Source organism: Gopherus flavomarginatus, chromosome 8, assembly GCF_025201925.1.
Source record: "Gopherus flavomarginatus isolate rGopFla2 chromosome 8, rGopFla2.mat.asm, whole genome shotgun sequence".
NCBI classification, from domain to species: Eukaryota; Metazoa; Chordata; order Testudines; family Testudinidae; genus Gopherus; species Gopherus flavomarginatus.
This window is the reverse complement of record NC_066624.1, coordinates 19,305,729-19,418,244: the sequence shown is the minus strand read 5'-3', so window position 1 is coordinate 19,418,244 and position 112,516 is coordinate 19,305,729. Positions and strand designations below refer to the sequence as shown.

At 42.2% G+C, this 112,516-nt stretch overlaps 2 protein-coding genes and 1 long non-coding RNA gene across 3 annotated transcripts; 1 reads left to right on the top strand and 2 right to left on the bottom strand.

The window, feature by feature from the left end:
• Positions 1–888: 888 nt before the first annotated feature.
• ALG13 (ALG13 UDP-N-acetylglucosaminyltransferase subunit) lies at positions 889–64,933 on the bottom strand. Its single transcript, XM_050965223.1, has 31 exons — positions 64,750–64,933; positions 64,325–64,487; positions 63,084–63,222; positions 59,640–59,745; positions 53,538–53,598; positions 46,544–46,701; positions 45,011–45,094; positions 42,833–42,883; positions 41,598–41,644; positions 40,431–40,503; positions 39,265–39,346; positions 38,215–38,395; positions 37,465–37,540; positions 35,799–35,907; positions 33,879–33,943; positions 33,045–33,145; positions 30,772–30,899; positions 29,638–29,875; positions 29,333–29,446; positions 28,976–29,132; positions 24,029–24,164; positions 22,598–22,633; positions 22,418–22,472; positions 21,475–21,547; positions 19,586–19,757; positions 17,994–18,004; positions 16,688–16,757; positions 14,732–14,860; positions 3,770–3,810; positions 2,467–2,644; positions 889–1,224 (listed from the first exon to the last, which is right to left on the bottom strand). Exons 1-31 carry the CDS (start codon positions 64,828–64,830, stop codon positions 950–952), a joined length of 3,390 nt encoding a protein of 1,129 aa, XP_050821180.1. The 5' UTR covers positions 64,831–64,933; the 3' UTR covers positions 889–949.
• Positions 64,934–64,944: 11 nt separating this feature from the next.
• Positions 64,945–71,030, top strand: LOC127057319 (uncharacterized). Its single transcript, XR_007776064.1, has 3 exons — positions 64,945–66,568; positions 67,264–67,431; positions 70,673–71,030. It is a non-coding gene; the product is annotated as an uncharacterized LOC127057319 (long non-coding RNA).
• A 20,063-nt stretch (positions 71,031–91,093) lies between these two features.
• SERTM2 (serine rich and transmembrane domain containing 2) lies at positions 91,094–102,001 on the bottom strand. Its single transcript, XM_050966218.1, has 2 exons — positions 101,593–102,001; positions 91,094–95,742 (listed from the first exon to the last, which is right to left on the bottom strand). Exon 2 carries the CDS (start codon positions 95,153–95,155, stop codon positions 94,874–94,876), a length of 282 nt encoding a protein of 93 aa, XP_050822175.1. The 5' UTR covers positions 95,156–95,742; positions 101,593–102,001; the 3' UTR covers positions 91,094–94,873.
• Positions 102,002–112,516: the final 10,515 nt, after the last annotated feature.

Sequence of the window (112,516 nt, the reverse complement as noted above, 5' to 3'; positions counted from 1 at the left end):
ACAGAAGTCGTTTTGTATTATACTGGCTTTTTGGCAGTAGAACAAGTTTCTCCTTGATGTTGTTATCCTCATTTCACTACTGATCCAAAGCGGGAATTTTGGGGAATATGTCCCATAAAAAAAACCTATGCGGATTTCTTAACACAAGCCTCAATTTACTTCACAGGGACATTAAGGAGGGATTTTTGGTCAGAAAAGAAGACTCATTTCCAAAGGTTAGATGCTTTTTTGTTTATTTAGTGCAAGTCAAAACACCACTTCTACCACCACCATTTGTGCACGGGTGACTTTCATGAACCAAGGCTCTCTCACAAATACAACCGTATACAGCAGAGCAGGCCAATGCCAAGCACCCTCCCACCTTTTAACACTTCAAGACTATACTGAACAAAACTAAACAGAGAAAGAGCAACTATTACAAATAAGTAGTTACTATTGGAGAACACACCTGGCTGATATGTTTTGTTCAGAACTGAGGAAAGCAGTCTTTCAATAGTAACTACTTTCCTCAAAATGGACTGGGACCCAACCTTTCTCCTGCTTAAGTAATGAAGTAGGTTACCATTACAAGCAAACTGGTAAAATATGTCAGATACATCATTCTCTTGTGCAAGAGTAACTCCTCCATACATTGTACTTATTGATGAAGGTAAGTGATAATTTATATATACTGACATGAAAGACAAATTGCATTGTTGTATATTATGTACGGTTGAATATAAGCTTCGGGTTCTTTGCTATACAATAGTTTTACTTTCCAATATACTCTACTAAAACAATACTCAAGTTTTAAACAGAGTTTTACCATTTATATAAACCAAAAAAGAAACATGTAAATGAAACGCACAAAACAGCTTACCAGCCACTACAAAATCCACTACTGAAACAATACTAACAGAGAAAACAAGAAAACACTTTAGTGCAAGAAATGAGTTTACATCACTCGGCCTTACATACTTTGAGGTACATAATGTGATACAGGATTAGGTGAGGTAACATAGCTGACTTGATGCAACTGTCCAGGATTTACAGTATTATGAAGTCGAGAAGAGTTACCATACGATGGATTTGCAGGATGCCAAGGGCTAACATAATGATAGGCAGGTACTAAAGAGATGCAAGAGTCAAACCCAGGTAATGGTGGCGGTCCATAGGGATCTGTCACTACTGGATAATATACTGTTCCATGGGATGGAGGTGGAGGCTCTACATTTTGGAAAGTACCTGAAAAACACATAGGTGACATATATTTTAACATTCTAGCCATTTTTATGCAGTTCTTCATTACAACTGAAACAATTTTATGACACTGACACAGAACTTATCTAGACAAACAACAAGTTATGCCCATACGATGTGTACACTGAGAAGGAGACCATCTCAGCTCTTGAATAAGGCTGGAAGGCAATCTGCTCATTCGCAGATGTGTCCCATGTCTGTTTACGTATTCATTGCCTATTGATCGTATTTCTTTTTGTTGAGGCTCAGAGGAAGGGCAGCTCCTGTTTTGAACTTCTCGGAGGGGGGGGGCGCAGCAGGACAGTAGGGGATTTAAAAAACAAAATGAAAGAATGCCTCTCTTTGTAACCTCTGACTAGATACCATGGTGATGGATATGGGATAAAGAAAACTTAATAGAATAGGTTATAATTGCAGCAAAACTGCAAGCCTGTGTAATGGTCATCGGTCAATTAATAGTTTTGGCAAGCTCTATGACAAAGATATGCCAGTTTCTACTATTTTTACTCAATTAGCACAATATCAGAGACGTTTCATGAGGCCAGACATCTGACCTTTAACATCTTCTATTCATTTGCTGTGGGTCAGCAAAAAAAGAAAGGAGTAATCATGCACAACTTTTTAAACACTCAACCTCCCGCACAGCTTTGGAAAAAAAAGTCCTTTCTAGAAAAGCAGCTCATAGAGCCAAAATTATTATTTTTGTTTCCTGATAGTGTTACCAAGCCCTGAGTATCAGCAATTCTAAATCATAAACTTAAGTAACATATTAGAAACAGCAGACACTTATCCCTAAGATAATCTATAAAGGAGCAGGGTTCACATAGTCAATTTTGATTTTTCCCCCCCAGCATCTATTCCTGGCTATAGATAATGAACAAGACAATATCTCCTGTCACCCACTTAGACAGATCAGACACTGTCCTCATTTTACATCAGAACTCTATTTTAACCCTCCCTACACACACACACACACAAGATTTCATCAATTCCAGTAGCCATTTATGCAATTCTTCATTTGTTTCATCTAATGATTAATGTAAACAGGCCCATTACACTACTCCAGTGAGCTACAATTTAGTCACACTGGTCTGTAATTTCAGTTGACGAAGCAGGGAAAAAGGATCATATCAATCAATTATGTTGTGTCAATTGGTAAATCAACAATAAGGTGCCCATTTCTACTTAATGGCTCACACTCTCAAAAGGTCAGCCTAAAATACTAACCATTTGCTGTTTCCAGGGGAACTTGCCGGACATCATTCCTCCCGTCAGTGTACAGCTGAGGTACTGACTGATCCACCATGGGGGCAGGCTCAGTATATGCTGAGTAAGCTTCTACAGGTGATGGCGGTGGTACCTGTTGCATGTATACCATGGAATGCCAATAGCTCTGATGGTAATACTTAGGAAATTCAAAGTAAGGAGAGAAGTTTTATGGTCTGTGTGCACTTTCCTCCCCCCAACCTCAGTAGCACTTAATGTACACAGATTATATTTTGCAGACTGCCAGAAAGTCACCAAAACAACCCTCCCCCCAACCAGCACTTTTCTCAACTGTATTATATTCTCCCGAAGAATTAAAAATGTTCCCTTTACACATTTGAACATACAGGAAGAGAAAGCATTTTGAGGAATTTCTATTGCAGAAGAGGCTTGCATGGGTCTTAGTCCGCAACATATCAGTATTATCTATTCCATCAGAATGAGAGGGCAGATGCAATTCTAGTTCTGGAGTTACCGCCTGCTGAGCTCTAGAATCTCATACCACCTTTTTTGGTGTGCCACATACTAATAAATACAGAAAAGGTATTGCCAGTAATTTAGTCTCTATCTATTAGTAATTTCTATAATGTCTTATTGCATTCAGTAAAGTCCTTATCCTGACAGGTGGCAAGAACCCTCTACCATCACAGGGTGGGGGGTAAGGGCATAGAGTCAGTAGGAACCCTGAGCACTGGGGCCCCATACCTGGAGAGTAATGCTCAAGTTTCACCCCCGATTATTAATAACTCTAAAGTCAACTAGATCACATGTCTGTCTGAGCATCAGCTGGGAGTGAGGCATTACCATGCACTTAATTGTTGTAGCAGAGATCAAAATCTGGCACCTGGATTCTGTTCCTGCTGACTTCCTCCATTGTTTTGAGCAAGACACATGGGGCTCAGAAGAATTTTTCCACTGATTTCAACAGGCACTTGATCAGGCTCTTAACCTTAAAACTTCTCTATGTTTTACCTACCCTTTCCATATAAATGGATGGGTAAAGTATTGTTCTTCCCATCTTCACAAAGCCACCAATATGAAACTCACTACATGTAAATTGTGAAGCTCATAAAGAGCATCTACAACTCAAACTTCCTGCACTGTAAGTTTAGTCTCTTCCATGAACACATGCAGGTACTATAGCCAAGAGCGCAGGAAGCAAATTCAGAACACTTAAAAGCCCTTTTCAGATACATCATTGCATGTGTCAAGACAGGTGATATTGTACAAGCAGTTTACCATACCATATCTGACAAGCACTTACCTGCAATCCCAAATTAAAATAATACTGCAATACCTTTGTATCTGAAATTAGAAAATATACTATAATTGAGATTGTGGACAAAACCCACCCAGAAACAGTCATCTGTTTGTGGTCTTGTTTAAACTACGTAAATGAATAAAAAAGTTGTTCAATTGGACAGCATTACTTTTTCTGATGGTATTTTTAGAATACAGAATTCAGAATCTGACTCAGTTACTTTCAAAGGTGATATTCTTGAAGTTAGCACATGTGCTAAACTGCTTAGATTGTTTACACAATAAAAACTGGATTAAATATTCACAATACATTAACAAGTAACATTAATAAGCCAAAACTAAAATTAATGTATTGCTATAAATTGTTTGCTCAATGATGTTCTTCACAGAATGCCTATAATCCATCAACTCTCATTACAAACCTTAAAACAAATGATACAGTGAAGGATAAATTACTATGGCCTAGCCTTCCAGAAGTGACTGGCTATTTTGGGCACTCAATAGGGCCTGATTTTCAGAGGTTCAGTTTTGAAACACTTTCTGAAAATCAAAGCCTTTTGAAGTTTGTTAAATTGGACAATCAAAAATTAAGGCCTGAAACAGTCGTTTTTGAAAATGTGGACCTAAAACTTATGCTGGAAGCAACTTCCTAAAGCTTTGTAATTTAAATTAACAATTCATGCTTTTCCATATTAACCAATTTGTTTCTTTGGGCAAGGGGGGTAATTGTAATAGAATCCCACTTATTTGACCCTCCATTACCTGGCTCTTAGGGTATGTCTACACTTACCGTGGACTGATGGTGTGGTGATTGATCCACGGGGGGGAGTGGGGTGGGATTTAGCGGTTTAGTGAAGACCTGCTAAACTGACTGTGGATCACTCTCCCGTCCACTCCGGTACTCCACCGGAACGAGAAGCATAAGGTAAGTCAATGGGAGAAACTCATCGACCCAGCTCGGTGTAGACACCGCAGTAAGTTGACTTAAGCTTTGTCAACTCCATTCATGTAGCTGGAGTTGCATAACTTAGGTTGATTTAACCCCATATAGCGTAGACCTGCCATCAGTGTTAACAGGACAACCAGCACACACAGGTCCAGAAGGGAGCAATGTCTGCTGTGGCCAATGGATGGCGATACAGCTTTGTACTTTCCCATTCTCTGGCTTATCTGGATTTTTGATTATCCAATCTGGCCCTGGTCCCAATTAGATTGGATAAGCAGGGTTCTGCTGTAGGCTACTTTATTTCTGTAAAACAGTATCTTAGACACAAGAGTCTTATGAAATGTCAGCAGAGGTGAGTGTGTTGACCTGACCTGAAGAGAAGCTCTGCGTAAACTTGAAATCTTCTCTCACCAACAGAAGTTGGTCCAATAAAAATACGTTACCTCACCCACCTTGTCTTTCTAGGAGCAGAAGTGAAAGTTCCTTATTATGCATACAAAATATGAATGCGTAACCATGCATACCGAGATAGAAAAAAAATAGTATTCCACTTACTCATTTATAAGATTATTTTATGATAACTGTGTAAACTTTTACAATATCCAGAGGAAAATCTGTTAAAAACCATGGATAAATCATAATGACCAAAGCTGAAATCCAGAATTTATCATATATCTGATCACAGTAAAAAGGTATGGAAAGATGTAACCACTCTCTGATATTATTAGCAGATACTAAATTACAGATTGGTTAGGTTTGTTGCCAACAGTTATTTACTGATAAGTTTTTACCACCACAGATGGATTTAAAATAGAAAGTGACCTTATACGGGGAAAATTGCTTCACAAAACGTGGCACAATGTAATGCAAACAACTAAAAGGTCCCTAAAATACTACATTCCCAAACTGATTTGACTGATAAGCATCTTCTCCAAGGGCCTGTGCTCCCTCCATTTTCACTATGAAAAGACAACTGCATAATGCTAGTCTGGAAGCATGCAGAGGAGGAAGGAGTTCATTGCAAGCTGCCTTATCAGAAACCAGCAGCAATTCATCTGCAGCCACACTACACATACAAAAATGCATACGTTATGGCATGTATGACTAGGCCCCCAACAACATTATCTCTACCCATTATTAATTCCTGCTCTGCAGTTGTTACTCTGAAACACCAAGATTTGCAGGGCTACCAAGATATATGTGCTGTTAAGGGAAGCGGGGACCTGCAAGGAGCATGGTGGGGCAGCATTCCACACAGTACCAAGATTTGTGGAGTTGGAATTAGGATTCCCCCACGTCTTCTAGCTCTAGGCAATAAAAAAAAAAAAAAAAAAAAAAAAAAAGCATGCCACCTACCTCTCTACACAGACACTGACACTCCTACCCTGGAAGGAAAGAATGCATCCAGTTTTCTGTACCCTTCCAACTTCCATTTTCCAATTTATTTGCTTCATTCCCGGGGAGGCAATAATATAGTCCTGGGCAATTATATGGTACGCTAAGGAGTAATCCCAAAAGTGAGGATGACCTTTAAAACTGTTCAAAAATCCAATTATTCTTTGTGAACTCAGAAACATACCTCTTCTTCCCAAAATGTGAAATGGTCTAGAATATTCAAATTTGCAATTCTGGCAGGAATACACAGTTTTTAATTCTACAGTGCAGTTTTGGAAATGGGTAGGAGCCACAGTAAAACATGAGATTCTTGGCTGGTCTCACTGACTATATTTCACAGAGTTAGAGAAGGAAATGGGTAACTTTAGTTCCAGATTAGCAGCCTGCATTAAAGTTAAGTGAAAATTCCTTCTAGTCTCTCAGCCCTCTACAGCAATATGGCAAAGAAAAAAGCAGTAGCATTTATCTGAAACGGACAGATGCTTTGTGTGAACAGGAGAGTATTACCAGCTCAGATCTGCAGTGTTCCTCCCTGCATGCCAACTTGCATAGCACTTGGTTTATTGTGATTTGCAGCAGTCAGGAGGCTATTTCTCTGTGCTTCATACACAATCCAGGAAAACAGGCAAAGAGGAAAGGGAGGCAAAGCTCCACATGGACTCACTAAAAACATGTGTGAATATCTTGATTACCTTACTGATTATTTTAAGAAAATGTCAACCACTGTTTGTTCCCAATCTCAAAAAGTGAACTGAAAAAAGTTTACACCTCCCACATTTTCAGAAATTAGTGGAAATCTGTTTGGGCAGGACCATGGGGCTAAAAATCTCCACTTAATTTTGTACTTTGGGATTTCATTTTATTGATATTTAGTTTTTTTAAAAGAAAGAATTAAAACAACCATCTTTCTTTCCATTCTATCGTCAATTCCACCAACCCCACTATGGTCACCCCTTATTATTGGACATTTCAAAACAGACCATAATCTATCCAGTTATCTGTTCTATGTATGCATGAATTCTTCCCCATCCTTGCAGGCAATGAGTTTATGCCCTGAGGGCGATCCTAGTGACACTGCTTTGGCTGTGACAATGTTAACCATAACGCTACTGAAGAATTAAAGTATGCTGAAAGAGCAACATATTACTCAACATAATAATAAGCAACATAATGCTCTCTCTATGGTATCTAGCAGACTCATTTACATTTAGGGTAAATTAAAAATCTGCTTTTCAATTATTATGCAAATGTATGCAAGATAAGCATCAATCCTAAGCACTGAATGGAGCAGCCATTACATAGTGAAGATAATAGAACACAAGACACTAGAAGAATGAAATGACAGGCTAACACTGAAGCTAGTGATGTCCCTGGAACACTGGAATAGCAGCAAATGCAGAAGGGAGCCTATTTTTGTTTACTGTGCTTTAAGTTTATAGAAACCAGAATAATCATTGAAATATAGCCACAGTGTGACACCCGCCAAACAGAGCAGCAGTGAGGCTAGTGAGCTTCATATATAAATACAAGACAGTAATAGTCACCAAGAATTTAGTGTCACCTTTCAAGACCTCAAGAAAGAGTTTTCTGGATAAGAATTTTACTAGTACAGTCTGAGAGGCTCTGATCTGTCTGGAATGCTAATGCAGGGAGGGAGAAACGGTCTCAAACACAGGACTCACAAAATAACCAGATCTTGACAACTTCAATAAATATAACGGTGCATGCAGAAAGAGGGTGTGCATGCAAGCATCCTAAATTAACTCTGGGGGTAGGGGAACCCAGAACAGATTCTGAACGTTCAGAAAGAGATGTGCATGTATGAAACGGCCATTAAAGAATACATGCGCATGGCTTGGGCCACTGACTCTTGCAGTGACTACCAAACCACACCAAGAGGAACATTTGTCACATGCACATCTGTTCAGTCAAGCTTTAAACAAAAATAAATAGAGCAAAACCAGATTTTTTCTGTTTTGTCCTTTAATAGTGCTAGATGGAATTCCGTGGATGAGACTGAATAAGCTGTAAAGGGAAGTGAGGAGTTTGTTCATTTCAGCAACTGTGGGGTTGGCAGAGTAAAGGTGTGTGTGTTAGCAGGATGTATTGGGGCACTGCTGAAAGAGGGAAGAGTTAAGGTTACAAGAGCCACCTTAACTGCACCTTTCCTGGTTTTCCGACTTTTGAGTTTTGCTCAATTTAGTGTTCTGCAAATGGATGACATGCCAACCAATATTAACTCTTCATTAACATCGTTTTTTGCCACTGAATTTCCTAGGGTGTGTTTTTTTTTTTTTTTTTTGAGAACAAGATGTTACAGACAAGAGTTAATCGTCATTTAGGTAGTGTCTGTATCAGGCCCTACAACTTGCATACCAAGCCAAAGCAGCCTGTAGTCAGCAAGCCCCACTTCAAGGGGGTACTCTTCACTCTCCTGCATCCTCGTGACCCTGGAACCATCTAGAATTTGTAAGTTGGCAATCTTGGCACTACATGCATTTCTTTTCCCTCAGCAATTAAAGTACTAAGGCCGTCAGTTCCAAACTTCCACATGACATGTCTTTGGAAACACCACATTCATCTGCCTCAAAAATAAATTAGCCACCTCTCCATATACCCCAGGGCTAGTAAAATACAGATGTTCTCAAAACCAAAGAGCTGCCTCTCACCCATGCATATTGCAGCTGTAAGCCCTTTCCCTCGTCCCATTCTCCACCCCGACCACACAAAATCCTGTCTCTAGCTCTATTGTTCCCAACAACAAGAACTTTGGTTAGACTAGAAGCTATTTTGCTGTGTTCACAGTAAACCTCTTCAAAATAAAAACACGCTGTAATATAACAGACAACCTGTAGCAAGCAACATGAGTTATTAAACCTTTATTGCACAGGTGTAGAAAGGTTCTGACTAGAAACATCAGTGACAGGGTGCTCAGCAAGGGCAGTGGTATCTGCATATTCCCTCAAACTTCCCAGGAAACCATAAAGTGGCTGCTTAGAAACCCCTTACCGTTGGTGCATATGCACTATAATCCTTCCAGGCTGCACGTTTATGTAGGTGAAGTGAACATGTTCCTAAATGCTGTTCACAGTTTGGGCCTTCCAAAGACTCAGTGGCTGCCATACACTATCCTGGGTAAAAACTAATGGGCTGAGACCATTCTGACCCACATCACATCAACAGTTTGATCTAAGTCTACACACAAAAAAAACACCCTGAAAAACCACAACCCACCTAGAAACTTTCACAATTCACAGGAAGAATTCACCGTCAAATTTCCACCCCACTCCCCAAAATCCTTTGATTATATTCCCCTTAAACTCAAGTTGCCACCCACAACTCAAACTGTAGCAACCTCCGGTCACTCAGGGTATGGCTACACTTACAGTTGTACAGCGCTGGGAGTTGCAGCTGTCTTCGTACAACTGTGTAGGGAAAGCGCTGCAGTGTGGCCACACTGACAGCTACCAGCGCTGCAGTGTGATCACATTTGCAGCGCTGTTGGGAGTGGTGCATTGTGGGCAGCTATCCCAGCGTTCAAGTGGCTGCAATGTGCTTTTCAAAAGAGGTGGGTTAGGGGGAATGTGGGGGGGGAAGAGAGAGAGAGAGAGAGAGAGAGAGAGAGAGAGAGAGAGAGAGGGGATTTTTGGATCTGTCAGCTCCCTGCCTTGCAAGTTCTAAGGACTGGAACACACACATCACCAACCTGCAATCAATTTAAAAGTTTTGAGCCCTTCCTCCACCCCTCTCTTATTCACTAAATGCAAATTATGCACTCCTAAATAGCCTTCAGACCACATAAGCAGCTGCTCAACACGGACTTCCCCCTCCCCCTCTGCCGTGTAACTTCTCTCTTCAAGCAAACAGCTGTGAACCTTCCAAAGCAATTCCCCTGCCTGCCTCTGCTCGCTCGTTAGAGCGAACAGGAGCTGTGTTTGTTTTTTAGATAAGCAGCTCGGGGGAGCTTGGAGTTCAGCCATTCTTCTGGTTTGTTGTGAGCAGGCATTCTGGGATACCTCCTAATACCCTGGAGGCCAATAACAGCACTTTTGGTGGCCACACTTGATGACCAGCGCTGCATCACCAGTGCTGCAATCGTTACACCCCAAGCAGACCAGGTGTACAGCCAAGGCTGCAGCCAGGGAATTGCAGCGCTGGATGTGCCTTGCAGGTGTGAACAGTTACTAAGTTGCAGCACCGTAAACCCACCACCAGCGCTCCAACTCTCCAGTGTAGCCAAGCCCTCAGTTCAGAACTCTGTCTTTGGTGGGTGCTTGTAATCAACTCACCCTTCAATTAACTAAGGAAAAGTTAAACAGATATCAGGTCTGATTCAGTCAGATCACTCAATGCAAGGCAGCAGAAGAAATACGTTCTTTGGGAACGCCTGGGTTCAATGACCCCAAATTTGAATCAGGAATGCTACTGCCATAGAGGCACACCAAATTTCAAGGCAATCCGATTAGCTCAAATTTTAAGGTACTTACAAGAGTCAAGCTTTAGAGCATATAAAATGATGGTGAGAATGGAAACCCTCTAGCCATTTTTCTCTATGGGTTCATGCATAGTGTAAATTTAAAAAGAAAAAAATAGATGTTTTATTAAATACTGCTCTCAATTTGGGTTATCCAAAGATTTAGTGGGTGCCATGCACAGTACTGAGTAAAATTTGAAAGATTGAAACCATTTTCACTTACGTCGTATCAATAGTTTGATCTCCAGCCCTGTGCAAATAAATAATCAAAACACACCCCACGTATAACCTGTTTTAAAACAACTATTTTGGGAAGACGTCTCTCTGGAACCCCTGGCTCCAATGGCTTCAAATTTGGGTCCCCTACGCTGCCCTGCACCCTCCAGGGGCATACCAAATTCAAGTGACTCCAACTAAGCATGTCCACTTTGGAGGACTTAGAAAGCTTGACCTATAAACAGAAGCTGTGACACAAGCTTAAATATAAAAGGCACTGCTGCACCGATATAATATTTGTGACATCCCCTGCTCACAGGTCTATGGATGCCTAAATGAAAGCTTCATAACCATTATAAACTAAGGCAACATGCCCACTTACCACAATACTTAATATTAATACTACATAGGACTCATTGCTAGTCTTCCCCCTAAAATCCATACTAGACACTATTAAAAAAAAAAAAAAAAGAGAGGTCGGAGCCTTTTCCCAAAAGGAAGTCAAAGAATTCTGTGGAGTGGTTTAACTGGGAGGTAAATACAGAACTGCTGGCCCTCTATGGAAAAGGTCTTCAGCTCATGTCTGCTCCAGATTCTCTTCTGCACACTTAACACTTGATTCTAGAAGGTGCTGAAAACCCTTAACCCTCAATTCCTTTTTTCTTCAATGGGAGTTAAAGGACACAACAAGCATGGGCTGGATTCTGCAATGTACTGCAAAAGGACAAAGCAAACGAAAAGTTGAAATTCAAGACTGTAAGATGTGAAAACAGGACCTCAGAGGGCACCTGTCCAAGAGGCAGCCACTCCAGACTGTAGAACATGAACATTGCAAAATGTGGCAGCATGACTGCTCAACACTTGGCAAACTGCTGCAAAGGACAGCTCAGAAAAAAAAAAGTATATTATATGGTCAAGTGGCCTGAAGGTCCCAGTGCACTAGAATGGGGCCTGAATGCAAGAACCAGGAGAACATTATATTAACACCTCTTTCAAGATGAAAGAGCCACTCCTGACAATTGCCTAAAGCAGACTCCTTCCCCTAGGTCTATTTCACTGTCAAAAGCAGCTGCCAGATTGGGAAAACCACCTAAAAAATTAAGTTGCTTCCCTAGACAGCAATATGTTGAGATAAGTAATACGAAGGCCACGTTTCCTGCCAGTTCACCTTCAGCTCTCAGTTTTCACAGAGGGAGGTCTCTCTAGTAGAGACCAAAGTGGCAGAATTTCTGATGTAAAGTACTCAAAATTCAAGGACAGCTGGAAGAAGCTGCAGACACAAGAAGCTGTGTGACCTGAACAACATTAGATTGTTCAATACAATGCAAAGATAGATCTGGGTGCAGCACCATGGCTTTCCCTACCAAAACCTCAATGGAAGCAGAGATAGAATTGGACACTGTTGAACTTGTTCAGTGGTATAAGCCTATACTATTGTCCTTGCCTGTATCAGAGGAATGTTACCAAGGTAGCCATAGATGTAACATATCCCAGGCTCCCAGTGTATTTATTAAAAATCTAGCAGAAAAAATGGAGGACACCAACCCATGAGCAGAAATTTTCTATTAGAATAAAAAAAACCAAAACACACACACCCCCAAAGCTGCTAGCTAACTCACACTATTGCTCTTTAGAGAACACCCTGGCTCACCACTAGCCTAGCTTCATTACTGCCAAAAATAGCCTCCCCTCCGTGCTCACTGCCAGTCAGAGAAGGCAGAAATAGCTGTAGCTATTGAACATGCTGCAGTACCAGCATACTTAGAGCTGTAGCCATAATTCAAGTCACACTCTTCTCCCATGTGCCTGCATTTTACACAGAGCTCTAGCTTGCTCCAGCCTATGTTCTTTATACCAGCTGGTCTGTATCAAAAAGATAGGCAGTTTGATTGACAGATTTTTCTTCTCTAGTCCCTTCCTCTGAAGGCTTAACCTCTGTGCAGCCCAAATCAAGACAAGGCAGGACGTTATGGAAGGATCATGTAAAAGAGTAAGAGAAGAGGGAGGAGTTTAAATAAACTGCCCAGCCTATATACTCCGATGGTCAAAGAATTCTTTGACAAAACACATTGTGTCTCAGCTCATCATCATCAGCTTCATTAGCCTCCAAATGTAGCTCCACATGGTATACTGTATATAGCACAGATGGACATCCAGAGGATTTCCATGTATGCTGAACAACTTGCCATTGCTCTCACACCTTGGGTAATAGGACTGTGAGGCATTTTGCCAATGCCAGAGATTGAGGGCAGGCCATTCATTGGATTAGCAAGCAAAGCTCTCTTGAATTATGTATCTCTGACTTTGTTTTGAGAGGCATAGAGATATTTATTAGGTACTAACTCCAAACATAAAGAGTATTTTGTATGTCATTTACCAAACTGCTCAGTATAATGTGATCTCACATAGTTAATGGAAATTCAAGACAGATTTACATCAGTCTGCTGTGCCATTACCACTTAAGAGATGAAGCCAGAAAATGCAGACCACTGCCTAAAACTTGAAGGCTGATGCCAAACTTTATGTTCTCTTCATGTTTACTACCGGTAGAGAGTTTCAAATATTAAAAAAAGACATCAGTATAATCAGGGACAGGGACAGGAACATGAACATACTGCATACTGGGAAGCATATACTCCAGTTGATAAAGCCATAGGTTGAAATCTGGGCTCCACTAAAGACAATGGCAAAAGTCACACTGATGAGGCCAGAATTTCCCCTATATTGTTCTTTAATTGTTCCTGCCATAATTTTGACAGCAATTTATTCTTCACTGGCTTCTTATGTGGAACAAGAACAAAAATCACAACAGAAAGAGACTCTCTCAGCTGAAACAACTCTGGGCTTCCCATTATTTCTCCACAAGTTAATTACTTTGCTGAATCTTCCATAACACACTCCTGAGACCTCTTCACAAGCTTCTTTCCAAATTGTGAAATTAAGCATATCCCAACCCCATAAACAACCTTAATATTCCCATCTCCTCTGCATCATTTGTACTGAGCTGTGTTCTCCTCACTACAGGTATTCTCTGTTAAGCTTGTTGTAGGACAGCGGTCACCAACTGGTCGATCCTGGAAACTCTCCCAGTTGATCGTGATCTCTGGTAGCACTGCCACTAAGGCAGGCTCCCTGCCTACCCCAGCTGCATGCCCCTGCAGCCCTGGGTGGGGGTGGGGGGGAGTGAGAGGACAGGAGTGTCCACACACTGCTCTTCCCTGCAAGGACTGCCCCCACAGCTCCCATTGACCAGGAATGAGGAACTGTGGCCAATGGGAGCTGTGGTGGTGGTGCCTACATAGAGAAGCAGTGCGCGGAGCCACGTGCCCCCCACCCCTCAGGGTTCACTGGGGCACACTGGCCCCTTCCAAGAGCAGCGTGGGTCTGGGGCAGGCAGGAAGCATGCCTTACTTAGCTCACTGCGCTGGTGACCAGGCACTGCCTGAGGAAAGTACTGCCTGGCGGGAGCCCATATCCCAACCCCCAGCCCCGTACTGGAACCAGCACCCTGACCGCCATCCCGGCCCTGAGCCCCCGCCCAGAGCCAGCACCCCAAACCCCCTCCTGCACCCCAACCCCATGCCCCAGGCCCACTCTAGAGCTCCCTCCCACACTCCAACCCCCTCAGCCCCAGCCCAAAACCCGCACCTCCTCCCAAACCCCAATCTCCTGCCCCAGCCCAGTGAAAGTGAGTTAGGATGGGAGAGAGAGCGAGCAACTGGAGAGTGGTGGGGGAGAAGGAGAATGGAGTGAGCGGGTCAGGGCTCAGGACGGGGTGGGGTAGATCCTGGATTGCACTTAAATTTAAAAAAAAAAAAAAAGTGATCTTGTGCATAAAAAGAGACTGTATATCCTACAGCAGTGGTTTCCAAATCAGGAGAGCGCCAGCTGATGCAAGGAAAAGAGCACAGTGTTAGAGAATGCATCCCTCTTACCTCGAGGTAGATCACTGCCGCTGGGATCGCAGGAGTAAGGCGGAGGAATGCTGCCACTATCTCCCACCTCGCTGACAGGGGGAGGTGGAGGGGGAGCTGCATGATATGGGTATGGCACTGATGGAATCACTATTATGTAAAAAAATAAAATAAAATAAATTCACAGTCTCAAGTCAGATTTTCAACAGTTTTAAAACAAGTGAGCTACTAGCCAGTGCATTTTGTACGAACTGCCATCATGCCCTAAATGTATAGTTATCAGCTTTTGTTCTAAGGATTTAGCATTCCTTCTGGACAAATTAAAAACGTCTTTGGGATTTTTTAAAATCTCCCTTTTGTCTTATGGTTTGCGTAGTTAAATTCACTTTGGTTTGAAATGCAGGGCCACCTGGGGGTGAGGGGGGGCAGGGAGCAAGTGGGGCAATTTGCCCCAGGCCCTGCAGGGGCCCTCATGAGAGTTTCTCAGGGACCCTGGAGCAGTTTCTTCCGCTCTGGGTCTTCGGTAGCGGGCGGTCCTTCCGCTCCGGGGTGGAAGGACCCCCCACCGCCAAATTACCACTGAAGCGGGACCCACCGAAGTGCCGGGTCTTTGGCAGCAATTCGGTGGCTGGGGGCCCCACCGCGGGTCTTCAGGGCACTTCGGCAGCGGGTCCCGGAGTGGAAGGACCCCCCGCCACCAAATTACCGTGGAAGCAGAGCCCCCACCCCCAAAGACCCTAGGTCCCCTGAATCCTCTGGGCAGCCCTGTTGAAATGTATTACCTACTCTTATTACAGTCAAGACAAGAGACATGACTAACTCAAACAACTTAATAAAAAAAAAATTTCTGCAGTTTATTTTGTGCATTTGAAGGCTTCCTAATGGAAGTTAGGTGCCTAAATACCTTTAAGGATGTGAGCCTTTGTGTATAGTCAGCGTCACTTCTTCCCCTGCACAGTCAGTTACTGTAGTTAGTTAGTTTCCCCACAGCCACAAAGGATGGAATAAGCAATCGTTTTTTAAAGAGTTAGGGAAGCGTGACTATGAAACTCACAAAAAATGACTACAAGGTTCAGGGTAGGGGTAGTAGTTGAAACTACTGTATATGCTTTTTTAAACTGACTAGATTCCAAGTGGCCCATGCCCCTTGAAACAAAAAGTATATTTGTTTGCATACGTTTATTTGTAACACCACCAAGTGGCTAACCCACACAATGCAATGTTAATCATAACTGCAAGCATGCAGTGATCACATAAAGTAAACCATAATGTAAAAAACACCACACACAAAACAAAAAAGAGTATGAATTGCGACGGTTAGTATGGGAGAGGGGAAAAGGAATGAGAATAGAGCAAAAGTTAGAATCCATGGAAGGTGAATGAAATTAGAGAATACAGAAATTTGAGAGCATGGAAAAACTCTCATATGAAGAGACTGAAAAGAGATTCTCCTTGTTTATCACAGAAAGTAGGTGACAGAGTGGATACAATTAATGCACTCTATATAAAATAATGATCTAAAGAATGTAGCTAAGGAACTTCTGTTGTCCTTGTCTCATAAATTAAGGGGGAGGGGAGGGACAAAAGGTAAAGGTGACACATTTAAAACGGACAAAAACGAAATAGGTCGTCACACAATGTATAGTCAGGCTGTGGAACTCACTGCCAGAGAAAGTCACTGAGGCAAAGAAGTAGCCAGGTTCAAAAAGGGATTAGACATTTAAATGGATATCAAAATATCCAGAATGATGATAATAAAAGCTTTGGATGGGATATTGTTACATTGGAAGTTGCTGATGGCTGCTATCAAGCATTTGCTTGATCTACAAGGCAATCAGAGACCACGTTAATGCTGATGGGTATGCCAGCCAGCCTTCATTCAGGCTAAATGGAAAAAGCAATTAAGCTCCTTTATGGAGTTAGGTAGCTGGAGACAATGGAAGCCACCTCGAGGTACTAGCCCAATGAGTAGCTAACTCATGTAGGCTGAGGGATTTCCCCAGGGATTGATTCCAAATATAGTGACCGAGAAATTAACTGGTTGCAGCTATGTGTACGAGGCAGAAAAATGAGAAGTGAGCAGGAATCCAGAGATGCAGTTGTGGGGAGCAGAGACAGAGCTGCTTGGCTGGCAAGGTAGGTTTGGAAATTGTGAGCATGCAAAGTGTCAGCTTTGTTCCTACTGTATTCAGGGAAACAGGACATTGTGTACATGCTTTGTAAATAGAGATTGCAACGAAGAAATAACTGACTCATGTCACCAATTTCAACTCCTTACAGCAGTAACCCAGCAAGGCCTTGCATATTGGCTAAACACTTGTGCTAAGAGGCAACAATATTAAACTTCGTGCTTCAGGGCTGAAGCCAATCTCTAATAGAGACAAGGATGGGACCTGATGCTGGGGGCAAATTAACCTACATCTGGAACCAGCTACTGTCCAGGACAGGATACCAGACTAGATGGGTGCAGTTCCTATGCAAGTTAGGGAACCATCTATATTTTTTTCTGCTGAAGGGGGACTCCAAGAAGATGTAAAACCTTGCTTATCAGTGTTCCCTCCAAAACGTGATCCATATGAGGAAAGTCAGCAGTGAGGGTAATAAAGATTCATAGCGAAGTGAACCACATTCTATGGAAATACCTCAAAGAACTCAATGTGTACTCTGGGTGGCGAGAGGGGAGAAGTCAGGCCTGGTCTACACTACACATTTAAACCGATTTTAGCAGCGTTAAACCAATTTAACCCTGCACCCGTCCACACTACGAGGCCTTTACATCTATATAAAGGGCTCTTTAAACCGATTTCTGTACTCCTTCCCGACGAGAGGAGTAGCGCTAAAATCGGTATTACCATATCGGATTAGGGTTAGTGTGGCCGCAAATCAACGGTATTGGCCTCCGGGCGGTATCCCACAGTGCACCACTGTGACCGCTCTGGACAGTAATCTGAACTTGGATGCAGTGGCCAGGTAAACAGGAAAAGCCCGGCGAAATTTTGATTTTCATTTCCTGTTTGCCCAGCGTGGCGCTCTGATCAGCACGGGTGGCAATGCAGTCCCAAATCCAAAAAGAGCTCCAGCATGGACCGTACGGGAGATACTGGATCTGATAGCTGTATGGGGAAACAAATCTGTTCTATCAGAGCTCCGTTACAGAAGACGAAATGCCAAAGCGTTTGGGGAAAAAAAAAAAAAATCTACAGGCTACATAGTGCTGCATGACAAGCTAACGGGAAGCCAGAGACTCAAATGGATGCTCATGGAGGGAGGGACGGAGGGAGGGGGTACTGAGGACTCCAGCTATCCCAAAGTCCCCAGCAGTCTCCGAAAAGTATTTGCATTCTTGGCTGAACTCCCAATGCCTGTAGGTTCAAACATTGTCTGGCATGGTTCAGGGAATAGCTCGTCAATTTACTCCCCCGCCCCACGTGAAAGAAAAGGGAAAGAAATCGTTTCTTGACTTCTTTCAATGTCACCCTATGTCTACTGAATGCTGCTGGTAGACGCGATGCTGCAGCAGTGACCGTCTGCCGCTCCTCTCCCCTCCCTGGCGGCAGACGGTACAATATGACTGCTATCCGTCATCACCATCAGCCCGTGAGTGCTCCTGGCTTGCCTCAGGTGAGGTCGGCCAGGGGTGCCTGGGTAAAAATAGGAATGATTCCTGGTCATTCCCAGTAGATGGGACAGAACGGCTGGTAACCGTCCTCATCATAGCAACTGGGGGCTGAGCTCCATCAGACCCCTCCCTTTCCTGTGTAAAGAAAAGATTCTGTACTGCCTGGACTATCATAGCAGCGGGATGCTGGGCTCCTCTCCTCCGCACGGCTTAATGTCCTGCCTGGACTGTCATAGCACCGGAAGGCTGCCTCCCCCTCATTTTATCTCACTAACAAGTCACTGTTTCTTCTCCCTGCATTCTTTATAACTTCATGACACAAATGAGGGGGACACTGCCACGGTAGCCAAGGAAGGTTGGGGGAAGAGGGAAGCAACGGGTGGAGTTGTTGCAGGGGCACCCCTCGTGAATGGCATGTAGTTCATCATTTCTGTGGGATCTGACATGGAGCAGCTGTGCTCTCTGATACACTGCTTCTCTAGTACATTTGCCCCATATTCTAGGCAGGACTGACTATTTTTAGAAACCGTAAAGGAGGGATTGACTCGGGGAGTCATTCCCAGTTTTGCCTTTGCGCCCCCGGCCGATCTCAGCCGGGGCACCCATGATAGCAGCAGACAGTACAGAAGGACAGATAACCGTCATCTCATTGCCAATTTACACAGGCAGCAGACGGTACAGAACGACTGGTAACTGTCTCTCCTATCATGCAAAAGCAAATTAATGCTGCTGTGTAGCGCTGGAGTATTGCCTCAGTCCACGGCATCAAGTACACATACGGTGACTGTTAAAAAAAAAAAAAAAAAGCTGAACGGGGCTCCATGGTTGCCATGCTATGGTGTCTGCCAGGGCAATCCAGGGAAAAAGGGCGCGAAATGATTGTCTGCCGTTGCTTTCCCGGAGAAAGGAATGACTGACGACATTTACCCAGAACCACCCGCGACAATGAGTTTTGCCCCATCAGCCACTGGGCTCTCAACCCAGAATTCTAAGGGGCGGGGGAGACTGGGGTAACTATGGGATAGCTACGGAATAGCTACCCACAGTGCAACGCTCCAGAAATCAACGCTAGCCTCGGACCATGGACACACACCGCCGAATTAATGTGCTTAGTGTGGCTGCGTGCACTCGACTTCATACAATCTGTTTTATAGAACTGGTTTATGTAAAATCGGAATAATCCCATAGTGTAGACATACCCTGAGAAAGAACAGAAGTAGAACTTGAAATTTATGGTTTTGTATCCAACACTCTACCTGGCCTTCCAGCATAAGAAGGGGATACCAAGATGGGCTGCACTGCAGTCTGTGGGGGAATGGATGTGGTAACATTGGCTTGAGTGGCTGCTGCCGTGCTGGAGGAAAAGACTGTTGCTGGAGCATTACTAACACAAGAGGAGGTTGAGATCACTGCAGAATTCACCATCACCTGCAAAAGAGCCAGGAGAGTTTTCAATACACTGTCAACTTTGATTTAAAAAGACCCCAGGCATGTCTTTGAAATACTACAGTAACACCTCACTTAACGTTGTAGTTACATTCCTGAAAAATGTAACTCAAAGCAAAACGATGTTAAGCAAATCCAATTTCCCCATAAGAATTAATGTAAATGAGGTTAGGTTAGGTTCCAGGGAAATTTTTCTCACCAGATATATATAGATATGTCTGGTGAGAAAAATTTCCCTGGAACCTAACCTCCTCATTTTTGTTAATTCTTTACACACACACAGAGTATATGTTTTAAACAAAATTTAATACTGGTACACCATGATGATGATTTTGAAGCTTGGTTGAGATGGAGGAGTCAGAGGATGGGATACTTCCCTTACTGCTAAATGATGAACTAGCAATTGGCTGAGCCCTCAAGGGTTAACTCACTCACTCTGCAAGGCAGCAGGAATGGAGGGAGATATGCACATTTCCCTTAAGTACACTGCCTTGTTAATGAGATCATCTTACTGAGAGGCAGCTGCTGCAAGTTCCCTCTATCCTGAGCCCTGCTCTATGGAAGACAGGGTGTGCGGGGGGGGGGGGGGCACTCTGACATTAGGCCCTCCTCTTCCTTCCCTCCCCACCCCACCCCAGCAAGCAGGAGTCTCCAGGAGCAGCTCCAAGGCAGAGGGCAGGAGCAGCACACGACAGAGGGGGACAGCTGAACTGCAGGCAGCTGCTGCACAGGGAACTTAGCAGAGCAGGGAGCTGATAGGGGGCTGCTGGTCACTCTGGTTCCAAGCCCCCACCAGCTAGCTACAAGAGGCTGCTCTTCCTGCAAGCAGTAGACAAAGCAGGCAGCTGCCAAACAATGTTAGAAGGGAGCATTGCACAAATTTAAACAAGCATGTTCCCTAATTGATCAGCAACGTAACAACGAAACTGGGACAACTTTAAGTGAGGAGTTACTTGTATCTGGGTCTGGTAGTTTCATATATGTTTAGGGTGAGATACTCAGGGTAGCATAAAGGAGTCAGGCCAAAAATACTACAGAGAATATGGAAAAATGAACGTCTGCTATCAAGAACCCCTCCTCCCCTCGTTTTTTTATTTAAATTATATAAATATTTATATTGTGCTAGGATTCTACATGGCATTTTACATCATAAAATGCTAAACAAAAAAACTCCATATCCATGAGAGGGCTTACAATATTAAATGAACAAGTGTAATATATCCACTACACAGGGATGCTATACTGAGAGTTCACATATATTTTGAAGGAATTCATGAAACAATTGAGCAATTACCAATATCACTTCACTTCTAGTGTTTAAATCAAGTACAAAGCTACAGTGCTGTGAGATTTTTTTAAAAGTATTCCAGCAACAGACAGAGAGAGAGAGAGAGAGAGAGAGAGAGAGAGAGAGTGTGTGTGTGTGTGTGTGTGTGTGTGTGAGAGAGAGTGAGTGAGAGAGATGTCTAAGTTTCATGCAGTTAAGTCCACATCCTGCTTCCTCGCTGACTTAAGTAGGACTATCAAAGTCAACGGGACTACTTACATCATAAAGCAAGTAAGATTTATCCCCACCCTGTAAACACAGGTAGGCAGACCACCTCTTTATAGCAGAAGAAGAGTTCATTTTTGTTTTCCTTCATTCATTTTTCAACTTTTCATTGTCACATGTGATTTAATGGTCCATGATTGAGATTACCTTCTGGGAATAGTTGTATGAAGCAACTCCATCTTGAGGCGAGACAGAGCCTGTCCCTCCATCCTGAAGAGATTTCAAAGCAAAACCGTGTGTTTAAAATAGAGAGAAGCCACAAAGCTACAAGATTTGTGGGGAAAAGGAGCTGGGGGGGGGTGTGCGCCAGAAACCCAAGTCTTCTAGTTTTATTCTTTAATTTTCTAAACTATACTCAAAGATCCTGCAGTTTGCTTTAGAATAAAAAATAAATAAAAACACAACAACCCTAAATTAACTGGAGTTAGGCCAGTTCACAATTAGTAGTCTTCTATAACTGCACTTGATTACCTGATCTGTGGACCAGCAAGCTGCAGGGACATGAGGTAGAGAAGAGAAAACACCTTGTTTCATTAAACAGTAGCCTCTCCAAGCCCATTAACAAACTGATTGATGTCAAAGGCAAGGTCTGGTCCAGTCCTGTCTCTGAAGGCTAGCATACACTGGAGTGGGACTGAAGAGTAGTATACAAAAACAGAACTAGCAGGGGGAAGAATCAGGGCTTTACAAAAAACAGATTTTCTACCTCCCTTCTCCTCACAAAAAAGTGTGAGGACAGACATGGAGCAGAACTCTACAAATAAAATTCAAACTGTAAAAGCCACCACCAGGATGTGCAAATACTTGATTAAATCAGTGCACAGTGTTTAAGACCAACCTTACAATGATACTGTAATGAGGTCTCATTTCAATACGATCCCTTTCAGAGACAAGCATTCACTATCTAGCTGAAGGGGGAGGGGGAAGGAAGGGGGAGTTGGAGAAATGTGAAATATAAATGGAACTATTATTCCTTCCTCCTAAAAACCACCCCTGAGCATCTACACTAAGCTTGCTTCCAGGGTCAATTTCTTTGAAGGATGTTACGCGTTTCTAGGAAGCCTAATCCAAACAGTGACTAAAGCTTACCAAGTTTGCTGTAGTCTCTGCTGAACTAAATACTGTTGGAGTTTCACAGTCTGGATCTGGAGGGCATGGGCAAAATTAATTGAAACAGGAGCATTAAATCTAATCCTTCAAAAACTTGAGATCATAAACTGTTGTTTTACATTCACTGTGCGTAATATGGGAGAGTCCGATTCTTACTGACCTGAAGGGGTGTACATATATTCTTCATTGAATTCCCCTAGAAAAGAGGAAATGGATAACTTTTTTTTCTGAAATGAAGCTAACACTGAAAAGAGCAGAATTACATTTCAGACACCAGCAAAGGTGAATTGAGCCATCTTAAGAAAAAGGATATTAGAATGGGATACACTAACACTGCACCGTTTCCTTTTTTTCCTACAAACATCTACCATTGCGTGGTCAGCTTTCACAGCTCAAGTGACATAAACGAAGTAGTCCAAAGTCAAACACCATCATCTATAGTCCCCAAGGACCCGAATTTGAATCTAGATGTGCAGAACGAAGTGTAGCTAGATGTATCTAAGAATTTGGCCCTTGTTTACATTCATTTGAAAAAATACTGCTAAGTTTATAGCTTGACACACCGTTGTGTAACAGGAGTTAAGGTTAAGATAGTTAAGTAAAGAACACATGGAGAAAAAAGCCACAAGTGTTACAAGTCTGTACAGGACTGTTCCCCCCACTGCCCTCCAGAAGGAGTTACATTCCCATAATGATTTTAAATGCAAAATCCTTTAAACAATAGTTATCTGTAACACTATATTCCTATCATCCTCTAGTCACTACTTATAAAATGTTTTATGTATAAATAGGAGATCTACAATTAAGTATCTGAAAAATCCACCGTTTACTCCTTATACACTGTAATTAATAGGCAATGCATTTAAGAGAGGATTAAGGGACAGGAAAATGAGAAACCAACTATACTGGTACACTCTCTAATACTAATCATTTTTAATCAAGAGATATTAAACTGGGTGCCCTTCCTGGCTTCCATGATAGATGAAAAAAGGAGCTATTGACACTTTTAGAAAGATTAAGGTGTCTTGGACATGCTCCTTTTTGTCAGTAAGGTAAATGCTAATACCCAAGGCTACTGTTAAAAGTATACTAATGACATACAAATTAAATCAAAGTATAACTAGATGTACTACTTTGTGAGGAATGTCAGAAGAAAATAAAAATACTAGTTTATTCCATTTCACCAAAGGCCACAGTGACTTTCATCAAATGGAATCTATGTTGTATGTTTCAAGCAATGAGTTGTCTTGCTACAAACCTGCAGAGTCACATCAGTACTAGTCTGGCAAACTATTAATCCATTTCATTTAACACTTTTGCCATGCAATAAAAAACAGAAGCATGAACATGTGCAACACCTCAAAGTACTTGAAACAGATGTTTGCCCTAAAGCTGGGCTTCCCAAGAGAAAAATTGAAGGCATCTGCATACTCGGTGAACATCACTGTAAGGCAATATGGATCAGCAGCAGAGCTAAAGGAATCTGCTTTCGCAGGTTGCACAAACAAACAAACATTGAACGGGAATACACAAAAATGGAGACTCTGGATTAATCAGAACACAAGTGTGTGTTTGATTATTTAGAACTTACCATTGTCACTTGGTTCATCGACTTCCTCCTCTGAGGAATTCAGAGTCTGTTTGCTGGGTGGAATGGGGCTTGGGCCTCTTCTAGCTACCCAGAATCCTGCAGGGGCTGGGACTATTGGGGCAGGGCTACCCTGACTCTAGGAAACAAGATAAAATGTGTTATTAGAACAAAGTGAACTCGCCATAGGGCAGGCTCTCTCATCATCCTGAAACCAGATCTGGCAAAACAATTTTGCTGTAAACACTACTTATTACGCATACAATGACCTCATTGGTACCTTGTGCTCCCTCTGTGTTGTATCCACCAGGTGTGTCTCTCATAATATACGTACACCAACTTCTCCCTCTGTGCTTATATAATGCCTAGTATAAATGGCCTTGATCTCTAATTGGGGTCTCCAGGCTGGATCATTATACAAGTTGTTTCACTCTCACCTCAGAGCTATATTAGATTAACATAAACTCTGCTATTCCAGTTTAAATTCACATGAACCTCAATTCAGTATTAAAAACTTAGTTGAAACTAGTGTGTATTTGTGTCACTTGCCATTGACAAGATCTGAGATACCCCACCCTGAAATCCTCCTGGTGGTTACAGGACCTGCTCCCTTTTCTCCCAGCTGAAATGTAGCAGGACCCAAAGCCAGTGCTGCCTTCATAGCAAGTCATTCACTTTGTGACTCGGAGCTCACAATGTAATGACACATCCCTTAAAATACTGCCTGGTTACTGATCAGAGGAATGATGGTCCGTGGTTTGGGCACGAGCCTGAGACTCAGAACAAGAGCCTAGAACTGTGCCACACTGCTCACAGAAAAAGTTTTGGTGAATTCCAGATTTACATATTATATTAACACTGGCTTGGCCAGAAGCTGTTTTTCATTACACTGAATCTGCAAACAAACACTACTACTGCACAGTAAACAAGAGAGTCAGCAGCTTTCCAATGGCAATTGGGCTTTAGCTTCCTGTGGCAGACATGGAGCTGCAATGTAATATTATATGTGACATGGTAAGTGAGATAAAGTTACCACATATAGGGCAATTAGACTTTCACATCTTATGAATGTCCTGTCTAAACTCAATAGTGGACTGTTGGGGGAAAAAAGAGGCAGAAAAGCAACAGCATGGCTCTAGATAAAACACACACTTTGGGGGCAATTATAAGACAACGGCATACTTCCAGGTTCCAGCCCAAGTTACATCACTGTTTTGCCAAGGCTTGGAGCCTAGAGATCCAAGGGTCAGTAAGGCGTGGTCTTCACTACGCGTTTACACCGAATTTAGCAGTGTTAAACTGAATTAACCCTGCACCCGTCCACACAACGAAGCCCTTTATATCGATATAAACGGCTCTTTAAACTGATTTCTGTACTCCTCCCCAAAGAGGGGAGTAGCACTCAAATCGGTATTGCCATTTCGGATTAGGGTTAGCGTGGCCGCATTTGGACGGTATTGGCCTCCAGGAGCTCTCCCACACTGCACCATTGTGACCGCTCTAGACAGCAATCTGCAGTCGGATGCACTGGCCAGGTAGACAGAAAAAGCCCCGCGAACTTTTGAATTTCATTTCCTGTTTGCCCAGCATGGAGCGCTGATCAGCACGGACTGTATGGGAGATACTGGATCTGATCGCTTTATGGGGAGACAAATCTGTTCCATCAGAGCTCCATTCATGAAGTCGAAATGCCAAAGGATTTGAAAAAAATCTCCAGACAGAGGCCACAGCAGGGACTCACCACAGTGCTGCGTGACAAGCGTAACGGAAAGCCAAAGAATCAAATGGATGCTCATGGAGGGAGGGAGGAGGGGACTGAGGACTCCAGCTATCCCACAAGTCCCTGCCAGTCTCCAAAAAGCATTTGCATTCCTGGCTGAGCTCCCAATGCCTGAAGGGTCAAAAGCATTGTCCCAGGTGGTTCAGGGTATATGCAGTTAATTTACCGCCTTTCTTCCCTCCCCCTGTGAAAGAAAAGGGAAACAAATCATTTCTCGCCTTTTTTCAATGTCACCGTATGTCTACTGCATGCTGCTGGTAGACACGGTGCTGAACAGCAGCATCCCCTCCCCTTCCTTTCCTGATGGTAGATGGTATAAAAGGCTTGGAAACCGTCAACATCCCGTGAGTGCTCCTGGATGGCCTTGGTGAGGTTGGCCGGGGGCACCTGGGCAAAAATGGGAATGACTCCTGGTCGTTCCCGGCAGACGGTGCAAAAGGATTGAAAACCGTCATCATAGCAACTGGGGGCTCAGCTCCTCACTCCCCCCCTTCATGTCTAATGAAGATTCTGTACTGCCTGGACTATAATAGCAGTGGGAGACTGCCTCCCCCTCATTTTATCTCACTAAAAAGTCAGGTGTTTCTTATTCCTGCATTCTTTATTACTTCATATCACAAATGGAGGGACACTGCCACAGTAGCCCAGGAGGGGTATGAGAGGAGGGAAGCAATGGGTGGGGTTGTTGCAGGGGCACCCCCTAGAATGGCATGCAGCTCATCATTTCTGCAGGATATCTGGGGCTCTGACCCGGAGCGGCTGTGCTCTCTGGTTCTCTAGACTTGCCCCATATTCTAGGCAGGACACTATTTTTAGACAAAACATAAAGAAGGGAATGACCTGGGGAGTCATTCCCATTTTTGTCCATGCGCCCCTGGCCAACCTCAGCGAGGCCAGCCAGGAGCACCCATGAAAGCAGCAGACGGTACAGAAGGATTGATAACTGTCATCATCAATTTTCAATTGCAGATGGTGATATAGGGCTGGTAACCGTCTCTGCTACCTTGCAAAGGCAAATGAATGCTGCTGTGTAGCACTGCAGTACCGCATCTGTCAGCAGCATCCAGTACACATAGGGTGACACAGTGACATAAGGCTAAACAGGCTCCATGGTTGCCGTGCTATGGCGTCTGTCAGGGCAACCCAGGGAAAAAGGGCACAAAATGGATTGTCTGCTGTTGCTTTCACGGAGGAAGGATTGAGTGACGACATTTACCCAGAATCACCCGCAACACTATTTTGGCCCCATCCTGCATTCGGATCTCAACCCAGAATTCCAGTGGGTGGGGGAGACTGCGGGAACTATGGGATAGCTACCCACAGTGCAACGCTCCAAAAATCGATGCTAGCCTCGGTACATGGACGCACACCGCCGAATTAATGTGCTCAGTGTGGTCGCGTGCACTCGACTTTATGCAATCTGTTTTAAAAAAAAACAGTTTCTGTAAAAATCGGAATAATCCTGTAGTGCAGACGTACCCTAAGTAACTAAAAAGGACTCTTGAGAGAGAGAGAGGAGCGGGAGCGTGTGGCATTTCTGGTGAGAGACACAAACAGGTCTTCTGAGAGTGTCTGAAGTTAGGGCCTTCCGCTTCCTCTCTGTCCAGAGAGGAGCATGTCCCTCTGATCTCTAAGCTCCCCGTTTTAGCAGACAGCTGTTTAAATTTGGGCTGGAGAATGAGGCCTGGTCTACACTAGAAAATTAAGTCGGCTTAACTGTTTCATGTTGGGGTGTGAAAAATCCACACCCTTTGAGCAGCATAGTTAAGGTGACCTCCCCCCTCTGCTCCCCACCGAATTCTTCCATCGACTTAGCTCCGCCTCTCGGGGAGACGGACTACCTACACTGAAGTGCTGCAGCCCTGCCATTAAGTACGTCAAGTGAAGAGAAAAGAAATATGAAAGAAAAAGTAATACAAAATAGATGGCTGAACATGAGAAATAATCCACTAATAGCTACAGGCAAACATATGGGGAGGATGGGAAAATGGGATGCACACACTCCTGCTAAACGCTACTGATTCTGAGCCTGAAAAGGAAGTTGTAGAATAATGTGTCTAAGTTGCTAATAAATGTTTTCTTCCAAGAACACTGAGCAAACGTCATAAGTTGAGCCCAGAACAGAAGGCGGACTAAAGCATGGCTGCTGAAACACAGTCCTGAGTTTTTTCTTTTCTTCTGGAATTTAAACACTGAAGATACCAATTATACCCCAAATCTACGTTCATGAAATTCATTACATCAAAATGTCCGTGACAAAAAAATTCTGGAAGACAGGACAGCTGAATTCACAGTTGTCAGCATTTGAGCAGTTTCATGCCTCAACTCCAGCCCATACAGTTAAATACTGACTGACGTTTTAGCACACTCAGTTTGGTTTAGTTTAAACCTACAACAGGATTTGGAAAAACAAGTAGACTGATAAAAAGGATTATTTTTAAAGAGCAGACACCAAAATGGCTAGGCTTCACAATGTGACTGGGTGCTCAATTATTCCATTTTACTTGCAGAATTAAAAAAAAAAAAAAAAAAAAAAACACCAAACACTTTTCATTTTGGATTGGTCTTAGTATGGGCAATAACTGCGCTTACATGCATCTGACAAAGTGGGCATTCACCCACAAAAGCTCGTGCTCCAATATATCTGTTAGCCTGTAAGGTGCCACAGGACTCTGTCGCTTTGTGCTTACAAAGGGATTCACATACTGTAGTAAGTTTCATTTTATAGAAACTTGTGCAAAGAGGAGTTCAGGAAAAAGTCAGTTTGGAGGTTGTTGCTATTTTCTTTTGCAGAAGAAAGTAGCTTCTGAGTGTTAGTGTGTTGTTCTCCAACATTACAACCATTTGCCACTTAATACCACACATAAATGCAGATGTTGATGCAACAGGTGAGTGGCAAGACTTTCTGTAGAAAGTTGTAGGAAATTCATAAGCGTTGAATCTCTACTATCTCTCTTTACAGTTTTCATCGTTATTTAACTAAGAGATTCTAAGTAGAACATGGCAAACAAGAGGAGAGCTCCCTTCCACATCTTTCAAAGCTGCACATCCAAGTCTGAAAAGCCTACTGCAGGAAATATGAGCTACCCACCCCAACACTGTACATTTGTACAGGACTTCCTTTTCATTTTGGCAAACATTTCTAAATGAACTTCTAGCTCATAACTTACTGGTAAAGCAGGAAAAGCAGCCTCATCTCCTTCTTCAATCTCATAGAAAGTTATAGTTTCTTCCAAACCCTGAGGCTCCTCCCCTGTCTCTGGTACAAATCCGTACTGACATTCCTTATTGACACACTGCATTTGACGACGACTACGGCTATATGAACTTTAGAGAAAAAAGTCAAGACACACACAGGGGTTTAAGCATATTTCCATTATTAAGTTCTAATTATACCTTTTTGAAATGCCCTTACATACGTTGACAGAAGTGCTTTTTACCCACTGTTCAGTATCATGCCATTTTGAAAGCTTATTTTCCCCTTATTTGTAGTACAAGGTTTTGTAAAGAAATTTATACTCACTTACCGGGACCTATAGGAGAAATTGTCATAGCTCTGATAACATCTCTTCCCTGGACCAGGGTAGAATGCTATTTGAGGGCCAACCATGTTGTTCCTGTTTATAAATCGGGCAGATCCCCTAAGATTAAAGGAGTACAGAAAAAGAACACACAAAAAATCCAGTTACCAAGACGTGCCTACAGATCCTCTCAGATGAAACTCACCTGTAGGATCATCTATTAAATACTTGAAGATTAGCTAGGGCCAGAACTGTGGGAGGCCTAAAAGGGAATGAATACTAGTCTTTGTCAGGGTTCCAAGGCTTCATACCTGGGCATTCCATATCCCCTGCCATGCCTCTGAGGAGAATTCTGAGGACGGTAGTGATCATAGGATGCCATATTCCCACAACTTTGAGAGCAATTAATTGGAGAAGAGCGACCTGAAGGAACATTGTGCTGTAGACGGGGTGGAAGAACTGGCTGACCCCTACTATAAGCCACTGTCATGTAAACTTCCTTCCCCCGGACTTTCTTAAACAGTCTCTTCCGTGATTTCATATCCATTTCTGCAATTTCAAAGCAGCACAGAAAAAAAATAAGGGGGGGGGGTGAGAGTGGAAAAGACGAGTTAGGTCTGTTAAACATCCGTACGGATCTACATGACTACCTTAAATAGAGAAATAAGTTAAACTCCAGAGGTACGTTCAGATTATAAAGTAGTGCTAGACAATTCCATACGAAAAATTCTGTAAGTTAATATTTGGACATGGAATATAGGGAAAACAACACTCATCCACCCATAAAAGTGCAACCAAGCGTGTGAGCTTATTAATACACTAATTTAAGCCTTTAGAGGTAGATGAGCAGAATGTTTAATAAGCTTCCTATGCACAGGATGGCCTCCCAGTTTTGGCTAGGCCAAGCCAGTACTCTCATCATTCCAACCCCTCCCTGAAGACCTTACTTTGACTCGTTTCCTATGGGAATCACACTTATGAAACCCTTTATTAAATCATCAAGAAGCACATAAAATCTACACTGCTTTACTATGGAACTGTATCACTGTAGCCCTGCCCCTGCTCACTTCATTCCCACTCTGCTGTTACCATCATTCTTATAACAAAATTAGATAATCTCTTTGGTGAAGGGACCTGGCATTTCTACATTGTCTGTGAAGTGCTTTACAGCCTCTTGGAAGTTTTAAATACTAACTTTAACACACATTCTCAATGGATTTGCTATTTGTAAGTGCCCCAGCAAAATACTCATCAGACGTTCAACTACCTCCATTCATCCCCTCTCCAAAGATGAGTTTTCCTCAATCATTCCCCCTTAAAGTGAGTTTTATATTACCAAATGAATTCAATCATATCCAATATCTGAAGATTGCTACAAACCTCCTTCATTCCCCTAGAAAAAAAAAAAAAAAAAGGCAAGATTCTTATTGAAACTGTGTACAAACCTATTTCTGAAACATAGCCGCCTGCTATTTTCTGATAGTTTCCTCCTTTTCGATTGGGAACCACATTCCACGCAGGGACAGGTGTCACTTGTGTCACTGGTTTTAAGTTTGCCAATGGAACAATATGCCTACACGAAAAATACTAGTGTAAGTAGTGCCACAGGAATTCATGCTAATTCAAGTCAGTGTCTGTCATAAACATACAACTAAGGGTAGCATAAAATCCCTCTTTACCCTGTAAAGGGTTAAGAAGCTTAGATAACCTGGGTGGCACCTGACCAAAAGGACCAATAAGGGGAAAAGATACTTTCAAATCTGCGGGGGAAGATTTGAGTCTGTCTGTCTCCTGGAGTCAACAAGGAAACAGAGAAGGGAAAAACATATCTCCTTAAGCCATATCTGAACTAAACATCTAGTCTTGCAAAAATAGTAAGTAATAGCAAAGAAATTTGTTAGATTACCTTTTGTTTTAGCTTGGGAATTTTCCCTGCGCTAAGAAGGAGGTTTATCCCTCAGTCTTTGTAACTTTAAAGTTTTGCCCAGAGGGGAAATCCTCTGTGTTTCTGAGTCTTTTGTTATTCTGTAAAGTACTTACCATTCTGATTTTACAGAGGTGATTCTTTTACCTTTTCTTTAAATTAAAATTCTTCTTTTAAGAACCTTATTGATTTTTCATTGTTCTTAAGATCCAAGGGTTTGGGTTTGGGTCTGTGTTCACCTGTAGCAATTTGTGAGGATATTATTCTCAAGACCTTCCCCGGGAAACAGGGGGTGCAGGGTTTGGGGGAATGTTTTTTTGGGGGGCGGTAATAGGACTTCAAGTGGTCCTTTCCCTGATTCTTTGTCTAAAATCACTTGGTGGTGGCAGCATACTGTTCAAAGCAAGGTGGAATTTGTGCCTTGGGAAAGTTTTTAACCTAAGCTGGTAAAAATAAGCTAAGGAGGTCTTTCATGCGGGTCCCCACATCTGTACCCCAGAGTTCAGAGTGAAGAAGGAACCCTGACAGTGCCACATTAGAGAAAAATATGATTGCCATCAAGTGTGATCAGATCTTACTGAACACATTCTTCTTTAAATAAGAACATAAAAACAGACAGTTTAGAAGTGTATGTACAGCTGTGTTAGCCAAACCCAGGGGACACTTTAAATAGGTGAAACCGCGTTATATCGAACTTGCTTTGATCCACCAGAGTGTGCAGCGCTCCCCCCGGAGCACTGCTTTACCGCATTATATCCAAATCAGTGTTATATCAGGTTGTGTTATATTGAGGTAGCAGTGTATGGCTTTTTATCATTTCAATCCATGCGTATAGTAATCTTACTCTGAGATTTTTCAAAGATAGATGAGGGTGAAACAAGACTCCCCCTGCTATAGGTATGTAACTTGCATCAATGGCAACTTCATCCTTTAGAGACAGACCCAGTGTCAGAGACAGAATCATCCCTGTAACAGCATTGGTAACATGCATACTATTGTAAAATTTGTACACGAGTCAATGTTTCTCTTCCCTTTTTAAAAAAATTTTTGGATCCCAGCATTATCTTGGTTTTCAGAGACTAGCCAGCTACTCTCAGGATTGTTTTTAATTCATCTTTAATCCAGTCTAACTCTTGTACACTGATTAACTGAAGGGCACGCTGCAATACCTGTTACTTATAACAGGCATACAGCACCAGAGTTGTGTTTTTTTAATCTTAAAGATAACAATACAGATTGATTATCAGAGGTAAACTTGGGATGTGCCAACAAGTGGCATTTTTGGTTGATGTGTGACATCTTACAGCATTTACAAAACTCCCAAAATTAAGGAGGAAGGGCAAGGAGAATTGTCAGAACAAAACTTCAAGGACTAAAAGCAACCCATTATTTAGCTGCGATGCAAGTCCCACCCCTAAAAAGTTCTAGAAGCCAGTTGTGTAGACTCATTGTTCACCATGAACTCAGCCCAACCAGCAGGAAACTCTTCTGTTTTCTATCCACATGGTAGGTAGATTATACCTGGAATGTTTTCAGTGAAAACCCAAGAGGTGCTACTCCTGCCATCTCCTACTGGTGGAATGGTAGCTACTGCCAAGCTGTTAAACTGGTAAGGAACTGGGTCTGGTTTTTATATTTTATATTCTGAAAAGAAACTGAACCCAGAGTTTCAAAACATTCTGACAACCACAATTTAAACATCTGTTGGGGGAGAGGTGTGTATGTGCAGACTCAACAAAAAGGAGGATTTCAGCAAATAAGAGACAGCTCTAAGGCTGTCTCTAGATTGCTTACTTTTCTGCCAGCTCCTCAATGAACACGGTCACCATGTTGCCATCATGTCCAACTTCCTGGATATGAGCATTGTAGTACTTACCCCCAGGCTCCAGACGAACCTGAGGAGGAAATAAAGGGGTAGCAGGTAAACACAAATGGTCACACGTTAATGGTGCTCTGGTTCCCCCCAACGGCTGGTAACATAAGAGCTGTTTTCATGCTGCTCACATATCACTGAGTTAGCTTGAGAGTCTTGGAATACCTCAACCCAGCACTCCCTGCTCTACTCAACACAGAGACAGAAGAGTGGGCAGCAGAGAGAGAGAGAGACACACTGCAGGAACAGATACAAACAATGAGAAAAAGAATAAGAGAAGCCCTCATGGATGGAAGAAAGGCAGGGAGGGGCCAGATCAGAACCAAAACTGCCTTGTACGATTCAACAACTAAACTAAACAGGACCCATTGCACTAGGCACTGCAAAACTCATAACAAAAAAAAAATTTGTCCATCTTTCATCACTGTTCTGCTGAGGTTTGCGTACAGTGCCAGTCACTGTGGCCTCTGTGTATTTCAAGAGTTCAGTCTTAAACTCCTCTACTTTCAGGATTTATAGCACTGGTTCATGGTCAGCTTTCAGGCACCCTTCCCATGGACTATCTAGTGCTCGTTTGGAATTTACAGAAAGTTATAATTTAAAAAAAGTAATTTCAGATGACCTCATCATATTTAATTGCTATAAAAAGAGAAGAAGTCTCTGAAGAACCTGAGTTCAGATGTATATTAAGTCATAAAACTTATTTAAGGCAACTTTAATAATTCATCATTACTGAATCTGCTTCGAGTACTAACCTGACATTTGTCTCCTAAATAGTACTGTCTCCCAGCAAACACCATGTAATCAGTTTTTTGAAGTTCTACAAGAGATCCAAGTGAAAGTTTAAGCTAGGTACTGTTCTTCATTTTTTACTTATTACCCAGAATTGCACTCAAGGGAACCAAGTATTATAGGCTGAAATGAGTGAATTATCTCCTGTATTTTCCTGGACATTATGTGAGCACTCTGAACTACCAAATGAGACCAGTAGTCCCTTCCAAGGCTTGAGCACTAGGGAAATGTTGCACTCTCCCCACAACTTGGGATGCCACAAAACAGTGACAACTCCCATATGACTGAGAGCAGCTGGGCTTTGGAGGAAAAAATTGTGCCTCCCAGATTGGCTTGCATGCCAAAGAATCACAAAGCACTTTACAAAATACATATGCAACAGGATCACTTTGCTCCTCACTGAAATTCAGTCCCTTCTGGGACCAGTGTGCAGCAATACTGAAATTCAGTCCCTTCTGGGACCAGTGTGCAGCAATACTATCTGGCCCAAAATTTCTATAAATAAAGAATGTCCCTTTCTTCTGAGTCAGCACTGAGGCTATGTGTAGTTACACATCACAGGGAAAAGCAGGCTGCATTCACACTGGTGTGTAGCTACATGCATCAGTGAAAGGCTCTGGCAGGGGTGGGAGGCAGTAGGGAACTGCTAGAGTCTCCCTCTTCCTGCCAGAGCCTTTCCTCGCTGTGAGAAAAGGCTCTGGCAGGCTCTTGCAGCAGAGAAAGGCTCCAGCAGTTGGGGGGGGGGGTCAGGGGCACCATTGTAGACAGAAGAGGCACTGCATGTGCAAGTAGAGATCCATGCAGGGTACATACACACAGGGTTCAGGCATGTCTTCACTCTACTTGCCTAAGCAGCACCTCACTGTCTACACTACTATTAATACCCGTGCTAGAGGTATATACACATTCTATACCTCACCAAAAGGAGCATTCAGCGTAGCTATACTGAGAGTCAAAAGCCCAGCCAGGCATTAGGGGCTGCTGTGTTGATGGAAGAGATGAAAACACCAAATGCTGACCAACTGTGATCATTTTGTAAGGCGGGATGTATCTGGATAATTGTAATGTACTTAAATCTCCCTGACAGGAAAACTCTGAAAAAAAGTTATTCTTCCCTTATCACTCCTAAACTTCTGTATAGCGCTGCTGCACACTGGGAACTGGCTGCTCTGTTTAGTCCCAGAAAGGACTGAACTGAATTTCAGTGAAGAGTGAAGTGAACCCATTGTTGTACTCACAATTTGGGGCTCTTTGGCATGCAAGATGAGATGTGGGGAGAGTAACATTTCCCTAGTGCTCAAGCCCATGGACAACTGGGAAGGAAGGGACCAATTGTCTGATTTGGCAGTTCAGAGTGCACACTAACCGCTAAGTGACCCTCATCCTTTACTGTTACTCTGAACCCAAACGCATTTATGGAATACAAGCCTTTGTGCAGACACTGCTACCATAAATTAAAAAAATTAAGCCCCCAATTTTACATTTGAACACTATCTGAAAATAGCATTATAAGATGATACTCTGCTATTGCACTTAGCTTTCCTGAAACCACACATTTTCTAGTCCAGAACCAATATATTTTCCTCAACAGAACAGATTTCAGGAGCATGGACAGACGTCATATAGGATTGAAAGTACTCTGCTGGTTGCTTAGAGATGAGAATAAGAAGTTTCTGGCTGGTAACAGGATGTATGCTGCACAGATATGTTTGCTGGCTTAGACAATGCCCTTTACATTTCCGGTATGTGTCTATTTGCTCAAGCCCCTGTGCAGGTCCAACACATTTTACAGACTGATTTACAAGTAACCTCACTGAGCCTCAATAAAACTTACTGTTGGCCAGGAATTTACAGAATATACAAATGATTTTTTTTAAAGGTACCTTTTCTGCTGTCCAACCAAACATCAAACTCTACATTTCGATAGATCTCAGGGTCCAGGGCTTTTAGTACTTTATAGGGAAAAGGCATCTTTGACGGATTTTCTGGAGGCTAAAAACAGAGTTAAAATGGACTACAATTGAAAGGGTTTAAATATATGGCACACTTTTCTTTCCTTGCAGAGGTTCTAATTATTCTAAACAAGCATATACACTGTCTTCCCTGCCTCTTTCAGTTCCACTATGACATGTAATTAGTTTGTTTCAAGTTCAGAATCTAAGAAGAATATGAACAAGTCTTTAGGTATTATGGATTCTGACGCTTGAAGACAAAGCAGATAAATAAAAATCACATTGAAGAAGTTGACCACAGACTCTATACTGATCTGCTTGATTTTAGGATAGAAAGTTTTTAGTTACTAGGTAAAAATAGGGAAGGAAAAAACTAATGAGGGCTGACTTTCAGAAGCTGCTGACCACACAACTCCAAATCAAAGTCAATGAGTGTGTGTAACACATACACATACACACACACCTTGGCTACACTTGCAAGTTACAGCGCATTAAAGGAGCCCCGGGTGTACTAGCTCACTATGCATCCACACTGGCAAGGCATGTAGAGCGCTCTGACTCCACAGCTAGAGCACTCCTGGTACTCCACCTCGGCGAGTAGAGTAACATTTGATGCGCCCCCACAGGAGTGCTCCAGCATCAGTGTGAATGAGGTGTTGCATTACTGCACTCTGATCTGCTTCTGGAAACATCCCACAATCCCCTTAAGTCAAGTGGCCACTCTTGTCATTGTTTTGCATATGCCCTTTGAAAGCTCCATTTGACAGCCTGCTGCTTATCTGCTCTGAGACAAAGCAAACATTACTGTGGAACGGTGTGTGAGGGGGGGGGGGGGGGCGGGGGCGAAAGAGGTCTGCTGCTGTCTGAATTTACAAGACAGCATGCTGACATGCTCTCAGCCCCCAAAAAACCCACTCTCCCCCCCATATACACCACACACACACACTCCCAGTCACACTCCACCTCCTGCCCCCATTTGAAAAGCATGTTGCAGCCACTTGCATGCTGGGATAGCTACCACAATGCACTGCTCTCTGTGGCTGTTGCAAGAGCTGCTAATGTGGCTATACCAGTGTGCTGGCAGCTGGCAGTGTGGACAGACTGCAGCACTTTCCCTACTGCGCTGTACGAAGGCTGGTTTAACTCAAAGTGCTCTACATCTGCAGGTGTAGCCATGCTCTCACACACACACACACCTCCTTGAATGTTAGTTAGAGCAGTGTTTCAAGCCAGGCCTGGTAAAATTGAACAGCACTGTTCATTTGCCTAAAATAAAATTAGATTAAATAAGAAAATTAGAAGGTTTCTAGGTAAGAGTCCAGATCAGGGCTTGTTTGCCAAATACTGTTTTTAAAACTTGTTTGGTTTTTTTTTTTAAAGCTAGCTGAAGAACAAGAAATTAAAAGAAGAGATAAAGAACACCAGGGCTAAAAACTAAACATGCACATGTAAGATGGAGGAAATTAAAAAAAAAAAAAAAAAAAGTGTAAATCCCCAACAGCAGCATTTCGAATAGGAAGGGCTGATTCAACCTTAATTACAGTATCATGAACACTAATGAGAAAGAATTAAAAGGATTCTCCCTTCATTGCCAAACCTTTGCCTCTTCAGTGCCTTGTTTGAGTTTATCTTCAGGTGGGTTGTCAGTATCATTGCCATCCCAGTCTTCCACTCTAAGCAATTTAAAAATAGGATTACAAAATACAGTGCAAGATTTCTGGCCAGCACTGAAATCAACAAGATCAAACTGGTTGAATGACTTAATAGAAGAACCATGGTGCCATCAAGTGATAAGATACAAGCCAGAACTTAACACTATTACAATGTAGTACAACAAATATGAAGTTTCGCACATGCAGCACTCAAACACGCTAAACCTTTCCTGACTGTAAATGAAATGATCTCTCCCCCAGCCACTTCCGTTCAGGTCTTCCATGCAGTGGCAGCTAACGTTTTATGTTTAAGGAAGGGTCAACTCAGTTCCATTCTGCAAACTTCAAGACTTCTTCAGTTGTTCCACTCATGGGCATTAAAGGAATTAAAGTATAATAGTTTCTTGCTAAACTAAGCCAATGATTCTGATTACTCATGATTTGTTCAGCAAGAAGGTGCCATCTGACTATAGCCAGTGGGAAAGGTTGCTGCTCAACCACCTCACTTCCCAGTCCCATGGAAAGCAAGCTGCTTTTTCCACAATGTGCTTACACTCTGGCTCAGTACAATGACATTGGAAAATGGACGCAGATGTTCCATGTGGCAGCTCAGAACACTACTAGTAGACTAGTCCCTCCAACACCTTTAAGTGATCAGGTACCCTTCACAGGATATTTTGTTTTTAATCTAATACCTCCTTTCTGATGAAGTTTTGGACGCTTTCTCGGGAAGGCAATCAAAGTTTGCATCCTCACTTCCAACAGAGACACTGTTTCTGTTCTTTTTGGCCCCACTTCGAAACATCTCAACTGCAGTTCTCAATTCCTCCTCATCCATGCCAAACACATCTTTGTACAGGATCTCGTACAAGACAGCTGGGCAAACAAAGCACACAGAACCCAATGACTTGGTGCCAGACAGGTGACCTTAGACTAGCGGATGTGCACTTTGTGGACTTTCACAACATACCAATTACACTAAACTCCATTAATAATGGTTAATGAACTTTCCACTTTCATCTCCCTTCAGCACCCCTCTCCTCTCGAGAAAGAACGTTGTTGATAAGTACGTATATACTCCATCATAAGCCGGTTTGTTTATAAGTCAACACCCCCTCCCCAAAGATGGATAAGTAAAAATGGAAAATTTTTATGACCTGTTCACAAGCCGACCCTATAATTCAAGGGCCAGCAAACTTTGGCTCCCAGGCCATCAGGATACGACACTGGCGGGCCTAGATGGTTTGTTTACCTTGAGTGTCTGCAGGCACAGAGGTAAACCTAAGTAAACAAAGTGTCGCGGCGCACCAGGTGCTTACCCTGATGGGCTGGGACAGCAACTGGTGGGGAAATGGACCCCCACACTCTCCCCATCTCATCCCTTCCCATCTTATCTGGGGAGGATGTCTCTGGCCTAGCCACAGGCTGCTCCGGCAGGCCAGGCCGAGTGGGGCAGCTGCAGGCTGCCAGCCCCAGAGCTGCAGCTGCTTTGGAGGCTGGGGGGAGAACAGTGTGGCCAAAAGCAGAGAGACTCTGGCCCTGCCTCTTCCCTTTTGTCTCTGCTGCCTGTCCTTGCTCCCTCTGTTGGGGGGCGGGGCTGTGTCCCACCTCTCCCTCTCTATACCCATTCATAAGCCGACCCCCTTCCCTGGTGCTTCCCTTTTTTACTAAAAAAATTCAGCTTATGAACAAGTATATATGGTACTTCACATACTCTATTAAAAATAGTGTGAGAGTTAATTTACCCTGGCAAACAGCAGCATCTGCCTGAAATTGTTTTGTATACACAGAGTCGTAATGGCCGTTACTGGAACAACACAGCAAGATCTTGGAAAAAAAAATAAAACCAAAAAGCTTTGAGGAAGAAATGAAAGAAAACCAAAAACATTTTCTATTTGATGTTCTAGCGCATGACTACAAATCCTTTACTTATTCTTAAGCTAGTGCTTTAATTCACTGTCCAAATAATGGGTATGCTTAGTATAAATACAGTGTTCGAAACAAAGTTGATCCCTATAAAAAGGGATTGTAACAAGTGTACAAATAAGTTTGCCTATTACCCACATGAATACTGTTTAGTCATCTCATGAACTGTTGAAGGTCAACTATGAGAGACTTTACTGTGAGTCAGCTACCTTATGAACAACTAATGGTCTAGAAGTTAAATGCCAATCAATCAATCACTCTTACATTTAGAATCCCCAAACTGCAAAAACTTATTGGCCCACTAGTATCAAACTAGAGGAAAAGCTATTTCACAAGGAAAAGCTAAATACAGAACTTTCCCTACACCCTTTAATTGTGTCAAAACCTCAAGTGGGTTTAGACTATCTACTGCTGTACTAATAATGCACAACCCACAAAAATCACGCTAATTAATTTATATTCAGGAGGGAAAAAATACACCCCAGAAGACCCCAAAATCTTGTCTGCTCCCTTTTGGAGGTGGGAGAAGAGTGCCCTTTCTTCACCCATATATTTGTCTAATCTTGCCACTTTCCCTTTGTTCATAAGCAACTCAATCCAAGTGTCTCATTCTAGCTAGTGAGATTAAAAAATAGCCACAGAGGACTGTATTCAAGAACCCTCACTCCAGAAAAGCTAAAGTTGATCAAATGGGAAGACTCCTGGGCTCTAATATTATAACTCCTGCAGCCAACAGGAACTTAGTCTAGCAAAAGATTAACTATTGTGCAAATGAGAGTATTCAACTGTGAATGAATGAAATAATTCATTTGTGGAGCATTAGCCTTGTTGAAGTTAGCATTGTTTTTGGTTTTTTAAGTGTGCAAAATGTGCAGACTTCACTGGAGTTACAAGAGCAAAACTGAAGTGACAAGCTCATTAGAAACGAGTGAAATTAGAGTTATCTAGGAGTGGGAGGGTAGAAAATTCGCTCACATCTCCTTACCTTGTCTTCAAAGCCATTGTTTGTAGCATAGGTAGGTGGCTTTCCAGGGTACCGGTACAGAATAAAGTCTCGACTAGGCAACAAGAGAATTGAAAGAGCACGCTTTAATGCAAATACTTGTTATGAAGACGTTTGAAGAGAATAGTCTGGAGAATCCACTGTTGGTTAACAGAAAATGGAAGCAGAATATTTTTCCTAACAAGTGAATGTCAATATAAAAATGTAAGCAATAACTCAATTCACAAAATGGAACCATCTACTTGAAATAAGAAATAAATATTTGGTAAAACCTACAGTGTCTGGTTCCAGATAATAAAGATCCATCTTATGAGGTCAGGTATTTCCGACCTCAAGACAGATTGCTCTGATAGTGAAGCAATTAACTCTAAATGAAGTAGATCCAAAAGGGTTAAAATCTTAGTACAGGGTGCCATTAGAATGTTGTAGAAGTCTAACTGTTCATTTTGGACTGGAACAGGATGCAAAGTGTTTTAGAGAGTCTCTGCCATTAGGCTCCTAAACTGTTTGTTCAGAAGTGGAAGTATATATATATTTTTAAGCAAAACAGTGCTTGCAGTAGATTCAAATGTCAAGTGAAATCATAATTTATTTTAAATGCATTTCTAGGCTTACACTCTGCGCAGCACTTCCCGAATTTTCAAGGACACCTCATATAGTGAGCACAGTTTTACTTGTGTGTTGGCAGTTAACTTACATAGCTAGCATTAGATGTTTCCAGTGCACACAACTCCACATCACTTCCCATCAGTAAGTCTCTCACTAAATTTTTTTTTTTTAAGTAAAGATTTCAGTGCAGACTGAAGGCTCTGTGAATTATCAGAGGGTAGTATTGCCTGGGCAGCAGCAATGAAACCTCCAGTAGTCAGGGTTAGCTCAATCTCCATGGCCACCAGGTCTTTGCCCTCTTGTGAGACTTAATGATGCCAATTCAGTATGTTTCAGGATGTGGGATCCTCCTTACCTGGAACTGGTTTGCAGCCACCCATTCATGTAATAAACATTGAATGGCAGTCACTCCTAAGCCAAGCTGGCATCAAAACTAGATCATAATGGTCCCTTCTAGCCTTAAAAATCTATGAATCAAGAGATTCTAGGCCTCGCAGCCTCAGCCATTCACAGCACAATTAAAAAAAAGGAAGAACTTACTTATAGATTAGTGATAGAGCGCTTATCTCCAATTGGCCAGCACTTTCCTAAGTGTATAAAAATATTTTGATATCATGTTAGCAGGTACAAAAGTAACTGTTCTTCATCAAATCTGTAATGGAGCTGACCACTGAGCCTGCACTGCAGTACTTGGAACTCTATACTGGCTCTCACTATACCATTACTAGAGCTAGTCAACATTTTTCATGATTTAAAAAAAAAAAAAAAAAAAAAAAAAAAAAAAAAAAGCATTTTCTGACCAGCTCTAACTACTGGGTAAAATTCTTAGCCCCTATCTTCAAAGCTCTAAAAGTCTCACACCAAGCTCTATAAAAAGGAGTACATCTAAATATACTGCCCTCTGCAATAACTGTATTATTTACAGTTTACTCCTCAATCTTTAAAAGTTAGTGGTAACTGTAAAACCCCTCAGAAACTGCCTTAAAAATACTTACGGCACTGAAGAAAACCCACTGAGAGAGAGAGAGAGAGAGAGAATATCAATGTGAAGTGATTATATACTCCTCAAATACTTCAGTTCCATCTTTTGCAAAATTTTGATTCCTTCTACATCTGGAAATTTGTAAAAACATGAGGGTTCCTGAAGAGAAGATCACGGACATGGGACAATTAAGTATTCAATTTTTGGCCAATAATCCTGGGCAGAGTTGCAGCTACACTCTACTAGCTAGACCTGTAGCAGTTCAAAATATTTCTTTGATAAAAATACTAAATTTGCTTTAGATACTCTTGTATCCTGCTCATGTTCACTAGTTAAAAATCTTCAAAGAAACAATAAGTTTAAGAAAGAATGCAGGTTTTCCCCCAAAATCTAGAAAACCAAAGCAAAATTTGTCAAACATTTGCTATGAATTATGCACCCAGTTTTGTAACAGCCTTTTAAAGGTCCAAGCTGACAGGACCAAAGTTTGATTCCCTCAGGTTAAATTACATTAAATTACATTGTTGTGGTTTTAAAATGCCCCTTTTTTGCCCACAAGCAAGAATTAAGGCCCTGATCCCGCCATCAGGTGCAGAGTCCTACTGCACTCACACAGCGTCCTATTGAAATCAACAGGGCTCTGTTCAGGTGCAAGGGTCCACCTATGTGGATCTGACAGCAGGACTGAGGTAAAAGTTAACAGGAAGAAGAGAAATAACAGTCAAACCCACATTCCAGCAAACAATCATGAGCTTTTTTGAGCTCAGCCTCAGGAATATGAATCTAGCCTTACCTTTGGATCTCCCAGCCGTTCCAGATATTTTTCAAATGATCCTTCCACATACTTAAAAAGAAGATATAATGGATTTAATCAGCTGCATATCGTTACTAAATCTGCTGGAAACATTAAGAGTCAGAATTTGCTCTTCATATTTAAAGAGTTTAGAGGAAAACTGAAAATTTCTCTTATGTGTATTACCGTAGTGCCTAGGAACCAAGTCATGGATCAGGACTACATTGTGCTAAGTGAGGTACAAACAGATTGTAAGCTCCTTGGAGCAGGGACTATTTAAGTATAAGACAACAGATTGAGACAGACAGTTGAGAACGGGAGCACTACAAAGAAACAATGAGACCATATTGGTCAGCTTTAAAGCAGTGGTCTTAGCACAACAGCCTTCAAGTTCGTAAGACAAGTAGCCTTCCTGATCATGAATGATTTCTCCCTTTTCCCTACATTTAGGAACAATTGCATATGTATGTGCTTCGTAACGGAGGTAACTTCTTGCTGAAAAGCTATTTTATCTATACGCACTAGATCAAATGGAAACCCTCCCCCCCTCAAAGTCAGAATTATAGCAGTGTTTCCTCAAACATATTAAGGAAGCACATGGGAATGTCGTATCATATATAAGGTCTGGAAGGTCGAGATATCATGCACATGAACAACTAGATGTACAATTTGGTTATATCTGGGTCTAATGCTTTGGTCTGAAAATAGTTTAATTTTAACAGTTTGCCCCACCTGCTGCCATTCAGTGCATTGCAGAAGTGACTTTTCAAGCATGTTTGTTTTTAAATTGCAAGGTAACAATTTTAGCTATTATCAAATTTTACATCTACTCCTCTAGTTGAAAAGGGATAGCTTAAGGTTGGAAAAGGTAGATATCCTAAAATACATGTGTGCAAATACTAGCATTGCTCACCCCAGCCCTTCCTCCTGAGGCCAATACATTAAATGCTACCTTGTTTGCCTTACCCAATAAGAGAGAGAGACAGTAAATATCTTGGCTGCTCTGTATGGAAGTTAAAATATCACAGCAATAATTGTGAGTAGTAACTTGTGCAAGTGCTGGTCACCAAAAAAGTCTCTTATCTCACTATTATGCAACATGTTTGAGTCAGTTGGATGTCTCCCTCCACCCCAGTGGTAGCTGCATTTAAGAGGGGGTATGTACATAGTGTACAAAGCCCTTAAATATCACTTGATGTGAAAGGCTGTATTATAATACTAAAAGAAGCTAGTTTATTGTTTTATCCACAAAATAGATAGCATTTAGAATTGTTCCCTTCGGATGCAGGGAAAGCCATTCGTGAATTAGAGTTCAAAACAGCCAGTAGAGTATTCAGAATGCTCTTCCAGAACCAAGTTGTTTCAAAGCAGTCACAGGACCTGTCTATACTGGTAAGTTTACCTGGATCAGTGGTTGTCAGCAACATGGTACATCATCATCAGCAACAAGTACATTTCCTAATATTCAGCAGTATTGTAACAAACTTGAGGCTAGGTATACAAAGACACTGCAGTTGTCGGCAGGGATTGAATTTGTGATCTTCTGAACGAAAACCACAGACCTCTATCACTTCAGTTAAAGTAGAGTCTTCACTGGGTGAAAACAGCAGGCTTCTACAGTTGAAGTCATCCACTGGAAGTGTACAGTGACATTAAAGCACGTATACCACCACAGTTAAAGAAAGAGCCATGCAGCATTCCACTGTCCTTAGAGATGCAGGTTTTACTTCAAAATGTATAGTTTCACAGGCAAGAAGTTTCAGTTTCACAAAGATAGCTTATTAATGTTTATACACTACTGTAAATCACAGTTACTGATGAGAGATCAGATGTTTAGAATAAATGTATATTACCTTTTACAAATAAGAATGTTGTGCCATATAAATATATTTCCAAGGGTTAGAAACAAATCTAAAGTTGACTAGAAGCTAATGGACAGTATACAGAGTAAGGCAAATGAGAAAGCATTTTACCCTCAACTTCTCATCTTGCTAAGTACTAGTTTAAACCTGTGCTTGGTCAAAACTTAGAAACTAAAAACAAAAAACAAAGTACAGTGAAATGTAGGTTTTCAGTGCACAGATCTACATAAATAATATGTTTACATATAAACACACCCATTATTTACTAAGCGTACACATAAAACTTTGCATATCATAAATACACAAGTCTACTTACAGACTCAAAGTTATGTTGGTTTTCCCTCATAAACGAAACACAAGCCTTCCTGACTTCCATATGATGGATCTGACAAGCAAACAGCTAGAAAAACAAACAAAAAAAGTGTTAAAAAGCACTGAAATGAAAAGTTTGCAGCTAATTTTTAAGTTCCACTTTACTCTAAGGCTCCCTTTACATATAGTTTTACATCAGTGGTTCTTAACCAGCAGTCCAGGGCCCCCTAGGGAGCCATGAGCAGGTTTCAGGGGGGTCCTCCAAGCACAGCCAGCATTAGAGTTACTGGGGCCCAGGGCAGAAAGCCGGAGGCTCGCTGCCTGGGGCTGAAGCCAAAGCCTGAGCAACTTAGCTTTGCAGGGACTCTGTGGCATAGAGCTCCAGGCAATTGCCCTGCTTGCTGCCCCCTAACACCAGCCCTGGCTTCTATATGCAGAAAATCAGTTGTTGTGGCACAGGTGGGCCACAACATTTTTATATCGGGGCGGGGGGATGGCTCTGAAAGAAAAAAGGTTGAGAACCCCTGGTTTACATTACAAGGTGACTATATTATAAGCATGTTACAGACCTGAATAACACATACTATAGGTAATTATAAGCACACCATTAGATGACAGATAGTTGTAATCAACCTTTAGACCCATTGGACTAAGTGTATAGAAAGTGATTATAGTCATTTAATAAAACCTTTTATAAACTACTTATAAATAGAACCTCAATATATAGCATGATCCTTTTTGGCTGCACATCTGTGCCTTATGGTATTTGCCCATACATTTTTGGGTGGAAGAATCTGAAGTTGCTAAAGGAAAATAAATGATTGTTAATTAGGTAACCACTGGTAGAATATTAGTCCAAATGAGAACCTTTAACCCAACCTTTGGCAGCTGGGATAAAAGGTAAACTAGACCCCAGCCACAGCTCATTTTGCAAACCTAGAACTAACCCACAGTTGTGTAAGGGACAGAGCAGAACTAGAAACTTTTATCCAACTCCTGCTTCTCCAGCTTTGGGAACGGAGAGAAAGATGAAGATTATTTCAAAGCCAAAAATACAACTTTGGCAAATGATGCCTAAGAATCATAGAATAGCAGGGTTGGAAGGGACCTCAGGAGATCATCTAGTCCAACACCCTGCTCAAAGCAGGACAAATCCCCAGGCAGATTTTTGCCCCAAATGGCCCCCTCAAGGACTGAACTCACAAGTCTGGGTTTAACAGGCCAATTCTCAAACCACTGAGCTATCCCTCCCCCTTTACCTCAACCAACCCCATCCACCCTCCACTCCCAAAAGAACACAGGTGGAACCCCACTTACAAGTTCATCTGGCTCTTTCTAGGAGAGAAGGGACGGGAAAACTGGAGGAAGGGAGAGGTGACGTTATCCCCCCAAAGGCATAAGTTGTATTAAAGCACCACCCAGGGGAGGCCTATGAGGGGAACAAGCCCAGCCCTCAAGGAGCCATGCGGGGCAGCGCCTGGAGCCCCCCACCTTCACCCCCCTGGGGAGGCGGGGGTGGGAATGAAACTCCTTTTACCTGCTCAGAAATGGCCCGAAAAAGACAAGAGGCGTCTTTGGCCGTGAGCTTGCGGTACAGCCCCAGGCTGGCCAGATACTCATCCATGGTGACCTCGCTGAGGGATTTCTGGCCGAAGTATTTCTTCCAGCCCTTCTGCATCTTCCGAGCGGGGGCGCCTTGGGGCGAAGGGGTAACTCCTACTTCTGGGAAGCACGAGCCCCCGGGTCCAGCCTGAGGACTAGGCGCACGCACCAGGCTGCTGGGAGGACAGCTGCATTGTGGCCCTGGGGGCTTTGGGGCCGCGGGGCTCGGGGAAGGAGGAGGGGCTCGCTGGGGAGGCTGGAGGGCAGGCGGCGCTGGGGCGGGGATGCGCTGAGTGGGGAGGGGGAGCGCGGCGGCGCCGCTGAGCGCAGCAGTCCCCGGGGCGCAGGGGGCTGCGCGTGGCGTCGCTAGCTGGGAGCCCAGCTGCAGCTAATGAGCCCGGGCTGCCCATGCTCCTGGGGCCGTTTTGGTGATCGGCCCTGGTCTCGTGCCTCATATAGCGAAGCGAGCCGGCCCTAGGGGCAGCGGGCTCGGGAATCAGGCGGTGCCTGAAGCCCCGTGGCGCTTCTCTTAGGAGCAAAGTGTGAAAAGTTACAGAACAGGCGTCCGGGGCTGGGGGCTGCTCAGTTCTCCTCACCATGCGACTGTGACACACATACCATCCTAAGGGATGGACAACAATCCCAAGTGTTTAAAAACCGTACTAGCCCCCAAGCACAGGCTTAGAATCCAAAGCTGCAGAAAGAATCGCAGTTGATTCTGGAGGGATGGGCCTGTGTTTCCCTACACGTGTTTCCTTGTAGCTGGTTCTGCTCCAGGGAGGGACTGTTATTAGGGTTAACTTGCATGCTGTTTAGCTTACATGCGAAGTATTATTTTATGATATGCCTTTGACAGAAGATAATGTAGGACTGCTTTGCATATGTGGTCTAACTTGTCTGTTGGAATGCATTCAAATGTAATAAAGTTTAAATACATAGAACAACTTTATTTCCTGGGAATTCCACTATTAGTTGCTCTGGTTTGTCTTTCGTAGGTTATATTGCCCTTTCTGTGCCCCCCTTCAGATTTGAGTGGTTTCTTGGCAGGTGCCGAGGCTGCTCTCCTTTTCAAAAACAGGTGCCTAATACCCAGCTAGTGACAATTAACCAATGAGGCATCGGAGAGGAGAACATGAAAATTTGTCTGTTTTACTAGACTCCTTTAGATGTAGTGTAAATTGGTAATAAGTTGTCTTTCTTGTTTATATTTGTAGGCCACAGTCTTGCAAACCCTTGAACTCAGTAGGACTGTTTCCATGTAAAATTACTCATATGCAGGTTCAGAGTCCATGTGTGTATCTGTTTTGTTTTGTTTTTTTTTCTTAAAATGGATTGTTCTTTGACTGAAAGATCAATAAAATGCTGACAACAGATACTGTCTAGTTCTTCATCCTACCCCAGGAAGAGAAGGGATTTCTTGTTAGGCTGAGTTCATATTGATTATTTAGAGCTTTTTTTCTGATGTGCCTGTATATGACTGTAAATGGCATGTGACAAATTAGGGGTTAAATCCTTGGCTGAGTAGGTTAAATCCCTACTCAGCCAAAACTGTTAAGTAGTTTCATAGGGACTCTGTGAACTAGGTATTGCAGGATTTGGGCCTAAAGTGGTAAATATTAACCAAACAGTGTTTTCTTTCCCAATTTAGGAAGTGAAAATCTTGAGGAAAATGTTTGGGGATTAGAAAAATGCACTGTTTTGCCATTGGACACCAGATAAACTGGTTACAGTGCAGTATTGGAATACAAATTGTTTGATTATGAAGACAGCTGTCGTTTGTGTTTCTCAGGTGTTAATAGGGGATGTAATGACATCGAACACCTACACACAGAACTTAAAAAAAAACAGAACTTATTTTAGGCAAAACAGTATTTAAAGGAGTGACATTTAATACCAATTGCACAATTAGTTGGTTATTTAGTAGTAGAAACAAAATATTCTATGTGGCTATTGTCAAGGCTTGCAACTCTTACAATTGAACCTGCCCCATTTTTTAAGTATCTGCTTGACATTTACAGGACAAAATAATGGCAGAGGAGTATTGTGTAATTGATGGGTGATATTGCAAATCCCTCTCCCCTACCTTTTGGGAGGAAACCCTCTAAAAGCCCTCTTGCTGGCATTTTTGTCATTCCTACTCTCTTTTTCCATGCTCCTGTAAATGCCTATGGTGAGAGTGCTGAAGAGTTCTATTTATTTGCGGAACAAATACTGCATGGGCAGTGAAGTGCAAGCCCTACACCACATGAACAATGTACCTTCACCAGGTGGAAGAACATTAGTGTGCATGCCTGTTCTATCCTTGGTCTCCATGTTGATACTACCAATTTGAATGGGGATTTTTAATATGTTCTATGAGGGCCCCTCTTCCTGTTGTGGACTAAAAACTCCTTTGCAATAGGTATATTGCAAAGCCTGTCAGAGAAGACATCTGAGAAGGAGTGAGATTAATTTGAAGAGAAAGGGTAGAGTAGGAACTTTAATAGTTTTGCTGACTGATGGCTGTTATGGGCTAATTTTGCCAGCTGCTCCACGGAGGCATCCTCCAACTTGCAGGATGGAACTTTGATTTGGTTATTTTCTTTGTAATTATTTTTGAATTGTGCTTTTAGTTGTTGTTAAGGTCACCAAGAGCCTGGATGGGCATGCTTTTATTTGCCGGTTTTGTTTTTCTTTAAATTAAAGTAAATAATCTTCTTTGAAACTTTTGTTTACTATTGATTTGGGCTGGATTTGACCTGGCAAACTAAATGCACTTCCAGATCCTACAGGCTATATGGATCCCCCCAAATGTAGAGGCCCCTGATGGGTTAGTAGAAAACAGTACAAAAAGATTACTAGAATACTACAATGAGAAAGCAAACCAGTCCTTTTGCCTAAAAAATGAAAAACATTAATTAGTACTGTAAAAACTTATCAAAGACTGTTCCTTAACTAAAAATGATGAAAATGCCATGACCTGGACATGAAAACACTAGTGCTTAGAAATGACTGGAGTGTCTGATCAATAGAAGAGAAACGACGACTTGTAGAGAGATTCATATAATAGGAAATCAGAAGGTTACAAGTTTTAGATGATCCAGGATGAAATATGAATAGTGTCCGAACAGTTAAAGACCGGAACAATTTTTGGGGAGTAGATACTAAAAACAATGTAAAGCAAATAACTTCATTTTTTATAAAGTGTTAATGAATTATCTCAAATCTTTTCCGTCTCCATCCCAATCTAAAGCTCAGGTCAGAGCAAGGAGGAGAATATATGATACCGTATATTAGAATGATATACAAACAGTATTTTTCTTTTTTGAGACATTTGAACAATTAAGTAGTAAGCAGAGCTGGTCTGAGTTTTCCAGCTAAATATTTTTTTTGCACTGGAAAATGCTAATTTGTCAAAACTGAAACTGTGGGAAAGGGTTGGCTTCGACAAATTTCCCACATTGAATTTTTTTAAAAAATGGTTTGAAATTGTCAAAAGGTTCTGCTTCAACATTTTCTAAACAAAAAGTTTCATTTTTGGTTTGAAACAACTTTTTTGTTTTGAACATTTCTGTTCATTTATAATCTCCAAAAAGAAAGGTTAAAAAAGGTTGAAATTAAAAGTTTTGGAATTATCAAAAGGAAACATTTCATTTTACCTAATCCAAAAAACACCAATTCAGGTTCAGTTCATAAAAATATGAGATTTATGATTTGTCAAAATTTGTGACAGGATAAATTTCAAAATCTTTAAAACTTTCATGAGATAAGAAAACCGTTTCCCACCTAGATCTAGTAATAAGATAGACTATTTTATGTGTCCACCCCTACTGGCTGGCCACAGTGACTGTACAGTCTATTCATTTCTAACCCTTGTTTTCACTGCAGTTAAAGCCTCAAATTAGCCTAACTCAAATGAGAGCAGCCACACTGTGAAATAACATTCAGATTGTAGTGATTGAATTGCCAGCTGAGTTGTGTTCACTTGAGCTCCGTTGACTGGCCAGCCAAATCAGATTAAAAGAACTACCATGCTTGAGTTGATAGTTTTTGTGTGTGGATGGGATGAGAGCAACACTCCAGTTATAATTCAGGTTAACTCTGCAGTGAAGCCAAGTCCCTAGACTAGAGGCAGCCTGCCTTAGTTCAAGTGATAGCTTCTTTTAGTGCTGGGTTTGATTACATCTAACAATGTTGGTGTCTGTGGATATGAGACCAAGAGTTTAACAAAACTTGTTTAGCCCTGGTTAAAATTATTTTAAAATATAGCTTATTTTAAATTAAACCTTTTTTTTAAACAAAGTCCCGTTTTCTCTCCATAAACATTAAATAACCAATTACACTTCTTGAAGTAGCAGTGATCTTTCCCAATGTGCTTGGACTAAAATTTCCATCCTCAGCTGTTGTGCACTGTGCGGTATACTATTTGGTTACCACACTCCCACCTTAGAGGATGCTGCATTTCACTGGTGCTTTGTGTATATGTGTACATATGTATACATTATACTGAGACTCTCAGAACAATGTTTTATTTGTTTGATATGGGTGTACTTTCTGTTCTCAGTTTGGTGGAATTATTGACATTTTTACATTTCAACCTGCATGAACTCTGACATGGACTTGCAGCTGTATAAATACATCAAACCTGGAGTCTAGAAAACATTTAGGCTATGTCTGGAGTAGAAAAACAGGAGTTTAAGGGTATGTCTATGCTATGAAATTTGGACAATTTTATAGAAGTCGATCTTTAGAAAGCGATTTTATACAGTTGATTGTGTATGTCACCACTAAGCGCATTAAGTTGGCAGAGTGCGTCCTCAATACCATGGCTAGCATCGACTCACAGAGCTGGGCGCTGTGGGTAGCTGACAGTCCTTGCAGTTTCTGCTGCCCAGTGGAATTCTGGGTTAAGCTCACAATGCCCGATGGGGCAAAAACATTGTCACGGGTGGTTTTGGGTACATGTCATCTAGTCTCCCCCCCTCCCTCTGTGAAAGCAATGGCAGACAATCATTTTGTGCCTTTTTTCCTGGGTTACCCATGCAGACACCATAGCAGGGCAAACCTGGAGCCCACTCAGCTCACCGCTGCTGTTATGAGCATAGTAAACATCTCATGCATTATCCTGCATTATGGGCAGAACCTGGCTAGGAGCCGCCAGCATGAGGATGATTGTGAGGACATAGACACAGACGTTCCTGAAAGCACAGGATGTGGCAATTGGGATATCATGGCGGCAGTAGGGCAGGTTGATACAGTGGAACACCGATTCTGGGCCTGGCAAACAAGCACAGGCTGGTGGGATCGCATACTGTTGCAGGTATGGGATGATTCCCAGTGGCTGTGAAACTTTCACATGCGTAAGGCCACTTTCCTGGAACTTTGTGAGTTGCTTTCCCCCACCCTGACATGCAGGAATACCAAGATGAGAGCTTCCCTGACACTTGAGAAGCGAGTGGCGATAGCCCTCTGGAAGCTTGCAATGCCTGACTGCTACCAGTCAGTTGGGAATCAATCTGGAGTGGGCACTCTGCTGTGGGGGTTGCTGTAATCCAAGTAGCCAAGGCAATCAGTAATCTTCTGCTAGCAAAGGTAGTGACTCTGGGAAATGTGCAGGTCATAGGGGATGGCTGCTGCAATGGGGTTCCCTAACTGTGATGGGGTGATAGATGGAACTCATACCCCTATCTTGGCACCAGACCTCCTTGCCAACCAGTACATAAACTGCAAGGGGTACTTCTCAATGGTGCTGCAAGCACTAGCGGATCACAAGGGATGTTTCACTGACATCAATGTGGGATGGTCGGGAAAGGTGCATGACGCTCATATCTTTAGGAACTCCAGGCTGTTTGAACAGCTGCAAGAAGGGACTTACTTCTCAGACCAGAAAATTACTGTTGGGGATGTTGAAATGCCAATAGTTATCCTTGGAGACCCAGCCTACCCCTTGTTCCCATGGCGCATGAAGCTATACATTGGCAGCCTGGACAGTAGTAAGGAGCAGTTGAACTATAGACTGAGCAAGTGCAGAATGGTGGTAGAATGTGCCTTTGGACGTTTAAAGGCTCGCTGGCACTGTTTACTGACTGGGTTAGACCTCAGCGTAACCAATATTCCCATTGCTATTGCTGCTTGCTGTGCGCTCCATAATATCTGTGAGAGTAAGGGGGAAGACGTGTATGGTGGGGTGGTAGGTTGAGGCAAATCGCCTGGTGGCCAATTTTGAGCAGCCGGACACCAGGGCGATTAGAAGAGCACAGCTTGGCAAGCTGCACGTCAGAGAGGCTTTGAAAACCAGTTTCATGACTGGCCAGACTACGGAGTGATAGTTGTGTGTGTTCCTCCTTGGTGCAAACCCGCCCCCTTTGTTGATTTTAATCCCCTGTAACCCAGCCACCCTCCCTGCTTCGATCACAGCTGGCATAGGAAATACAGTCACTACTGTTTTGAAACCATGCATCCTTTCTTTATTAAAAGTGAGATAACTGACAAGGTAGCCCGGGTGGGGTAGGGGAGGAAGGAAGGACAAGGCCACATTGCTTACTGTAGCCACACTACAAGTCAAAGCTGTTTGAATGACAGCCTTCTGTTGCTTGAGCCAGCCTCTGGAGTGGAATGACTGGGTGCCCAGAGCCTCCCCCCAACCCCACGTTCTTGGGCTTCTGGGCGAGGAGGCTATGGAACTTGTTGAGGAGGGCAGGTGGTTTTACAGTGGATGCAGTGGCGGTCTGTGCTCTTGTTGCCTTTCCAGCAGCTCCCCCAGACACCTGAGCATGTCCATTTGCTCCCCCATTAGCCTCAGCATCACCTCCTGCCTCTTCTCATCGTGCTCACTGTATGCTTTCCTGGCCTCTGTCACTGTATGCCTCCACGCATTTAGCTGTGCCCTATCAGTGTGGGAGAACTGCATGAGCTCAGAAAACATGTCATCGTGAGTGCATTTTTATCACCTTCCAATCTGCGATAACCTCTGGGATGGAGATGATACGGGGAGCGCAGAGACATTTGCACCTGTGGGGGGATAAAAAGGGAGAGTAAAATTTAAGACGATACATTTCTGAGAACAAAAGGGAGATTCTTTCACAGTGAATCAAGCAATTCACAGCAGACAGCACATGTGCGTTAGGTACAAGATCGCATTTTGCCTTTTGTATTGCGTGCCTGCCAGTATGGTGACACATCACACAAGGCTGGGCAACAGAATTTGGTTTCCAGGTAGCCATGGTAAGCCAAAGGGTACGTGGGGTTGGATTCTTCTGCCTTCATAACATGTAGGAATGATTTGAAACTGCAGCATCCTCCTTTCCCATAGCAAGAAATGCCGGTTGGGTTTGCCATTTAAAAGGAGGGGCTGCGGTTTTCAGGTGGATGTGCAGCACACCCCTCAGCCCCACCCCACCGCATGGCTATTCTCTGGGATGATCCCTTTTAGCCAAGCGCAAACAGCCCAGCATGAATGGGATCCTTTTACTGTTCCCTTACAAAAATTCCCTTATTTCAACCAGGTGACCATGAATGATATCGCTCTCCTGAGGTTGACACAGAATGATATAGACCGAATGTTGCTTGAATGTGACCAAAACCCAGGACCATTCACTGCCATGCTATGTGCTGCAATGATTCCAGACTACTTGCTACTGGCTTGGTGTGGTAAAAGTGTCCTACGTGGAGGACAAAATAAGGCAGCCTTCCCCAGAACCTTCTGCAAAGGCTTTCAGAGTACCTCCAGGAGAGCTTCATGGAGATGTCCCTGAAGGATTCCCGCTCCATCCCCCCAGACATGTTAACAGACTTTTCCAGTAGCTGTACTGGCCGCGAATGCATCCCAAGTCTTCAGGGCAAATCAAACATTAAACACAATTGCTTTTAAACTCTGTAGTGTAGTTACAAATGTGCATTCACCAGAGATGCCTTCTCCAGCTTCAGGGTCTGGGAAAGCCTTTGGGAGGGTATTGGCTCCAGGGTGATGAAAAGGTCCTGGCTGCCAGGGAGAATTGATTCTCCACTTGCCTGCTGCGCATCCTCCTCCCTGTTGCATGAGACTCCCCTCTTACAGGTGTCCATGGACAGGGGTGGGGTAGTGGTAGTACCCCCTCAATAATGTCTTTTGGTAGGCTTGCCTGAGTTCCTTAACTTTCACGTGGCACTGCTGTGTGTCCCTGTTGTAGCCTCTCTCCACCATGCCCTATGCAATTTTGGCATATATATTAGCATTTCTTCTTTTTGATCGGTGTTTAGCCTGCACAGATTATTTTTCCCATACAGCAATCAGATCCAGTATCTCCCATTCGGTCCGTGCTGGAGCTTGCGATTCCATGTCATGTCCCATGTAGTTTGCGATTCCGGGACTGCATGGTCACCTGTGCTGCTGAGCTCGCCATGCTGACCAAAGAGGAAATGAAATTCAAAAATTCCTGGGGTTTTTCCTGTGTACCTGGCTAGTGCATCGGAGTTGAAAGTGCCATCCAGAGGTGGTCACATTGGAGCACTCTGGGATAGCTCCCGGAGGCCAATACCATTGAATTGTGTCTGCACTACCCCAAATTCGACCCAGCATGGTCAATTTTAGTGCTACTCCCCTCGCCGGGAAGGAATACAGCAGTCGATTATAAGAGACCTTTAGGTCGACGGAACAGAGTTGGTTGTGTAGATGCATTGCTTATAAAATCGACCTAAAGCAGCAAAATTTGACCTAACCTTGTAGTGTAGACCAGGGCTAGGATTGACCATGACCACCTAACACATGTAAGCAGACCTTGCCCTGTCTACATGAGGTGAAAAGTCGTGTATTATATTGTGTTATTTTAAAATGTGTTTGCTAACATGGTTTAGAACAGAACCTATTCACCTACCCTGGACCAGTCTACACTATTGTAAGAACCTCCGACTGAACAGTCTGTATTTTCCAAAATTCTGCCAAACAAAAGTGTATTTAACCAAGAGTAAGTTGTTTGTTGTGTGAATGTTTATTAATACCCATACCACAAACATAACACATATAAACTAGGGCTATCAATGAATCAGTTAACTCACATGATTAACTAAAAAAATTAATCACAATTTAAAAAATTAATCGCACTTATAACAACAGAATACCAATTGACATGATCAAATATTTTTGGATGTTTTTCTACATTTTCAATATTGGTTTCACTTACAACACAGAATACAAAGTGCACAGTGTTCACTTTATATTATTTTTTATTACAAATATATGCACTGTAAAAATTATAAAGAAAAGGTATTTTTCAGTTTACCTCCTACTTCTTATTTGGCCAATGGCTAAGACAAACAAGTTTGTTTACATTGATGGGAGATACTGTTGCCTGCTTCTTATTTACCATGTCACCTGAAAGTGAGAACAGGCATTCGCATTGCACTTTTGTAGTCGGGGTTGCAAGGTATTTACATGACAGATATGTTAAACATTCATATGCCCCTTTATGCTTCAGCCACTATTACAGAGGACATGCTTCCATGCTGATGATTCTCATTAAAAAAATGTGTTAATTAAATTTGTAACTGTACTCCTTGGGGGTAGAATTGTATGTCTCCTGCTTTGTTTCACCCACACTTTGCATACATATCATGTCATAGCAGTCTCAGATGATGACCCAGCACATGTACGTTTTAAGAATACTTTCATAGCAGGTTTGACAAAACGCAAAGAAGGTACCGATGTGAGATTTCGAAAAATAGTTACAGCACTTGACCGAAGATTTAAGAATCTGAAGTGCCATCCAAAATCTGAGCGGATGAGGTGTGGAGCATGCTTTTAGAAGTCTTAAAAGAGCAACACTGTGATGTGGAAACTACAGAACCAAACCACTAAAAAAGAAAATCAACCTTCTGCTAGTGGCATCTGACTCAGATGATGAAAATGAATATGTGTCAGTCTGCACTGTTTGGGCTTGTTATCAAGCAGAACCCATCATCAGCAGGGAAGCATGTATTCTGGAATGGTGGTTGAAGCATGAAGGGACATGTGAATCTTTATCACATCTGGCATGTAAATCTTTTGCAACACCTGCTACAACAGTGCCATGCGAATGCCTGTTCTCACTTTCAGGTGACATTGTATACAAGAAGCAGGCAGCATTATCTCCTGCAAATTGTAACCAACCTTATTTGTGTGATTGGCTGACCAAGAAGTAGGACTGAGTAGACTTGTAGGCTCTAAAGTTTTACATTGTTTTATTTTTGAATGCAGTTTTTTGGTATATAATTCTACATTTGTAAGTTCAACTTTCACGATAAAGAGATTGCACTACAGTACTCATATGACATCAACTGAAAAATACAAATATTTGCACTGTAAAAAAATTGTCATAAAAATAAATATAAGTGAGCACTGCACACTTTGTATTCTGTATTGTAATATATTTGAAAATGTAGTAAACATCCAAAAATATTTAAAATAGATGGTATTTTATTGTTAACAATGCAATTAATCGCCATTTTTTAATTGCTTGACAGCCCTAATACAAACCTTACTTTACTATAAATTTTTGTGAATAAATACATCAGATTCCTTGCTTTGCTTTTTTGATGCTATGACATGTAAAAAAAATAGTTGTTGACATAAAGATGTCAGTGGAAGGCACATAATTGAAATGAATTCTGAAATCTGTTGCAGAGAGTGTGTTCATACTTTTTTTTAGGAAATTATTAAGCTTAGCAATTTTCCTGTTTTCAGCTCTTTAATACTCCAAACAAAGCTTCTGTTCTACTCTGTCCCTTTCACATATTTGTTGCATGTCCAAACTAACTATGGGAGAAAATATCAAAACAAATTATAAACGTTCAGGAAGAGGGACTGTCTTTATATTAAGTACGTATGCTGCCTAGCTCAATAGGCATTAATGAAATAAAATTAATTTGTTTCAATTGTTTGTGTTCACATATTCTGTGACATTTGGAACCGCATCACTGTCAGCTTTCACATACAAACACATTTAAAGAACATATAGAAGAAGAGCACATTAATTTAGCCTTAGGTTGGCTTTTATCCTACTTACAGTGATCAGAACCACACTAATATGTGGTTGTTGAGATGGGTGTAACTAGCAGGGTGTCAGTCAGTGTGGACAGGGATTTTTTTCCCCCTGAAAATTGTGCTAGTGAATTTTGTCAAAGACTAACTTTTTAGCAGTGTACCACCGTGTCTGACTGTTAGTATAAAACAAAACCCAACCACACCGCAGTGATCTGGGAGAAGTGGTTAGAACTTTGATAACAGCTATGTATCAACATAAGTGTAACTGGTCTGTTCCAAGTGTGGATCAGGCTATATTACAAAAGAAGCTGCTGTGGTGGAGGACCTGGTTTCACATTAATTCCCAATATGGTTAAAACATTATTTGGCCTTGTAGATAGGATCTGATGATCCTGTTAGTACCTGACAGAGATTGGGGCTTTAATCAAACTGTAGAATGGATTTAGTAATAGTTTTATTCACTTCGCTATAACCAAAAGCTTGTTTTAAAAACAGCTTATTTGGTTGGTTTAGGACTGCATCTTCCTCCCCAGTTTTGTTCACTTCAGTAGGCTCCAAAACTGATCTACAAAGATCTTAATTATGTCATCTGACTTAAGCATTCAAGGTCAGCATTTGTTTTAGAGTATTCATGTAAATCAGCCAAGGACATAAGTCTCACCAAGTTCAGCTGAAGTCTTCCAAGATAAGAATGTGATTTCTTTGATGTCAGCTGCGAAACCAAATTTGTCAGTTACAACTGTCAAAGTTGCTACCTCCAGCCTGCTACTATGCAACATAAACACCATCCAAAACACCAAGATCTTTTGTGAACTTTCTCACATTTGCTGTGCCACCATCAGTTTGCACGAAGATTTTATGCACCATGATTTTTCTATAATGGAGCTTTAAATTGTGAATTACCCCTTCAGTCGTGGTCTGGTGTAGAGAAATTGTACCGGATAGCAGAAAGTTCAGTTTCACATTTGTAAATAGGGTGGGCTGAATTGAGAATCACTGCAATTTTTCCTTTCTTTCCCCCCATCTCTTTGTCAATGTTCATAAACCATTCAGTGAATCTGATGATAATCACTCATGTATTCCTGTTTGCTTTATAGATCGTAGACAGGGAGGGGACACCAGGAAAACAACATGGCATTTTCATTTTTTCAATCACAAGAATTTTCATTTGATCTTTCCCAGTTTGGCTTGCACACACAAGAACAGTGACTCTTTCTTTTGCTATTTTGCTGCTAATTATGAATTTTTAAAGGCCAGAATTTCATCTGGGATTGCTGTAAAGTAAATCAGCCATAAATGTCCTCCAAAGAGAATTTGGCCAAAATTGAGGGCAGGACATCTGTTGTCCAGTGCTTGAATTCAGATACCAGTATCTCTCTCACCATGGCTCCATTTAAATGCAATGTTAGTTCATACTTTCTGCCAGCAAAGCCACCTATTGACTGGTTCAAAATGTTCAAGTCCCATTTCCATTGCAATGTTTTGTGCTTTCCTGATCAGTAACTCGCCTGTAATTGATGTGTTCTGATGATGTGAATGAACAACCCAGCACAGAAGTGCCTCCGCTACCCTCTTCTTTTTCCCCCCCATCCACTGCCATTTTTATTGTAGTTTGAACCATTGTGCTACTCATTTAGGATTTCTCTCTTTCTCTTTAAGATCTTACACACAGTTGAGACTGAAAATTGCAAGAAAACAACTTTTTGTCTGTTAGCTGGATTTGCCATCTGGACCTTGTCTGCAAGAGTCAAGTTGTGGGTCTTTAGTTTCTAGCTCTCTTTGGCTCTTGCTAGATAAGTCCTTTAGATAGAGTTGTCAAACAAAAATTAACCCTATACCTCTACTGACACTGTGTTACTTGAAGCATGATGCCAGTAGATTTTAAATTGGCATTAAATGAGAAAATATTTAATGTCAATTGAAATTGAACAGGCATATTTATGTTCAGTTGATACAAAAAGTGTTGGTTCGAATAAGTGGCTTTTCCTATTAAGGAAGTGACATTAGAAGAATTTGTTCACATACTAACATTTTCATTTTTCTGGATTAGTTATTCAAATCCAATAACTCTGTCCAAGAACGCAGCAAATTTTTCTGGCTGTCCAGGAGGAAAGGGTTTCAGTGTTGACATATCGATTGACTTCAATGACTCCAAAAGGGTGCTATAAAAACAAAGCAAAAACAAAGGATTAAACACTTCACATGGGGGTATTTTGTTTTTCACTATTTTTCTAATCCTGCCTTAAAACATGCATGCATGAGTCCCTTTTGCATTAGATTAGGAACAAGAACACACATTAGAGGGAAAAGACACACCACAGGTGGAAAGAGCATTAGCATCATGAAACTCATACTATTTCAGCATGACTACTCCTGGGGGAATTCTGCGCCGTGCGGAGGGGCGCAGAATTCATACCTTCCGCAGATTTCTTGACTCTCCTGCAGAAAAATGGAGGAGCCAAGAAATCTGTGGCGAACACATGCCCCTTCTGCAGCAACCAGGGCACATCTGCTGGGAGCAGCCAGCAGCAGAGAGCAGATCATCATGGGGGGGAGGGAGGCTGGATATGCGTGTGTGTGTGCGCATGCGCGCCCCTGTGGAGAGAGAGTAAGGTGGTGGGGCAGGGTGCCTGCCTGCACACAAATGAGTGAGAGAGACTCACTCTGTCCCTCTCATCGCTATTGCTGTATCCTGGGCTTGGACTGGCATACGGCAGTGTGAAGCAAGCTCTATCTCTGGGCAGAGCAGAAATGTAACAACAAAACAGGCAGGCTGCTAATGTCTCCACTGTCTTAGTCAATTAAGGCTCGTTTACCTTGTCCGAGTGGTGTAAAGGAGCCTTATCATAAATGACAGTAACAATCTTCAGCTAGGAAGGTCTATGGGCTTTCTCACTTTTTTTCCTATGCCAGAGAGGCACAATGGGGTTAGATTACAGCTCAGGATCTACTTTACTTATCCATTTAAAATAAATGCAGGACAATGATTAGCAAAACTGTATGACTCATGTGTGAAAGTCTGAGCAATTTAAAGTGGCAGTCTACTTTACAGAACACCAAACACCAAAATAAAAGTAATGTAAATGAAAATCCAGGATTATAACTGGAATGCAGGGTCTTGGTTACCAAGTAGTTGTAATTTACCTTTCATGTGTTTAGGAAATGCTGAACAGTTATTGTGATTTTTTTTTCCCTGTACGGTAGTTTAAATAAATTACCAAAAGAAATGAAACTGGTGTGATTATATTGCATTGACAAATAAAATAAGCAGAATTTTGGATTTTTTTGTTGCAGAATTCTCCCAGGAGTTTTTCCTTTCAAAGTGGAGTGAGATTCAGAGTGGGTTACATGCTGTCGCAGGTCAAAAGCCACCGTACACTCCCTTTTTTGTCTGCCCTTCAGATCCCTTCTCAAAATTCTTCTTCCACTAAATATTTTCACTTAGTTATTTATGTCTCATGATAGTAGTTTTAAATTTACCAAAACATAAGAAATTACCATAACCCAAAGTTCCCAAACATGAATCATAAAACATATAATATGTACCCTAAAGCCTTCCCATTCTCCCTTCTCAATTTTTCCTGAATGATTTTCACTTATGAAGGACAATAATATTCACTGTGTTATCTGTGTTTATATTAAATTTAAGATCCTTGAAGGAGGGACTTAATCTTATTTTATTCATTAATAGTACCATGAACTATATAAGTAATAAGATTACTTAAAATTAAAGACACTTGTGAATGCATTTCACATTATCCAATCTGTATCCTGTTTTTACCTTCCTAAGATCTCCTGACTACAGACAGCCATGTGTTAGAATTAAGTTGACAACAGGAGCAATCAGTGTGCAAGACAAGAGAGCTTGTGTCAGATCTAAATGATTATTCAACAACTCTCCCTCTGGGTAGGATAGTGGTTGATCAACCCAAACTTCTCATGTTGTTTTAAGGCTGTATTTAACATGAAGACCTAAATAAGTTCAAACAGAAGCCTCTGAAGAGACAGGGCCTTTTATTAAATTTACTTTACATGGTATGTTACTTAGGCCTTGGCTATACTTGAGAGTTACAGCACTGTTGGTGGCTTTATAGCGCTGTAACTCACTCACCGTCCACACTGGCAAGGCACATACAATGCTGTATCTCTGTGGCTACAGCACTGCTTGTACTCCACCTCCACGAGAGGAATAAAGAGTATAGCACTGCTGCTGCAGCAGTGGGGTGCCAGTGTAAACAGGGAATAATCTTAGTACACTGTGACTGACCTCTGGAAGCTTCCCATAATCCTTTTAAGTAAAGATTACTCTCTTTGTTTTGTTGTGATGCCTCTCTTTGTTTTGTTGTGAACTCCGGGAGCTGGTTATCAAAAAAAGAAATACAGCAAGTGTTTGCTGTGAATGGGCAGAGGCAGAGGGTTTCCCTTTGGAACGCCCACAGCTAGTGTTTGCTTGAAGAGAGGGGGAGGGAGGGGGCTTGAGGAGAGAAGCAGCGCGGCAGGCAGGAGGGGTCCATTTCGGCACGGCTGCTTATCTGGTCTGTGAGGGGAAAAAACAGTTGCTGTTTGCTTTCAGTGAGGGAGAGAGGGGTGGCGGAGGAGGTTGGAACTTGCAAGGCAGCTGCTGACACAGTGTTGGCTCCAAAAATCCACTCTCTCTCCCCCACGCTCCCTGCCACACTCCACCCCACCCCACCCTTTTAAAAAGCATGTTGCAGCTATCTGAATGCTGGGATAGCTGCCCATAATGCACCGCTCCCAATGCCGCTGCAGATGCTGCAAATGTGTCCACGACAGTGCGCTGGTAGCTGTCAGTGTGGACAGACTGCAGCACTTTCCCTACTCAGCTGTATGAAGACAGGTTTAACTCCCAGCGCTGTACAGCTGCAAGTGTAGCCATACCCTTAGAGCTATTGGCCAGTGCTGCTTTCTATCAACTTCAGAGGTTTGGATTTTTTTTTTTTTTTTCTGAACAGTTTGAATAATTACAACTCAAACTCCTTCACTTTTGCTCTGTTTAGAGTGTGTGTCATTTAATCAGAATCAGTAGCGCCCTAAAAAATGATAACCTTGGAACCAGATTTTCAATTATTTGGTGGAAATAGCAACAAGCATAACTCTAGTAGTAATCTACCCTGGCAAAAAATATGTAGCAGCGGTAGACCAGCTCTGGAGGTAGCTATGCCCAACTAGTCACTGTCCGTTTGAGGAAGAGTTACTGATTTTTGCCTTTGATGTAGAGTTGCAGAGAAGAGATTCCTCCCACCCCCCAATAAATCTATGTATTGTAAGTGATACTGTAAAAGAAAACTGTGAAAACTATGCCTAGCACAATGGGGTCCTGGGCCATGACTAGGGCTCCTATGCACTACCTTAACACTACTAATAATAATACTAGTTCAGTCAGGATGGCTGCTGTCAATTTCTTCTAAGGGAAAAAAATGAGAATGGTTGGCTGTACCCTTAGAAGGAGGCACAAATGATATGAAAATATGTGCCATACCTACAAGTGCAGTAGAAGAGGTGTCCATCTCTGTATAGTTGCCTGGCTAATTCTAGCTGATGATTGTTCATCAGCTTTTCATTTACAACCACCAAGAGTGGTTTTCCTTTTTCCAGTGTCTCCAAACAAGTGCCTGCACCTATAGAAGAAATCAGTAACATGAACAATATTTGCACATATGCATCAAGTTTCACCTTACACTCTTGCAGTAAAAAACAATTAACCCTGAAGTATTTACTCAGGCCATACTCCCATTATGCTGTATGATTCCACTGACATTTGGTCTGAATGGGAGTTTTAACTAAAATTTTACAAAATTTAAACTGGGAGACTGTCACACATCCCTAGAATTGGTGCTGTGCCTCTAGCTTTGCTAAACTTTCTAGGAGGAACACCTTCAGCATGCCAGTCCCTCAAAGTGTCTCACTCTTCCTGCACAGGGTAGGCCTTGTGGCCTCACCACCTCCTTAGATTCAACCTCTGGGGCTCCAGCACTCTTTCACGTGGTGAGCTCTGTTCTGTAAGACCAACTGAGCTACACTACTGGTGGGGCCTTGTCCATTCTTTGGGAATTAATGCACCTCACCAAGCACTTGCAGATATAATCCAACTGCTCCCAAATCAGCTCCCAAATAAGAGATGTCTCCTTTCAGCCATCAATTCTTATGCCCCCCCACCTCACAGCTTTCCCATCCTTTGTCCTTGAGCTGGTATGTTGCTGAGCTACCCTGAAGAGATGGGGAAATCTCTCTCCTTCTGGGTCACTGGCTGCTAGTTGTCACTATCCTGGTGATTGGATTTGCCACTATCTTCTCAAATTCTCCACTGACATGGGGTCAGCCTCTGCCAGTCCTTTTCCAAGGCCCCACTGAAGCTCAGACAGCTAGGTGATATTCATACCGATGCCCGTTAGCCTGCCCTGAGAGCAAATTGTCCTTTTCCACCCATTGGGTAACAAGGCAGCACATAGGGGACACCAAGGCAGGCACTGGTGTCATGACACTATTACAGACAATCCCACGTCATCACAGGGGCAGAGGTAAAAGCTCTAAAACTTGTCAGTGGCCCCTCAGGGCTATGCCAGTTTTCCTGACCCCCGCCCTAGGGCAAACGCAGCACTTCGGCTCGCCAGGGCGGCCCTGCTGGGGCCCAGAGCAGGCAGCAGAGAGCAGAGCTCACCCCCCTGACTCCGGGCACCTGCTCCCGCCAGACACTCAGACGCCCCCCCGAAGCCGCGTTACCCGCGTGGCTGATCACCAGATCCGCGTTCTCAAGGTCCTCGGCCAGCGACTCCTTGAACCGGAACACGTCCAGTGTAAACGCCGCCGTGCGGAACGGGGCCGGGGCCGCCGCCGCTCTGCCAACCTGCAGGACGAGCCTGCCGTAGCCGAGGCTCCGCAAGACCTACAGCGAGACGGGGGGAGGGGAGGTTACAGCGCCCCGGGGACGAGGCGGGCCGGGCCGGGCCGGGCCAGGGGCCAGCACCGCTTCTCTCCTCGCGCGCACGAGTCCCGCGCCGAGCCGAGCCGAGCCGAGCCGGGTGAGGGGAGCCAGCCCCGGGGCCCAGCAGCCGCCCCCGCGGTAAGGGGCCTGTGTCGCGAGCCAGGGGAAGCCGGGAGCTGCGGCAGGCCCCGGGTCGTACTAGGCCCCGGCGCCTCGGCCTCACCTGGAGAGTCTCCGGGGCGGTCACCGCGGCGATCAGCTCCTCGAAGCTGGTCGTGCCCACGGTGACAAAGGCCGATTTCATGGCCGGCCGCTTCCCCTGAGCCGGGCCGGGGGTGGCCAAGCGGCGTCTCTCCCGGAAAGCCGGGCTGCGAGCGGCCGCGAGGGGGCGCCCTCGGTTCAGCAAAGCCGGGGGACCTGCAGGCGGCGAGTCCCACACCGGGCAAGCCCCGAGCCAGCTTCCCCAGCGACCCCTCGTGACAACTGGTCATGGTCTCTCACACGCGTTACCCACCTGGCCCCCAGGGTAACCCCTGCCCAGCACGTGTAAACCTGAAATAAATGTAACCAAAGCAATACTCAGCCTGCCCTCAGAGCCAGCTGTTCCCTTACTGCTAAGCACAGAGTTGCTATTGGGTGGCGTTTTAACCAGCAATGGGGAGATTAGCTAGATATGCTTTTCCCAGGAGACAGGAGCTAGGCTGGGGACTGGAGAAGGGACAAGGAGATTGCGTGCAATGATCTAAGTTTACCCCTAATTTGCTATTTTAATTGTTAATTATTTTTATCACAAGAGTTCCCGACCAACTGTGGCATCTAAACATACTCTACAGAGCTTAAATCAGTGGTTCTTAACCAGGGGTGCACGCACCCCCTGGGGGTGTGAGATGCCCTTTCTGGGAGTGTGAGACATGCCGGATTTTTTTAGAAGGTAGATCATCAAAAACACAAATTAAGCACAGGCAGGTAAATATAACTATTTTGTTTCATCAAACCTATGTATTTATTAACATTATACATTTTTTAATGATTACTGTAATATACAAACAAAAAATATATCTAGGTTTAAAGAACTAACCTACTTCAACAATTTTTGATAAGGGGTGCAAGAATGTATTTTGAGAACTAAAGGGGTGCAGACTGCAGTAAAGGTTAAGAACCACTGGCTTAGACAAATAGCAGATATTTCTTCTGTGCCATGCTCCCATGCCCTCAATATCAATTGAACAAAGCACCCTGGAAAGACCAGAAATGGGGAATACCCAATCAATCCCAAACAAAACTGTGGTTAGTGAAGTAGGCAAAGACTTATCTCTTCCCATTTGCTTTAAGGGCCCAACTACACTCTTATATATGGTTTTTACATTTATCCATGTAACCATTAATTTTCAAAGATTTTAGCAAACATCCAAAAATTTCACAAAATCAGTGTTTCTGATTAATTTCACTGTGCAGAAATGGGAGACAGAAACAAAGTCCAGACAACTCAAATTTGAATAATTAGCCTTCAGATAATCATGATTTATTTGTAGGTGTTACTGCAGCACCTACCGCTGTGACATCTGGCATAAATAACTGTAAAACCTACTCCTTTGACAGGGTTAAAACATAGTTCATTTTTGCAACTTTTGTTGTCCCTGCAGAGTTAACTCATGCTCCTGATCAGCTGTTGCCCATAATCTCACCCTCAAGTCCCCCTCCCCATATCCATTCAAAACCCTCTGACCTGCATTTAGTGATGCTTTAAACCCAGTTTAGCTGGGTGTTAGAGCTCAGGTGCCACTTTTACTTGGGCTGGTAACCTCCCAGTTTTATAGTGCAGAACTAGGCTAAATCACCAAGTGCTGATAGACCTCGAATGCCTTTCCAGAATACTATACTTCATGCCCCCCCCCATTGCCTAGAAGGACAGACAAGTTTTTCCACAATTTACTGGGAAGAGCAGCTCAGCTTACTGCAGTACCAAGAACCATGGGATATGTCCCCCAAACTGCTAATGACCCATGAGTGAGTGCAGCACCAGTGAGGACACGTTAGCTCAGGTATGTCTGACTTCGCTGTGTGGCTGCTCACATTTGAGTGTGTCTACATGTTGAGCTGGGGGTGTGATTCCTAGCTTAAGAAGACATGTGCTAGCTCTCAGTGAACTAGCATGCTAAAAACAGAATGTAGCCATGGCACCATGAGTGGCGGGATGGGCTAGCCACCACAAGTACGTACCTGGTTTCTCTGACAGACATGTACTGTGTGTGGTTAGCCCTTCATGCTGCCATAATTACACCTTTTTAGTGGACTAGCTCGATGAGAGCTAGCACAAATATGTCTCCTCAAGCTGGGAATCACACCTCCGCCTCGAAGAATAGACACCCTTTAATTCTATTGCTCCTGCTCCCACTGGAACTTGTCTACCATCTGCTTCTTGACTACTTTGTTTCTTTTAATTTCCTTCCCTGTTTTTAACTCCTAAGGTCCCATCTGACACCTGTCTCCAGTTGTCTCTCTTCAGAGCAAACCATCTATTTTCTGGAGAGGAGCTAAACTATCTCACTGTTACAATGTTTCTAAAGGAAAATGCTAACCAAACACATAGTTTGTTCAGATGTCATTCTCCTCCACCATCCAATCAGAAGTTGAGGGGGAACTGTATACTAAAATAATAGTAATATTATATTTGCATGTATACGTATGAAAGGATCTGATTTTAATAGATACATTCTGGTGAACATTGATTTCTCAGGCTCCTCAAAACCAGGTGAATTCCTCCCTTCTCTGTCAGTGAATGAAAGAGTTTGGTGCAATGACTGTTGTAAGAGCCCACAGGAACAAACCAACACCATAAAAGGTTCTTAATGGAGCAGTTTCTGAGACCTGTTGTGTATGAAGAGAATCCAGAGTATCTAGAAGAGTAAGTTAATGCATATTAGAAGTGTAGTTTTATTAGAGATAAGAAAGTAAAATTAGGAAGTTAAGTCCAGATAAGAAAATAAGCAGAATGACCATAGTTTTCCTTGAGTAGCGTTCACTATCCTCCTTGACACCTTCTCAGAGCAGTGGGTCTTGTCCAGAGGTTTCTGCTAGCTGTCCTCTTCTGGTACCCTTTGAGTGAACCCACAACTTCAGCCCTTTATATTTGTCCTAAGGCATTTACAATATGGCCAACCCTGTTAAAAAATCATGAGTCAAGCTCCCAAAAATCATTATATTGGCTTAAAAATCATGTTGTTTTTTAAAAAAAATCATACACTTTTGTTTTCTTTTGTGTAATGATTTTTGAGCTTTCAAGGTGTTCTTGAGCCACTTTTTCAAGCTCTTCTCTGCAAAAAATAAAATTACACCGCTACACCATGACCCAATATAACAAGGGTTCGCATATAGTGCGGTAGCAGCGGGACTCCGGCGGCGCTTTAAAGAGTCCGGGGCTCTGGCTGCTGTGGGGAGCCCCGGGCCCTTTAAGTTACCAACGGAGCCCTGCTGCCGCTACTCTGGGGCTACGGCAGCGGAGCTGGGCTGGCAATTTAAAGGGCCTGGACTACCCGCAGCAGCCAGAGCCCAGAGCTCTTAAATTACTGCTAGAGCCCTGCTGCTGCTACCCCAGGGCTGCAACAGCGGTGCTCACCGGTGATTTAAAGGGCCCAAGGCTGCTGTGGGGAGCCCTGCCACTCTTACCCCAGGGCTGCAGCAGTGGGGCTCCACCAGCGATTTAAAGGGCCTGGGGCTCCCCACGGCCTGCCACCGCTACCCCGATATAACCGCGTTTCTCTTGTAACATGATAGGGATTTTTGGCTCTCCATGACCGCGTTATATTGGGGTAATGGTGTACTTTATTTTAAAATGAAAGCTGAGATCCTTTTGCAATGTCTTTTTCCAGTAGCTGGGGCTTTAAGAAAAATACCTAATATTGTGAGACTTGCACTAAAACCATAAGAGTTGGCAACAGCCCCTTTAGCTGACCTCTGAGTCTTTCTGGCCCCGCCTCTTCCCTCCCGCCCAACAGCCATTATTGCCCCTCTGGGGCCTCATCCACTACCTGAAGGTCAAATAAAGCAAAACTTTTCACCAATACCAAAACAGCATGGTATGGGAGACAGAAGGAAAAGAGACAAATGTGGTTTCAATTCTTGGGTTTATATTTTATTTAGATTCCTGTACACATAAATAACTCTGTCTCTGTATGTGGTCTTGCAGATGGAGAGCATTAATTAAAAATAAATCCCAGAAATTATGCATGTTCTCCTGGAAACTAGTGTCTGGTGACCCTTTGTTGACCTAAAAAAAGGTTGTTCTCCTGTGCACAAAGGAGAAATACAAGATTTTAAATGCTTCAGGTTATAAAAGGCAAACCTTTCAGGCGAGCCAAGAATGCATGTTAGCTTGACATGTAACCCTGCAAAGAGCTTAAAAATTAACAGCAATGAGACAGCAAGCATTGCCTTTTGGACTGAGCACCAGGCTAGGATCCATTGTGCTCCTGAGTTTTAAGCTTGCCTCCGTCACTGACAGGCTATTGCACCTTCGGCAAACCATTTACCTTTTCTGTGTCTTCTCCTGTAAAATGGGATTACTTCTACTTACCTATGTATGCTTGCCGAGGGGTGGGGAGGGGGAAGGTGTGAGGATTAAGAAATCAAAGGGAAATTGAATATTTTTAAAACATTCTCTTTAAAGTGCACATTGTAATTTTTAAAAGGAAAAATAATTGTAAAAGTGTTTTTCTGCTCTCACCCCTCTGCCCCTGGCTAATGTTTAGAAGGGCCTCTTGGAAAGTTTGTGATTATCATCACCAGACATGGTTAGAGTTACCCATCTGCTTTTCTGTTAAAGCACTCTCCTGCCTTCAGTTTCAGCTTTGCCTCTGCTTTTTTACCATCCTCTTGCAAAGCCCATGGAAAAACATGCCTCCTGATGGCCTCATAGAATACAATCCTATGAGAACCAAGAGATGGGATTAGAGAAGTGTTGGGGTAGGAGATGAGTCCATGTGACAGACTTTTTCTTATAAAGTGACCCGCAGTACAAAACAGCAGGCAAACTTGTGTGCAACTGTGTTTTGCATTATCACAAGGTGACAGCCTGACAGGCCCTTTTCCCACCTGTGACTTGTCTGCCTCCCCAGGTGCAAGAAATTAGAGTACTCTATGACTGGGAGGTCATGTGAGTAAATTAGTTCAGGCCTGGTAATAAAAGGGAAGCTTCCAGAAAGGGAGATGAGGCCTGTTTTGCTCTATAGAGTTGAAAGGGGTTAGCATTGATGGAGCTGTGAAAAGACTGCAGCTGGCCTGAATGATCAGTACAGAGCCCAAAAGGAGAGCTGTGGCACTTCTGACTTAAGAAGGGAAAAACCTATGTGGGTTAACAGTGCTGCAGATCGTAGAAGGAGGGCTATAGGATCCTGGGAACAAGGGCTGGACTGGAGGAGTGGTTTGATTTGCTGTTAGAGACTTAATAAATAAAACCTTACAAAGCAGAAACCTTAGTTTACAGTATTCTTGTCTGTGAGTAACTTTTTACAAGGGACCCAGATGAAGCTAAAGCCAGTATCTGCAGGGCCATGTTGTACCACAAGGGAGTGCTCTGAGAGGACTATCTTACACATGGTATATGGGTTGGGCTTATAGTATATGCTTTAGAAATTACTCCCTTGTAGTCTGCATTACTGCTCTGTATAGACAAGCTTTAGATACAAGTAACCATTGCTGGTGTTAATTGGATAAACTCAAGTTTATTTTTTTTAAGTGGAGGGTGTTTTATTGGTGTTCATAAAAACTGAAAATCAGAAGCCCTGTTTATGGGACAGTGCAAATCTGGTACTGTCTTCCTGTGGTAAGAGCGAGGTCATTGTGTTAGTGGAGGAGGTGCAATGGTCCGTACACAAAGTGCTGTTAAAGCACAAAGAAAACATTGATAAACAGAAGAAAAATATTTTTCCCCTCTGTCTTTCAAATTATAGTCCTTTTAGGAGTTAACTTGTAACAATATCAATATGGTCAGATTTAAATGTGTATACAGTACTGTACAGAGCATTAGATTTCCATATGTGCTAAGCAGTTTCCTAATTAAAACCTTCCTGAAAATCAGGAATATTATCATGAGCAGAACATGTGAATGTTTTCAAAAAGTTTTACAGTGTCTTAATTTTGTTTTGTAGGGCTCTGAAGAACAGCGCCCATGATGCAAACATCTCACTCTACGTCCTCTGTTCCAGTGCAACCTGTGCTGATGATGCATCAGTCACTGTAGATAAGCATGAGTTAGCACATGAAATGCTAACAGAGTACAGCTAGCATCTGAGAATGTAGTAAAATTTTTGTTTTCTCAAACAAAAGTGGATGTTTTCAATATCTTACTTTTATATGGATTGAGCTTGTAACATTTATTCATGTGTCAAATGCCATTGAAGTCAGTGGGACTACTTACATGAGCAAGGATAGCAGGATTGGGCTCAGGTCTTTTAGTGTATTAAGCAAGAATGTTTTTGGAGAAAACTATAAATAATCACTTTAAAACTATGATGAAAATTATTTTTATCCTGTTTACATGCCAGTTCTACTGCTGAGAGGAGCAATATGATCTGAAAACTGAGTACGGTGGGGCTAGTCATATGCATAAGCTTTTGCAGGATGAGAATCCTGGCACTTTAAAATTGCTTCTGTTAAGAGTTTTCCTGCCTGTAGGAATGGATGATTTCCATTGAATATCCCCAAGTTCCTCTAGCTATGACTCTTACTTCCTGCAGGGCAGGAGGAATCCTGTCTACCTTAGGGTTTTTTACTGCCACCCATCATTGTAGTATCAGAGTGCTTTCCACATAAAATCAGTGAAGACCTAATGGACTTCATGAAGTCTTTGGCACCTTTCCCTTGTTGGGGGTCAAAATTATTCTTGGGTAGTAGTTTGGTTTTTTTTAATTTTTTTATTCAAACAAAAACCCTATATCTAGTGCATACATACAAGTCTCAACCATTGTAGCACAGAATAATCCTTTATCGGCCACAGAAACTGAATCACAAATACACTATCTTAAGCCTAATGCAATATACAGTTGTACATGTGAGAAAGAACTATCAAAAATAAGCACTAATCTTATTTATTTCCTGTGTTAGTTAATATGATAAGGTCACACACAACAACTAGTGTTTTTTAGGAAGATGCACAAAAGATTTAATGAATCTGATTATACAACTGTTTGTCATCTTGATGATTCATTGGCAATGATAATTAATGCCCTATTGCTTTAATTTAGCACAAGCCAAACTACAAATTGTTTAACTTAAATAAAGCAGACTGTACTGATCAATGGATATTTGGGAAGGTTGTATTTGAATTTAGTAGATACTATGATATGATACAATATTGGCGTTGATGTGGGGAAGCCAGAGTTCAGGTTGAATGTTAATACTCTGGATTTACACAGGTGTGATTGAGATGAGATTCTGCAACCAAGTCAGTAAGTCTCTAAATCTTTTTCAGAATTCATAGGTGATATTTAAAAAAAAAAAACCAAAAAAAAAAACTCCAACCTTTCAATAGAATATTCTAATAGTTGTGAAATATCATGTAAAGGTAGGTAGGGGAAAGTCTTTTCTAAAATAAAGGTACAGACGCGAAGCCACTCCAATATATTAGTAAGCAAAAGCAAAATACTGATACTCAGTCTTGTTAGTTGCCTCCTCAAACTTCACATCCATAGCTTAAAATGCATATTCAGAAAAATTGAGAGTTTTCACTAGTCTCAGACTGTCTATTATTCAGATGACTGGTAGTGCTGAGGTTTGGCGTACGTGCTGTTAGTGCTGTGGAAATAAATACAGCCCTCCTTCCTTATTATCAAAGATTGCTTTGGCCATTTGTGTGTCCGTGTCCCAAAAAGCTGTGGAGTATGCTCCTCCTGATATTTTATGCTGTATTCTAAAACCTTCTGAATGATACCTATCGGTGTCCTCTATTTGGCTTGAATTGTGACTCCCCTAGGACTTCTAAGGAGTATGCCATGTTAAGTAAGAATAAATGTTACACATTGCTAAAGAAAAAACTAGTAGGTTGACCTCTTGATAAGCCCCATATGTGTTATGAGTTTTGAACTCACTTTGGTCCCAAATGGACATAACTTTTGTTCCATTGTGGTTGTTAACCAAAGCTCTGTTATCAAAACATGTTTCAAAGTTAGGAAAGCACAGCAGAGTTCTTCCTATATGAAATGGGCCTGATTCTTTTCTGATGCTAATCATCTTCATTTTCTATGTGTGTTGCGTGTACTCAGCACCTTGCAAGACCTGACCTTACATCACCAGCCTGTCAAAGATAATCTGTCCTCAATTTATTTAATCTAAACATCCAAGATTGATGGCCTATCACCAGGGAGCCCTTACTACTCTTGAGTGCATTTAATAGGCTACGTATGAAATATTGCATGCAGGAAAGAAATTGAAATGGGGGGGAAATCTGCATACTTATGTAACTGTAAACATATTACAAATTAAAAGTATTTATAAATAAATGAAATTAAGTGGGTACATTTCTATGGAGAGCTTTACATCAGAAAACAGGTTCAAATCCTTTCCTTGTATGGGGCCCCAAAAGCAGTGGGAGTGCTGTGCGGGGGGAAGAGGATGGGAGCAGGTGCATGAGGGAACTGGGCAGTGGCAGAGAGAGAGTGCATTGATTAGATTAATCCTCCACAGAAGGAGAGGATTTAGATAGTGTGACCACTACTAAAGTCTGCAGTGTTGCCAACTCGTAACTTTTACAGTGAGTCTTGGAATATTTGGTGTCTGTTATATCCCTAGCTCCTGGATTCATGTGAGAATCCTTTTTTTGTTTTAAAGTTGGTTCCTAGCCCTTATGGCTGCAGAGAAAAGCTTGAAAATGTGACTGAGTGCCCCTGAAAGCTCTGAGACAAGCAAATAAAAAGAAATGATCTTAAAATCAATTTAGTGATTTTTTTTTCTGAGGCCTGTCTCATGACTTTTGAATGCCTGGGGCTGAGTCCATGCGCTGAAGTATAATCCATAGTATGGCACAGCTGTGCTGGTGCTCTGTGCCCTGCCAATGGATTGGGGTATTCCCCTTTATTCTGACTTAGTCACGTGAACAGAAGTTGGTATTTAGCCTGTACTTGGTCAGATCCTCAACTAATGTATATTGGTGTAACTCCACTGACTGTGATGGAGCTATGCTGATTTATACCAGCTGAGGATCTGGTTTGCTGCATATACATGATGCTTAGTTTCCTCTCAAACATGTAGATAAAAATGCTGTATTACAGAAATGGAAAATGGGCCTCAGATAAACCAAGAGAAAACAATAACTTACAGTCAGTGTAAGAGACATGCAGAAAATTGAAAAGGAAACAAAATAGTTTGGATAATGGTCAAAATAAAGGCCTCTGCAAAGGACTGAAAGGGAGTCTGTAACATAACGAGAGCTATCCTGGCTGTGAAGGTTCAATATGTCTGGTGTTTCCTGGCAACCAGTCTCTTGCATATCCTCTAGGGAACCTCAGCTGGTGACACTTTGGCACTGTTTCTTGCTGTCTGTGAAATGATATTCTTGTATCCCAGCTACCAGAAAATACATCAGCAGCAATCCACTATTTGAGTCCAATACCAGTTCAGATTTTCACACAATCCTTTGGATATACCTATTTTATTTTAAATTAATTTTCATCCAGGCAAATCACATTCTCTGAAATCTCTGTGCTTTATTCTCCAAAGGCAGCTGTGTTAGTATAAGTGTAATCAGATCCTGAGGTGGTATATGTGCATTTTCACAGTACAAAGACTTGCTGTACATCTAATATATTCTGTTCCTCCTTTCAATAGAACCCTACCTATAGAGATGTATAGACATCACCACTGTTGGCTATACAATGCACATGCAATGTGGGAATAGCTTAAGCATCTAGTTAACTAAAAGCACCGCTAAAGGCCTGAGGAGGAAACTGAAAAAGCAGCAAAGCACTGAATAAGTATGATACATTATGTAGCCAATAGAGGGCAGTGCCGCACATTCAAACAAACATTACACCAGGCTCAAAAGGCATCAAATGGACTAATTTTTACTCTTTTCAGTCCCTTTCATTAGCTGTCATCAATTTGTTTCCAAGCTCATTGTAAAAACAAAATGTAGAGAGAATCTGAATGTGTATTGCATTCATTTCACAGTGGATGGACAGTGTGATGGGTTGTACCTGGCCTTTGTGGCTCCCTACAGGAGGCTCTGTGGTCCTATACATCCTGCCCCAGCAAAGGTGGGTCGTCCAGGCCAGCTAGGGAGGTGTCATGGAAGCAGTCAATCAGCAGCCTAGCAGGCTCAGATAAAAGGAGCTGCATGGTTTTAGCAGGACAGTTCTGGGCTAGGACCAAAGGGGCAAGGAAAGGGGCTTCTCTCTGGCCACAGAAGCTTGACTGTCTGCATTTGCTTAAGTTGGGGGATAGAGTACCTGAGAACTTTAACCTTAAGGTCAGGGGTGAAGATAAAGGAGCCCATTTGTCAGACTAGATGATCATAACGGTCTCTTCTGACCTTAAAGTCTGAGTCTATGAAACAGCAGCAACTAATTGAAGTGAGTGATATGTGGCGGGTGTTGGAACCTGGAATAGTGCATGGGGCTGGGTTCCCCCATCAGCAAAGTGGTGTAACCTCTGAGCAGGGGACAAGGCTCCTTTAAAAGCCTGAGCAAAGGGCTGAATTTAAAGGACGCAGAGTCAGGGCTGAAGACCCTGGTGAGGACAGATAGACAGTTTTTGTTGGACTCTACTATCTTGGAAGGGGTTCATTTTAACTGTAACCAGGCTAGAGGACTGAGTCACCGAAGACCTGCCAACCAAGTTCAACAGCCTGCTGCTGCAAGAGGCACCAGGGGATGAGAAAAGGACTGCCATGCCACACCCAGCCACTGGAGGCGCTCAGGAAAGTTACAGACAGATATAGGGACCTGGTATCTGCAGAGACTTTGAGAATTGTGCTATATTCAGACTGAGAGCATGTCTGGTGACAGCAAAAACTGCCTGATGGATGTACACCTCCTCTTCTACGTGACATCTAAGGTGGACATTAATTATTTTGAACTTTGCTTGTCCTCTTCTTTTAATTTTTAAATTGGCTTGAACCTGATACTTTGTTTTCTTTTAGTAAATATAATTCTTATGAAAAGTCCCAGTCTCATGACACTGAGGAATTTAAGTTCGTTTTATCTACAGAACAAGTACCACACAGGTATTGGTGGCACCATCTCCCCCATCACTGCCTTTTCCTCGCTGAGATGAGAGAAGAGCTTGGTGTGCCTGTCCATTCATTCCTGGGCCTATGAAGTTGCCACCAAGGGTGCCAATAGCAATGACAGCTTTGTGATGTATTTATCTGTCTAGATGGGGTCTGCCCTGTAACCACTAACTCTTCCACAAAGGCAGTCTAACAGCAATAGAAAGTGGTGATTTTTGGAACTTCTGTATGAGCCTCACTCCGGCATCTCAAACTGAGGACCTTTGAACTATCGAGTCTGTGCCAGCGCTCTTTTTTTTTTTTTAAATATGTTTAGAGATTCTGATCCAAACAGAATCTGTGCTAACAAATATTTCCACTCACTTCTTGTTTCTTTAAATTTTAATAATTTTCATCACCAGCAATGTCAAAAATATCAGTTATGTGGAGGCAAACCAGATGGTGGATAGGGCAACATAAATTTCACAGAAATAGGGAATTATGAAGTTTTGAGCTGTAGGCAGTTTGTTTTTGGAAGGGGAAGGAGAAATAATCCAGAGAAGTCCATTTATACATGTAATGAATTTGGAAAGCTCTGTGTGTACTTTACAAATATGGTGTTCTCTCTCAATTAGAAATCAGCAAATGTGTTGCAATTCCAGACAGTCATCTGTCTAATAATCAGTCTAGCTAGAATTCACTCAGACAGATAGGGTCAAATTCCGACAGGGTGTAGCTTAACCAGTTTAGATCTAAAACAGAAGTCTGTTATATTTGGGAGAGTGATTACTGCTAGATGTGCTAATGTCAAAACAAGACTATTTATTTTTCATTACTCTTTCTCTAGAGTGAACATTGCTGAACTCACAGTTGTCCTGTTTGTCTCAGCCTAAAACCAGCATGGCGGCCTATTTACCTACACTTCCAACTAAAGTAACTTCACTTCTCGCTTTCAGCGTGGAAACCATTGTTCTTGTCACAGTACCATATCTAAAATACTGATCAACTGTGGAAAAATTGTACGGACATGCCAAGTAAAGGGAAATTGCCACCAACTGAAGCTTAGTTACTGGTTTATTTGATTTTTAAGTGAGTTGCAGTCTGTGTAAAAATAATGGATTGACAGATGTGGATAGACTTAGGTGTTTAATCTATGCAAAGGTACAGCCTGGGCAGTAGGAGTAGAAATGGGAGTGTGCCTCAGCTATACTCCAGAGGGACTACCACTAGGAGTGACCAGATTCTCCATTCCCTGTGGTGTTATCAGACCTTGGCTACTTTGCAGAGACAATGGCACTACATTTGGCTTTGGGAAATACACATTTGTCCACTAGGAACTGATCTGAGATCACCATCACACAGATCACCATCACACAGACCACTGAACAACGATCAGATTCTAACAACTTTAGATCACTATCAGCCAGATCTGAAATTGATGCTGCCGCTTCTGTGAAATGATCCATGTCCAATTACTAGTCCCCTGGTCAGTTGCTGATTCCCTATAAGTGCTGTATGTGGTAAGAGAGAGGCATCATACACAGGATACATCTGTAAGTGCCTGCTGAAGAGGAGTTCTGATGAAGACACTGTTGGCACAGTTACTAGTAAGTTCCTTTTTTTTTTTTAATGATGACTTTTTTTGATGTCAAAGAAATTATTTGTATGTAAAATCACAAGAAAACTGCCTAACCTCATCTCAGCGCAGACAGTGTTACATTTCTTTATTTCTCTAGGGCACTAAATCTCATGGTTCTGTCATGATGCATAAATTGTTCCACTTCAATTCTCTTTATCTGAATCTTCCTTTTATTTAAAAGGCGGGAGGTTGATGAAGATGCATATACAAGTCCTGCATATAAAAGTAGCCTGGTGCTACAGCTTATAGTGTTCAGAGTTCGGCTAGGGATATATTTTGGTCCCTTATTGTTTTCTGTTTATACACAACCTGCCCTCAGGTGCTAATTAGCTGCAAGAACTGCATATACAAACAATATTGTTGTGTTTTTTCTATACAAATACATTATGGTCAAGGTTAATGTTACCGGGTTACTTGTTGTTTCCAGATGTCTAGGACACTAACAGCATGATTGCAAAGATTTCTGAGACAAATTTTTCATCTTAAACTAAGTTCTACTTTATTTAGGCTTGGATTATAGGTGTTGAAGGTTAATTCCTCGATAAGTCATTCTTGATAATATGCCAGATGCAATAAATAAGTTTCAATATTGGTAATGTATGTTATCTTCTTTCAGTACAACATGACCACACATAGCATTTTCTTAGATTAAATAGGGGTGGTCTTTGTCAACAACTATACTCAGCTGGCTTTTGGCTTGATTCCATATTGTGTATATTGGAGCATACTCCTGCATAGTCTGCTTTGATTAGATCACACAGACAAATAGGATTTGGAGCATGTGAAAAGTTTCCCCAAGTATGTTAGCTTTAGGACACAGAGGAACACAGGAATATTGGAACAGACCAATGGTGGTCCTAGTGCACTACGGTGCTTCTGAGGATGGCCATTGACAGGATTGTATTTTCTTCAGGACATCTTATTTTTCTTGGTAAAAGACAAGATTACTTACTTCCTGTTAAATCATTAGTCTAAAAACGTAGTTAGAGGGATCAGGTCTTAAGGAGACTGGTAGATACTTAAGGAACAATGATATACTGATTTCATGCTGAACACTGCGCTTCAAAGCGGCTGTGATAAAAAGAACCAGAGAGTTGTCTCTGTGGGTTTATCTAGTACAAATGAACACCAATTAAGTGTATTCTTTCCACTGGGGCTTAGTCCATCATTTTGTCTAATTATGGTATGAATCCCACAGTGGAAAAATCTCTCATTCTGTAAAGAACTAATTCCGAATCGAAATCCTTAAACTCTTAAACATCTCCAATTATACTGCATTTCTTAATACATTAGCCAGCCAAAGAAAGTATATGCCATCCACTCACTACATTAAAATGCTCTGGCGTGAGAGGGAGAAACTGCTATCATAGGAGACAAAAGAGAATATCAGATAACTTATTTGACCTCCTTCTCAGCCTCAATATGGACTTTTATTAAGTTTAAGGCCTGGTCTACAGTTTTATCAGCATAGCTATGGCAGTTAGGGTATGATTTATTTTTTCCCCCGACATAGCTGTGTTGGTAAAAGCTCTATCATAGATGCAGTTATACTAGTATAACATAAATTTTTAACTGACGTAACTATTTTGGCTAGAGGTATGACTTTATATAACTTTTGGTAAAAAAACGCAGATAAAAGCCCTAATATGGCTGCAGTTATGCTGGTATAAAGCTGATTGAGGGCTTGTCTACATCAGAAAGTTGCAGCGCTGGTGAGGGAGTTACAGCGCTGCAACTTAGGAGGTGTACACATCTGCAGGGCACCACCAGCGCTGCAACTCCCTGTTTGCAGCGCTGGCCGTACTCCCGTTTTGTCTCGGGTGTAGAGGATCCAGCGCTGGTGATCCAGCGCTGGTAATCAAGTATAGTCACTTACCAGCGCTTTTCTTGACCTCCGTGGAATAAGCAGGTATCCCAGCATACCTGAGGAAGCCTCTGGTAATCAAGCTGGTCTCCTTCCCCGGCTTGCTCTCGCCTTCCCCAAAACCCCTTGAAGCCGCCCAACAGCGCTGCAGTGTGGCCACATCTAACACCACTTGCAGCGCTGGTTGCTGTAAGTGTGGCCACTCTGCAGCGCTGGCCCTATACAGCTGTACTAATACAGCTGTAACAACCAGCGCTGCAAAATTTTAGATGTAGACATGGCCTTAGACTAGAATAGTTATTCCCCGTTCTGAAGGGAATAGCTGTACTGCTGTAAATATATTCACATCATAAAACCACATCACAGTCAGTAATACTTTGCCTCTTAGTTGGGACTGGCAACAAATGTGCTAAGACAGGATGTTCCTGGGCCCTGAATTGCTCTGACCACAGAAGTGTCTCAGCATCGGGGTGCGGCAGTAAGGGAGAAGCCCATACTGAACTTGTTCTGTGTAGAAAGGACTTCAGTTCCCACTGCTGCCAATTTAGCAGCTTTCAGCAATATTAAATGCACTTAGTATGCAGTGCTGGCAAACAGTAAAATAAAAATCGACTGGCTGTTAACTTTAGATAGGCAACTATGAAGGCAAACAAGGGCATACACTGAACGTATTCTTAGCCACAACTCCACAGGCCACATTCTTTGCTCTGGGGCTTGTACAGCGCACACTGTGATATCATCGAGAGCCACCCAAGGGCAGAATTTATGTTCTTTCACCTGAAAAGTAGACATGCTTAAATCTGGTTTGGTGAAGCCAGGCTAGGGGAAGCAAAGCTTAGAATGAAATCAATACTTCCCCTTTTGAAATCAACAGTCTCTGCAGGGTCTATGAGGTTTTGTTTGCTTGCCTCTTTTCTTTCTCCATTCCCAGGAGCACGTCTGCATTGCAGACTGTTTACACTGAACATTTTTCTCTCCACATCTATAATATGTCTTCCAACAGAGGCTATAAAAAAAAAATGAGGTAAGCCTCAAACCACCACTGGGAGATAGTATCTCCTCCCCCTACACCTTTTACAGATGGGGAGAAAGATAACATTGTAAGTCTGTGACCAAGATGGGAAGAGAACCCAGATTTCCCAACTGCCAATCTTGTGCTTCAGACCTCTTCTTCTCTCCAATATCCAGCACAGACTTGATTGGTGCTGTTGAGGAGATTGAAAATGACAGTTACATTTCAAATCTCTGCTGAAGATTAGTCAAAAGACTGCAGTGACTGAAAAGAAAATAAACCAGTAGGGAATACAGCTGCAAGTCTTTCCAAACTCAACTCAGCAGAGGGTGGTTATAGAAAAGAAAGATTAGAGTACTCCTAAAGAACAGGGTAACGATCACTTAAGAATGAAATCACTTTATTTAAACACATTGCTAGACACTAGTGTAGTCAATACAGTGTTCTGTTTTGCGTTTCAGCACTTATTAAAGAGACACTGTTCATGTGAAAATTTCCTGAAACCTGTATTCCCATATCTACCTCTCTGGCGAAAGCTAATTATAACTCTTCACTCTTGAGAAAGGCCTCGCTTACTCACAAACACTGAGTGAAGGATCTTCCAGACTTACTAAAGAGAGAGAATAAACAGCCTTCCCAGGAGGTGTACTGCATGTTGTATTTATTTACAGATTTTTTTTTTAAGAAAAGATAATGACTAGCTGAAATGACACCTGACTTACTCCAGGAACAGGCCAGTGTAAATAAACACACAACTCATTTTAGATTAGCAAGCCGCTCTGACTTCCACAGAAGTGGACATTTGCCCGCTATGATAATACAAATTATAATCACCACAGTGACAATGTATGGAATCTCCTGGGAGTTGGACAGTAGCTCCCAATGATCCAAGTAGATAGGGATGTTGTTTGCTGGGTTTATCTTTTCTTGGTGGATGGGGGAGGAGAAGGTAAAAGAACTAGTACACACCTATGCATGAGGCTACAAAAAGTAAGCAATTTTTTTTGCCCATCCCTTTACCCTTCAAAAAAAGAAATAGACAAACCCAGTAACTGAAAAGTCCCCCTCTGAAAGTGGCTCTCAGATTGGTCCGTGAGCATGTGATGATGGCCCATGGAATGCTGAATGATCCCATGGGCCTGACTCCTCCTCCTTTCATCTTTAAATCACATTCAAAGAAGCCAAAATTATATTAAATATCTTCCTGGTATTAACTTTTCTATGTAAGCGATTGTTGACAGAGCAATGATATGTCAACATAATTGCAGGGGGAGATGTATTCAAGACAGTCTCTCTCTACATACGTACACACATGCATTTGTATGTTTATATAAAGGTTTATGGATAAACCAGACATCTGTTGTAGATGATCCTAGCCCAGGGGACAGCTTGCTAAAGGGAACTTGTTAAAAATTGGTTGCTCCTGGGAGAAAAGATGTCTCAGGCTCTGTGTATTCAGAAGACTTTGCCTGGTAGTAGAGTATAGTTTCTTATTTGCCTTCTGCTGTAATTTGGTTTGCATATTGCTTGTTTCTCAGATTCCCCTGCCAGAGAGGTAACATAAATCTAAGTAACAAGTGAGAAATGCCTACAGTCTCTGGAACCACATGTTCCATTCCCAGCTGGGCTGACTCTGTGCTTCATCCTTCTAGAGTAGATATGTTAAGGTCCATGAGGTTAAATTGGGAAACAGAATAAGTATGATATGCACAACCAGAGTGCAAGCTACCCCAAGGTTGGCTTACTCCTGTGTTCAAACCCTGACCTGGAAGAACCATCTCTTGCAGTAAGAGAGTAACTGAGTGTCATGCCTATTCAGTCCTTGGGCTCTTTGTTGCGACTGCCACTTATGATGGTGGTTTCTTTTTGTGATGGAAAAAAGACTGCCAGTGAATAGTGCTACTTGGTGGACCATTTCTGGGGAGAAATATACAGTGCAGTTTATGATCAGATAAATATTGTGCAAAGCTAAGCACTAGGGGAAAAAAAAGAAAAAACAACAGTAGCACATTTAAGCATACAATGAATTCTCATTTAAATTCTGAGTTTTGAGCCTTATTGAATTGACTCCAACTGCTTTTATAGGGCACTTACCATGCTATGTAAGTTTCACATCTGTCTTTTTATATTCAGCACAAATGCACATACTAAAAAAGCTTTGATTTGGTCCCTGTTTTGTTTCTGGCTGGCTTTCTTTCTTTCTTTCTCTCTTTGTGACAGAGGAAAAGGACATCTGGGCTCTAGGTTTGTCTTCTTAGGTTACATGTGTATATCTTGTGCTCTGCGATGAATCATTCCTATGACCTGTCATGCATGTCTTGCCAGCAGTCTGCGTTGAGTTAGTAAAGCACATAGGCTACAGGAGGAAGCTAGATGTTGCACATCTTTGAACACAAATGTCCACAGAGATGCACCTTTTTTGTGCAACCACCACACTACGTATTACTAGTCTCTCTCTTTTACCTGGTGTTTCTTCTACACAAGTGTAGAATCCACACTCTGACCTAGAAGGTTTGGTTGTCAATCCGTGCGTATCACAATGCTGGCTGTTCCTTGGTGGGTGATCTTGGGCAAGTCACATCTGAGAGCTTCCGTTTCCCCAACTGGAAAAAAAGAGGCAATGATGTTGAACAATAGCCAGTGTGGTAATAGAGCTCAAGGATTTGTCTCCATGCCCTCAGCCTAACACATGAACTCTCCCTTAGGTAGCTTGTTTCAGAATTGAGTGAAAAGACTTTTCAAACACCACAAGAATGAATCTATTTTTTTTTTCAAAATTTTCAATGAAAACTGAATTTTCAGAAATGGGTTTATATTTTGGGGTTGGTTCATGAACTCTAACCCAGACAAAAGTCACCAAAAATCCCACCTTGCAATTTTTATTTATTTATTTATTTTTAACAATTGCCTTGACATAGTAACCACACACTTAGCCAGTACGCTACATACACACGGTTTTCTGATTGTTTTGCTGCAAATAACTTCATTCTGGGTCCAGAGGCAGGTAGTAAGGTGGGGAAATGTTGAATCAGGCTGTAACTTCATGGAGTTACCAGCAGAAGTGAAACAAAGGCAAAGCAGTCTTGGCATTCTGATCCTGGCCAGCCTCTTTCTCCGATTATGGCTCTTCTAGTTGCAAATCTGTGTGTGGAGAGTCTGTCTCTGCTGTGCTTATCTGCCAGCTGTCATTTTAGTGTTTGCAGTTCTATTGTAGAACTGCAAAGAGCTTTGAAATTACGTACATGCTACAATAGTACATCAATGAAAACAAGGCATGTTTAGAACTCTCATTTTCTTCCTTTTCATGTCTATGTATTTAGCAGCAACAGCAAAAACAAAGGTTATTTTCTTTTGCATGGTTGTGGAAATAACCTTTCCAACATGAGCCAAGTGAAACCCAATGATGTGTTGTCTTCATGAGTTCACAGACTAGCAGGTTCAGTGCATCTAGGGCTGCTCAGAACTTTTCAAAGCTGCAATAGGGTGAAAAAAATCTGTGAGCAACTGTGAAACTCACGCTAGTTTCATTCTTTTTGCCTGTTGGGGTGGCGGGGGAATTCCCCTGGCTGCCAGTCTCTGTACAGCAGCAATCCATCAATGACCCAAATGGGAGCCTTCTGTGCTTTTAAATGTGCTTCAACATCAGACAGACCAGAGGTATGTTGACAGAACATTGTTTTGTTTTTCGTTTTGTTTTGCAATCAACTTGAATTACTTTGAATTAAAGTTGCTAAGGCAGTGGTCCCAAACCTTTTTGTGGCCAGTAGCACATTCATGTTTTCAGAAGAGTGTGGTGGGCGCCAACAATTTTTTTCAAGGCTTATTTTGTATTTGTACATTAAATAATATGAAAAACATCATAATTAATATAACATAATATATGAATCAAGAGAGGAGTCACGAGGACAGAGAATACTGGCGCCCGCTGCCCCGGAGTACTCTGTCCTCAGCAGATGTGGGGCCCTGGCTTCTCTCCCCTGCTGGGCACTAGGTGGGCCTTACACCAGCCTGGGACCGAGAACACCCACTGCCTGCAGCCCTCGAGTTCTCTGTCCCCGGCAGGCACTGGGCCGCAGCTTCTCTACCCTGCTGAGAACTAGGCGGGCCCTGTACCTGCCGGGAACAGAGAACACTGCCCCCGTAGCCTGAGTTCTCTGTCCTCGTCAGGCATGGGGCCATGGCTTCTCTCCCCTGCTGGGCACTAGGCGGGTGCACATTAATGACCCGGCGGGCACCGCATTGGGGACCACTGTGCTAAGGGATTAGAAACTATAGTATGTCTTAACTATAGGTGTGTCTTATTTGCTTGATTGGCACCCATGTTTGCCTCGCCTGGGTCTAAGCAGCCACACTGCAAAGTGGCACTACAGTTACTGTGTCCTCACTGGTGCTCCACTCACGTGTCTTGCTAAGACTTCTGGGGGCATATCTCATGGTTCTTAGTGCTGCAGTAAGTTAAGCAGCCCTATGATTCTTTCCCAGTGAATTGTGGAAGAACTTGCCTGTCTCTCTGGGCACCCAGGGGGAATTGTGGGAAGGCATTGGAGGACTTTTGGCTCTCAAGTAATCTAACCTGTGTTCTTGCTGCCAAGTACGTGTGGTGACCCTTAGGCTTTAGCCTATGGCCACAGACAAGCCAGCCAGCTTGGGTTTAAAGCATCACCAAAATCCTGGATGTGGTTCTATGTGTGTTTGGGGGCAGGGGAATGAGGGGCAACACCTGAATAAGAGCCCAGGTTAACTCTGCAGTGAAGAGGGACTCAAGATGAGACTTGAGTTAGTTCAAGGACTTCAGGTATCATTTTTTCATTCAAATGCCAAGTCTAAAATATGTTACAGTGAATGAGCCAATGATTTGGATCAAATGCGTAGGGCCTAACATGGCTGTGAGGGAGGTAACCTTTCTCGAACCACATGTGGCCACATTAGTGCTCCACAGACTTTGAGCCTGCGTGCAGAGCAGAGAGAGAACAGAGGCTGTATGCCTGGGTGGGTTTGACTTGCTGATGCAGAAAATTGACCGAAAGAATGACTGGAATTATGACATTCATATAACGTTTATTTCTCATGAGTCCTTATTCTAGCCATGAGTCCTTATTCTACTTGATCTCTGAAGTTAATTGTCACCTTCCTCTGGTTTAGAAATGGATTGGGCTTCCTGTAGGGGCCATCAGTGCCTCTCTCTAGGTTAGTCAGAGGGACACTCTACATTTCCCTGGGTTGGGTTCACTGCCTCTCTAGTGCTTGCAGTTGCTAGGGCAGACACTGAGAAAATGAGGCCTGAAATTGAAACCAGGTTATGTCCTAGTTATTTATTTTCCATTAATAGTTTGCAATCTAAAAATCTGACTGTTAGTCTTGTTAAGTTTGTAGTCTATTAAAAACTGTTATATTACTTAAGTCCAATAACACCAAAGCATTAAATGGGTCCTGTGGATAGATCCCTGTGTCTGTAAAACCATGAGAGTGAGTGTCAGCTAGTTGGCTGCTAGGAGTAAAAAGTCATTCTGGACTTTATTGGAGAAATAATTTTAAAGTGACCACCCTAGAATAAGTGAAAGATACTTATAGCTTGCAAACAATAAAATCATTGGAGAAAGTAACAAAGACCATTCCTGACGTCTTATCCATGTGATGGCTAGTACCACGTGATTAATCTTTTTCCCCCTCTCCAGTTATAAATTTACATAAAAACTAAATTCACATTGATGTCCATATAGGTATTATTTATAAATTGTGTCTGAATTGAACAGATGCCTTCCTGATTGTCACTGACCCACCTCCGCTATTAGCTAAATATAATCTATAATGAATGAGTTCTCCTGCCTACATCTAAGAAAATGCCAGAACACCTTCCATAAAAATCACTCTGCCAAAAACAAGTTTAATCTTATTGTTCATGCAGAACGTTAACTGCCTTGGAAGATGGACTTAATCTTCCTTTGTTGTGAAAGGACTAGGGGAAATCTGCATATAAAGCAATCCAGGGAGAGGGGAGGAGAACCTAGTAAACTATGAGTTAACTTTTCATCCCGCTCTTTGCTTGTTCATTTTGAAGCCTAGGCAAATGGTAATTTTTTTTTAAAAGCACCCAGGTGAACTTTAATATCTGTAAACTTCTCATATCCCTTTTGGACCTTCATTGTCTCTACAGATCTGAGGTTGATGAAGGACACACAGCCCCTCATAGAGTCTAAACTTTATGCTCAATGCTTTAAAGCCACGACTGTGAAACAGCACCAGTGCATGTGTAATGTTTGTGTCGTGAATGAATGCTGCTGTAAAATATTAAGTTCATACCCAGATCTTCACAGTTAGATAGATAGCAGCTGAAAACTGATATCGGAGATCCCCTAGCTTTGCTTGATTCCTATAGAGGAAGAAGTCCTAAATCCTTTCTCAGCATCTCTTGTGTATTTATCAATATGTATAAGAATACACTTGAATGCTTTTTATGTGTCATTTTTACAATCCTTTCCAAGTATGTTAAAAGTATCAAGCAGCCACCATCACTTGCGGATTTTTTCCCATCAGAGATCCCCACCATGAAAGTTAATAGAAGGTGGTTGGACAGATTGTGAATCAGAATTTTTAGCCCTGAAGGTATGTTTGTATTTGAATTTTTTGCCGTTTTAACATACATTCATTTTGTGGTGAAACATGACTGTAGACAGATACACATTTTTTGCAGGACACCGGATTAAACATGATTATGAACAAGCATGTGTGTTCTGTCTATATTAGAATTTACAGTTATGTTTGTCATGATGAGAGCCAGCCTTCAGGGTGGATGATCTCAGATTTTACCATATGTTAGCTAACACCAGGAAAGAACACTCCCTTTTTCCTCATGAACACAAGACCCAAGTGCAAAGCAAAGTCTTCATCCTTGATTAAGGCAACTAAGCTAATGGGAAATTTCATACCATTTGCTTTTCTCAACCAGAGTTGGGAAGAGCGTGTTTTTGGCCTTCTCCCATCTAAAAAAGAAAGCTTTCCTTTCCTGGAGTCTGATGGTTACCCTTTGCTGAACTTTGCTGTTGCAAAGTTAAATTCACCTCTGGAGCCCTGTGATGATGGGAAGATGTCTGTTTGTTTAAAAGCATATACTGAAAACCGTTCCTGCCCTATTCCCCACTCAAGGGTTTATTAATGCAGTAAGAACAAGAGTACTTGTGGCACCTTAGAGACTAATAAATTTATTTCAGCATGAGCTTTCGTGAGCTACAGCTCACTTCTTCAGATGCACAGAATGGAACACACAGACAGGAGATAGTGAAAGTGATCATGGGTGAAAGTGATCATGAAATCATAGAGATTGCAATTCTAAGGAAGGGTAGAAGGGAGTACAGCAAAATAGAGACAATGGATTTCAGGAAGGTGGATTTTGGTAAGCTGAGAGAGCTGATAGGTAAGGTCGCATGGGAATCAAGACTGAGGGGAAAAACAACTGAGGAGAGTTGGCAGTTTTTCAAAGGGACACTATTAAGGGCCCAAAAGCAAGCTATTCCGATGGTTAGGAAAGATAGAAAATGTGGCAAAAGACCACCTTGGCTTAACCACAAGATCTTGCATGACCTACAAAATAAAAAGGAGTCATATAATAAATGGAAACTAGGTCAGATTATGAAGAATGAATATAGGCAAACAACACAGGAATGCAGGGGCAAGATTAGAAAGGCAAAGGCACAAAATGAGCTCAAACTAGCTATGGGAATAAAGGGAAACGAAGACTTTTTATCAATACATTAGAAGCAAGAGGAAGACCAAGGACAAGGTAGGCCCACTGCTCAGAGAGGAGGGAGAAACAGTAACAGGAAACTTGGAAATGGCAGAGGTGCTTAATTACTTCTTTGTTTCGGTCTTCACTGAGAAGTCTGAAGGAATGTCTAACATAGTGAATGCTAATGGGAAGGGGGTAGGTTTAGAAGATAAAATAAAAAAAGAGCAACTTAAAAATCACTTAGAAAGGTTAGATGCCTGCAAGTCACCAAGGCCTGATTAAATGCATCCTAGAATACTCAAGGAGTTAATAGAGGAGGTATCTGAGCCTCTAGCTATTACCTTTGGAAAGTCATGGGAGACGGGAGAGATTCCAGAAGACTGGAAAAGGGCAAATATAGTGCCCATCTATAAAAAGGGAAATAAAAACAACCCAGGAAACTACAGACCAGTTAATTTAACTTCTGTGCCAGGGAAGATAATGGAGCAAGTAATTAAAGAAATCATCTGCAAACACTTGGAAGGTGGTAAGGTGATAGGGAATAGCCAGCATGGATTTGTAAAGAAAAAATCATGTCAAACCAATCTGATAGCTTTCTTTGATAGGATAACAAGTCTTGTGGATAAGGGAGAAGCGGTGGATGTGGTATACCTAGATTTAGTAAGGCATTTGATAGGGTCTCGCATGATATCCTTATCGATAAACTAGGCAAATACAATTTAGATGGGGTTACTATAAGGTAGGTGCATAACTGGCTGGATAACCGTACTCAGAGAGTAGTTATTAATGGCTCCCAATCCTGCTGGAAAGGTATAACAAGTGAGGTTCCGCAGGGGTCTGTTTTGGGACCGGCTCTGTTCAATATCTTCATCAACAACTTAGATGTTGGCATAGAAAGTACGCTTATTAAGTTTGCAGACGATACCAAACTGGGAGGGATTGCAACTGCTTTGGAGGACAGGGTCCAAATTCAAAATGATCTGGACAAATTGGAGAAATGGTCTGAGGTAAACCGGATGAAGTTCAATAAAGATAAATGCAAAGTGCTCCACTTAGGAAGGAACAATCAGTTTCACACATACAGAATGGGAAGAGACTGTCTAGGAAGGAGTATGGCAGAAAGAGATCTAGGGGTCATAGTGAACCACAAGCTAAATATGAGTCAACAGTGTGATACTGTTGCAAAAAAAGCAAACGTGATTCTGGGATGCATTAACAGATGTGTTGTAAACAAGACACGAGAAGTCATTCTTCCGCTCTACTCTGCGCTGGTTAGGCCTCAACTGGAGTATTGTGTCCAGTTCTGGGCACCGCATTTCAAGAAAGATGTGGAGAAATTGGAAAGGGTCCAGAGAAGAGCAACAAGAATGATTAAAGGTCTTGAGAACATGACCTATGAAGGAAGGCTGAAAGAATTGGGTTTATTTAGTTTGGAAAAGAGAAGACTGAGAGGGGACATGATAGCAGTTTTCAGGTATCTAAAAGGGTGTCATCAGGAGGAGGGAGAAAACTTGTTCACCGTTGTCTCTAATGATAGAACAAGGAGCAATGGGCTTAAACTGCAGCAAGGGAGATTTAGGTTGGACATTAGGAAAAAGTTCCTAACTGTCAGGGTAGTTAAACACTGGAATAAATTGCCTAGGGAGGTTGTGGAATCTCCATCTCTGGAGATATTTAAGAATAGGTTAGATAAATGTCTCTCAGGGATGGTCTAGACAGTATTTAGTCCTGCCATGAGGGCAAGGAACTGGACTCGATGACCTCTCGAGGTCCCTTCCAGTCCTAGAGTCTATGAAACTATGAATCCATACATACAGAGAACATGAAAAGATGGAAGTATGCATTCCTGTTGGTATGCATACTTCCATCTTTTCATGTTCTCTGTATGTATAAATATCTCCTGTCTGCGTGTTCCATTCTGTACATCTGAAGAAGTGAGCTGTAGCTCACGAAAGCACATGCTGAAATAAATGTTAGTCTTTAAGGTGCCACAAGTACTCTTGTTCTTTTTGCGGATACAGACTAACACGGCTGCTACTCTTGAACCTATTAATGCAGTGTTATCAGTAATGTTGATAGGAGTTATACATATGGGATGAGAGAAGAATAAATCCCATAAAAACGTAGATGTCCAGTTATGTCCAATTTGTGTGCGGGGTGGGGGAAGGATTCTTGGCAACCTTTAGGCTAAATATGATGGGAGAATTTTTGAGGACTATTAAAGGCAGTTGTGATGGCTTCTGTTTCCTGATGATTGTGAGTTTCAGTAAGGTTATCAGAATCGAACAGGGCTGGACTGTAACTTTACAATCCAGCCTAAGGAAGGAGCAATGTGTAGTTGCCCTCTACCAGGAGAAGGTTCGGAACCAAATTCGGACTCAGTCAGTCAAGCCTGATCCTTTGCTCTAGGGTGGAAATGATCTGCAAAGGCTCTGGCAATGCAAGTAGCCCACACAGATTATGGGGGCTCCTTACATTCCCTTATTCTCCTGCATGGGTGCACAGCCGGCCTTACATTTAATCTCATCTAGTAGTACCTTACTTCTGTGGTTCTCCAGCAGTCCTAATGATTCAGTTGAAATCAGTGGGATCACTGGAGGAGTATATGACTCCTCCATGTGAGCCCTACTATGAGCTGCTGGCCCTGTGCACATTATGGTGATAGTATAAAGCAGCCAGCTGATTCAGAATTGATTTATAGTATTTCTCTAAGGTTTTATAAAAATAATTTTTAGCAGATGGACAAGTGGGAAGCAAACAAACAAAGCCTGTGGAGGGAAAAGGTGATAAAATGAGACCACAACATTACAGATCCAGCAACTCAGTGCTTAAATTGCAGTCACAAAAAGTCCTGTGGCACCTTATTGACAACCAACGTATTGGAGCATGAGCTTTTGTGGGTGAATACCCACTTCGTCGGATGCATGTCGATTGCAGTTGTCATTCAACATAACCAAACCAATACCAAAGCCCACGGAATCTAGCCATCTCGAATAGACCCACAAAGGCAAATTCCAGCCAGCAATCCCTTTCCCGAGAAGGCCCAGGCTCCTGAAAATTACAAATAGTAACAAAAAGACTACAAATGGAGGACATGTATTTTATTTGTTTCTTTGAGAAATGCAGACTTTAAAATTTGCTAGCCTTGAAAAAGACAAGCAGCGCATACAGTGTGAATATGTGTTTTCTAACAAAAATATATATAGGTCTTGTGTAAATAGCCTATTGAGGGAGCATACCAGGGCATACTGAGCTGAACAGCTGCTTGCTGTCTGAAATGGAGACACACAACATCGGAAGGAAAAAATGGTGCTATATGTTGGTAGCTCTGGCTGCCTTTCCTGGGCAGTATTGTATAGAAATATATTATCTACCCAAATATAATATATGATTAAATATAAATGGATCAACCTTTCATTTACAATATATTTATTAAATCAATATTTGAATGAGTACTTTTATGAGTTAACATATTTTAACAGAAAATTAAGGGCCTCAGTCTGCCACTGAATTAATAGCTATTAGGATTGGGCCCAAATTAATTTGTGTGTCATTTTTCTTTTTATTAAAGTATCTTCATTAAATAGGTATATCTGCAGCTCTCTGTTTTTTGGGAGCAAAACTTTTTCTTCTCTGGGTGGTTGTGATAGAAGATTATTATTTCTTAGAGACTCTTCATTGCCACATGTGTTAAGGAATGGTCAGCTCTTGTACACTTTTAAAGGGTCCTGAAAAAGATGGCAGTGGGACTTAAGATTGCATTGGAGTAAATACATACTTTAGCCAGTATTCTGTGCTTTTGCTGCTGAACGAATGAAACTGTATCAAGTAAACCTATTTTTATATCCTTAACATACATGACAGCATGGCTCAGTTAGTAGCAATCTGTCTTAGCAGGATTTAGGTTTCAATCCTAGAACAAGTAGAATCTGGACTCCTAAGCAGTGTTGATAGAGCATCACAACAGGGAGAGTGCTGCACTCTTAGAAGTACCATCCCTCAGATGAACTGTTAAGCCAAGGTCCTGTCTAGTACAGTGGTTTTCAAAGTTCAGGTCATGACCCAGTACTGGGTCGCAGAATGCAAGGCACTGGGTCTCATTGCTCAGCACCCAGGGACCCTGTCGGCCGGCCAGTAAAAATTAGTAGTCCCTACGTGTTCTGACACTGCGCTGCTCCCCGGAAGTGGCCAGCAGCAGGTCCGGCTCGTAGGTAGGGGGGCCATGGGACTCTGCACACTGCCCCTGCTCTGAGCACCAGATGGCCAATGGGAGCTTGGGGGGTCCATTGGCTGTGCACGAGAGGCACACGGAGCTGCTTGTGCACCTCCACTAGGGTGATCAGATGTCCCGATTTTTATAGGGACAGTCCTGATTTTTGGGTCTTTTTCTTATATAGGCTCTATTACCCCCCACCCCATCCTGATTTTTCACACTTCACCTAGGGAGCTGGACCTGCTAGCTGCTTCTAGGGCACAGCGAGGTCTGTGGTGCCAGGACAGGCAGGAAGCCTGCCTCTGCATTCCGGCTGTGCCACTGACCAGGAGCCACTGGAGGTAAGCTCACACCCTAAGCCCCTGCCCCAGCCCTAAGGCTCCCTGCAACCCAGAGCCCCTTCCTGCACCCCAGACCCCTCATCTCTGGCCCCAGCCCAGAGCCCTGAAGCTCTCCTCCCAACCCCCTGCCCCAGCCCAGAGTCCTCTCCCACATCCTGAACCACTCACTGGCATCAACAATTTTCTTCAACCACATCGCCAGAAAAAAAGTTTGAAAACCACTGGTCTAGTAGATGCTCAAGTGATGATCCCATGGCACAAGAGTACAGGATAACCTGTGACTGGGCCTACATTTATCTTCCAGGCAAATACAGTCTAATGTCGAAGGCTGTGTGGGAGATATTGCTGAAATATATTGGATGTTGTGTTTGCTTACATAATTACTGCATTAATCATTTTCCATGTTGAGCCTACATCTCATGGAGTACATTGAGTACAAAAGGTGCTATTCTATATGGAGAAAGAGTCTTTGAACAGTCTTCCAGTCAAAACAGCAGTGACAATAATGCTAATCCTTGCTGTGGACCATTCATGACCAGTGTGGTTTTAGCATCTTGTTCTTCCCCATAGAGAGATAAAGAAGCCAGACTCCTAGTCAAAAACAACCCACCGAACAACCTACAAGGATAAAGAAACCACAATTCCTGAAGCATTGGAAGAACAAATTCTTATTGTTGTTACAGGTCTGTAGAGTCAGTGCCATTGCTAATTTTAGCACTGTTTGTGTGTGGGGAGTTTTCACTTTCCAGGCCCTTGGAGAGAGGAGAGTTGGCAAATAATTGTATATAAAGTGGAAAGCACAAGGGAGCTTTATCACAAGGCTAGATTTAGATAGGAGCAGAGGAGGTAAGATGTGCTAGTTAAAATCCACGGGGAAGCCCCTGCCCAGTACATCATGAGTTTAAAATTATCCCTGTCTAAAAAGTGTTGTTACAAGAGATAGTGGCCCAACAGAAGTGAGATGCTATATTTGATTGCCATCTTTCTGACCCATGTGAAGAAAGTCTTTATTTTTTTACATGAGTATTATATGTTTATATAGAGAGATGTTAGAAGGACGTTCCCAGCATATTGTTACATAATTTTAGATATTTTTTTCTTACTGTTCCAGTTGATCAGTTCGAATCTTGCTCTCCTATTTCTGTGCTCATATTTTCCTTTAATTTTGTCAGCACACTAGTTGGTCATTTAGGAGAGCTCCAGAGTACAGAGCTGTGCATGCTGATTTATTATTGCAGTGCCAGGTCTTGGCATTCTCTTCCCTTCCCCTTCTCCCCTGTCCCCGTATCCTTGCAAGAAAAGTATTGGGAGTTTTGGCATGTTTCTGCGGGAAAACTACATGGAGATGAGAGACAGGTCCAAATTCAGGACCACCTTATCACTGTTAGCAATGTCCACTTAATTCAGTAACATTAAATAGTATTTTAATTACTGAGTAACGTTGCGAAAGCTAAAAGAAATGAACCTAGTTTTAGGGAATGCAATTTCTGCAAAGGAAGGGCAGGGACCCAGAGGCAGTGTCTCTTCTGAATATGACTCACGCCCTTTGTTTCATGCAAATACCTTTACCTTTCATTTTCTTTCATTCTGAATGAACTGCCTCCTTCTGATAATTGGAATGCACTATTCACTGTTTGTTTGATTCTTAATGTCTAGAAATAGTAGCCCCAGTATATGATGCACATTGGCCTTATAGCAGGAACACTTGTCTATTTCCAAAATTGCATTTTGCAAATGTGCTATTCCAAGTGGGAAAAAAACACCATTTAAGATTTTCCTTCTTGAATGGGATGGATGTCTGGGGATTTTCACACCACTATTCATTTTTCATATGTGCCCTGTGGGCTCTTTGAGCCTGCGCCACAAATTAACTTTGAGTTCAAGTCTCCTATCAGGCAAGGAATCTCCTCTAGCAAGAGAGGGGAAGATAACTCAGCAAATACATCTTTCAGAATATATTCTTGTAAGTTTTTGGGTTTTTGGATGTCATTATAGTAGCTTTTATCATTTGCATTAAGCCTTTTCAGGAGGAGCTGAGTCTCTCCTGAGAGCAACGAGGCTTCTGTGGTCTAGATTTTATTTAGGACATGTGCTCTATATTCTCCTAGAAACCACACTTCTCAACACACGTTGCTTGAAGTCTTCGGGGGTAGGAGTGTCCTAAGCCTACTGGATATCTTATGACTGTCAATTCACAAATGAGTCATCTGCCCTAGATGCTGAAAATGTTTGTTTGATACAGGTGCAGTACACTGCAGAGCAAAGTGGACAGGTGGGGGTTCTCCTTCCCACAAAGGCCAAACAAAAGGTGCTTTGTGAACCATGCAACTCCTTCCTCTTCCTTTTGCTTCCGTCTCATTGAATGCTAGGAATCCTGCTGTGCATTTCTACATCTGTAAACTGTTGAACATTTTCTGTGCTTTCTGGAGAGGTGGTGATTGGGGAGATCACGTGCTTCAAGCGTAAGAGCATGGTGAAGAGTAGTATGAGAAGGATGGCCAGGAGCGTTAGGAACAAGCCAACATACATGTACAGGTTGGCATATTTATCTGCTGTTGTGTTTACTTCTGTTGACAGGGTTGGCAAGTGGACACGGCCAGTAAGATTTCCACGGTATTTAAAATAAATCTCGGTCATCGCTGGCTCTCAGGTTTTGTCCATTTTCTCTATTCACCGTTAAAATGTTGCCTTCCTTCTCCCATTTCATGAAGAAAATCCAGAAAGGGAATTCATATCTGAAAGTGGATTCTGACCAGAGTTCTGTAGAGAAAGCACAGTTGTGTTGGTTGTAAGACGTTCACCCCTCTTGGTTAAGCAAACTGCTGTACAGGAGCCTTTGGAAGTCATTTCTTACATGCCCCTGTTAGAGATTGTTTTTTGTTGTTATAACTTCTTATGCTGTCATAGTTTTAATTTGCCCAAATCTCTTTAGTCCTCTTCTGGAACTGACAGATCTGAGTTGCTGCCAGGCTTAGCTCTATACAGGCTTTCGTTTTTGAACAAAGGAAGTGAATTTTCTGTCAACCTATCACGTTGCAGATGATTTATACCTGGGTGATCTGGCAAGCTTGTTTTATCTCTTGCTAATATGGTTGATGATCTCCATTCTCCAGAGTTATGGGTGTCAGTGATTAGATGAAGGAGAGTTTGAAAAAAACAGGGTCTTTTCCACTTTCCACATTGAACTGATTCTGTCATTAGGATCAGTTAAAAACTCTTCCTTTCTAAAAGGGAAAGAGAGAACAAAAAGAATTATTAAACCCAGTTTGTGCTGTACTCTCATCATACCAACCTGACAGATAAAGGATAATATGAAACTGATATCTGATCTGATTGCTATTAGAGCATTGCATTTCCAGGGGTATTAAATGAATTCGCTGACGTGGTCCTGGGAGCCATTTGGCAATACAGAAGAGCATTATGTGTTCACAAAGGCTCTTGAAACCTTTAGAGGAAGGGAACTGTTACCCTGCATAATTCACTTTTGTGTCCTATTCTAGTATTCTGTGCTTTGTGGGCAGGGCCGGCTCCAGCTTTTCTGCTTACCAAAAAAAAGATTAGCGGCGGCACTTCGGTGGCAGCTCAAAGAGGAAGGGAGGGAATGAGGGAACCGCTGCCGAAGACCCGGACATGCCGCCCTGATACCAGTCGGAGTGTCACCCCTTTGAATTGACCGCCTCAACCACCTGCTTTCTACACTGGTGCCTGGAGCCGGCCCTGTTTGTGGGTTCGGGAAACACTCACTGATTATACAGATGTGGGCCATTAAAACTAATGGAGGAAAAGAGATGAACCCCACTGCCTTCCTTCACATAAAGCTCTGCATGTCTCATCTCAGCTAGAACTTGAGAAGTCGGATACTGCTGGCACAGAGTGTCCTACGAGCACTGTGAAGAAGATTGCTGAAGCTCTGCCAATGTGGGCTGGGTCCTGTGTGCAAATGCCCACTTACCTCCCACAAGCAAAGCTGGTCAGAAAAGGGATTTCCATCCCATGGGAAATTCTGACATTTCAAAACCTGATCTCATTCCAAATTGTAACAATTAAAAATTTCTCATGCAACAGAAATTCCAAAAATATTTCTCTTAGGAAACCTCAAAATGTTTTGTTTTGATGAGGTAAAAACATTTGGTTAATGCTGAAACACAATGTAAAATATCTAATATGCACAATTAAATATTAAAATGTAAAAGTCTAAATGAAACAAAGCTGAAAGAAAACATTTCAACGAGGGCTGTCGATTAATCACAGTTAACACATGTGATTAACTCAAAAAAATTAATCGTGATTCAAAAAATTAATTGTCATTAATTGCAGTTTTAATCACACTGTTAAACAATAGAATACCAATTTAAATTTATTAAACATTTTGGATGTTTTTCTATATTTTCGTATATATTGTATTCTGTGTTGTAATTGAAATCAAAGTTTTGATTATAAATATTTGCACTGTAAAAACAATAAAATAGAATTTTTCAATTCACCTCATACAAGTACTGTACTACAATCTTTGTCGTGAAAGTGTAACTTACAAATGTAGATTTTTTTTTTTGTTACATAACTGGACTCAAAAACAAAACAATGTAAAACTTCAGAGCTTACAAGTCCACTCAGTCCTACTTTGTTTTAGTGATTGGCTGAAGAAGAACAAGTTTGTTTACATTTCCAGGAGATAATGCTGCCCTCTTCTTATTTACAATGTCACCAAAAAGTGAGAACAGGCATGACACTTTTGTAGCCTGCATTGCAAGGTATTTACCTGCCGGATAGGCTAAACATTCGTATGCCCCTTCATGCTTTGGCCACCATTCTTTATCATGACCTTGTATTCTGTGTTGTACTTGAAATCAATATATTTTAAAATGTAGAATAAATCCAAAAATATTTAAATAAATGATATTCTATTGTTTAACAGTGTGATTAATCGTGATTAATTTTTTTAATCGCTTGGTGGCCCTAATTTCAACATTATTGAAACAAAACAAAGTGAAACATCTTAATTTTGAGATAAATACATTTTCAGAGGGAAAAGTTGTTTCGTTCTTTCTTTCTTAACCAGTTCTACTGACAAGTCAATGCCACATTCTTTTCTGGAGGGAAAAAGGCTTGCTCTAATTCACTGTGGGTCCCGTCAGTACTATTACTTAGCTGAACACACTGTCTCCACACCACTCCCAGCATTTGCTAGGATCCCCCTTTGTTTCAAACTGTTTAAAAACAGAAAAAAGATAACCTAAGGAATAGAGGGCCAGATCCTGCTGGAAGATAGAATGGTCAAACAGGGCTGTACTGCTGACTTAAACAGTCAGGTGGGGATTCCCCTGAAGTAATTCCTGAGTTGGGTATCTGGCTCTGTTCCACCCCTTGGAGTGTAGGGGCAGGAGGGGGCAGAATTCCGAGCAGCATGCTCTGACCATGTCAGGCCCTGGGCCAGCTCCTAACTGGCCCTAAACCAGCCCCGATTGGCCCCATGATCCAGGGGAAGAAAAAATGGAATAAAGCCATTTTTGCAGCACGCCTGGGAGTTTGATTGTTCTGGGGCTATTTGCAATGGGCAGAATGTTTCAGATCACTGTTAACTTTAATATTTATGCAGTGCAATTTCTCTTTGTCTATTGAATGCTGCTTCACAGTAGACCAGATTACAGATGGAGGCAGCATAGTGATGGTTACTGCTGAATAGTGCAAATCCCTGGAGTCTAAGCATGCAACATCCCCAGCAAGTTGCATTTCTGTGGCACTGCCATGTGAAGGAACGGCACTAGGAATGAAAGGTGGGATTTTCAAAAAGCACCTAAAAGACTTAAGAGACAAAGGCCTGGTCTACACTAGGGCAGGGTGTTGATGTAAGATATGCAACTTCAGCTACGGGAATACCATAGCTGAAGTCGACATATCTTATTTCGACTTATCTTCCATCCTCACGGCGCAGGATCAACGGCTGTGGCTCCTCCGTCAACTCCGCTGCCGTCGCTCGCTCTTGTGGAGTTCTGTAGTTGACGCGAGCATGTTCGGGGATTGCTATATCGCGTCTAGACAAGATGCGATATATCGATCCCCGATAAATTGATCACTACCCACCGATCTGGTGGGTAGTCTGGACGTACCCAAAGTCCCTTTAAAAGTCAGTGAATTTTACTGGATTCCTGGCTTTTTTCTCTTTCGAAGTTTCTTCCATTCTTATTACTTATTAACCTGTCCAGGCAGACTGGGGCAAAGCTGCTGCTGATGCAATTCCCCTAGAATTAGTGCAGTTGCACCAGAGATAAATCTGGCCCATTCCATGTTTTTTAAATACTTCAACACTCCTGGAAAACCAGAATGTAAAGAACAAGGCCTAGATTTTCAAAAGTAGCTAGTGATATTGGGTGCCTGGTTTTTAGAGTCCAAAATGATGCCCTAAAGGGGCTTGACTCCCAGAGGGGTGGTGCTCAGCACTTCCTGAATATCAGACTGCTTTATGTTGTCTCAGATTGAACACCCAAAATTTGAGGCAGCCAAAATCACTGATGACTTTGGAAATGTTTTCATAAACCTGTATATGTATAAAATACTATATAAAGGCTTGTGAGGCCCACATTTCTAATTGTTTTGGCTGCCTCAAATATATATGTAAAATATAATATGGGTGCCTTTCTCTAAAACAAAGTGGTTAGTAACACCGCTCAGACATTATTAAAAAACTCAGTACTTCTCCATTCTTAATCTGAGACGTGCCTATTTATCCTTCATATGAAAAACAGAAAGAGAGGAGACTTTTGGGAGGTGATAGTACAAATGAATTCCTATCAAGTATGGGGCAAAGCTCACATTGGTGGAGACTGCCAGCAGAAGCACTCTGGACTATGTGAGCCCCTTGCTGGAACCACTCCCCTATGTGCCACAGGGTCTCAGTGCTATCCCCACATAGGCCAGCATGCAGAGCAGGGGTGGGGCCAAGAGTCAGTACTCTCAAGGATGCTAGCATCTTACCACCCTAAGTGACATTGGGGTGGTGATAGTGGGGGCTGCCACTGCTATTTCAGCACACAGGCTGCAGCAGAGGACTCAAGGAATGAGGCTGTGCTACAGCCATGGAATTTGGCTCTGAGTGGGTGGGGGCAGTAAATTTCATTCCCACAATTCCCACACTTTGCCTGAGTAAAGCATGAATTTTCTCCGTAAAGAACAGACTCACTGCAGCTAGTAGGAAACACAAGATAAGGAGGGAGCTTGTTTAATTACACCTACTTTAATACTATATGATTTCTCCGCCATTGCTGAAGTGAAATCAATGTGTAGTCTGACATGCTATGAGTAAAGCACAGAACATTGTCCTTACCCCATGTCTGCAGCTGTCTCAGCTGGTAGAGAAAACTGAAGTCTGCTTCTCTCCCTAAGGACCAGAGTGGCTAATAGCTTTACCTGCTTCTGAAAATTAGACTGTATAATGCTAAGCACATTAGGAGTTCAAGGGCAATAATTAATTCCAAGCCAAGAGTTTGAATTAATAAAAGTAAGAGATTAAGTGGAGATTTAGCATGGATTTTTATTACTTTTTGTCTGATTAATATAGAATTGCAGGTAACATCAGGAGGCTTCAGCTTCATTTGGACTGTTGAAAGTAGGGAAATTACCTATATCTTTTCCAGAAAGGATTCAGTTACCAAGGTCAGCCAAAGAGCATTTCACTGCTAAATATAAGAATTTGAAATGACTGGCAGGTATTTCAATGTGCAGATCTCTTTGGACACTTGCTTTAGTTTTACAAAAACTCTGTTATTAGCAGAAAAGGCTCAGGAACAGAATTTCAAGGTATTTTCTATAGCCGTTTCATCCTGCTAGCTAGCCATGGAGGCTGGGTTGTGTAACAGCAGGTAAGCAAATCTGATGTGCAAAGATGCTGCACAAAGCCAATTTCCAAAGCAGGTTGTTTGATTCAGAACTGAGTAGGCAAAGACCTTCCCTGCCCTGCCTTGGGAGTCTCCAAATTAATCATCAGACTAACAGTATTTATTAAAGTGCAGTGCATCAGAAGTAGAATCCAAATCCCCTAAGATCTAAAATGTTGATCAATATTTGTTAATTCAGAACAGGTTCTGACCTACTTGGAAAGTATGGTCCAATCCTGAGAGCTGCTCATGCCCTCAGTTCCCCATTGATATTAGTGAATAAGGTCCTTTGATTCCAAACAGATAATTCTATCATAACAATTTTGTAATTATTTTTGAGAAATTATTTAAATCAAACAAGTTATGTAGTTTACTAAAAAAAAATCAGTAATGGAAATGGAGGCTTAAAACAAACTAATATCAGAGTACTTTCCCTCATCATACATAACAGACATACAGAGAGCCAAGGTGCTGAACTCATTCACCTCCCAGTGGAGCTCATAGGAGCTGAGGGGTCTCAACACGCTCAGGATTTCGTTTGTTTTTAATGACCCAGTCCTAACCCACCCCATGGCTTGATTATCTAGCAAAGGAAGAGAAATAAAGATGTTCAAACCCTGCAAGGCAGTAAGTACGGCTAGGATAAAACCAATGCATAGCTAGACAAATGCAATAAATGCTCTTATCTTAGTTAGATGCATCCATTCCTTTACTTTCTTTTCACTGTCAGTTTAAGTTTTAATAGGTAGCAAAGGATCATTGAAACTCAGGACAACTGTTGTGAGCTGTTTTTGCTGTTCCATCCAGTACTAAAACTACCACAGAGAGATGAGAACAGGATTGAACAGTTCAATTATTACAGTAAGAGGCACAGTTTGAAACCACCACCGTGGACTTTCCTAAGATAGTAGTTCAATCCTCATTTGCCTGGCTGGCAGAAGCAGAAAGACCCTGGTACAGAGCAAACTGTGCTTTATAAGTTACACTTAAAAAAAAAAAGCCAAAGAAGCACAACAAAGCAGTGAAATGCCATTTCAATCCGTTTCTTGCATTTTCCCCAGTGGGAATTTGGGGGTAGGAGTCTCTTCTTTCGTTGGCAGATGGTATACTTTTGTTTTGACACCAAAGCATAAACTAATGTGCTTAAACATCAGCTGTGACACCATGTAGGAAAATAATAGAGAATTTAAAAAGCATAATTACCTTTCTTAGCAAGCAGGATTGGTGGGGCTAATCATTCGAGCATCTGGTTCAGACCTTGGACTTGCTGAGAATTTGTCTAGGAACATCTCCCCCCACTAGCTAGGTCTTTGGAAGAAATATTTGCTGTCTTACTGCTGGAGCTAGAATATCTTCTTTCGAACAAGCATGCAAAGTGCACTTTCTCCTTCTCTGCTCTTGAAGTAAATGTTTTGCTGCGTGATAGGCAGGGGTGACTCTTATTCCAGCTCTCGAGATGCCAGCTGACAGACTGATTTAACAGCATAAATGCTGATATTCTTCCTTCATTCAGCACGGAGAGGGTGCGAGGAGTCTTCTATTCATGTGCCTGGACGTTTGAATGAAAACAGCCTTAGCCAGACAGTTTCCTCCTTCAGCTGCTGCTGGCAGGTGTTAGATTGGAGAAGGAAAGGTAGCTCTCCAGCACTGCTGCTCCCTCTCCTCAATAGGGAGAGAGGGAGGAGAGACCAAGAGCAAGGAGGCTGCAAGCTGCACTGTGAGCAAAGTTTGTGCAAGCCTTTCTTTAACCCTTTAGAGCCCAGGGGCTGTAAACCAGTCCTGCCATTTGACCATGCTGCCAGATATGAAGTAAGGCTTAACCGTAGAGGAGAGATTGGTTAACTTAGTTTCTTTGGAGAGTGCACAAGTTTTTATTTAATGCCCAAAGGTGTTTTTGCTGGAAAAAAAATCTCCTCTGCCTTCTTGAGGAGTAATCTAAGAACATAAGAATGGCCGTACCGGGTCAGACCAAAGGTCCATCTAGCCCAGTATCCGTCTACCGACAGTGGCCAATGCCAGGTGCCCCAGAGGGAGTGAAGCTAACAGGAAATGATCAAGTGATCTCTCTCCTACCATCCATCTCCATCCTCTGATGAACAGAGGCTAGGGACACCATTCTTTACCCTTCCTGGCTAATAGCCATTTATGGACTTAGCCACCATGAATTTATCCAGTTCCCTTTTATAGTCCCAGCCTTCACAACCTCCTCAGGTAAGGAGTTCCACGAGTTGACTATGCGCTATGTGAAGAAGAACTTCCTTTTATTTGTTTTAAACCTGCTCCCTATTAATTTCATTTGGTGACCCCTAGTTCTTGTATTATGGGAATAAGTAAATAACTTTTCCTTATCCACTTTCTCCACATCACTCATGATTTTATATACCTCTATCATATCCCCCCTTAGTCTTCTCTTTTCCAAGCTGAAGAGGCCTAGCCTCTTTAATCTTTCCTCATATGGGACCCTCTCTAAACCCCTAATAATTTTAGTTGCCCTTTTCTGAACCTTTTCTAGTGCTAGAATATCTTTTTTGAGGTGAGGAGACCACATCTGTACACAGTATTCGAGATGTGGGCGTACCATGGATTTATATAAGGGCAGTAATATATTCAGTCTAATTCTCTATCCCCTTTTTAATGATTCCTAACTTCCTGTTTGCTTTTTTGACCACCTCTGCGCACTGCGTGGACATCTTCAGAGAACTATTCACGATGACGCCAAGATCTTTTTCCTGTTCATTGTAGCTAAATTAGCCCCCATCATATTGTATGTATAGTTGGGGTTATTTTTTCCAATGTGCATTACTTTACATTTGTCCACATTAAATTTCATTTGCCATTTTGTTGCCCAATCACTTAGTTTTGTGAGATCTTTTTGAAGTTCTTCTAATGATTCCTTTTGTCTCTAGAATCAGTGTCATTTACAAGATGTGAACATTGTAATCGTACCTAAGCATCCCTGGCTTCACCGTACTGTGGAATGGAATGAGAAATGTGATTTCTATGCTTGATATCTAGTGACTTTCTATTGGCTGTTTTCTGTGAGAACAGAGGCAAAGCTATGATGTAATGCCATAGTTAGCACTTACATAGCACCTTTCCTCTGAGGAGCTCAAAGCATTTTACAAACACAAATTAAGCTCCACAGACCCTCTGTGAGGTAGGTAAGTCTTTTCACCACTTGATGAATGTGGAAATGGAAGCACCGAAAGTTTTAAGTGATTTACCCAAGATCGCAGTGAGTCAGGACAAGAACCAGAAATCTCGGTTCACTGCTCTAGCCAGCAGGCCAGTGTTTCTCAACCCTTTTCAGAGTGGTGGCCTCTTGTTCAAGGTCAAGTCTTTTCAACTCCTTATGTTTACTGTACATGTAAAAATGCATCTGTGATAACAATGAGCCTATCCAATTTGTGTGTGTGTTTGTGTTTCAAAAGGTTCACACAGCATACTTGAGCTTGAAGGGTAAGGGTGTGCAGGGAGTGGGGGAGTGAGATTTGATTGTAATAAAAATTTCAGTGCTTTGCAACATCCCCCGCCATTGACTTTCATCACCCCTGGGGGGATAGTGACATACAAAGCTTGCACTGGAAAACCATCTCACTCCTCCACACTGCAGAGAGAAGGACTTTACTGGGAGGGGCTGTTTCCTCTGCTTATAGTAGGGGTAAGGATCATAGGTGCTGGAACTAGGGGTGCTGCTGCTCCCCTGGCTTGAAGTGGTTTCCGTTATATTCAGGGTTTACAGTTTGGTTCATTGGTTCTCAGCACCTGTAGGGCAGGTCTTCACTACCCACCGGATCAGCGGGTAGAGATTGATCTGTTGGGGATCGATTTATCACATCTCATCTAAACGCAGATAAATCAATCCCTGAACGAGCTCCCCATCAACTCCGGAACTCCAGCTCGCAAGAGGCGGAAGCAGAGTCGACGGGGGAGTAGCAGCAGTCGACTGGCCTTTGTCCTCGTGGCCAGGTAAGCTGACCTAAGATATGCCGACTTCAGCTATGCAAATAGTGTAGCTGAAGTTGACGTATCTTAGGTCAACCACCCCCCACCCCCAGTGTAGACCAGGGCTCAATATACAAATGGTTCCAGCATCTCGGTAAGGATCAGTCTGGGACAAACCCATGCAGGTGGGAGGTAGTTTGGCAAGAAAAGGTAAGGCTGTGATAAAGTAGCACTTCTCTCCTATGCACATGGGCTGCTTTGGGTCACAGGAGGTCTAGCAGAAGGGGCCACATGCTACCTCTCAGCAAGAAAGTGAAGAGGTATGGTAGGGAATAAACAGTGAATAAACCAGGGGGAAATAGAAGCTCTTGTCTGCCTCACTTTAAAAATAATGGCTACAAAAGTTTTGTGCTAACGATGTTAATTGGGGGTGAGGGAGAGATTTTCTTACATTCCCTATGTCCATGCCTCAGTGAGTCATTTCCCTTTAAGAATGTATTGAAAATTTAGCTTTGCATCTTCAGACTAGTTCCTAGTGGATGCTTGCTCACTTCAAAAAAGCAAGTGCCCACTAGTGGCCCCCATGTTCGCAGTCTGAGCTGAGCGGCTGAGGGCTGAAGGGGCAATAGGGACTGGCCTACTCACTCACCCCTACAAGTGGTCCCTGAGGCATACTGGCAGGGCAGTATGGGGAAATATTTGCTGCCCATGTTATACCCATTCTTCTGGAGGTTTCAGTCTCCAGCGCTGACAATGAAAAACGTAGCCCTCTGAAAAGCTAAAATTCTCGTACACTTTCTCTGCAGGCCACACCCTCTGAAAGACAAGCCATATAGAATTACTATTATTTTAATTTAGTTTCCTATTTCCTTGATTGCATTATTATCCAGGCTGTCCAGTGTTGCATCCACACCCCTGTATCATGGACACTGAGCTCCCTGATAAGCCTGAAGTAAGAAGTGTAAGAAACTGAATCTGGGGGAGAAAGAATATATGTAATTTATTAAGTTGATTTGTACTGTTTTCTTAAAAATTGTCATATATAAACTATCTGTAAACTTTCAAAATCCTGAGCAGACATCCTCTTAGAAAGTGTGTGGGCCTAGTTTTAGCCAGGAATGAAACTTTTACAGCCCTGGGAAAATGAGAGTGTATAATTGAAATGCTGAGACACCCCTGACTCAAACAGTGCTGGTGAGCACCGCTGAAATGAAATGCCTTCTCTCCCTATCCGTATATCTACTCTTCCCAGCTTGGCTTATTTTCTCTTTGTTGACGTTGCAGTAAATCATCTGTCCCCTTGCAGGACAGCACCAGTGGTTGCTGGACAGACTATCCTATATTTCTCATTTACCACTGTGGCAGGGTGTAATAAAGACAGATGAATTCTAGACAATGCTGCATTTATCAGCCACAGCTGGGAAATTGCTCAGATGGCTGAATGACCTCTTAATCTCTGAGTAGCATGTAAGGCTTCCTTCTTTTGTACTTTTGTTGAGCAGACCAATAATAAAATTGTACATTAAAAATAAAAAGAATGTTCAAATCCTCTTGGAGAAATAGAGATGTGCCCAGTCACAGTCATTTTTCAAACGGCTATTCTGAATTTTGGGGCAAAGGCTTGAGGGTCTGGTTAGGCTCTTACTTCTTTCAACTATAATACTTAACTATAAAAACAGATGTGCAATTAAACTGCTTCGTGGGTAAACCAGTCACTTCATGCATTCACCACGGTCCCACTCCAGTCTTGTAATCTTCGTTTGCTCTTTATTAAATCAAAGTTTTAGTATGCTGGTTAGTAGGTATGTACAGAATGTTCCTGTGTGGGATCTTCTACCATCTGAACTAATTTATCCTATGAACAAGGTGAAACATGCTGTGCTTTGGATCTTTAACTACTGCTTTCAATGCAGCTGCACTTAATGAAGAAAGAGCACTTGCCCTTCCGGTCCTTCCTCTCATACTCATCTGCTGTCCAAGTATTTCAAAGCTGTTTTGTTCAAAAGCAATTGAAGCCCTCAAATTAAAGGGACCTCCTGTGATCACTAGGTATCTGTGGGTTTTCTGTGTTGTGGAGAGTGTGGGCTGGTGGATTGTGAGTGTGTGTATCTCTGTTGCTAACAATTGTTTCTTGCGATCAACAGAATCTTAGAATTTGGGGCACTTACATACTCTCAGTTGCAACCATGTGAAATACTAGTGGGTAGGGATTGAGATTAAGTCCTAACTGAGGGTGGTTTGGATGACCTGTGATTTTTTTGAGCTGGAGAAATGTCTGAAGCTTGTTCTGTGTTCTTGTGACTGTGGCCTGTAGAATCCCTGCCTCATTTTTGGCCAAAGATGGAAGGTGTGAAGTGAATGAGGCAGGGGACTGCAGGCAGAAGAAGAGTGGGTGTCATGGTTAAATTGGTTGAATGCTGCCGTAGAGAAATGGATTCTATTCCTGGCTCTTCTGCAGACTTCCTTTCCGATGATAGGCAAGTCACTTAAACCAGACTTTTCACAGCTGGTGTGTTCTTCATTTTCTGGGTGCCCAACTTGAAATTTGGGGTCTGATTTGCAGAAATGCTGAGCATTAGCTGCCGTGGACTTCACTTGCAACTGGTAGTGTGAACCTATGAAGTGTTATATAATGCTAAATACTCTGAAAAATCAGATCCTAGGTCAGTGGCTCACAAATGTTTTTATTGGTGACTCCTTTCATATAGCAAGCCTCTGAGTCCGACCCACCCTCTTATAAATTAAAAACACTTTTTAATATATTTAACACCATTATAAATGCTGGAGGCAAAGCGGGATTTGGGGCGGAGGTTGACAGCTCGCAACCCCCCCCCATGTAATAACCTTGCAACCCCCTGAGGGGTCCCGACCCCCAGTTTGAGAACCCCTGTCCTAGGTGTCTCAACCAGGGTACCCAAAATTAGTGCAAACTTTTTACCTTACCTGTCTATGCTTTACCTTCCCATCTGTAACATGGGGATAATACCACTTCCTGACCACAGAGGGGTGTTGTAAAGATAAATTATTTAATGTTGGCGAAACACTTGGATACTGTAGTGTTAAGCACCATAGAGAAGCTCATGTGAAAATTAATAATTCTGTCTTCAGTGCCAAGTGTTTATAGCGTGCAATAAAGAGAGCCTACAGTCTCATATTTAAATAATGAGAAAACAGTATTGAATAGCTGGTCATTTAATTGAGTGTCATCCATTCTGTGCATTGAATAAGTCAGGGGTTACTGAGATCATGTAATAAAAGCTGACTCCTAACACATATGCCCAAGGGAGCAAAATAACAGTCGCGCAAACAAGTTTAATTCTGGCATTGCCTAACTTTTGAGTGCTTGACTTCACAATCTTAATGGTCTTTTGACATAGGTTTTGTGTTCTATATAATATAGACACACACTAAAAGTTTTAAAAGCAGCAAAGAATCCTGTGGCACCTTATAGACTAACAGACGTTTTGGAGCATGAGCTTTTGTGGGTGAATACCCACTTCTTCAGATGCATGGCCAGCTAAGACTCTGTGGTCATTCTCATTCTGTGCACGCTTGCCATATAGAGTCTCATGATTTTAAGATGAGAGAGAAATCCTGCAATGCTGCTTGTAGCATGTGAAGTAAAGAAAAGTTATCTTTTAGGTGGCCTGTGACACACACCTGAGGAAGACTGGCATTTCAGCCAGTTGCAGACAATGGTGACGAATGCGCAACCTAGAACATTACAAAGGGAAGGGTTGTGGCAGAGGTCTACAAAGGAACACTCTTTGTTTTAAAGTAAAGAGCAGGTAGGGAGGGAATTTAAAATGACATAACATACCTTCCATCCCTCCAGTTGGCTGCAACCGATTTTGTAGTGAGTGCTTTGGCAAAATTTCCATCCACATCCTGGGGGTAGCCATCATTATTTTATTTGAGATACTCTCCCAGCACTGTCATAAAAAAGTCTATTTTAAAACAAAACTAATCAAACATCTTGCACTCCTGAACACAATAACCCGCAGCTGCTACACTCGCTTTCTATGACAGACATAAGGATTGGAGACCAGACTTCTTGAACTTTGGAGTGTTCATGTGTCGTTTGGGTTCTCAGGTTCAAAGTCGATGCTGTAGAAGCAGGCATTGCTAACACTGACTTCAGTGGAGAGGCAGCATTGACCGCTGAATAAGGCTCTAGACTGGGAACTGACCTGAGCTCTTACAGGATCTTCCAATTGACTGCTGGGTGACCTCTCTGCCTCCGTTTCCATCTATGTAAAATGGAGTAGGGTGTATTGATACTTACTAACCTTTGTAAAACAGTTTGACAGTTATGGATGTAAAGCACTAGATAGATGTTCCAGGGGAATTATGCCCACTTTTTACTCCAAGGCAGAATTCCATTCCCCTTTTGTGATCTCCCAAAGCAATCTCCTTTCATCCAGTAAACTGTGATTGCATTTGCTCATGTGTTAGGAATGCAAGTAATTGAAATTTTTAAAAGGCTTCTGGCTGTTTTGAATGTTTGCTTTTGTTCCGAGTTTGCTCCCTACCTACCCCATCCCTCTCACAGTCTCCCAAAACACACACACCCCATTTATATATAATTGATTACTGTCTACCAGAGACACTGGATATTCTGTTTAAGTTAATGCTGCTTAATTTTGGGACCATTTATAATTTGCTTTAATATTTTAAGTATTAAATTGTCATGCATAGAATTTATATTCAGAGCATCCTGGAGTTTCACTATGATAAATGAGCTCACGAAAAGGGGATATTTTAAATTACAGGGATGGTGTTAACATCCTTATTAAGGGATTGCATAGCATGGTGCTCACCTCTTACCTCTGGATTTCAAGAGGAGAGAGCAGGAATGATTAGCGCTGTCTGTCAACTTCTCCAGGTCCACACATGAACCAGCAAACCGTGGATTGTGGGGCAGATTTCCTAGATTTATCTGCAGGGTTTCACAGTCCTCAGGAAGATGGACTGCATTCATCATTACAGCTTGTGAATGAAATGAACTTGGCCCTGTCTGTACTAGAGAATTTTAGCATTGTGACACCATAACACACCACATGTCTGCCCACCAAAACGCTACCCATGGTGCACAGGCATTCAAACCACACTGGCACTGCACTTGCTCTCCCAAGCGTGGTGGAAGATCGAGAGTGCTAATGTCTGTCGGATATCACTTCTGACCACTCCATGAATAAAGTTTTACGTTACAACATCCTGTAAAGTGGGTTAATAATATTCCCTGCACTTTGCAGATGAGGAAACAGAGGGACTAATGACCTGTTTTCAGAGGTGCTGAGCGCACAGAGCTCCCACTGATGTCTTCACCTTTGAAAAACAGGTTACTTCTCCAGGATCACATAGAGACTCAGTGGTTGAGCTAGGAATAGATCCCAGGTTCCCTGACTCTTAATTTTGAGCTTTGACCTTTTCCTTAAAAGTATGGCAAATCTCTCAACAGCATCTGTTCTTAGACTTTAGCATAAGCCCTAGACCAAAGCATCTTTTGGATGCTTCTCTGGTCTGTTTGGGGCTTGATTATTGCTAATATACACACCTGATATGCGTTAGCTTGGCGATGGCCCTCTTCATTTGAGTCACTTGAAATGGGCACTAATTTTAAAAAAATCATTATTCAGGCTTGTCTTATGGTCTAACTGTTCTGCTTTCCAGACGATCTTAACAAGATTGACAGTGTACGTTGAATATTGACTGCTCGTCCTTTTTTAGCAACAAGATAATGAACTGGGCTTCAAGAGAATAGCTTGTTTCCCTGTGTGACGGACAAATAATCCATCTGGACAGTGCAGTGTCTGGCAGTGCGGTGTTTGGATGATTAATAGAATTTTCTAATATTTACACTTCCACGTCAGGGCTGTATCTGAGAGGAGATTCAGCTCAGGCCACAGCACCAAGATCAGCATTTAAATGTAAACTCTGGGTAGATTTCTGCTATTGTGGTCTACTCATTTCCCTGGAAGTCGTCCCTATTCAGGGTGGAGTCTGCAAGATTCCCCAGTTTGTTCCTTGCTTTTATTCCTCCAGCCAGCCCCTTGTATCCGCACATCATAGCCAGAAACCTTCTGGCTGTGGCATACTGGTTAGAGCTCTCTTTAGTGTCTGGTAATGCTGCTCCTTAGACAGACCAATTGAGTCACTCTTCAGATACCCTCTCCTACATTGAAAAAAAAAGTCCCTACGGGCCTGGGGAGTTAGACCCTTGAGCCTGCACAGATCCCCATTTAATCTGCCGGGGCTCCATGCAGATTTCTGTCCACAAGGAACAGTTTATAGAATTGGGCCTTACGTCATGGTTGAATCCCTGAGAAGCGATTGTCTCAAATGCAGACAGGTACGTAGAACATAATCAGAATTGCAAGGCACTGCCTAGTACCTTATGTTCAATGATCCCATGGTAAAATGGTAAGGACGTATTAAATCACTGAAACAGTGATTTGATCGTGGCCAGTATCAGATGCTCTTGAGGCCAATGCAAGAAACTCCACAGTAGACAGATGTAGAATAATCTGTCCCTGTGAGGGTCTCATCCTAATCCCCACTAGTCAGAAATTGGTTTAAGGTGAAATAATTAAAGGTGGGCTTGATCTGCAGAGTTTAAATCCAGATCAGAGATTTCCTAAAGTTTGAGTGTGTTCAGGTCCAAGAGGTGATGACTTTTTTTTTCAGCCCAAAGTTAATAGACTCAGGAGCTCACTAACTGGCTTCCTGGCAAGGACCCTTTAGGGTTTAGTTTTTAGGATCTCTTAAAACACTTGTAGATCTTGTAGCTCAGTAATTATTTTCCAAACAAGTGATTGCAAGCTAATCAAAGTTCAATGCGTGGTGAATACAGATATGGTCCAAGAGAAATGCTAGCTGTAAAGTAGTTTAATCCCTCTCTTAAACTAAGTCATGTTAATAACGTGACAGATTTAACAGATGGCTTTGCTGCCTATATTCAGAGGGGATCCCTTGCTGCCTATAATCAGCGGGAACCGTTTCCTCCTTTACAATCATTAAATAGTAATTACAAGAAGATATATTGAGGGGGAAATTACTTTAAGACAAAAATATCCACTTAAATTACATTTGTTTCTTTAGGATTATTTTTTTCTAAAGCATAAAAAACTTTCCCCTGTCCTCACTTGGAAAACATGCAGCAGGAGAGAACTCTTCACTACTAGCCATATGTTCACATTTCAGACGCCAACACATTCACCTAGGGGTGGATGAACTCCATTTAACCCCATCTGGAAGGAGCATGTTGTAAGTAGAGCAGGAGGGATAAAAGCAATGGCAGACTCAAGAGTCCAAATATGGCCCTGCCACTGATTAGTCTCATAATCTTGGGCAAATCACTTAATCTCTTTGTGTCTCGGTTTACCCATCTGTAAAATGGGGATGATGATACTTACATCCCACACATGAGCTGAGGCTGGAAGGGATGTAAAACATCGTATTTCACCTTAAACCAATTTCTGACTAGTGGGGATTAGGATGAGACCCTCACAGGGACAGATTATTCTACATCTGTCTACTGTGGAGTTTCTTGCATTGGCCTCAAGAGCATCTGATACTGGCCACGATCAGAGACAGGAATTGACTTAAGAATGGATCAGACCTGTTATCCCTCTAGTCCAGTATCCTACGTTCTGTTAGTCTGGGCTTGCTGTTGCTCACTTAGCCTTTTCTGGGTGGAATAGATGTGTACAGCCTGGGGAAAATCCTACTTCTGACTCAAGTTATTTGTGGGCATGGAAGTTTTGATGCCAGGTGGAACCCTGCTTGGTGTGAGGTGAGCTCAGTTTTGTTCAACACCACAAATTGTATTAATGGCAAACCCTTGATTGTATTAATCCACTTGGTGAGTTAATTTAGCAAGATGGATAAACACCACCAGTTTCATTCTCTTTAGGGGGATCTAAAAGAGGTGTTGTTTCTTTCTCTTCCTTTGTCTGCTCTCCAGAAGCGGCTGCTTCATTCCAATTGTAAAAAGACCCTCTTACTCATGAATTCATCAGTCCTGCCTCTTGCTCCTCCTTCTCTACCTCCACTATCCGGTCCCTTACACCTCTGCCATTTAGGGTCAGGAAGCCCTGTGGGGCTACGCCGTACTATGCTGGCAGTGTGCGCTACCTATATTCTGTGTAGTGGAACCCTATTTTTCTGTGCTATGGCTCTT

What these genes read in the sequence shown, in the direction of transcription:
- SERTM2 (XM_050966218.1), bottom strand. Translation starts at nt 95,155, where the DNA reads ATGACCGAGATTTATTTTAAATACCGTGGAAATCTTACTGGCCGTGTC.
- ALG13 (XM_050965223.1), bottom strand. Translation starts at nt 64,830, where the DNA reads ATGAAATCGGCCTTTGTCACCGTGGGCACGACCAGCTTCGAGGAGCTG. An exon ending in TCTGGTGATCAGCCACGCGG is followed by an intron (nt 63,223 to 64,324) that starts GTAACGCGGCTT and finishes TTTCTTCTATAG; the next exon opens with GTGCAGGCACTTGTTTGGAG. An exon ending in CATACAACTATTCCCAGAAG is followed by an intron (nt 19,758 to 21,474) that starts GTAATCTCAATC and finishes GCTCTTTTGCAG; the next exon opens with GTGATGGTGAATTCTGCAGT.